Raw genomic sequence first — 144,179 nt, 5'->3', positions numbered from 1 at the left:
ATTCCCCATTTCATACCTACTCCCCAATTCCTCTTCAAGAGGATATTCCTACCCCATCCCCTAAAGCCACACAACCTCTCAACTCCCCGGGGTCTCAAGCCTCTTAAGGGTTAGGTAGATCTTCTCTGGTTGAATATATGTTTGGTGGTCCAATATCAGCTGGTGGATCCTGCCAGGTTGGTGGTGCCATGTCTGAGAGATCTCCAGGGCCAGGTAAATTGAGACTGCTGGTCCTCTTACAGGTTTGCCCTCTTCCTCAGCTTCTTCGAACTTTTCCCCAATTCAACCACAGAGGTTAAGCAGCTTCTGTCCATTGGTCGGGTGTAAATATCTGCATCTGACTCTTTCAGCTGCTGTTGAGTCTTTCAGGGGACAGTCATGATAGGTCCCTTTTTTGTGAGCACACCTTAGCATCAGTAATAGTATCAGGCCTTGAGTTGGATCCCATTTTGGGCCTGTCACTGGACCTCCTTTTCCCCAGACTTCTCTATTTTTGTCTTGCAGTTCTTGCAGACAAAAACAATTCTGGGTCAGAGATTTGACTGTGTGCTGGCAACCCCATTCCTCACTTGACACCCTGTCTTTTCACTGGAGGTGGACTCTCCAAGTTTCCTCTCCCCACTGTAAGGCATTTCATCCAAGGTTTCTCTCTTTGAGTCCTGACAGTCTCCTACCTCCCAAGTCTCTGATCCATTTTGTAGTGTTCTCCAACCTTCTACATCCCAAGGTTGCCTGTTTCTATTCTTTCTGCTGGCCCTCAGGGATTCAGTCCTTCTCCCTCTCCTGATACCTGATCATGTGCCTCTCTTCCTCTCCAGGTTCCTTTCCCACTCAGGTCCCTTCTTCCCTTTTTTGATTGCTTTCTTCTCCATCCCAAGTGAGATTAAGGCATCCCCACTTGGGCCCTTCTGCTTGTTTACCTTTTTAAGTTCTGTGGGTTATATATTAAGTATTCTGTACTTCTTCTCCCTAATATTCATTTATTAGTGAGAACATCCATGCATGTACTTTTGGGCCTGAGTTATCTCATTCAGGATGATATTTTCAAATTCCATCCATTGCCCCAAAACTCAGGATTTTCTTGTTCTTAATAGCTGAGTAGTATTTTATTAGGTAAATGAACCACATTCTGTATCCATTCTTCTGTTGTGGGACATTTGGTATGGTTCCAGCTTCTGGCTATCACAAACAAGGCAGCTATGAACATAATGAAACACATGCCCCTGTGGCATGCTGGGGCCCCATTTGTATATATTTCCAAGAGTGGTTTAGTTGGGGCTTCTGTTAGGTATATTTCTAATTTTCTGAAGAGTCCCAGATTGATTTCCAGAGTGGTTGTATCAGTTTGCAATCCCACCAGCAATGAAGGAGTGTTTCTCTTTCTCCACATCTTCACAAACAGGTGATGTCACCGGAGTTTTTGAACTTAGCCTTTCTCGTTGGTATAAGGTGGAATCTCAGAGCCATTTTGATTTGCATTTCACTGATAACTAAGAACTTTGAACATTTCTTTAGGTGCTTCTCAGCCATTCAAGACTCCTCTGTTGTGTATTCTCTATTTAGTTCTATACCCCATTGCTTGATTGTGTTGTTTGGTTTTTTAGTGGTTAGCTTCTTGAGTTCTTTATGTATTTTGGATGTTAGCCCTCCATCAGATGTGAGGTTAGTGAAATTTTTTCCCAATCTGTAGGTTGCTGATTTGACCTATTGACTGTGTCTTTTGCCTTACAGAAGCTACAGGAAGAGTGAGGTGTTCAGTGATGTTGGTCCAACTAAGTTGGTCCACCTTGGAGGTAACACATAGAACTAAGAAAAGAGGTGCTTTACCAAGGGAAGCTTTAAGACAGCTGTGACTCTAAGCACAGTGGAGGTTGGATTGAAATAAGATACAAAAAGAAGCACACACAGGTGCCCTGAATATATATATATATATATATATATATATATATATATATATATATATATATATATATATATATATATTCATATCTCAGGAAATTAAAGGATACACTTCCATATGAAAAGCTGCCATGCAGTGCGAATTAGTAGAAGCCCTAGTAATTAGGGGAACCTTTATTCTTTCAACCCCCAAGAATGTTTAGTTTCTCAAATACAACTGCTAGAAGTTTGTATGGCTTCCTTTCTCTACAACACCTTACTATGAATATGTGCCTCTTTCACACCATAAGAAACTTTCTTTCCTCATGATACAACAGAAAATTCTACGCTTATTCAGGAGTAATATTTTACATTTAATATTAGATGACCTCACAAAAGAACTCCAGAAAGACACAATCAACTTTGTTACTGCTTGATCAATTTCCTAAGAACATTCCTCACACTATCCTTTGAAGCACCTATGACAGCTTCCTTAGACAGGACTCATGCTCTATTACAGAGAATCAATGATTCAGGCCTACCTTTCAGGTTCTTCTAATCTAACAACTTTAGTAATCTTGTGGTTATTTTAAACTCAATAGAAGACTCAAATGCTTATAATACCATATGTTAGTAACAACTTGACTAGGAGGCTGAACATTTGGCAACTGAGCAGCATAGCAACTGCAAAACCAACATCAAAAATACCAATGTTTCACATATGTCGTTGGAACATTTGGCTGAGCAACAGTGACAGGATGTGACAGTGTATGGGTTGGTAGCGAAAGAAGGTGGCATGAATGAAGAGGAGACAGACCCCTGTCTCTCCTTTTACTCTTTACTCTCTACATTTTAGGGATTGTGATAGTCACTAGATCTATTATCCAACACTTTATTTTTCTGAAATGTTATATAAAAAATCAAGTTTAATTAGAAAACTGAAGAAAAAAACATTTAAAATAGTATTTCCCATACTATTTACTCATAAGCCTAATACATATATAGTAATGATGGGCTGAGGCTATTAATAAATGATTGTTTGCTAAGAGAGAATTCATTTTTGGGTATGGTGTTAATCTAATGAAGGAACAAATAAAATTCTCTAACAAGGTTATGATGTAAATGCTACTTCCTTGAATGGGAGTGGGGGAGAGTAATTCAATTTCTGAATACTTAAATATTTTTTTCCTCAAAGAACCAAAGAGTAATTGTAGATAATAACAAGTATTTGAATTATTTAAAATAATATTTAGTACAGTCTTCAATTCTGAGACAATTGGTCATCTGATTCTTGCCAAGATATTCTTTATAGTTTGAATGTAAACTGCCATCCATAATTTCATGTGCTTGAGCCCAGAGGTTATAAATGTTAAGGATGTTCTAGAACATTAAGTAAGTAGAGCTCTCCTGCTAACTGGGAATGGAATATGAGCTCTAAAACACGGCTCCAGTTCTTGCCTACTCTATGCATTTTCATTTTACATCAAATGTGACTATCCCCCCCTGCCACCATGCCTCTACTATGATTTTACTCTCCCAAACTGTAGGTGAAAATAAACTATGCCTTCCTTAATTTGATTCTTATCAAGATAACCTTATAGTTTTGATAGCATCCTTAATCCCTTAAGCATCACCAAGGCTGTGAACCAAGAATAACTTCAGAAAATTGATCTCACATTTGTCCTCAAGGGACTTGTAAATGAGCAAGGCACCTTTTGGTTTGGGAGAAAGAGCACTTTAAACATTATGGATTGGAAGAAACATATTTTCCCCTACATTTACTTTTCACATGGCTCAGTAACTAAGACAGGACATGGTTGTCATTTTTCAAGACCTTAATTGACTGGAGTTTTCAGTACTCATGAAGAAAAGCTGCATATCTCTAGGATTAACAGTTCTAACCAAACATGAGAAATACCAATTTGAACACACATAGAAACAGAATAACTCACAAAATAACTTCTGAAATGAGGCTTAAGAAGAGTTTATTAAAAGGCTTTTATTTAGTTAAAGGAAATCAGCTGCAAAGGTGGAAAGTAAACAATTTTTTAAAACCTATTTCTACCTCTCTCTGTACTTGTGTTTTAAGCATTACCAAATATTTAAATTGGATGATTACCATTAATTTCATTACAAACATTTATCTGACATATTATAACAAAAATAAAGACAGTACCAAAATAAAAGGAAGATTAGGACATATGGGATAATATACCTCTTTAGGTTATTTCTTTTTGTTTTTTGTTTTAATTTTCCTTTAATCTTTTCTTTTACAGTCCAGTTATTATTCTCATTCTAGCCCACCCTTGAACAGTTCTTCATCCCATTCCTCCTCCTCCATCTCTATGAGGATTTGCCCATGTCCCCGAACCCACCAGACCTCCTCAGTCCCTGGGGCATCAAGTCCCTTGAGGGTTAGGTACATCTTCTCTCAATGAGGCCAGACAAGGCAGTTCTCTGCTGTATATGTGTCAGAGGCCTCATATCTGCTAGTGTATGCTGCCTGGTTGATGGCTCAATGTCTGAGAGATCTCAGGGTCCAGGTTAGTGAGACTGCTGGTATTCCTTTGGGGTACCTATCAGTCTCAGCTTCTTCCAGCTTTCCCCTATTCAGTCCCAGGGGTCTCCAGTTTCTTTCCATTTGTTAGATGTAACTATCCACATATGAATCTTAAGCTGCTTGTTGCGTCTCTCAGAAAGCAGCCATGCTAGACTACTGTCTGTAAGCACACCATAGCATCAGTAATAGTATCAGGCTTTGAAGCCTCTTCTTGACATGGATCCCAATTTGAGCTACTCACTAGATTGTGTTTCCCTCAGTCTCTTCTCTATTTGTGTCCCTGCTATTTTTGTTTTTTAAGATGGGGACAATTATAGGTTAGAGTTTTTAACTGTGGGATGCAATCTAATTCCTCCACTTCATGTCCTGCCTTTCTACAGGAAGTAGACTCTACAAGTTCCCTCTCCCCACTTTTGGTCATTTTATTTAAGGTATCTACCTCCCTCTGAGTCCGGAGAATCTCTCACATCCCAGGTTTCTGGTTCATTCTAGAAAGTCCCCCCCACCTTCTACCTTCCAAGGCTGCCTATTTTGATTATTTGTGTTGGCCCTTAGAATTTCATTCCAGCCCCTTCCCAAAAAACTTACTGGATTATGTTCCCCTTTTCTCCTTCCTGTCCCCTCTTCCACGCATATCACTCCCTCCCTCTGTAATCCTCCCAATTGCTTTATTCTCTCTCCCAAGTGGAATTGAGCCATCCTCACTTTTCAGCTTGTTAGTCTTCTTGAGTTCTGTGGATTGTATCCTGGATATTCTGTACTTTCTGTCTAATATTCACTTATTAGTGAGTACATACCATTCATGTTCTTTTGGGTCTGAGTTACCTCACTCAGAGTAATATTTTCTAGCTCCATCCATTTGCCTGAAAAACTCATAATGTCCTCGTTCTTGATAGCTGAATAGTATGTCATTGTGTAGATAAACCATATTTTTTGTTAGCTATTCTTCCCTTGGAAGACATCTGGGTTGTTTCCTGCTTCCAGCTATCACAAACAAGGCTGATATGAACATAGTGGAACACCTGCCCCTGTGGCATGGTGAGGCATCTTTTGGTTATATTCCTAAAAGTGGTTTAGCTAGGTCTTCAGGTAGATCTATTTTCAGTTTTCTGACTAACCTTCTGATTGATTTTTCAGAGCAGTCATACCAATTTGCAGTCTCACCAATAATGGAGGAAATTGCCTTTTTCTCTACATACTTGTCACCATGTGCTGTCTCTGGAGTTTTTGATCTTAGAAATTCTGATTGGTGTAAGGTAGTACCTCAGGGTAATTTTGATTTTCATTTCCCTCATGACTAAAGACTTCGAAAATTTCTTTAAGTGTTTCTCAGTCATTTGAGACTCCACTGTCGTGAATTCTTTGTTCAGTTCTATACCCCATTTTTTGACTGGGTTCTTTTTTTTTGTTTGTTTGTTTGTTTTTTGTTTTTTAAGGTTAGCTGTTTGAGTTCTTTATGTGTTTTGGATATTAGTCCTCTCTCAGATGTTGGGTTAGTAAAGAATTTTCCCAATCATTAAATTGCCAGTTTCTCCTATTGACTATTTTCTTGGCCTCACAGAAGCTTTTCAGTTTCATGAGGTCCCAATTATTAATTCTTGATCTTATAGCCTGAGACGTTGGAGTTCTGTTTAGGAAATTATCGCCCCCCCACACCTCCCGACACCCTGTGCCCTTGAGTTTGATGCTCTTTCCCATTTTCTCTTCTATCAGATTCGTTGTAACAATAAAAGAACTTCTGGTGGGGGGATCACTATCTCTGACTTCAAGCTATATTACAGAGCAATAGTGATAAAAACTACATGGTATTGGGACTGGTATGGTGCTCAATGGAATAAAACTGAAGACCCAGAAATAAAACCACAAATTTATGGAATCTTGATCTTTAGCAAAGAAGCCAAAAATATACAACAACAACAACAACAAAAGAAAGCATCTTCAATAAATGGTACTGGTCTAACTGGCAGTCGCTATGTAAAAAAATGAAAATAGGACCATATTTTTCACCTTGCACAGAGTTCATTAATACATTTAAAAGTTTTAATGTATAACACTAAAAATGGAATATAGCCAGCATCTCTAGTATTAGGAAAAATGCAGAACCAACAATGCTGTTTTATTGCTCCAAGGTATAAATGAGTACTGTCAAGAAAATATCAAGTCCTATCAAGATTTCAGAGGAAAAAAGACTATTCACAAGATAGATTAGTTAGTTCAGTATGAAAATGACTATGTTGTTTCCTCCTTACAAACAACAATAACAGCAGAACTAATGTAAGATTTGAATGACAACATTTACATTACAAATAGAGAAACTAAAGCACACCCTGCAGATATCTGTATGTCCCTCTTCATTGCACCACAACACATAATATATACATAACCTAATCAGAAAATGCTTATCAATAGATAGATAGATTGAGAAAATATTCCACATGTGTGCACCAGATAATACTCAGTCATAAAGAACAACATCATTTTGTCCTCATGAAAATTGAAACAACCGCATATCATAATGCTTAAAAAATAAGGACATTCTGAATTCAGGGTGAGCATGTTTGTCTTAACTATAAAGTCAGAAAAAATAGCAAAGATATATTAATGTACATGTGTAACTATTACAGTAGAGTAATAGGACAGTTGAGGGAAAAATTTTCCGGTGGAAATATGATCCATGTTATACAAGTATGGTTGAATACCACATTACTTTATTAAGTAAGCATATCTTAAAAGGAGAGATTATAGTCATATATAATAAAATAATGTGTCCTTCAAGCAATTGAACACTAAGTGATCATTATTATGTTCAAAACTTATGTAATTAAAATTATTTTATGATCCAAAAGTCAAGATGCAATTGTTATTGTTTGGCGTATAGATCAAAGGATAAAAATGAAGAAACATAAGCATACTATGAAGTCAATAAAGTGAGGTTTATAAGAAAAGAATACATGTATACCATTAATAAGATGTCCATTATTCAGGAAATAGAACAACAGTAACAATCAGATTTGGAAAACATACTCTAAGGACACTATAAAGACATCTTCTGATCTTTCCCCTGAGCATCTGTGATTAAAAAAACTACTGAAAGAGGACCATTTTCAACAGTCTCTTGATAACAGCATGCAAATAGTCTCAGAGAAATGCCTGTATTTAAAGCCACACATGGTGGTTGAAGGGCAGAGAAGATTCTTTTGTATCCATAACAGGCTTAAATGGATGCAGCCATTTAAGTGATGCAGTCAAGGACCTCTTTATAGAACTTTACAGAGCCGACTGCCTAGTCCATTGGGAGTAATGGTGTTGAATAGTGGGCAGGTTCAAGAATTTCCCAACCAAGTGCAAACCCATGCCTAACTGTCTCATCCAAAAATCTACAAAATTTGAAATATCCTATTTCTGGACATCACTGATTGAGTGCTGTGACTCAGCAGACCACAGCTGGTTTTACAGTTTCAGTAAGATCTGATAGATGCAGATGGTTGGAAGTTTTCTTACTGGTTGTCTAGGTTTTGTTTCTTAATTAAAGACATTTTTTTTCTTTATTTCAAATGGTGTCCTAGTTGATATACTTCAACTCATTGGTATTCCGTGGAACATTGGCCCATTTACATTTCTGCGTTTATATGTATTTCCTATGGACTGAAAAAATACAATCAAAGGTGAACATGGGTGTTATTTCAGCATCATCTTTCACAACCCTGTAACAGAAATAGATCATGTCTCCTGTCTGGATATGATTCTTTTCTATGAACCATAGAAAATAATATGTACTCTTCAGAGGAGAGGCTTATAGAGTTGGGCCTTATCCTTACTCTCTTCAGATATTTAGGACTGCCTTATCAAATGACACACTTGAAGTATATATTTGAACTTATCTCTGAAGACAACAAGAATGTTCCTTATTATGGCAGTACATGAACTAAAATTGCACCTGTCCTAAGCATGTTCTTAGTCATCATGAAGACTTATAGTCACTCACATCTCATTTATGAAAAGAGTGTTGAAATTCCCTGTGGTATACAGTAAACAAAGTTTATCTGAGAACTTCAATAAGATACGGAATACACCCCCCCACACACACACACAGACAGAGACAGAGGGAGTGAGAGAGAGACAGAGAGACAGAGAAGACAAACAAACAGAGAAAGTGTCAGTTTTACATTTTAATCACTGGTGTAGCTACCTATATCACATCCTGAATTTTTAACATTTATTAATAAATTTTGGCTATGGAAAATGAGAGAAGAAATAAAAATTGTATGACTTAATTTTTGGTTGACTTTCTAACACTGTGGGAGGACAAGACTTTGGATACTGTATGTCAGGTACACAGGAGGAGGCTGGCAAGTCTTGGGGCACTGCAGTTCTTGATAAGACATTGTGCTTCAGTCATAGAATGTGAAAGAAAGTATGTGACATTTCCCCAATAAGTGATTTTCACAGAGTAAGAATAAAATATTTATGGACAATCAGAGTAGGTCATTAAATCCAATTTTACCTAAAGAGTTCCTCAGTTTTCCTTATACATCAACATTTTGTTTTATTAATCTAGGAAATAATCCCTTTCCTTCAATGAGAAAATGTCTTTATTTGGATTGACAAAGTTATGGAGCTAGGAGAAAATAACATTCTTAAAACTGGCAGTCTGAAGGTTAAATTTCAAAGTACTCAGAAATCACAGTGATGACAGTCTATACTGCCATTATTATCATTTTGGATTTCTCAGGAAATTAATTAGAGTATAAACCTAAACCTAAAAAAATTCAAAAATCTGAACTCTGCTAATGGGACAACACAAAGGAGTAAAAGATAGATAGATAGAAAGAAAGAAAGAAAGAAAGAAAGAAAGAAAGAAAGAAAGAAAGAAAGAAAGAAAGAGTAGAATAGAATAGAATAGAATAGAATGAAGGAAGGAAGGAAGAAAAAAGGGAGAGAGAGGGAGGGAAGGGAAAAAGAAGAAGAAGAAGAAGAAGAAGAAGAAGAAGAAGAAGAAGAAGAAGAAGAAGAAGAAGAAGAAGAAGAAGAAGAAGAAGAAAAAGAAGAAGAAGAAAAAGAAGAAGAAGAAGAAGAAGAAGAAGAAGAAGAAGAGGAAGAAGAAGAAGAAGAAGAAGAAGAAGAAGAAGAAGAAGAAGAAGAAGAAGAAGAAGAAGAAGAAGAAGAAGAAGAAGAAGAAGAAGAAGAAGAGGAAGAAGAAGAAGAAGAAGAAGAAGAAGAAGAAGAAGAAGAAGAAGAAGAAGAAGAAGAAGAAGAAGAAGAAGAAGAAGAAGAAGAAGAAGAAGAAGAGAGATTGTATTTGATACTGGAAAGTTACTTTATATCTGGAAGAGAAAGAATAGAATGAGAGAGATGACACAAGGCCTTTAACTTCTCCAGCTTTGCTCTGAGAAGCACATGGGCACTGAGTCAACCTCGGTGAAGCATGCCAGCTTCCTATGACTGTAAAAGCTTTCAACAGTAAGAAAGGTCAGCTGAGAATGCTCCTGTCCATGTCCCTAAAGGGAAAGACTCATCACAGTTCAGAACCTGAGGGCAGATGTTAACAAATGCACCAGCAGTAGAATGAATGCTCATAAAGGCTGTACACATACCACGTGTCCAGGTTAGCAGGAGGCACACTACTCTATATTCGCATATAACACATAAAATATAATAGCAGACAAATGTATGGCTTCTGCTGTTATAAATTACAAAATTTTCTACTCAGTTGTGAAGCCAGAATTACACACAGTCAGTTACATCTAAGTTTCTTGTGGATGTAGCCCATTAAAAAGTATATAAAGAGTAAAATGGAAATCATGGGAAATGAAGAATAACATTGTAATTTTTATATGCTTCTATGTCATATTTTAATTCTCTAATCCTTGTTTCTTCACCCTAGCAGTTCCATAGCCTCATGTACTCTCCTTCTAATACTATTTATTTCTAAATCATATATAAATTATTGTTTGTTCTATTCATGCCTTTTATTTGAGTGATCTTTAAGTTTCGATCCTTGATGTCTGCTAGTTCACCCTGACTATCAATACAGAAGTCACTGGAGCAGAGGGTACATGTATCTGCTCATGATCCCAAATTTGAAGCCAAGTCTGGCAATAAATTATTTCTACAGAGGACCATTTAGGCTTTTATGGCCTTTGTGGTTATATTGTCTAAAACCTTTCCCATGCCTCTTAAGGCCTAGCAAAAGGCCTTTTCCTTGTTCTCCACAGCCTCATGACCACCTCCATCCCTCATTCTGAGAACCTCATATGTTTTATTTATTATGGCCTTATTAGCTCTGAAAAATGGGAAAAATGGAAAGAAAAATTAATAGTAAAATAGTAAAGATAGAAGATCAGTTTCAGGAGCAAGAACTGTATCATACCTCCCCTTATGCAACCATGCTGGACTAGGTAGAAAATAAACAAGAAAACTTTTAACAAGGTTGTACTTTATTAAGAAAATGAAACAACAGTAACAACTAACCCGCTCAAGTGACAGAGAGTTAAAAGAAAATTTCCCACTGAACCATGGAGGAAAGACAATTATAAGCAGCCCCTTTACAGCAGCAGTATTATTATCTCAGACAAATGACTTCCCTATAAAGTAATTATCATCATTGGCATGTAGAGGGAGGTACTACGTGGAGCAAACTTTTCTGCATCTGTGACAGATTCTCAAAAGAAAACCTAGGTGTTCCTATGAAGGTAAATGGTATGTATTTTCTTCTCTTCACTTTGTCTTGATGAATCCTGAGGCTGTCACTTGTTCTTGGGTGGGCACTTCTGCTGGCATGGTGGAGGAGGTTGCAGAGGAGGGCATTTCTGCTGATATGAGGGAGGGGGACATGGCTCAAAACATTGTTCAGGGCACTTTGGAGAAGGACAAGGCTCAGGACACTTTGGTGGAGGACATGGCTCTGGACACTTAGGGGGTGGGCACACAGGAGAAGGACAAGGATCAGGGCACTTTGGTGGTGGGCACACAGGAGGAGGCTGGCAGGTCTGCTTGCACTGCTGTTGTTGGCAAGACATTGTGCTGAAATCTCAGGATCTGAAAGACATTATATGAAACTGTTCAGGGGTGATCCCCACAAAGAAGATTAATGGAGACTTGGAACATTGGGTTCATCTCTCTCTCTCTCTCTCTCTCTCTCTCTCTCTCTCTCTCTCTCTCTCTCTCTCTATCTATCTATCTATCTATCTATCTCTCTATCTATCTATCTCTATATCCCCCCACTCAAAATAAAAATAATTCCTCTACTCCTGTTTTAAGAGTTCCTGGATTTTTCTTTCTTGTCAGTAATCTGTTTTATGTATACTTAAAAGATAATTCTCCTTTGAATCATGCCTTTGTTCAGGAGAAAGTATTTTGTATCAATGAAACAAGAAATGCCGTTTACACAAAGAAACACTTTCAAAAGAGACAGTCAATCACTGGTGTCCTGAGAAATTTCAAAATCAGTTCCGGAACAACTCATTATCTATATCATGACCGCAGGTTGTCTGGGTTTGTACAGTAAAGGACAGTTCAGGGAAATCTCAGGTTATAATGCCTACATAAGGTATATGACATTACAAAGAACACCAAAAGATGCATATGAAAGAAAAATGTACTATGTTCAACTACAAGCTACAAATGAAAGGAAAAGCCACTTGTCATAGTGGACTATTATATCCACTGCAAAATTTCTAAATTCTAGGTAAGTACTATCCATTCCATGATCAAAACCATACTCACAATACTTACTTCTTCAAAACTGACTATAGCACATAAGAACAGAAGACAGACCAAATCAAGAAACAACACTAACTGGGTTCTTCAATGTAGTTCAGAACTTGAGTACCAGATGTCTGCACTCAATCAGCCAAGGATCTCTTTATAAGAATTACCATCCATCCCCAATGGAAGGGAAGTTGACTGATAGAAGGCAGGTCCCAGAATTTCCCAACCAAAATGCAAATCAATGCATGACAGGATTGACTGGGACTCTGCAGAATAGAAATATCCTGTTCCTGGACATTTTCCTTGTTAAGTGCTCTGACTCAGTAGGACCTCTTTTCTTCAGATTCAGTGTGATCTCACTGGTTGTCTTAGTTGTCTTTCTTGGTTAAAGGCAATATTATTTTCTTTAACTCGTGTCCTCTCTGCTCTATTTCAACTTATTGGTTTTCTATGGTGCATTGGCTAATTTATATTCCTCTTTTAGGTGTAACTTGCCTATGGGCTAAAAGTTGGGAATTAAAGGAGACCATAGGCATGATTTCAGTCATCTTTGATAACTCTGTTCCCAGAGAAAGGTCATGTATCTTGTCCAGGTTTTATACCTTTCTGTGAATCTTAGAAATAATATATGTCCTTCAGAGATAAGTCTGATAACCTTGGCCCTCTTTAGGACTGCTATATCAAATGACATATTTGAGGTATATGTTTGGACTCACCCCTGAAAATGAACACAAGACTGATTATCATGACAGTGAAGGGAAAAGATGTGCATGTCCTAAGCATGTTTATGCTTAGCATGAAGACTCATAGTCGTTCATAGATCACCTATGTGAGTATTCCTTGTGGTACAGAGAAACTACATTTCATCTGAGAACTTCCTACACACACACACACACACACACACACACACACACATACACACACATATACACATACACATAAACGCAAGCACATACATGTACATGCATACACACATGCCCAGATTCATGTACACTAACAAACACTGACAGAGAGAGAGCAAGAGAGTACCTCAGTCTTACATTTTAATCAGCTATGTACATACATAAATATTACTTCTTAGTTTTATAAGGTTATTATTAAATCATTGTTGCATAAAACTTGACATTATTCAAATTTTTGCTGTGTTTTTAATTCTTGATTGACCTTTAACACTTTAGGGTAGGAGAAGGCACTTGGCACGTAGGGCATGTGAACAAGGCTCCTTGCACTGCTCCTTTTGTTAGGAACTCTCTGGATCTGAGATATATTACTTAGGCTTTCTCCACAAAGATGGAACCTCTAGTGTATGCAATAATAGAACAACTCATCAACTCCAAACTTCCTCAGAACTTCCTGACATTTCCTTTCATGTCAGCATTTTTTAGCCTTTAATTTCGTTCTTTTTCTTTATATTTTCATTAAGAAATGTATTTATTCTAAAGGATAGAGCAATGATAATTGGAGAAAATATCATCTATAAGATGGATACTTTGAAGTATCAATTATAAAACACTGGCAAATCTTAGTGATGACAATAACTACTACCATTGTAATCACTTGGCATGTCTCAGGAATTTTACCAAGGTATAAACCAAAACCCAGAAAATTCAAGGATCGAGAACCTGCTAATTGGGAACACAAAAGTGTTCAGAAAGAAAGAAAGAGATTAAGGGATGAAGGAAGGAAGGAAGGAAGGAAGGAAAGAAGGAAGGAAGAAAGGAAGGAAGGAAGGAAGGAGAGAAGGAAGTGGGGAGAGAGAGAAAAGAGAAATTGTATTTGGTCCTGGAATGTTGCTTTATATTTGGAAGAAAAAATAGAATTAGGCATATGAAAAAAAGCCTTTAACTTCTCCCAGCTTTGCTCTGAGAAGCAGATGGGCACTGAGTCAACTTCAGTGAAGCATGTCAGCTTCCTATGACTGTCAAAGCTTTTGCCAGTAAGGAATGGTTCTACTGAGAATGCCACTGTACGTGTTTCTGAAGGGAAAGAGTCATCCCAGTTCAGAACCTGAGGGCAGATGTTGACAAATGCACCAGCAGTAGAATGAATGCTCATAAAGGCTGTACACATACTGCGTGCCCCGGTTATTAGGTGACTTACTACTCTCCATATTGGCATATATTACAGGAAGGACCGTCCTAGGAAAATGTCTGGTTTTTGCCATGAGAAGTTACACAATTACCTACTGTACCGAGATGCCAGTATACTCATCTTGACTAGTGTTGTGAGTCAGAGTCAGGTATACCCACAGTTCCTTTTCTTAATGTATCTCACTCAGAAGGATTCAAAGGATGAAGGGGTAATAATGAAAAATGAAGAATTACATTGTTGTAGGAGATTCAAGAGCAGAACACTTCAGAGCATGTGCAAAGGGATGATCAACATTAAAGATCTTTTGAAAAAGTGCTGTAGAAAGACTACTACTCTGATAGACTACTAATATGTGTGCTTTATAAAATGTTTTAATATAATTACCTTACAAGTGAAGCAGCGATGGAAGTGTACAAGTACAATAACTAAGACACTATATACTAGGAAATACAAATCTCAGTATTAATTATAACTCTTTTTAGTTAGCCAGAAAGGTCACATAGATGGTCTCACGTATCTTTGAGTCTATTGCCCGTAATCTATAACTGTCTTGACAGTCTTGAGCAAACTTTCAGTGTTGAGTCATAACATCCTGACTCTCTATTTAGGCTGAGGCACTAATATTGAGTTTCTTTTACATAAACCCATAAAGAAATAGCTGGCATTTTAAACAAGGCACACAGAAAACTTTTTCTATGTATGAGCCTTCAAGGATTGAGAAATGGTAAACTTCTCTATGCATACATGAATACACTGACAGGCTCTTTAGGAGCTGTCACCTATTACTGCACTAAACCTTCTAGAAATTTTTGGTAAGACCCTTCTTCTCTAGTTATAACATGTTTTTTTTTTTTTTTTTTAGAAAAAAATCCTTCAAAATATTTTAATTAATTTTAAGGAATCAATAATTATTTGCATATGCATTAAAATGTTTTATTTTTAATGGTTATTTTATTTACTTATTTTTTGTATTTTTTAAATTTTTATTTATATATTTTACAGTAAATTTTTATTACCTTTCTTTTCTACCCTCCTACTGTTTTACATCCCATACATTCTCTCCACCAACATCCCTGTTTCCACAAGGATGTCCCTACCCCACCTATCCCACTGATGCTGCCAGAGTTCTGGGGCCTCTAGTCACTTGAGGCTTAGGTGCATCTTCTCTGATTGAACCCAGACTTGAGAGTCCACTGCTGTATATGGGTTGGGGGCTTCATGTCAACTGCTTTATGCTGCCTGGTTGGTGATCCAGTGTCTCAGAGATCTCAAGGGCCCATGTTAATTGAAACTGTTGATCTACTCTTAAGAGTGAGAACATGGAGAAATCTAGGAAGCCCGCTTCTGGATGTTCATCCCTTCTAGCTAGTCCTTATAAAGGTGCTATGAACACTGCTGAAGAAAAGAAATAATCACCAAGTTTCACAGAGTTCTAGATCCTGAAAGATACAACAATGATTGGTTTGGCAATGTCTGACCACCAGTATGAAAGTAGCACACATGCATAGGAGGAACCACTTACTCTCTCTTTGGATTTAAGATTCTTCTCCATGAAACAAAAGGCATAACTGGTACTGTTAAAGATGAGAGAATATATAGCTACCCTTGGGCCTACTCCAAATGCCATTATTCTCACAATTGACAAATCAACAAAAAAATCCCTAGTGACATTGCTATACTCATATCAATGTGTCTCTTGTTCGTCATAAGAGAAGCTTCTACTACAGAATATTATTAGCAGAGACCCTCAACTGATCGATGATGCAGAGGATAAGAAACTTATATATACTTCACATTACGCTCATGGAAGGGTTGGCAGAACATTTTTAAAAACAAGAGGTAGAAGCTGATTTCTTCACTCAAACAGACCATAAACACTTGAACCCAACCCACCATGTACATAAGTCAAGTGAAAACTCAATCCAGGCAAAAACTCAACATATATGAGAAGGGAAGCATAGAATTTCACCACTACCTGAGGAGCAATTGACAGTTGATATCTTCTGGGAGAAGGAGTATCAATTTTCTTCAATGGTGTGATCTTTGGTAGGTTGCCCACAGGGATGTACAGGCCCTGGTATCTAGAGTATTTGAAAAACACAAACTGATATTTGTGGGAATGTGAAGAAGCAAATAGAAAAGAACACAAATTTGAAATGCAAGAGAAAAAAGTCACAGTGGGCAAATAAGGACAATTGGTTGTAAACACCTTAACAAATACCATAGAGATGCATTGTATGAAATTCCCACAGTATTAATAAAGATAATATTTCAAGAAATGCATCCTGTTAAGGGACATAAGCAAGTCTCTTAAGATTTGTATCATTGTTTTCTCTTGAATATTGAATGCAGTGCATAATGGTTAATGCATTCTCTCTGCATATCTTGAAACATCATAATGAAATACTTCAAGTTTTACAAAGATATATGGTGATATCTTTGATTTAAAATTGAGGCTTCTAATTCTCAAAGCACTGGCACAAGAGTCATAATATCCTGAGTCTCTGTCCACACTGAAGCATCGAAGTTGAATTCCTTCCATATAAACTCAATGAAGAAACAGCTATCACAGATGAACAAGGTCACATAGTACATTTTCTCCAAGTATGAGCCCTCAAGACTTGAGACATGGAACACTTGTGTGCACACCTATGAACATATACACAAATATTTTTAGTACCTGTCATGTATCATTGCCTCAAACATTTGATTATCTTAGTATTACACATTTTTATGTAAAACGGGACTGAATTCAATATGAATATTTTATCCTTATTTCCAAAATATTTTATAAATCAATGATAGGGCTAAACATAAAGTTGTAAGATTATTCTTCATTCAGTTTCATGCTTTACTATGATATGATTTAGGCCATTTAAAAAAGTCCATAAAAATAAAAAAGTATACTAACAGATGAAATAAATAATAACAAGAAATCTGAGGCCTCACTTGACTAAAATGACTTTCTTCCACATCAGTACATTTATATGGATTATTTATGATACTGTTGGTGCTGGTGGGGATGGATATTGATGAGTGCTATTAATAGGAATATGGTGCACTTAGTGGGGTTTTAGTAGTGAAAGTGGCAATGATATTGGAGGTAGGTAGTGGTGCTTGTGACAATGATGGTGGTATTGATAATGGTAATGGTGATGTTGCAAGTTAAACTGTAGATAGAAGTGATAGTAGTGGGAATGGTGTTGACTGTACTTAGAACTAATCAAGTGCCTATAATCAAATGGCAGGCATTAATGCAATTTTTTTGAAAGTCACTCTTTCTTATAGTTAAGTGTTACAAAATCTAAGATTAATTGGAAAACATTCACCATCTCCAGTCATTAGGGAAATTAAAAACAAACTTACACCAGAAGACCATTTTGTCTGTGTAAGACTGACTCCCACCAAAATAATAGCTGAGAGAGGAGTGGAAGAAAAGGAACCCCAGCTTGCTGACTGTGAGAGAGTAGATCAACCCATCAATTACAGAGGTCAATGTGGGGATTCCTCAAAAATTCAACAGTAAAAGCAGAAGCATACATAAATCAATGGCTTCACTTGGGTTCATAGAAACAAAAAGTTAAATAGAGCACACAATGGAGATGCCTACAGATCCACCTGTATTTCAGAACCAGTCACAATATGCAAGTAAGATAATCAGCCTAGCTTCTCCTCGCTAGATTAATGGATTAGGAAAATGTAGCTCTTATATGCAATATAATGTAGAAAAGTGGAGTAATATTCAGGCACAAAAATAATAATATCAGGTTGTGTTCAGGCAAGTGAATACAATTGTATACAATCATGTGGAGATAAACAAGTACATCCTAAAACACAAGGTTCACATGGTTGTTTCAAATATAGAAGCCAGAATAATAGAAAAAGCATAAATTTACAGGAGTATATAACTTCTATGGACAAGAAAGGACAAGTGAGAGCAAACACCATGGAGGTGCAGGTAGAAAACACAATCCAAGTGGTACATGAAAACTTGAATATTCTATACTCTTTTTAAACTAGCATGTGCTGAAGGTGAAATTGTATTTTTGCAGAAATAAATGATGTGCTCCTCCAAGCAATCAAGCACTAAATGTGCTGTCTAGTTTTCTGTCAATTTGACACAAATTAGTCCTGAGAGAGGAGAGAGCCTCTACTGAGAAAATGCCTTCATAAGACTGGGATGTAAGCAAGCATTTGTGAGATTTTCATAGTTGGTGATTAAGGGAGAAGAGCACAATATGCTGTGGATGGGGTATTCCTAGGCTGGCAGTCCTGCATTCTATAAGAAAGCAGGCTGAACAAACCCAATGAGCGGGCCAATAACTAATTATCCCCCTTTCCAAAGCCTCGGCATCAACCCCTGTCTCCAGGTTCTTTCCCTTTTTGAGTTCCTTTCCTGATTTGCTTCACTAATAAATTGTGAATGTTAATATGTAAACCAAATAAACACTTTTTTGCCCACTTTCATTTTGAGTATAGTGTTTCATCATAGCAAATATGACTCTAACCAGATAGCCAATTATTTTTTGAAATGATTCAAAATTCTGTCAAAACCTACTACAGCCAACTAAAGAGTCAAACAGTAGTTGAAAGGAAGAAGCATGAGCACATCATAATTAAAAAAGTGACTTTTAGAAGAAAGAAAACATGGATACCATCAATACGGTATTAATATATTTGAGAAATGAAACAAAGATAACAATCCCACACAAGTGATATGGAGATCTTTTTCTTACAACTTTATTTTAAAAAATGAGGGATAAATATACAGATTTTTAAAGGCATTTTGGCGTAAGATTATATGAATATTTTTGTCAGTACTTAATTCTTTTAGAGGTTTGATAGCATGCATTGAAATCCCACTAGTTACTATAAGCATAAAGTACATGTAGGACAGAACGAAACATGGAAACAGATTTCTTGGTGACGATAGTTTAAGCATAATGATCTGTGAATATTAAAAATTGCCACAAAGCTATTATTTTAGCTCTTGGATTATTAATGATTTAAGGTCCAGGTGTACCACACTCTGAGAGGGTGCTATACATTTATTTATTTTCCTTAAAAGGACTGAGGCTATCATTTTTTGGCCTTTGTTTTTATTGATCTTCATATAGCCTGTGAGTTGTTTCTGGGCTGTTCAGACCTTTCTGGGGTTAGTATCCAATTATCAGTGACTGCATATTAGACTGAATTTTGTGACTGGGTTAACTGCACTCAGGGTGATATTCTCTAGATGCATTCATTTTCTTAGGAATTTCATAAAGTCATTGTTTCTAATAGCTGAGTAGTACTCCATTGTGTAAATATACCACAATTTTTGTTTTCATTCATCTACTGAAGGACATCTTGGTTCTTTCCAGCTTCTGGCTGTTATAAATAGGGCTGCTATGAACACTGCGGTGCATGTGTCTTTATTGTATGTTGAAGCATCTCTGGAGTATATGCCCAGAAGTAGAATAACTGGGTCTTCAGGTAGTACTATGTCTAATTTTCTGAGGAACTGCTAGACTGATTTCCAGAATGATTGTACCAGTTTACAACCCCACCAACAGTGGAGGAGTGTTCCTCTTTCTCCGCATCCTCGCCAGCATCTACTGTCATCTGAGTTTTTGATCTTAGCCATTCTGACTGGTGTGAGGAAATTTTAAAATGTACTATGTGGACACCAAGGAGACATTTTCTGGTCTTCCCTCTGTTGTAGGAGATATTAAGCCACTGAAGAAGGTCCATTGTCAGCAGTCTCCCTGAAAGAAACAGCATTGCAATCTCAGGAAAATTCCTTCTCTATCAGATATCAGGACAGGCATGTAGGGAAGCATGGTAGTGGAGAAATTCTTCCGCATCAATGAGAAGATTTGAAGGGAAGATGGAGGTGTTTTTAGAGAGGTATTTTAGATAGATTCCTTTTTTTTATCTCTTGGTCCTGATGATGACTGGATCTCTCACTTGTTCTTCAGTAGGCACGTCTGTTTCAAAAACAGAAAAGGGCATTTCTGATGGAATGGAGAGGGATGACAAGGGCCAGGACACTTTGGATGAGAACAAGGCTCTGAGCATCTCTGTAGTGGGCAAAAGAGGCAGGCAGATCTGCTTGTACTGATTCTGTTTATATGAGATCATGCCAAAGTCTCAGGATCAAAAAGATGTTGCACAAGAGTGTTCACAGGTTATTAATAAAGCAAAGGTTGATGGAGACTAGGAACATAGGCCCATTTCTCTCTCAGGCCTTTCACATTCTTCCTCACCTCCTGTGTTTGTTTTCCTGGCTTTCCTCTTCCTGACAGGAATTTGTTGCAATAATATTAAAATCCCTTCTTTGTTTTTGCCACTTTTTTTTCAAGAGAAAAATAAAACTATTTACACAAAGAAATACCAGAAGGGAAATATTAAGCTCTGGAAACGTGAGCAATCTCAAAACAAATTAGAGTTTCTGTTGTCATTTGGGCCATTGGAGTAAGTTGTCTGGGTTTGTGCAGCAAAGGATAATTCAAGGTTTAATAAGCACTGCAAGGCCTGTGTCTTTGAAAAACACACCACAAGATGCCTTTGAAAGAGTAATGAACTCTGTCAATCCATTCACCAAATAAAAGGAAAACGCACCAATCACAGAGGAATATTACATCCACTGTTAAATTTCTGGCTGTTAAGTACGTCTCTTCATCTTATGATAGAAAATGGAATCACCACATATAGTCTTTCAAAATTTACTATAGCATATAAGAAGGCCATAAAGCCAGATCAACTCAGAAATGGCACTTACCATGTTTTCCAACATAATCTAGGAGTTGAAAGCTAGAAGTCTGCAGCAGTATAGCCAAGGACCTCTTTATAAGATTGGATGGCCTGCCCGATTCATGTACAACTGCCTGATAATGAGCAGGTCCAATAATTTCTCAAGCAAAATACAAATCTTTTCATCAACAGTATTTATAGGTGTTCTACAAAATAGAAAATATTCTGTTCCAGGACATCATCACAGTTGAGTTATGTGACTCAGAGGGCCCTCATGGCCCTGATCTCAGTTCCAGTAATACCTTACTTGGCTAAGTTCTATTTTTCATTGAAGACATTATTTTGCTTTCTCTGTTACAAACTGGCTTGTGTCCAAATTCATGTTTCCTATTTGTTCTGCCTTAGCTTATTTGTATTTTTTGGATCATTACCCATTTACAGTCCTAATTTATAAGTAAAATTTACCCATTTCCTAAAAAAAACAAAAGCAATGAAAAGACCTTATCTGTAGTTTCAACTTCACCTTGACAATGCTTGACCTAGAGATAAGCTATGTCGACTCTCTGGGTTGGATGATTTTCTATGAACTAGGCAAAAGAGTATGTGTCCTTCATAGGGGAAGCTGATGGCCTTGAGCCTTATCTTTTCCCTTTTCATTATTGCCAAGTCAAATAATATATTTGGGGTGTATATTCAGACTGCTCTCTGAATATGCCCACAAATAGTAGCTTTAGTTAGACATACTATTGATGAAATTAAATACTGTGATCAAAATGCAAGTTAGAGAGGAATGGGTTTATTTGGCCTATAGGTTCACATTGTAATTTATTATTCAAGGAAGCAGAACAGGAACTCAAAACAACAATTTCACTCATTTCAGGTCTAAGAATTTAACCTTACAGAGGCTGATATGATGATACTGGTTTCCATAGAAATAGTGCATGTGTGAGAAGGATCTGTTTCTGAAAGTACCCTAAACTACAATACTTTCAATAATATGTTTTATATTCTAAATGTTCTACATAAAAATTTTTAGTGTTTACACTATAAAGGATACTAAATGTTTTAGGTATGGAATATCCTGACTCTGGTATGAATGTTCAGCTACGTTTGCATGGATCATGGTACTCTATATTATGAACAGTATGATCAAATTGAATTAAGAATGGAAAGGTTAAAAGCTTCAGGTGTCTGTAGTTCCTGTTCTCTTACCTTTTGTGAGAAAAGGAGTAGGGAAGGACTAAATGGTGGGTATCAGGTGTAGAGCAGTTCTAGGAAGAGAACTAAAATCAGTGTAGGGCATCTCTGGAATGGGGAGGCTCTTTGGACTATATGAGGGTGACCCTAGCTGAGACTCCTACTAGTGGGGGATATGGAGCCTGAACTGATTACATTCTGTACCTAGGTGGGATTTCCAATAGGGAGGGAAGGGGACGCTCAGCCCCAAACAAAACCTTCCACCCAAAGTATGTCCTGCCTACAAGATATGCATTGAACAAAGATAGAGCATTGAAGACGGAATGGCCACCAAATGATTGGCCAAAATTGGGATCTATCCCATGGGTAAGAACCAACAGTGCCTGACACTATCAATGATACTCCGTTATACTTGCTGACAGAAACCTAGCATAATTGTCCTCTGAAAGGCTTTACTCAACAACCAATGGAAACAGATGCAGAGATTCACCTAGATGGAGCTAGGTGGGTCTTGTAAAATGGTTGAAAAAACGATTGAAGGACATGAACGGGAAAGAACTCCACAAGAAGACCAACAGTGTTAATTAACCTGGACTTTTGGGGGCTCCCAGACTGATTTATCAACCAAAGAGCAAGTGTGAGATGGATGTAGGCCCTACACACATATGTAGGAGATGTGCAGTTAGGTCTTCATGTGGGTCCCCCAGAAACTGGAACCTGGAACGTCCTTGACTCTGTTATATGGCATTGGACCCTTTTTCCCCTAACTGGACTTCCTTGTCTGGCCTCAGTAGGAAAGGATGCTCCTATTCTTGTAGTGACTTGATGTGCCAGGGAGGTTTGGTAGCCACAGAGGTGGGGGCTCCCTCTCTCTGAGAAGAAAAGGAGGAAGCATGTGGATGAGCTGTGGGATGTTATAGACAAACTTGAAGGAGGAGCTGCACTTAGGATGTAAAGTGAAAAAATTAGTGAAAAATAATTAACTTCTTCACAAAAGGCTCCAGTTGTCTATTTTGATAGGTTTTAAAACTAACACAATGATATCCACAGATAGAAGTCAATGAGAAAAGAGAAATGACACCTCAACAAATGGAATCAGGAGGCATCCTTACATAGGTGACCAATATCTAGAAAAAAACAATGAAGCCACACATAGAGGAGATAAGAGTATCACTGCTTATAAGTAAAGGAAACAATCCATGGAGAAAGTCATAAAATATAAGTAAATTACTGAGTGTTGGTTCAAAATACTTCATTGAATTATCACTGATTCATATGCGAAAAGAGATTAATCAGGTAAAGGAAAAATAAATCTCTTGAATATTTTACTCTCATCCCTAGATAACACAACAAAGACAAAACAACAACAACAAAACGTTCAGAATTAAACACTGTAATATGTCTTAGGTACTTAAAAACAACTGCAGAATATGCAATACAACAACTACAAACCACATATTTTTATCAGGAGCCCACATAGTTTTCATAAGACATGCCATATTTATTATAAATATATCATAATTTAGGATTCAAAGCAAGCATGAAGAAATGTAAAAATTGACACTTTCTTGGGTTTGATAACTCCATAATGTAAAAGGAAATAAACAAAACAAACAAACAAAAAAGGAAGAGTACCACTTCAAAACAAATGGGGACTGAATAACTTTCCTTTCTTCCTTCTTCCTTTCTTTCTTTCATTATTTATTTCGTATTTATTTATTTATTTATCTTTTTTTATTCTAGATCTCTTCAAGTCCACCCTCCAACTGTTTTACATCCCACACCTCCTCCCCTCCAACATTGTCTCCAAGAGGATGTCAGCCCCCCACCCCAGCAGAACTCCCTATACCCTGGGGACGCAAGTCTCTGGAGGGTTAAGTCCAGAATTGCCAGTACTCTGCTGTATATATGTTGGGTACCTCATATCAGCTCAGTGTCTGAAAAATTCTGGGTGTCCATGTTAGTCAAGACTGCTAGCCTTCCTATAGTTTCCTCTAGATTTCCCCTAATTCAGCCACAAAGGACAGCAGCTTCTGTCCATTGGTTGGGTGTGAATATTTGCATTTGACTTTTCCAGCAGCATATTGGGCCATTTAGAGGGGGCAGTCAGTCAGTAAAAGCCTTTTTTTTTTTTTTTTTTTTTTTTTTTTTTTTTTTTTTTTTTTTTTTGCTCACTTTCAAATGATGAAAAAATAAAAGCAAGGGATAAAACTTTAACTTACTAGAAATTAAGCCTACCAGAACATATGAGAAACAACAATGGCAGTTCTAAAATTGTTAAAAGTCCCTACAATATTGAGTGGGGGATTAATACGTAAAACAGAGAGGTAAAAAAAGGTCATGTGAGAAGAGAGTTCAGTAGTTAAGAGTGTTCAACTGCTCATGTAGGGGATCTGATTCATTTCCCAGTATACACTTCTGACACATTTCAACATCCTTGTCTCCATCAAGTGGAATCTGTCACCCTCTTCTGGCTTCTATGGGAAACACAGTCTCATGTCTAAAACCATACAGAGACACATAGAAATCTACATAATTAATGGAATGATAGGGAGGTGCCATCAACTGAGAAAGAGAAATGGAGATTAACATAGAAGGAGAAAAAGAGAATAGGGACCACAAAAGGCAACATTTTTTGATAAGGCCTCAAAGAATCATATTTACTTTTATTGTACACAGTGTGTATATATATGTATGTGTATGTGTGATGCACTAAGAATACAAGACTCTCATGTCTCCAGATGGATCAGACTGCTTTTGTACAGTCTATCTTCCATCGTTACAGGATACAATGGAGAGAAGCAATTAAGAAGTCCCACATAACTGCTCCACCTGGGAATAATCAAATCACCAGCATAGACAGGGATGCATAAAGATACAGTCAGGAATCACTTATTTGGAACACACAAAAACTGCCAAGTTGGATTTAGTTCTTATTTAGCAAGAAGGAATTCATGGCTGATAGTGGAGAACTAGCCAGCTTCCAGGACCACTGAAGTAACTATTAGAAGAGAAACAACCTACCTAAAATAATTTCACCACTAGTAATTTGCTGGACAAGCATAGAGCCTTGCTAAATACTTAATTTCATCCTTAAACCACAGATAAATTTGCTTACTGTTCATTACCAAACAAGCCCCTTTTTACAAAAAAAAAAAAAAAAAAAAAAAAAAAGGAAACCACAGAAAAACCACAATGGGACACAATTCAGAGACCAGCAAGTAGTGGGTAATCCAACACAAATGGAAACTTGTACAAACCTGTATCTATAGTTCTGGGAACATCATTGAAGAGGACTGAAAGATTGTCAACTCCAGAATAAGAGGAAAGTTTCCATAAATCATTCTTTTCTGGAAATGGCTGCAAACGCAAGTCTTAACAATAGAAATACGTCAGGGGAAAGGGGATAACATCTGAAATGTAAATACAGAGAATATCCAATAAAAAACATAAAAATTTAAAAAACAATAAAAGTATCTTTGGAGATATAAAAGAGAAATTGGCAATGTTTTGTGGGAGTCTAACCTAAACAAAGAACTACAGAGAGCTAGTAACTGTTAAGAGAAGGAAAATTAGCCCGCTGCATGGATGAGCACACTAATTCATTGTCTGATGCAGGGTGAGGCTTGAAACCATTTATATGATAATAACAATAATGGATGTACCCATTTATACTTATATTTATGCATGCACAAACACACACACACACACACACACACACACACAAAGGGTAAATAAAAAGAAGTTATTAATTAAAGAGTGGTGCAGACTTGGTAGGTGTACTACGAAGTGCTGTGGAGGATCTTGAGAGTAGTAAGAAATGTAAATTGTAATGGCATTTTGTTACATTTAAAAATATAATAAATATAATTTTAAAGATGTATTTACTTATTATATATAAGTACACTCTTGCTGTCTTCAGACACACCAGAAAAGGGCATCAGATCTCATTATAGATGTATGAGAGCCACCATGTGATTGCTGGGTTTTGAACTCAGAACCTCTGGAAGAGCAGTCAGTGCTCTTAACCACTGAGCCATCTCTCTAGCCCTAAATATAATTTTAAAAGAAAATTAAATTATTATTAATGAAACAAAGCACTTGAATTAAACAAAAGAGTAGTAGTGAGAAGCAAACATTTTTACATGGGTTCGCATCCTTAATCTCACAAGAAATTCAACTTTAAATGACCTGGAGATTCCATCTCACTCTAATAAAATGAATATCAAAAAATTAAAAGCCCACAAAGACTATAGTGAATAGAAATTTAAAAAACAAAAACATTATTTATTTTTGCTACTTGTGCAAATTGATGCAGTCACTATGAAAATCATTGTCACAAGTCCTCAAAAGGCAGTGATTAGAAATAACTTATGACTCAGACTTGCTACTCCTTGATTCTCTCTCACACACACCCACCCACACACCTTTTTACCTGGATACCAAGATACATGTGTTCTGTGCCCTTCACAGGAGTCTTCACTCTAAGTCCCTTGGCCAGTGCAAGACAACTCACCTGTTACTAAAATGATACATTATATACCCACCGACACAACAGGAGCACAAGTGTATGGGAGCAGCCAACCAATTTCTGTTTGGATTTTAGGCTTTGCACAATAAAAGAAATGGATACTTGGCACTGGTAAACAGGTCAAGAAACTGGAGCTAGATAGGTCCTTGGCCTTGTGTCATAATATAGTCAATACTATTATTCTGCTAAATGAGCATATCAATAAAACAATTTCTAATGACTTTTTGGTATACACACCAATACACCAGTCATTCCTTATTAAAAAAAAAAAAAGAAAAAGTGCTTGTAGTAGATTAGGACGACAGGGACCCTCAACTCATTCGTGATAGAGGGTAAGAGACTTGTGTGTACTTAGCATTACCTCATGGAAGATGTAGCAGAAGGCTTGTAAGAGAATAGTAGAAAATGATATTTTTTTTTCAAATAACTTGTCAGTTATACACTGAACTCACTATTGAGACAGTGTGCACATGTTTTGTGAAAGCTCAAACCAGAGAAAAACTTGTGATGGGAAAGAAGGGAGGTATGAAATCCATCAGTAGTAAAGGAACACTTGACAGTGTCTAGCTTCTGAGAGGAGCATCACTTGTCAACGATGTAACCATTACTATGTTGACTGGACTGCAAAGTGGACCTCTCACTTGAGACTAATTGAACAATACATATTGAACTTTCTAGGGAAAAAAGAACAAAGGAATAAAAAGCTTTAAAGTTGGTTGGGATGAAAAGAAGGCACAGTAAGTGTATATACAGAGGTATTGATGGACAGTGAAGTAAATAGCATTGAAATGCATAGTATGAAATTCTCAAAGAATTAATAAAGATTTCAATTGAGTAACCTCAAAATAATAACAAGTATTCACAAAGGTTTGTGGGAATAAAAACCACAAAATCTCAGAGTTTAAGAGAGTAGATTAATCTATTCATTATAGAAATCAGTGTGAAGTTTCCTCCAAAGAAAGAACACAAGAGCAGGACTAGCATGTGATTGAATCACATCAATTTGTACATTAAAAAATAAAAAAGATCATACAATAAAGTGCCTACATATACATTTATGTTTCAGCACTACTCATACTATGTAAGTAAAATACCAGCCTACCATGGACTAAGAAAATAGAATAAATGTATGTATTTTATATATATATATATATATATATATATATATATATCATGGAGTAAAAATCTGTAAATCTGTAATAAAGAATGGCATCATGTTGTTTCCAGGCAAATGAATTAAACTTCATATTATTGTGTGTAGAAAAATAATAACAATTTAAAGACAAGTTTGTTTGATACTTTATTTTTCAATGGTGGAAGCAGAAAGAAACAACAAGAATAGATTTATATGGGTGTGCAATTGGTAGGGCAGAGGAAGGAGACAAATGAGAATCAAGCTCATAAAGTTTAGAAAGAAAATAAGACCCAGGTGGCAGGTGTGTGTGTGAATATCACATAGCCTTATTGAATTACTGGGGACTAAATAAGAGATATATGTATGCAGAATGAAATAAGGTGTTCTCAAGTAACCAAACACTTAGAAATAAAGGAACATGGGCAAATCATAGTGGGAATAAATGGAGTTTTAAAAGAAAGTACACAGATATACATTTTTGTACTTTTTATTTAGGATATAAACAACAATGACAACTACCATGGCATAATGTCAGACTGATTTGGAAAATGTTCTCTTTGGGAACAGGTAGACTGCTGCAAATCTTCCTTCTGAGCATCTGAAACACTGAAGCACTGTCAACATCCTGAAAGCAGGAGGAGGGAAAAGGCCTTCTCTCTCAGAAGTCATCACAGTAAAATGGAGGTGGAAGGGCAAAGTAATTTTTTTTTGCATCCATGACAAGATTTGGAGGGAAGATGGAGATGTTGCTATGGACATACGTGAGTACATGAGATAGATTCCCTTCTCTTCCCCTTTCCCTGATGACTGCTGAAGACCTCACTTGCTCTTGGGTGGTCACTTCTGCTGGCAGTGTGGAGAACATTGCACAGGAGGACATTTCTGCTGACATGGGGGAGAAGGGCACAACTCTGGACACTTTGTGGGAGGACAAGTCTCTGGGCACTTTGGGGGAGGACAAGGCTCTGGGCACTTTGGGGGAGGACAAGGCTCTGGGCACTTTGGAGGAGGACAAGGCTCTGGGCACTTTGGGGGTGGGCAAACAGGAGGAGGCTGGCAGGGCTGCTTGCACTGCTGCTGTTGGTAAGACATAGTGCTGGAGTCTCCGGTTCTGGAAGAGATTACATGACAGTTTTCTCTCATAAGACGTGATTCTCATAGAGAATACTCAAGTTTATAGAATACTGGATAGTAATTATCTCATATATATGCATTAATCTGCTAATGCTTCCTCTATTAGGACTTATTGTATATTCTTTTCAATTTAATGTTTTGTTTTGCTTAACTTTGAAAATTATTCTTTGGTTACATACTCTACACATTGAAATATCTTTGTTTCAAAGAACAAAATAGCATTGCTAACACTAAATAACACATTAAATGTCAGAACCACTTTCTGAAACCATTAGTAATTTCAAAACTAACCATTATTACTATTAACACCTGTTAGTCAAGAGAATGGGGTTTACATTAGAGCATACCTAGGCAAATTAAAAGTCTAATGTTTGCTTAGATATAAGCCTTTCTAAAGAGCAACAAAATGTAAGAATACAAAAATTACTCTTCTGCCCTCTTTTTCAAATCAACCCTTCTGATTGTAATAATTTTTCATATAGCATAAACCACCTACAGACACAAGGAAAACAAAACTAAAATTGTGTATAAATTTATTACATAGCTTAATTTCAGCCTGTTAGCTAACATTTTTTTCTTGTGATCTGTTTTTGTTATTTTATGTATATGAGTGTTCTAGTGTTCTATCTGTTTAAATGCCTGCATATCAAAAGAGGGAATCAAATATCAAAAATAGTGGTTGTGAGCCACCATATGATGGCTAGAAATTTAACTCAGAACCTCTGCAAGTGCACAGTGCCCTAATCACTCAACCATAACTTTAGCTCAATACTTAACATTTAACACTCGCTCAAAATTTGAAACCACCATGCTCTCTCCAAATGAAACTACATGAGAAGGCATAAACACAAATCAGTATGGAAGTCAGACTCACCAGGTTCTCCTTAGTCCAGAGCTTGAATACCAAGTGTCCTGTAGTTATTCATTCAAGCACGTTTATATAAGACTAGCTGCCTCTCCCTGCAGGATGTAAAACTAAATCATTGTAGCATCATCCTACAATTTCCTAACCAATATGCAAATCCATGCATAACTGGCCTAACCAGGACTCTCAAAAATAGGAAATATCCTGTTCCTGGACATAGTCACTGGGTGAAATGCAGTGACTCAGAGACCATTTCTTCTTTCTCAGTTTCAGTATTTTGTTGTAGCTGTAAAAGCTGGTGGGGGTATAGGGTGGTATGATTGGTTGTCAAAAATTCTCTGCTTCTGAAAAGAACACAGGCACTGAATCTACTTCAGTAAATCATGTCAAGTTTCTATGGCTGTAAGTGCTTCTGAAAGTAAGGAAGGGTTCAGTCAATATTGCCATTGTCCATGTCCCTTCAGGAAAAAGTGTCTATAGTTCAGTCCCTGATGCTAGGGGAACCCAATGATGCATAGTTCACACAGGGTAGTGTACATATCACAGGGAAAAGGCAAAACCATTCATGAAAAGGCAGGAAGATATTTATTGCTCTCCATATTCCCAATTACATCTAAAGCTTCATGTGAAGGAACTGCCTGGTTTCTTATATCTGAAATCAGCAAATTATCTGGACAGCTTGAATTATCGTGTCAAGTAACAGCATTTTAGTTACTTTTGAGACTCTTGTTATAAATGCCTCAAAATAGAGGGAACAGTGTTTAAAGGAGAATGGTGAAATATGAAGGGTTAAGTTGGATTAAGAAGGCAGTGCACATAAGTAAATATGGAGAGGGATAAATAACACTAAAGTCAACTTGTTAAATTCATTTGGATGCTTACTGTTTTAGAAGCTTCTCAAAATTTAAACATACACTTTATAAAAGGGGTTTCATAGTTATCTGACAATGTGGGAATAATACTGTAACTCATCCCCTTATGCTGGCAAATAAAAATTTCAATACACTAAGAGAATTCTCTTTTGAATTGTCAGTTAATGGGATCCCATAGACCACCAAACTGTGTAAGCTTGTGGTTACCCTCCAGTACTTCATTGTTTGATGCTCTGCCTCTCAATGAAGATACCTTATACTTGAGTCACAGAATAAAAATAAATTAAGCAGATGCACATGTGGAAACCTCCATACTAACTAGCTATCATGACTTTGGAATTTTGTATGTGTGCTTTCAGAAGTTAAAAAAAAAATCTGTCTCGTTCATCTGTGGAACCTACAATGTACACTGACTAGCCTAATAAGGCACGCACACTGGTGTAATAGTGGCATGACTCTTGGGAGAGTAACCAAGTACTTTCTGATTATATCTAAAGATCTGCTCAATGAGACAGAACCCATATCTACTATATGCACTGTTAATGAAGCGAAGAACCTGAGGCTAGATAGGTCATAGGCCCTAGGGGGAACTGCAATATTATTGTTGTTTTAAATATACGCAGCACTAAATAACTCTCTATGCACAAGAATTTCCAAGATTGATTTTTCTCTATGCATTGACCAATGGAGAACTCTGTATTAATTACCATATTATTTGAGGAAACTTCTCTGATGATGAATAATTGATGCACTGATCCAGGGGTGTAGCTGTTTGCATTTGATAGCTACTGGTAGAAAGAGAGTCAGTTTTCTTTAATGAGGGGACCCTGGCAGGTTGACCACACTCTTGGGTAGATCATACTCCCAAGACACCTTGAAAATTACAACCTTGACTTATAGACACCTGGAAGGAACTTCAAGTTGAGTTAGCAGTGAGTGTTTGACAGTGAAGAGGGTCAAGAGAGGAGTTGGTGGATGAGGGGCTTAATATGAAAATACAGTGTGATGTAATAAAAATATTAATAGATATTATTTTATATTTTTATTCACTTTACAACACAAATTAGTCCTTCCTCTCCTCCACATAACCCCTCACACGAGTTCTTCCCCATTCCACATACCCCTTCTCTCTTAAGAAATGGAAACCCTCCAATAACCACAACACACACACACACACACACACACACACACACACACACACACACACATCCTCCACCCTGCTCATCAGTTGCTTTGGTAGTAAGTGCATCCTCTCCCACTGAGGCCAGACAAGGTGGTACATTTAGGTTACAGGGGCCACAAGCAGGTAGGCAACAAGCTCAGGGAGAGCCCCCACTCCAGATGTCAAGGACCATCATAAAGACAAAGCTGTTCATCTATTACATATTTTCTGGGGCTTAGGTCCAGCCCATGCTTGCTTTTAGGTTGAAGATTCAGACTCTAGGAGCCCAAGGGTCTAGGCTAGTTAACTCTGACAGTCTTCCCATGAAGTCCCTGTCCTCTTCAGATACTCAATCCTTCTCACAACTCTTCCTAAGACTTTCTGAGCTTTATCTAATATTTGGATGTGAATCTTTGCATCTCTTTCCTTTGGATATAAATTGTTGCATTGAAGACTAGGTGGAGCCTCTCAGAGAATAGTTAATCTTAGGTTCCTACCTGCAAGTATCATTAATAGTGTCAGGAATTATTTCTTGCCCATGAAATGAGTCTCAATTTGGAGCAGTCATTGATTGGCCATTCCCTTGGACTCTGCTCTATTTTTGTCCTTAAACCTTTAAGGAGGACATATTTTTGGTAGAAGACTTTGTAGATAGGCTATTGTCCTTATTTCTTCAATTGGAGTCTTGTCTGACTACAAGAAGTGGGAGAGGATGCTCCTAATGCTATAGAGACTTGATGACCCATGGATGGAGGATATCAGAGGATCACGCTCTCAGAGGTGAAAGGGTGGTATGCTAGAGGGAAGAACTCTTCGAGGGGCAACCAGGAGAAAAGGCAAAGCTTGGGATGTAAACAAATAAAATGATTAATTGATAATAAAAATAAAAGCCATATAGAAATCCATTAGTATAAAAGTAACATCTATAAACCCCACTTCTAAAATATAAAAGATATAAATGGAATTTAAATAATGATATTATATAATAGGGAGAAAATGTCCCAACTATACCGCTTATGCTACCAATGAAAACCTCTGGTGCCCAAGATAAATTACATCTTTTTAATTTTTTGACCAAAGTATGTCATACCCTAATCTGAAACATTTACTGAAAATAAGAACCTGAGACTTAGATAGTTCATGGGTTCCAAGAAAAATGTTACTGCAATTATTTTGCTAAATGATCATGACAATAAAATGACCCCTAATAACATTGCTATACCAATAGATAAGTTTATCACTGAATTCTTGTCAGGGAAACTCCTAACAACAGATGAATAAACACTGAAACCTACATTGTATATCATGTAGAGATTCATGGACTTTAGAACATTTAATCTTAATGAGATATCTTTATCAAACAGATTTCTTCAAGGTTAAGAAATAGGTGAAAAGATTGTACTAACCAGAAGTGCGGGATGACTTCAAAGAAAGAGCTTCTTGCACTTGTAGACAAAACAAGGCTGATACACATAAAAATTTAGAAACTATGATATGATGAAGACATACATGTGTTAAAACCAGACAAAACCCTATCACCTAGAATGGTAGGTGGTCATCAAATTCCATGCTTAAGAGATTATTTGATATGTATAGCCCATTGAAGCACCCATGTTACATCTTGTTTTCCTGGATTCTCATATCAGGATTGACTCAGAAAATCACTATGAGTGTTGTTTGACATTGGTATCAAAATAGTGTTCACAGTGTAAAATTAATTGTAAAGCACGGACATCTGTTGTCTACAGGATACAATATAGGACTTAAATTATTTCATTCTTGAACTGCTCATTCAATTCTTCACCAAAATATTTGGTGTCTGAGCAGGTGGAAGAATACCAGGTTCTCCACACTTGTTTGTTTTCAATAGAAGAGTAGGTGTGACTGTAAAGAGTAACTGGGAAGAGTAGAAGACCACATCCTTTTTTCTGTGATGTTCAATAGAGTAAGACAATTGCTGACTGTAAAATTTCCATCTTGCTAAAATGTTCATTTGTCTCATGACAAGATAAGAAAACATTATGTTTAGATCTGGGAGATATGTATCTATTGATATTAATGTTCTTAGTTTCTTTATTTTGGACATCCATAATAAAAATGAAACCTAGAAACATAGTATGTTTCTCTGAAGTTGTTATAGAGAATGCACAAAGCCCAGGATTCATCCCTAGCACTACATAAAGAATCCAGAGTGGAATAAGCCTGCAATTTCACACTTAAGATGTGAAGTCAAGAAGAAAAGAAATTACATGAGATCTTATTTCAAAATAAAACATGCAGTCTACACTATGTCATTCTTCCAATATCATATTCCTAACCTGGACCTTTTTTTAAAACTGGGTCATAATTTTAACATTTTTAATATATATAAACTCTTGTTTGATGTGGTACTTAATGGTATTAATAAGAAACAGCTTCTTCTCTATCTTCCAAGAAGCAGAAACTTCTCAGTAATCCATTGTATCAAAGGAACAAGAAACTACTATGGCATTACAGGTTGTCAAATATTTACAAATTCTGCATTTCATAGCCTATCCCAAGTGAAACTTCCTTCCAGCACAAGTGTAATTCCAGTAATGATGTCACTGAGTAGGGTGGTGACACAATCATATTGCCTTGGATTTAATCATATGCCAGCCATTATGTTGACACATTATATATTTAGGATAACTCTTGTTATATTCACCATAGGAAGAAAATTAAGTTGAAATATAGGAGGTAACGGGTTTTTTTTGTTATTTATTTATTTATTTATTTATTTATTTATTTATTTAATTTATTTTTAAATACATTTTTAAGGTTGTAATTAAGTATTTGTGGGTACACACACACACACATATATGCATATATGTATGTATATATATATATGATATGTATGTATATATATATATATATATAAAACAATAATATAGAAAAAGAGGCTATTAATGTGAGGGGATAGGAGAGAGACTAGGAGGGGCTGTAGGGAGGAAAGGAAGATGTGATACAATTCTATTTTAATTAAAATATATCCTTTTTTATTGAAATTCACAGTCTGTGAGTTGTTACATGGGTGTTCAGAGCTTTCTGGGGTTAGTATCCCATTATCAGTGACTGCTCATTATGTCTGTGCATTTGTGACTGGGATATCTCACTCAGAATGATATTCCCTAGATGCATCCATTTTCTTAAGAATTTCATTAAGTCATTGTTTCTGATAGCTGAGTAATACTCCATTGTGTAAATATACCACAATTTTTGTATCCATTCATCTACTGAAGGACATCTGGGTTCTTTCCAGCTCCTGGCTATTATAAATAGAGCTGCAATGAACATTGTGGTGCATGTGTCTTTGTTGTATGTTGGAGCATCTCTGGGGTAAATGCCTAGAAGTGGAATAACTGGGTCTTCAGGTAGTACTATGTGCATTTTTCTGAGAAACAGCCAGACTAATTTCCAGAGTGGTTGTATCAGTTTACAACCTCACCACATCCTCGCCAGCATCTATTGTCACCTGAGTTTTGGATCTTGGCCAATCTGACTGGTGTGAGGTGGAATCTCAGGGTTGTTTTGAGTTGCATTTCCCTGATGGCTAAGGATGTTGAGCACTTCCTTAGATTTTTTCTCAGCTATTCAATATTCCTTGATTGAGAACTTTTTTTAAGTCCGTACCCCATTTTTTAATAGGGTTAATTCTCTGGTGTCCAGCTTTTTGAGTTCTTTGTATACCTTGGATATTAGCCCTCTAAGTGATGAGGGGTTGCTAAAGATCTTTTCCCACTCTGTTGGCTACAGTTTTGTTTTCTTGACAGTGTCTTTAGCCTTACAGAAACTTTGCAATCTCATTAAGTCCCACTTGTCAATCTTTGACCTTAGAGGTCGAGCCATTGGTGCTCTGTGCAGGAAATTTTCTCCTGTGCATATGAGTTCTAAAGTTTTCCCTACTTTCTCATCTAATACTTTCAGTGTACCTGGTTTAATGTGAAGATCTTTGATCAACTTACACTTGAGCTTTGTACAAGGAGATAAGAGAGAGTCTATTTTCATTCTTCTGCATGCTGAGTGCCAGTTGGACCAACACCATTTGTTGAATAGGCTGTCCTTTTTCCATTGAAAGTTTACAGCTCCTTTGTCAAAAATCAGGAAACCATATATGTGAGGGTTCATTTCTGGATCTTTCATTCTATTCCATTGACCCACATGCCTATTTCTACACCAGTACCATGCAGTTTTTAGCACAATTGCCTTGTAATATAGCTTGAGGTCATGGATACTGATTCCCGCAGATGTTTTCTTGTTGTTGAGGATAAATTTTGCTATTCTAGGTCTTTTGTTATTCCTGATGAAATTGCACATTGCTCTTTTCAACTCAATGAAGAACTGGGTTGGAATTTTGATGGGAGTTGCCTTGACTCTGTAGATTTCTTTTGTTAAGATGGCCATTTTTTAAATGTTGATCCTTCCAATCCATGAGCACGGGAGATCTTTCCTTTTCTGAGATCTTCCTAGATTTCCTTCTTTAGATGTTTGAAGTGCTTGTCATACAGGTCCTTCAATTGCTTAATTAGAGTCACACTAAGGTATTTTATAGTTTTTCTGAATATTGTCAAGGGTATCTTTTCCCTACTTTCTTTCTTCACATTTTTCCTTTGAATATAGGAAGGCTACTGATTTGTTTGAGTTAATTTTATATCCAGATACATTGCTGAACTTGTTTACCAGCTGTAGGAGTTGTCTGGTGGAAGTTGTGGGGTTGCTTAAGTACACTATCATGTCATCTGCAAATAGTGATGTTTTTACTTCTTCCTTTCCAATTAGTATCCTTTTGATTTCCTTTTTCTGTGTAATTGCTTGGGCCAGGACTTCCAGTACTATATTGAATAGGTAGGGGAAGAGTGGGCAGCCTTGTTGCATCCCTGATTTTAGTGGAATTGCTTCAAGTTTCCCACCATTAAGTTTGATGTTGGCTATTGGTTTGCTATATATTGCTTTTATTCTGTTTAGGTATGGGCCTTGGATTCCTGTTCTATCCAAGACTTTTAACATGAAGTGGTGTTGGATTTTTTAAAATGCTTTCTCAGCATCTAGATTTGTTTCTTTGAGTTTGTTTATATGGTGGATTACATTGATGGATTTCCTTATATTTAATCATCCCTGCATCCCAGGGATGAAGCCTACTTGATCATGGTGAATGATCATTTTGATGTGTTCTTTGATTCAGTTTGCAAGTATTTTGTTTAGTATTTTTGCATCAATGTTCATAAGTGAGATTGGTCTGAAGTTCTCTATCCTATTGGGTCTTTTTGTGGTTTAGGAACAAGAGTTATTGTAGCCTCAAAAATGAGTTAGGTAGTGTTCCATCTAATTCGATTTTGTGGAATAATTTGGAGAGTATCGTTATTATGTATTCAATAAATGTCTGATAAAATTATGCCCTCAACCCATCTGGACCTGGGCTTTTTTGGTTGGGAGGCTTTTGATGACTGATTTTATTTCTTTAGGTGTTATGTAATTATTTATATGGTCTACCTGGTCAGGTAGTCATTTGACAGTTGAAAGCCAGATAAGAGTTTGAACCAATATAGTCTTTGTTTTAGTGATCTAGAATTTAGAGACAAACTACTTGAGAGAGCAATTAATCATTAAACATGATTATTATTTAGAACAGGGTCCACCAAGAAACATGAGCTTAATCTATGGAAGAAGAGTAATATAATTTGGTCTAGCTCTGAAATTAGTTCTCTAAGTACAAATAACTAATGATACACCAATGGTACTCCCTTAGAAATTTTGGCTTTAAAGTCACATATATCTCCAGAAGTTATGTTCTTATTTCCTTGTCCTGAAACACTGGAACCTTTGCTCATTTACAAGAAAAAAAAATGAAGGTTTCAGTCCAATTAGCCCAGATGAGTATACTACACTGTAGTTGTGGCCTTTGGAGCTTAAGAAGGCATATTCCATTGAGGAAAGCTTCCAAGACATACATGAGTTTAAACAATTTGGTTGAAAGTTGGAAACAAGACACTAGAGTGAATGTGCATGTGTACCTGGAATGGCTGCTTCTACTGCTGCTGACACTGAGGAGGAACCCATATTATGACTCAGGGTAGTGAGCAAAAGCTTCCATGCAGAACATTCACAGAAGAAGAACCTTCACATTGTGTAAATTAAATTTTTCCTAAGGGATATGTATGCATTTCTTACATTCTATCAAACAAACAAATAAACAACAACAACAACAAAATCTTTCCTTTTAAATCTCAACCATGGTCTGTCAGACACTGGATAGATTCTCCTCCTGTCTTTATCATGAATGAATTTCCATTTTCCATATTGGAAACACTTTACTTTGTGATATATTCCACATAAAATGACATTTCTTTCCACAAGGGGTATATTGGAGAATTTTAAAAGATGTATTGTAAATGTGTAGTTAACTTTATAAATCTGGTAAATTACTTAAGAGACATTTGTCCAATATTAACTACTTTGTAGATCCACCAAGGACATGTCTCAACTTCAGGATAAATAACCAAGAAAACTCCAGAAATCATAGAGCCTCATATCTGCTTCAGCGGACTTACAATTGAACAGAGTACCTTGGTGACTTAGAGATTCAAACTCCAGCAATTAGAGGAATACATCTCTTCATTCCACAAATGTGATACTTAGGTTGTGAAAGATACCCTGGTTTTCAGTTGAGACAAGAATGCCCCAGGAAGCTTCCTAGTGTCTGGAAAATTAGGACTCTTCATGTAGGCAAAAGTACCACACTGTCCTTTGGGGTATCAGCCACACCACAAATTTCTCCTCTGCAGGTAGATGTGACTTCAGGTCACTTAAGCTTCAGACAGAAGCAGATCCACATTCAAATATGTAGACAAGGTCTTCCCAAGTCCTCAGGCCAAGCCAATAGGAAGTACTGGTTGTCAGACTTTAAACCATTTCAAAATCTTATGTAGGTGTGTGTGTGTGTGTGTGTGTGTGTGTGTGTGTGTGTGTGTGTGTGTATGTGTGTGTGTGTGTGTGTGTGTTTGTGTATGTTTATGTGCATATGTATATAAACATGCATATATATTTATGGGGCAGCTTGCTCAAGAAAAAATGAGTGTAAGAATCATCCCGCTGCCTGAGAACTCTTGTTCTACGAGCTGTTAACACTGCCATTTTGGAAGAGAATTTCTCTCCTGAAGCTTCTTGCACCCTGTGCCAGAGCCTCTTGCTGGCTTGGTTCAGCTCAGCCCTCTGAAAGACAGAACAAACAACTGAAAGTGTCATATGCAGATATTTACACCTAATCAGAAGCTACTTACCCCTGTGATTTAATTAGGGAAAAGCTGGAAGAAGCTGAGGAGGAGGGCAACCCTGTAGGAGGACCAGCAGTCTCAATTAACCTGGCCTGAAAGATCTCTCAGACACTGGACCACCAACAAGGCAGCATATACCAGCTGATATGAGGCCCCCAACTTATATAGAGCAGAGATCTGGGTTCAGTCGGAGAAGATGCACCTAACCCTTAAGAGACTAGAGGTCCCAGGGAGTTTAGAGGTCTGGTGGGATGGGTGGGGTGAGGATATATGTTTGGAGACAGGGGTGGAGATGGGGAAAAGGAATGGAATGTTGAACAGCCACAGTGTGGATCAGGAGGGGAATAAAATCTGAAATGTAAATATAAATAAATAAATAAATAAATAAATAAATAAATGTTATAGGCAGTTAAGGAAGGCCAGTGGCATTCTGGAAAGGAGTCAAATTTTGTTTTAAATATGATGATCCTCTAATTTTTTCCTTTATGATGCATATTACATAAAACATAGACAATATAAAAACAAAGTAGGAATAGAATATAAGCAATAATATCTTTTAAAATTATATTTCCTGTCCAAGTTGGTTTTGTCTAAGCCACTATACTCTTTGGTACTATAATTGTGGTGGTTATGGTTCTAATGCTGTTATCGGTGGTGGTAGTAATGATAACCTTGTAGTTACTGTGGTGGAGATGGTGAACATGGTTATGGTAGTGTAAGTGGAGTTTAGGGTCACGGTATAGACAACACAGGTGATAAGTGGTTATAGATGTGCTACTTGTGGTGTTGATGGTCAGGATAGTTAAGGAGGTAAAACTGAAGATGATCAGCAACTACTCGGCCCTGACACATATCTAATTCCAAATGGTCAGCGGTTGTAGCAAAAGCCAGCTCACATTTATTCTAGTCTGGAAAAGACAAGCTATTGATCTATTTCAGTATTTCAATGACTAAAAGTAAAAAGAAAAAAGCCTGGATTCTGACACTTCAGAAAAAATGCAAATAAGTAGTTGAATTCCATTGCTCCAAGGTACCAATAAGAACTCTCAAAATAATAAGTCCTATTCAAAATATTGGTAAAGAGAACTCAAACGCATCAAACAGACAGGAGATAAAAATCGTTTTGTAGTTTCCTCCAAACAACAGGAAAATCAGTACTAACATCTGACTGATAGGCAATACTTAGTATTCATATAAAGGGGTCAAATAGAGAATAGTCAAGAGATATTTATATGACTACCTTTATTATATCACAGCTCACAATATGCAAAGTAAAGAATCAGGATTAATGTCCATCAGTGGATGATTTTCTTAAGAAAGTATGACATAGATATGTAGCAGAGTAATAGTCAAAAAGAACAGTGACATCATATTGTGTTCATGCTAACTGACATAACTAAATATCACCTTGTGAAGAATAAGCACATTCTCTGAGGAAAAAGGAAGGAGGTTATATGATGGAGGGAGTAGGGAGAAGACTACAATCTGTGTGAAAAGGGAATGAATAAGTAACAAGTAAGAACAAAGACACTATAAAAGACATGGTGAACATGTTTATTTTTTATATAAAACACAATAAATTAACATGGATATGCTAATCTACATGTGTAATATTAGGGCACAAGTGAGAGCAAAATATGTGAGGTGTATGTGCAAATATGATCCAAGTCATACATACATGACTGAAAATTACATCTTCTTAAGATAGCGTATCTTAAAAAGAGAGATTATAGTTTTGTGAAGTGAATTATTGTGTCCGTAGAGCAATCAAACACTAAGTAATCTTTACCATGACTCAAAACGCAGTCATAATGGAAATACTACAGATTGACATGTGGACCAAAGGTTAAAACCTAAAAATAATGAGAATATCACAAGGATTGGAAAGCGAGTTTTAAAAGAAAGAACACATGAATAGCATCAAAAGATTATACTTTATTCAGCAAATGGAACAACAGTGATACACACATTTGGAAACTATACTGTGAAGGTACTAAGGGGACATGTATGAATATTTTCTCTGAGCATCTGAGATAACATGCTATTGAAGGAGAACCATTCCCAGTATCCAGTTAAAAAGAAGCAGGATTAGAGTCTCAGGAAAATGTCTTCCTTATTATGAGACATAACAAGAACATGGAGGGTGAAAGGTAGAGAAGATTCTTTTGCATCCAAGATGTACTTTGAATGGAAGATGTAGTATTGCTATGAAAAGGCAATAGGTGGATTCTTTTCTCGTCCCCAAGTCCTGAAGACTGTTGTTGTGGTCACATGTTTTTGGGTGGGCACTTTTGCTGGCATGGTGGAAGAGGTTGCACAGGAGAACATTTCTGCTGGCGTGGAGAAGGAAGGCATGTCTCAGGACAAGGTCCAGGACACTTTGTAGGAAGACAAGTCTTAGGGCACTTTGGTGGAGGACAAGGCTCAGGGCACTTTGGTGGAGGACATGGCTCTGGGCACTTTGATGGAGGACATGGCTCTGGGCACTTTGGGGGTGGGCACACTGGAGGAGGCTGGCAGGGTTGCTTGCACTGCTGTTCTTGGTAAGACATAGTGCTGGAGTCTCGGGATCTGAAAGACATTATATGATAGTGCTCAGGGATGATCCAGAACAGAGAGGATAGAATATTAGATCCATTTCTACTTCCAGGGCTGAACATTATTCCCCGACTCCTATTTTAGAACTTCTTGGGTTTTCCCTTCTCTGTCAGCACTCTGTTGCACAAACCTTGGAATATCCTCCCTGGTTAAATGCTCTTTTCCCTGAGAAAATGTTTTGTTTATATAAAAAGAATAAGGCTATTTCACATAGCAACACTTTTAAGAATAGCAATCTCGTCTGACTTCCTGTGAAGTCTCAAATGAATCCCTGTACCCATCATTACCTGTATCATCCCAACAAGCTATCTGGGGTTGGACAGTAAAAAACAATCTCAGGTTATCATACCCAAAAAGGTACATGGTCTTTCAAAGAACACCAATTTATGCACACCAAAGAGCAATATTTTCTATTCAAGTACCTACCAATTTAAAAGGGAAGTTACTTGTCACAGTGGTCTGTGGTATTCATTGATAAGTTTGTGGCTGCTAGGTAGGTACCATTTCTGCCATGATTTAAAATGAACTCACTACACTTATTTTCTCAAAATTGACTGGAGCACATATGAAGACCAGAGAGACAGAAAATTAAAAAAAAAAAAAAAAAAAAAAAAAGACACTCACCAGTTTCTCCAAAGTAGTGTAGGACTTGAGTACCAGGTGTCTGAAGTCAATCAGCCAAGAATCTCTTTATAGGACTGGCTTCTCAGCCCAGTGAATGTAGAACTAACTGAGAGTGGGCAAGCCCAAGAATTTCTCAACCAAAATGCAAATTCATGTATGACTGGCTTGACCAGGACTCTGCAACATAAGACATGTCCTGTTCCTTGACATCATCACTAGTTCTGTGTTGTGACTCAGAGGGCTCTCTTGATTTTTCAGTTTCAGTAAGGTTTGATAGATGCAGAAATTGAGGAGTTTTTTGCGCAGGTTGTCTAAATTTTATTTACTGATTTAGGACAATTTTTTCTCTGTTACAACTATCCTGTTTCTTTTACTTCAGCTCATTGGTATTATGTGGTACACAAACCCATTTATATTTCTGTTTTTTAGACTAAATTTTTCTAAATTCTGAAAGGGGAAAATTAAAGAGATTTTACATATAATTTCTACATCATTTTTGATAACTCTGTTCTCAAAGACAGTTCATGTCTCCTGTCTAAGCTATATGCTTTTCTGTGAACAATAGAAAGAGTATATGCCCTTCAGAGTAAAAAAGAGGCTGATGATCTTGGGCATTACTGTGACCATTTACAGGACTGCCATGTCAAATGATATGTTCTGAGTATATATATACATATACATATATATGCATATACATATATGGTTAACCTATAAATATGTCTGCAAGACTGCTTATTATGACAGGACAGGAAAGAAATTAAAATCCCACCTGTCCTAAGTATGTTATGCTAAGTTGTCTAGCATAGAGATGCACAATTCCTCACAACTCACTTATGTGAAGTATTGTTGACACCAAATATAGGACATAGTCACTAAAGTTTCTCTGAGAACTTCCGAAGAAAACAGTACACTGAACTCTAAATACAACACACACACACACACACACACACACACACACACACACACACACGCACGCACGCACGCACACACACACGCACGCACACATGCACACACACACACGAGAGAGAGAGAGAGAGAGAGAGAGAGAGAGAGAGAGAGAGTATTACATTTTAATCTGCCATGTAGCTACATATAGCACTTCCTGATTTTCTAAGGTTTATTAATAAATCATGGCTTCAAAAAAACTGACAAAATGAATTTAAAATGTGGAGTTTTTACAATTCCTGACTGTTTTAAGCACTTTTGAAGAAGGCTGGGCTTTGAGCACTTTAAGAGTGACATATAAGAGAAGACTGTCAGGGCTGCTTGCATTGGTGCTGTTGATGATGGCATTATGCTGAAGTCGCAGGTTCAGAGAGAAATTATGTGATAGTTCTCCTTCAAGTAATCCCTACAGAGAAGAGATCTCATGCTTATGGGGTGCCAGAACTCATCATCATCACAATTCTTCCTCAGGACTTCCTGACTTTGCTCTCATTCTCACTGTTTTCAATCATTAACCTAGGATATCTTCCTTCTTCTTTTCAATAAGAAATGACTTTATTCAAAAGGAGAGTGTAATGGTGCTGGGAGAAAATAACATCTTTAGAATTGTCCTTCTGGCATTTAAATTCCAAAAAAATCAAGCTATTTATTAAATACAAAAAAAAGTAACTACTACCATTATTACTACTTGTAATGCACCAGAAAGTTAACTAGGTATTAAACAAAATATAAGAAATTCAGGGCATAGAACTTTCTGTTGGGAAAACAAAAGAGTTTTGAAAAAAAAAAAAAATGGTCTATTTTGTCCTAGAAAATTACCTTATATTTGGAGGAGAACAAATGGAATGAGGAAGGTGAAACAAGCTTTTATTTACTTAGAATTTGCTCTTAGAAATACATGAACACTGAATCACCATCAGTGAATCATTGTCAACTTCCTATGACTGTCAATGCTTTTGACAGTATGGAAGCATTCATCTGAGAATGCCACTGTTCATTCCCCTAAGGGGAAAGAGTCATCACATCCGCATCAACACTGGAGAGAAGATAATAACAAATGTATTACCAGTAGATGGTCTAGAAAAGCCAGTACAGATGCTGCATGTTCAGATAAACAAATTTAGAACTCTCCATGATTGCATAAACACACAAAGTATAGTCATATGCAAATGTTTGCCAGGACACATTACAAATTTAGCTACTGACTTTCAGTGCCAGTGTAAGGCAAAATCAGTTACACTTGAGGTTCTTCTTATTCTTATTAATATAGCCTATTCAAAGGAGTATAAAGGATTAAAGAGAAATAATAGAAAAATTACATTGTGGTAGATGAGAAAGCAGTAAACACCAGGGCATATGGAGAAGAATTATTAACTTTAAAGTTTTTCAAACCATGTGGAAATCTACTACTCTAAATGTATATGAAAATATATACATTTATAAAACTGTTTAAATAAAACTACCTTACAACTGGAGTGGTGGTTAGGGTGCATACTACCACAAGTGGAAGCTACATACAAGGAAATGGAAACCTCAGTAATAATTATAGCTTACCAGCATTTAGTCAGTGGGCTACCATAGATTGATTCTAATATCTTTCAGACTAATAGTTTTAATCTTGTCTACCTTCTAGAAATTCATGGTAAGACCATTTTGCTTTAGAAATCACATGCTTAAGTTAAAGAATATGATGAGATCTAGGGGATGCTCATCTTGACATTCATCCCTTCTGGCTTGCATGCATGATACTAGAAGGTACTATGTACACAGCTGAAAGAAAGTCTCACCCAGATCTGAATACTAAGGGTACAACAATAACTAGCATGACAAGTTGTGCCCACTGGTATTAATGTAGCACAAGTACCTGGGAGGAACCACTGACTTTTTGTTTGCAATTAAAGTTATTCCTCATGAATCAAAGTGCGTATCTGACACTGGTCAAGGAGAATCTGAGGCCTTTGGGAGTAATAAAACCAATGCCATTTTTCTCATAATGGACAAATCAACACAAAAATCCCTAGTGATACTGCTAAATTCATATCAATACATCTCTTTTTCCTCATGAAAGAAGCTATTACTTGCAGTAGAGTGTTGGTACAGAGGCCCTTAAGTGATTCATGGTACCAAGGATAAAAGACATATGTGTGCTAAGTATTATCTTCATAGAACACTTGGCAGAAACATTTTATGATCCAGAGGTAGAAACTGTTTTCTTCATTCAACCAGAACACTAAAGAGTTGAAATCACAGCTATTGAGATAGTGTATATAAGTAACATATAAGATCGAGTTAGACAAAAACTCAGCATGTAAGAGAAAAGACGTATGAAATCAGCTGAGGAGTTATTAACAGTTGATAGCTTCAGGGATAAAATGTGTTAGTTTTCTTCAATGATGTGATAGTTATGTTTAAAACACACCTGTGTAGGCTGCACTGTCTAGATTATTTGTACTACATAAACTGAAATTTATAGGGCCATGAAGATGCAAGTATAAAACAACCCAAATTTGGCTGGGGAGAAAGAAAAATACACTGTGGATAAACAAGGACATAATTTGGTAAGTACTTGAGTGGACACTATCAAATTATGTTGGATAAAATGTAGCTACCTAATAAATAGAGTCCAAAGGTGGACACTTTAAGCTCATAAATTAGATATTGGGGTTGGATAGCGGAAGGGTATAGGGTGTCAGAGAGTTTAGAATGAGAATATAATGAATGGGAAGAGGGCAAAGGAAGAGAGAAATGTGAGAAATTAAATCAGAGATGAGGCAGGTATCTTTGAGAATGCCTAGAAATCTAAGAAAAGAGAAACTCCCAAAAATATCTGAGGGTGAGCCTACCTAAGACCCTTAGCAACAGGAGATATGCAATATGAGAGAACCATTCCCTGTAACCTACCTCGAGTCTAATGTAGGAATGTGGACACCAAAGCACTCACAATACCTTTGAGCCAAAAGTTATCTTGTAAATGCACAGGAGTAGAACTGCAGCAGATATGGAGGGAATGTCTAACCAATGACTGACTCATTTTAAGACACATCCCATGGGAGAGAGAGCCTAAATTTGACATTAATAATGATATTCTGCTATACTTGCTGACAGGGGCTAGCATAACTGTCTTCTGAAAGCTTCACCAGCAGTTGATAGATAAAAAAGATGTAGAGACCCACAGACAAATGCTAGGCAATATTTAAGGAATCTTGTGGAAGAGAGAAAAGAATGAGCCAGAAAGTTTAAAGACACCATAAGAAAACCTAAAGAATCAACTAGCATGGACCCATAGGGGCTCACATAGACTGAACCATAAACCAAATAGTCTGTATGGGATACACCTAAGTATCCTACACATAGGTAAGAAATGTATAGCTTAGTCTTCATGTGGGACCTATAACAAATAGATCTGAGAGTCTGTTCCCTGACTGAATTATTTTCCCTTACTTGGTTGCCTTTTCTTGCCTCAGTAGGAGAAGATCAACCTAGTCCTACTTTAACTTGATATGTTAAGCTGAATTTATAACCATGGGAGTTCTGCCCTTCTCTGGGGAGAATCAAGGTGGAAGATGGGTGGGAGGTGGAAGTAAAGATTGTAGTACTGAAAGGACTGGAGTGAGGGAATATAAAGTAAGTAAGTTAATAAAAATTCTCAAAAAATTAATAAAGATGTTATTGTAAAGAAGGCATCATGTTAAATGCATAAGCAAATCTCCAATATGTTTCATTTCTTTGATTTTGCATTTTGAATTCAATAGATGAGGGTAAATACTCTCTAAATATACATATATTAAACTGCATGTTTCATAATGAACACTTCAGTTTTTACAATAATATATGATGATAACATTTCTTTTCTAAAGTAGAAGCTACCGATTTTCATAGCACTGGCAGCATGTCATAGAAACCTGGATATCTATACCTTTTCAACCTGAGACCCTAAAGTTGAGTTACTTCTACATCATGAAGAGCTCCGACAAATGAATAATGATATGCAATACACTTTGTACAAGTATGAACATTCAATATCTGAGACATTGAATGTATTTGCACACAGACATGAATACACATACAGAGGTTTTTCTAATTGTTACCTATAATTGTGTTAAACAGTTCTTTTAGTTTCATAATCTCGTAAGTCAAATGGTTCAACCAGAATTTTATTTATCTTTTCCAATGATTACATGAACCAAATGACAGGCATGAATATAAAGTTTTAATATTTTTTCATTTATTCATCTAATTTCATATTTTATTATCATATAATGTATGCCAACTAAGAAAATGTTCCTGAAAAATAGTCAAACCTCTATACTAACCTATACAAGGAATAACAAAAACAACAGAAGGTCTATATATGGTTCACATTACTTGGCTGGAATCACTTTCACCTACATCAATATATTAATTTGGGCTTATGAAGATTTTGTTGGTGTTAATGGTGCTGCACTGGGTACTGTTGTACATGAATATGACGTTCTTACTGGGGTAAAAGTAGTGAGGGTAGCATTGATATTGGAAGTAGGCAGGGGTGGACAGTGTGATAACATGCAGTGTTTGTGATAATGATAGCTAATGTTGCTAATGGAAAGGGGGTGGCAGTAAATGTAGTGCAATCTGTAGAACAGCTGATTCTAAAACTATCATGTACTTAGTACTAATCAAGTGCCTAAAATTATGTAAATCAAATGGCATATATTAATTCATTAAGACAAGCTTTCAGCATAATTTCACAACATCAAGAAAACGTTGCATATCTTTAGCAGTTTGGGAAATGAAAATGAAACCTACAACAGAAGACCATTATACTCATGAAAGAATTAGTACCATCAATTATCAGAAAAATTAGTTCTAGCAGAGGAGTGAATAAAAAAAGAATTCCAAGGCTGCCCACTCTCCCCCTATCTATTCGACATAGTACTGGAAGCCCTGGCTGGAGCAATTAGACAGCAAAAGGAGATCAAGGGGATAGAAATCGGAAAGGAAGAGATAAAAACATCAATCTTTGCCGATGACATGATAGTGTACTTGAGTGACCCCAAAAATTCCACCAGAGAACTCCTACAGCTGATAAACAAGTTCAGCAAAGTGGCCGGATACAAAATTAACTCAAACAAATCAGTAGCCTTCCTATACTCAAAGGACAAACATGTGGAGAAAGAAATTAGGGAAAAGGTACCCTTCACAATCATTACAAAAACTATGAAATACCTTGGTGTGACTCTAACTAAGCAAGTGAAGGACCTGTAAGACAAGAACTTCAAACCTCTAAAGAAAGAAATTGAGGAGGATCTCAGAAAATGGAAAGATCTCCCATGCTCATGGATTGGAAAGATCAACATCTTAAAAATGGCCATCCTACCAAAAGCAATCTACAGATTCAATGCAATCCCCATCAAAATTCCGACCCAGTTCTTCATGGAATTGGAAAGATTAATGTGCAATTTCATATGGAATAACAAAAGACCTAGAATAGCGAAATCCATCCTCAACAACAAAAAAACATCTGCGGGAATCATTATCCCTGACCTCAAGCTATATTACAAGGCAATTGTGCTGAAAACTGCATGGTACTGGTACAGAAATAGGCAGGTGGATGAATGGAATAGAATAGAAGATCCAGAAATGAGCCCTCATGTATATGGTCACCTGATTTTTGACAAAGGAGCAGTAAACATTCAATGGAAAAAGGACAGCCTATTCAACAAATGGTGCTGGTCCAACTGGCACTCAACATGCAAAAGAATGAAAATAGACCCGTTCTTATCTCCTTGTACAAAGCTCAAGTGTAAGTGGATTAAAGATCTTCACATTAAACCAGATACACTGAAACTATTAGATGAGAAAGTAGGGAAAACCTTAGAACACATAGGCACAGGAGAAAATTTCCTGAACAAAACACCAATGGCTCAAGCTCTAAGGTCAGAGATTAACAAATGGGACTTAATGAGATTGCAAAGTTTCTGTAAGGCTAAGGACATCATCAAGAAAACAAAACGGCAACCAACAGAATGGGAAAAGATCTTTACCAACACCACATCAGATAGAGGCCTGATATCCAAGGTGTACAAGGAACTCAAAAAGCTAGACACCAGAGAATCAAATAACCCTATTAAAAAATGGGGTACAGAGCTAAACAAATCATTTTCAGTTGAGGAACAAACACCGAATGGCCGAGAAACATCTGAGGAAGTGCTCGACATCCTTAGCCATCAGGGAAATGCAAATCAAAACAACCCTAAGATTCCACCTCACACCAGTCAGATTGGCCAAGATCCAAAACTCAGATGACAGCAGATGCTGGCGAGGCTGTGGAGAAAGAGGAACACTTCTCCACTGTTGGTGGGGTTGCAAGCTAATACAACCACTCTGGAAATCTGTCTGGCGATACCTCAGAAAATTGGATATAGTACTACCTGAAGACCCAGCTATTCCACTTCTGGGCATATACCCCAGAGACACTTTAATACACAACAAAGATATATGCACCACAATGTTCATAGCGGCTCTATTTATAATAGCTAGAAGCTGGAAGGATCCCAGATGTCCTTCAGAAGACGAATGGATACAAAAATTGTGGTACATATACACAATGGAATACTACTCAGCCACCAGAAACAATGACTTAACCAAATTCTTAAGAAAATGGCTGCATCTAGAGAATATCATCCTGAGTGAGATAACCCAGTCACAAAAGAACAGACATAATATGCAGTCACTGATAGTGGGATGCTAACCCCAGAAGCTTGCACTCCCCCAGAAACAACTCACAGACTGTATGAAGTCCAAGAAATAAAGAAAACAAAAAATATACATATATTCACAAAACAATAAGACTTTGACTATTTCCATGTTGCATTTTGTTTTACATGTACTTTACGCTTATTGTAACTAGTAGGTTTTCAATGCATATTGTCAAGCCCTTGAAAAAAATCAAGTACTGACTAAAAAATATATTCACATGGTTTTATGTAAAATTTATTTTAATGTCTGAGAAAACAGTACTGACAAAAATGTATAATTTTAAGCAAAAAATGTTTAAAATCTGTACATTTATCTTTGTTTTGCAAAATAAAGTCGTTAAAAAAAAAGAAAAAGAAAAAAAAAAGAAAAAAAAAAGAATTCCACATCACTGATTGTGAGAAAGTAGACTAACCCACCAATTATACATGTCACTGTGTGTTTCTTCCAAAAATTGACACGAAAAGCCAAACTGTGTATGATTCAGCAGCCTTACTTTGGTTTATATAAAAAGAAGTCAAATAGAATATAAAAAAATGCTATATATCCATCTGCATTTCTGATCAATGACTAATATGCAGGTTAAACAATCAGCCTATCTGTTTACCATTTGATTAATCGAATAAGGAAGTGTGGCTCTTACCATTACTGGGGGAACCAAAAAAGAACCTTCTGAAAAACAAGTTAGGCATGAATATCCCAACTATAGAAGCAGATGAATATAGCAAAGATAGATTAATATAGATGAGCAACTACTTGGGAAAAACAAAAAGCAAGTAAAATAGAACTAGATGGAGGTGTGGGTAGAAAATGTGCACCTAGTGGCACATGAATACCTGAATATCATATACAATCCTTAAACTAGTATGTACTGAAGGAAAGATTGTAGTTCTGTAGAATGAAATTATGTGTTACTACAGCAATAGAACTCATAGGGTGCTGGATAGTTTCATGTCAACTTGACAAATATGAGGTCATGAGAGAGGACAGAGCCTCCACTGAGAAAATGCCTCCATATGACTGGGCTACAGACAAACCTTGAGAAGATGTTCTTAAATAGTAATTGAGCAAGAAGAGCACTTTCTACAGTGGGTGCCAATGATGGGTAAGTTTGTGGACCTGAGTTTTATAAGAAAGCAGACTGAGCAAGCTAAGTACAGCAAAGTAGTAATCATAGCAGTAATAAAATGACTTTTGAAGAAATGAAACAAGAATACCATCAAAACATATAAAAAATGACAATTAGCATTCTGAAGCAACAGAGAGGTGTGGAAAACATCATACTATACAACTGAAGAACCATTATCCAGACCCCCTTTAGAGCAGCCGAATTATAGTCTCAAGAAAATTTGTTCCTTATAAGAGATCATCATTGGCATACTGAGGTAGGTGAAGGGTAGAGAAAATTCTTCTGCATCCATATCAGACTTTGGAGGAAAGATAAGGCATTACTATGAAAACACATAAAATAATTTCCCTCCTCTTTCTGCTGTCCTGAAGACTGCTAAACTCCTCACTTGCTCTTGCTTGACACTTCTGCTGGCAGGGTGGTGAAGGTTACACAGGAGGGCATTTTTGTTGACATGAGGGAGGGGGACCTGGCTTATGACAAGGCTTCCGACACGTTGGAGGAGGACAAGGCTTGAGGCATTTATGGGGAGGACAAGGTTCAGGGCACTTGGGTGGTGGGCACTCAGGAGGAGGCTGGCAGGACTGCTTGCCCTACTGCTATTGATAAGACATAGTGCTGGAGTCTCAGGATCTGAAAGACATTACCCGAGAGTTTACAAAGTTGATACATTCAGAAAAGATTGATGGAGATCTGGATCATCAGGCTCATTTTTCTTCCTGGCATTAACATTACTTGCCAACTCCTGTTTTAGTGCTTCCTGGTTTTTTCCTATACTGTCAGTAATCTTGGGAAATCCTCCTTTCATTCACAGACTTTTTTTTTTTTTTTTTGAAGAGAAACTATTTTCTTCCAGTTAGACAAGTAATGCTGTTTACACAAGTAAATAAATACAAGACAGGCAGTCTCAGGCTTTGGTGCCCTGAGAAATAACAACACAAATTCCTGTCCCCTCATTACCTATATCATCCAAAAATGTCCTCTGGGGATGTACAATAAAGGACATTTCAGGAAAATCATGGGTTTTCATACCTGGTAAGGTTTATGACCTTTCAAAGAACACCAAAAGATACATATAAAAGAGGAATATCCTCTGTTCTGCAACTTACCAAATAAAAGTTAAAGTCACTCATCACAAATTACTATTATCTTCATTACTAATTTTCTGCATGCTAGGTAGGTACCACTTATACCATGATCAATACTGAACTCAGGACATTTACTCCCTCAAAACTGACTGCAGCACATAGGAAGACCATAAAGACAGACCAATTCAAGAAATGACATTTTCCAGGTTCTCCAAAATACTCTCGTATTTCAGTACCAGAAGTCTGCACTCAGTAAGCCAAGAATCTATTTATACAATTGGCTGTCAAACCAAATGGAAACAGAACTGACTGACAGTGGGCAGGTCCTAGAATTTTCCAACCAGAATGCAAATCCATGCATACTGGCCTGACTGGACCACCACAAAATTAAAGAAATCCTGTTCCTGGATATTATCATTGTTGAGTGCTTTGACTCAGTGTGCCCTATTGTTTTCAATTTCAGTAAGTTCTCATTAGTTGTCTAAGATCTTTCTTTCTTAAGACAATAATTTTATCAATTATAATTTGTGTCCTCTGTACTATTTCAAATCGTTGCTATTTTGTGGTACATTAGCCCATTTACATTCCTGGTTTTTAGATATAATATGCCTATCAAGACCAGAAGAATTGGACCAGCCGAGGTTTCCTCGCACGAAGCCCGCCTCATTATGGCTCACGTTTGCTCTTGCAAGCGCTCCAGTAGTCGCAGTCGGTCCCATGGTCGTCGAGGGTCGGAAAAGCGAAGTAAGAAGAGTAGCAGTAAGGACTTCTCGAGGAACTGTTCAACCTCTAAATCCCAAGGTCACAAGGCCAGCAGCACCTCCGGTGTCGAGGAAAGAAACAAGCACAAAGCTCAGAGGACATGGAGATCCAGCTCTTCCTTCTCCTCCTCTTCCAGTTCTTCTATCTCCACCTCATCCTCATCCTCCCGTGATGGCCGGAAGAAGCGAGCGAAGCACAAGGAGAAGAAGATGAGGAAGAAGAAGAAACAGAAGAAGAAGCTGAAGAGGAGAGGCAAGGAGAAGGCAGCGGTGGTGCCCCAGCCTGAGGCTCTGCCCGGCCCCTCACTGGATCAGTGGCACAGATCAGCTGGGGAGGACAATGATGGCCCAGTCCTGACAGAGGAGCAGAAGTCTCATATCCAGGCCATGAAGCCCATGACCAAGGAGGGGTGGGACGCTTGACAGAGCATCATTCGAAAAGTGGTAGACCCAGAGACAGGGCACAAAAGGCTCATCAAGGGAGATGGTGAAGTTTTAGAGGAAATTGTAACTAAAGAACGGCACAGAGAGATCAACAAGCAAGCCACCTGATGGCCTGGCCTTTCAGATGCGAGCCTGCTTCCCTGAGGGTCCCGACACCCCAGGTTTGTGAATTGCTGTTGGTGGCTTGGAGACTGAGGGGTCCAGGTGCCTTTCCTACAGCCCAGCATCCTCTTGGGTGCAGTGGGTGGCCTAAGCATCGTACGGACGGCAGAGTGTCACTATTAAATGATCTTGCTCAAAGGAAAAAAAAAAATAATTTGCCTATCAGGAGAAAGAAAGAAATTAATGGGGACCATAGTTGTGATTTCAGCATTATTTTTGATAACTCTTTTCCCAGAGACAGTTCATGTATCCTGCCTGGGTTTAATTCATTTCTGTGAAGCACAGAAAATATTATACACTCTTCTGAGAGGAGGATAGTGGCCTGGGGTCTTATTTTAACTCTCCTTTGGACCTGCTCTGAGCATGTTCTTGTGTTCTTGTGAGCATGATCTTAAGATTTCCAGTGGCACAAAGCAGAGTGGAACAATTAAAGTTTATCTGGTAACTTATGTAAGATAGTAGTACACAGAATTTTTTAAATAGAGTAGTTAACTATGTGTGTGCACGCACACACATACACACACATGCTTGCATGCATAGGCACACATATTCACATTGAGAGAGAAAAAAGAATCAGTCTTACATTTTTATCTACCATGTATCTACATGTATCACTTCTGATTTCAAAGGTTTATTAATGAAACATTGCTGTATAAAATTGACATAATGAATTAAAATTGGTGGTTTTGTAATTCTTGATTGACTTATTAACACTTTTGTGAAAGACAAAGTTCTGGGCACTTAGGGCATATACATGCAGGAGTGTGCCATGGCTGCTTGCACTGCTCCTCTTGGAAGAACATTATGATAAACTCTCAGAATCTTAAACACATATGTGAAATTTCTCCCACAAATTGTCCTAATATAGAATAAACATCTAGTTTATGGAATACCAGAAGTCCTCATCAACCCCTCTCTTCCTCAGAACATCCTGATTTTCTCTTCCATATTATCATCTTGTTTCTTTAAACTTAGTAATCTTTCTTTTTCTTTACACTTTCAGTGGAAAAATGTTTTGTTCTAAAAGACAGACTAATGGCACTTAGAGAAAATGGTGCCTATTACGTCTATAGGACAGACAGTGTGAAGTTTAGGTTCTAAAACACTGAGGAATCTCAGTGATGACATCCCATTTGGGAGGTAACAGGAAGTTTACTATGATATAATACAAAGGACAGAAAAATTCAAGGATATAGAACAAGCTAAGAGGTACAACAAAGATATTGATAAAAGGAAAAAATATGCTATTTGGTCCTTGAGAGTTGCTTTATATCTGGAAGAGAAAGAATTAATGAGGAAGATGACACAAAGCCTTTAACTTCTCCCAGCTTTGGTCTGAGAAGCAGATGGGCACTGAGTCTACTTCAGTGAAGCATGTCAGCTTCCTATGACTGGAAAAGCTTTTGACAATAAGGAAGGGTTGTTCTCGAATGCCACTGTCCAAGTCCCTACGGGGAAAGAGTCATCAAAGTTCAGAACCCAAGGGCAGATTTTGAAAAATGTACTAGCAATAATAGTCACTAGTAGGTGACTCAAAGGCTGTATACATACCACCAGGCCAGGTTGGTAGGAGACTTACTACTCTCTGTATTTGCATATAACACATCAAGGATAATCCTGGAAAAATGTCTAGCTTCTGCTATTACAAATTGCAAAGATACCTAGTAAGTTGTGATGCAATAAAACACAGAATCTGTTACACCAAAGGTTCTTAGTGTGAATATAGTCCAATTGGAAGAGTATAAAGTGTTAAAGGAAAACAATGACAAAGGAAAATTTATATTTTGTTAATAAATGTTAGAGCTGGGTACATCAGGGCATATGGAGAGGAATGATTAACATCAATGGGTCATTTTCCAGGCCATATAAATATCTATGACTCAAACTGCTTACAAAAATATATACATATACAAAATGTTTTAATGAAGAAATCTTACAACTTGAGAGGATGACAAGAAACACGTTACCACAAATTTCCAAATACCAGCTTTGACACAAAACAGTAAATGGAGGCAAGCCGCTGATGGTTAAGAGTCAGTATTGAGAGCCTCTGACAAGAACTTTTGCCTAGGGCACTCAGCAGTTAGAGAAGAGAATGGGGGGAAACCTTACATATACACACATTCAAATACACACACACACACACACCGAGAGAGAGAGAGAGAGAGAGAGAGAGAGAGAGAGAGAGAGAGAGAGAGAGAGAGAGAGAATTTTCTTTTTATACCCTTTAAGACATTTTTTTAAATTAGGAAGAAACATATCATAGACTCATGTTGCATATTTTGCAGTTACCACAAAAGCATATTTTTCAGAAACAAATTAAAATCATTACACAAAAGAAAATTAGAACAGAATATTGATTATTTATTTCTTATACAAAACTTATATCTACCTAAACAATTTTCATCTTTCTTTCAAAAAGCATGTATTGACCTCAAAGCATTAATTTTTGAGTCATTAATTAACAAAGTTTAAGCAGACCAATTCTATAGCAATAGGTTTCTCCCTGTGCTTGTTTGAAAATAATATGCTCCTTACTAAGAAACAAATGATCGTCTATCTTACATCCTATATTTGAAGTTCTGATTGGCTAGTTTGTCTAATCATTTGTTTTCTGTTCTTATACTCAGAATTGTTTGTCATTTATTAAAATTATTTCCTGGTGCACATGGAAAACCTGCTATTTTATCCCTAGATCCCAAGACCAAGAAAGTCAGGCTCAACCTAAAGTATATGCTTTCTTTGATCATTAATTTGTCCCAAATCTATTAATTTTTCCTCTACAATTATATGTTACTAATGCATGAATGCTCATTGTATTCCTTTCTTTAATGCAAGCAGATTTGGGCATTATGTCAGGAATGGGAACAATTTATTCTTGATCCTAACTTAAAACTTTATATCAACTGTCCTGATTTCACAGTTTTTATTTTCTATCAACTATCCTAATTTTCCAAAATTATTTAAACTAATCTACCGTCCTAAACTACTTAAGTCAAGTCAGAAATTCTATAAAACCATTATTTCAACTAGACTTAATTAACTCAAAACCTTTTATCTTAATACTGATTTGCAGGAAACTTTCCCAACATAGTTGTCTATTACACAAGAAGTAATCACACCAAGTTACAGGAAGGAAGGGTCCCCTATTGTCCACTCACATCATCCAAATAAATTAGAAGTTTGGCAATTGCAGCCATGAGAAAAATACATTTGTAGCAAGAAGTAATCCTACCCAATAAATTTCTTGCAATTGAATCCAAAATCACATCAAAACAATGATCTACCATGATCAAGTAGGTTTTATCCCAGGAATGCAGAGATGGTGCAATATACAGATGTCTGTCAACATAATCCACCTTATAAGCAAACACAAAGAAATAAACCATATGATCATCTCACTAAATGCTAAGAAAGCATTTGACAAAATTCAACACAACTTTATGATAAAAGTCTTGGAAAGATTAAGAATCCAAGGCCTGTACTTAAACATAATAAAAGCAATATACAGCGAACTGGTAGCCAACTTCAAACTAAATGAAGAGAAACTTGAAGCGATTCCATTAAAATAGGGACTGGACAAGGCTGCCCACTCTTCCCCTACATATTAAATATAGTACTGTAAATCCTGGTCCAAGCATTTAGACAACAAAAAGAAGTCAAAGGGATACATATTGGAAAAAAAGAAGTCAAAATATCACAATTTTTAGATGATATGATAGTATACTTAAGTGACCACAAAAATTTAGAGAATTTTTACAGCTGATAAACAAATTCAACAACGTGGCTGTATATAAAATAAAGTCAACAAATTAACCCCCTTTTTCTCCTCAAAGGATAAGTGAGCTGAGAAAGAAATGAGATAATCAACACTTTTCACAATAGTCAGAGAAAATACCTTGGTGTGACCCTAGCTAAGCAATTGAAGGACATGTGTAACAAGAACTTCAAATCTCTGAAGAAGGAAATTGAAGAAGATCTCAGAAGATGGAAAGGTCTCCCATGCTCATGGATTGGAAGGACCAACATTGTAATAATAGTCATCTTGCCAAATCAATCTACAGATTCAATGCAATCCCTACTAAAATTCCAACTTAATTCTTCATAGAGTTGGAAAAAGCAATTTGCAAATTCATCTGGAATAACAAAAAACTTAGAGTAACAAAATATATTCTCAACAATAAAAAAAAAACTACCAAGGGAATCACCATCCCTGATCTCAAGATATATTACAAGTCAATTGTAAAAAAAATTGCATGGTATTTTTACAGAGGTAGTCAGGTAGATCAAAGGAAAGGAATTAAAGACAGAGAAATGAACCCACAAACCTATGGTCACTTGATATTTGGCAAGGGGGCTAAAAACATTCAATGGAAAAAGGACATTCTCTTCAACAAAAGGTGTTGTTTCAACAAGCAGTCAGCATGGAGAAGAATGCAAATCAATCCTTTCTTATCTCCTTTCAAAAAGCTCAAGGTCAAGTGAATCAAAGACCTTCACAGAAAACCTAGTACACTGAAACTATTAGAAAAGAAAGTGTAAAGAGCTAAAACCAGATAGGCACAGAGGAAAATTTCCTTAACAAAAAACCAATGGCTTATGCTCTAAGATCAAGATTCATTAAATGGGACCTCATGAAACTGCAAAGCTTTTGTGAGGCTAAGGACACTGACAAGAAGACAGAATAGCAACCACCAGATCAGGAAAGAATCTTTACCAATCCTTTACCTGATAGAGGACTAGTATCCAAAATATACAAATAACTCAAGAAATTAAAGAATAAAATATTCCTATTAAAAATAATGTACAGAGCCAAAGAATTCTCAACTGAGGAAGATATAATGGGTGAGAAACTCCTAAAGAAGTGCTCAACATCCCTAGTCATCAAGGAAATGCATATCAAAACAACCCTGAGATTCCACCTCACACCAGTCAGATTGGCCAAGATCCAAAACTCAGATGACAGCAGATGCTGGTGAGGCTGCGGAGAAAGAGGAACACTTCTCCACTGTTGATGGGGTTGCAAACTAATACAACCACTCTGGAAATCAGTCTGGCGATACCTCAGAAAATTGGATATAGTACTACCTGAAGACCCAGCTATTCCACTTCTGGGCATATACCCCAGAGACACTTTAATACACAACAAAGATATATGCACCACAATGTTCATAGCGGCTCTATTTATAATAGCTAGAAGCTGGAAGGATCCAAGATGTCCTTCAGAAGATGAATGGATACAAAAATTGTGGTACATTTACACAATGGAATACTACTCGGCCACCAGAAACAATGACTTAACCAAATTCTTAAGAAAATGGCTGCATCTAGAGAACATCATCCTGAGTGAGATAACTCAGTCACAAAAGAACAGACATAATATGCAGTCACTGATAGTGGTATGCTAACCCCAGAGGCTTGCACTCCCCCAGAAACAACTCACAGACTGTATGAAGTCCAAGAAATAAAAAAAAAAACAAAAAAACATATTTACACAACAAGAAAACTTTGACTATTTCCATGTTACATTTTGTTTTGCATGTACTTTACGCTCATTGAAACTATTAAGTTTTCAATGCATACTATCAAACCTTTAAAAAAATCAAGTACTGACTAAAAAATATATTCATATAGTTTTATGTAAACATTATTTTAAAATCTGAAAAAAAGTACTGACAAAAATGTATAATTTTAAGCAAATAATTTTTAAAATCTGTACATTTATCTTTGTTTTGTAAAATAAACTTGTTTAAAAAAAGAAAACAAACAAACAAACAAAAAACTCAGGTGACAGCAGATGCTAGCAAGGATGCAGAGAAAGAGGAACACTCCTCCACTGTTGGTGGGATTGTAAGCTGGTATAACCATTCTGGAAATCAGTCTGGCTCTTCCTCAGAAAATTAAACATAGTACTACCGGAAATCCCAGCTATTCCACTTCTGAGCATACACCCCAAAGTTACTTCTTAATATACCATGGACACAGGCTCCATTATGTTTATAGCAGCCTTATTTATAATAGCCAGAACCTGGAAAGAACCCAGATGTCCTTCAGCAGAGGAATGGTTACAGAAAGTGTGGTATCTTTATTCATTGGAGTACTAAACAGCTATTAGAAATGATGACTTCATGAAATTCGTTGGCAAATGAATGGAACTAGAGACTATCATTCTGAGTGAGATAACCCAGTCACAAAACAACACACATAGTATGCACTCACTAAGTGAATACTAGCCCCCATAAGCTCTCAATACCCAAGAAACAATTCACGGACATTATGAAGCTCATAAAGAAGAAAGGCCAATATGGGGATGCTTCAGTCCTTTTTATAAAGGAGAACAAAACACTCAAGGAAAGAAATGCAATGTCAAATAGAGAAACAGGGATAAAAGAAAAGATTATTTAGAAGCTGCATCACCCGTGGATGATATATATATATATATATATATATATATATATATATATATATATATATATATATATATATATATATATATATATATACATACGTACACATATAGCCACAAAATTCAAGCACTACAGCTCATGCCAAGAAGTACTTACTGGCAGAAACCAGATAGAGAAGCCTCCTCAAGGACTATGTCAGTGTCATATAGATACAGCTGAGCATGCCTGAACCTAAGCATTGCACTGAACACAGGGACCCCAATGGATGTGCTAAGGAAAGAACTAAAGGAGCTGAAGGAGTTTGCAAAGTCATGGGAAGAACAACAACATTATCAATGAAGCAAACCATCTGAAACCCCCATGGACTAAAACACCAACCTTTGTGCACACATTGAGAGAGCTATTGATTCATTAGCACATGTAGCTAAAGATACAAGTTTCTAGCATCAATATGAGAAGAAGCTTTTGGTCCAGCGAGGGCATGTTTTTTCAATGTAGGGGAATGCCAAGGCAACGGGGTGGAGAGGGTGATTAGGCAGAAGTGCACTTTAATGACTGTAAATGGAGGGGAAGGAGGGATGGGAGCAGAGCAGGGGAAAGGAATAACATCTCAGATGTAAATACAGAGTAACTTATAAAAATAAGGAAAAAAAATAAAACAGAAACATTCTATTCAATCACTAACCAAATTAAAGGGAATGCTAGCAATCACTTTAGACTACTTGAACTGTTAATTATGGCTGTTGCAGGGAAAATGTGTTTTAATTTTTATTTATTACAAAATAACAACATCCTTTTGTTCTTTATACATTCTCATTTCAGTCTATAACAAGGATGCCCTTGTAATTTGCCATAACAATAACTGACCAGTGTCTTTGTAATTGGCTAATCTCAGTTACAGGGAAATAACAAATGTGTCTGCATGTTCAATTAGATTAGCTCATAAAGTAACTACAGAAGTGAGACATGAAGAGAGGAGGCTTCTTAAATTTTATAGACTGTGAGAAGATGTTTATATCAGAGATGGAAAAGAGACAGACAATTTTAGACACATTTGTGATTTTCTATATCATTTGTGTTTTAAGTAGGGTCAAAATTTACATATAATCCCAGGATTTATCTGCAAAATTAAGTATAAAATATACATATGAAAATAAAGGAAGTTTGAAATTTAACAGGATTGTGACCCTGATTTCTTCTGCTGTATATGCAAGACACTTCCTTAATGGATCAAATATAGCATAGTCACTATTCTAATGATGGTGGTAGGACAAGTGATGTAGTTAGGCCAACAGACAAGTAGCACATAACTGGTTATGGACATGGTGCTCTTACTGAGAGTAACAGTCGTGAGGATCACAACAACAGTGAAGGTAGGCAGTAGTGGATAAAGTGATATCTTTTACTGTTTCTGATAGTGATGGTGGGATTGATATATTGATATTGGGAGCAGGGATTGAAGAAAAGTTCTATAGAGACTGCCTCACCTGGACAACCATGGCATATGTAGCGGCCAAACCCAAGCACTATTGCTGATGCCAAGAAGTGTTTAATGGCAGGAAGCAGATATGGATGTCTCCTCAGAGGCTCTGCCAGAGTCACACAGATGCAGATGAAGATGCTTGCAGCTAAATTTCAGACTGAACATGGGGACTCCAATAAAAGAGCTAGAGAAAGAACTGAAATAGCTGAAAGATTTGTAACCTCATGGGAAGAACAATATCATCATCAGTCACAGCACTGAGGTGGAGAGGGTGATTGAGAGAGGGATTGCCTTCATGGAAACAAGTTAAAGAAAAAAAGGGAGGGAAGTGGGAAGAGAGGGTATAACATTTGAAATGTAAATACAGAGAATATCCAGCAAAATTATATATATATATATATATATATATATATCAAGTTTAAAAAGATAATATTGATAGTGATTTTGCAGATGGAAATGGGGTGGTAGTGAGGGTAGTGTAAGCAGGCAATTGAAACCAGCAGCTTCTAAAAAATCACTAACATAGTATTAATTAGGTGCCAAAGGTCATGCCAATAAAATTGCATGAATTAGTTCAATTAATATTGAGGACAAGATTTTGCCAAAATTAGGAGTTTTCTGCTCAAAATTTCCATTCTTTTAAGAAATAAAATATAAAAATGCACTAGAAGGCCATTACACTCATGTAAGAAAGAGAACCATCAACATAGTAACAAGACTTGACAGAAGAGTACAGAAAAGGAAGAAAAATTTGTGAAAGAGCAGATTAACCCATAAAATATGAATATCAATATGGAGTATTCTCAAGAAATAACACTACAGAAAAACTATCATATGAATGACCAGTATCAGTTGGGTTCATATATTATAAAAATATATGTAGCATATACAATAGAGATTCATGCATAGTGTGACTCCTTCTGCTCAAAATAATCAACCTAGCTGTTTATAAATAAATCAATGGATGAAGAAAATATGGCAAGTATATTTATTGGAATAATAATGAGTAAAAAAACAAAATGTCATCAATGTTTTAGAAAAATGAATGAAACTGTATATCATGTTAAGAAAAATACAGATATGCTAAAATAAAAGATTTGTATAATGATTTCAATTATAGAAGTAGAAAAATAATTTATACATGTGTAATCATTAGAACAGAGGATAAAAGGGAAGGTAAAACACATGTGGAAAATAGGAGAATCTAAGAAGAGTAGTTCCCAAGTGTCACATGCATATCTGAATATCAGATACTCTTTCTTAGTCATCAGGTGCTAAAAGAAATGTTGTACTTAGGGAGAATGATACAATGTATCTATGAAGCACATTAGCATAAAGTCATCCTTTTTGTGACCCAAAATAGAGTAAAAATCTGATTTCAGCAAAATGCACTGAGGATCAATGAGTAAAAATAAAGAAACATAAGCATATCAGAAGAGTAACCATATACGTTCCAAAAACATGAACATAAGAATATCATTAAGCAGATTGTGCTTTATTCAGAAAAAGAAACCATAGTGATAAAACAAAAACTAAGGTAACTGACAGGTTTTTCTATTCTTTTTTTTAATCTTCTGATTACACAGGATAGGCAGCAGCTGCTATTCTCTTGGAGCGTTTGGGACACTGAACCACTGAGTACAGATCATTCTCAGCAGCACATTTCACAGCAAAAGCAGGAAAGACTCGGGGAAATGCCTTTCCTATGAGAGGGCATTACAGGGACATGAAGGGTAAACCAAAACATGTGAAAGATTCCTTTTCATCCATAATAGGCTTTAGAGGCAAGAAGGAGGTGTTTCTTTGGAAGTACATGGGATAAGTTCTCTTCTCTTTCCCTTGCCCTGATGACTGCTGAAGGCCTCACTTGCTCTTGGGTGGGCACTTCTGCTGGCATGGTGGAGGAGGTTGCACAGGAGGACATTTCTGCTGGTATGAGGGAGGGAGACATGGCTCAGGACAAGGCTCTGGGCACTTTGGAGGAGGACAAGGCTCTGGGCACTTTGGAGGAGGACAAGGCTCAGGGCACTTTGGAGGAGGACAAGGCTCAGGGCACTTTGGGGGAGGACAAGGCTCTGGGCACTTTGGAGAAGGACAAGGTTCTGGGCACTTGGGTGGTGGGCACACAGGAGGAGGCTGGCAGGGCTGCTTGCACTGTTGCTGCTGATAAGACATAGTGCTGGAGTCTCAGGATCTGAAAGAGAAGACATGACTGTGTTCAGAAGTGATCAAGTCAGAGATGATATATTTCTCTCTCTGAAAATCAACATTATTTCCCAACTCCTATTTTAGGGTTTGCTGGCTTTTCTCTTTTCTTTTAGCATGCAGTGGCAGCAGCTCTGGGAAATGTTCCTCTGTTCCAGGCATTTTCTCAAGAGAAAATATTTGGTTCCAATGAAATAAATAGCGTTGTTTACACAAGAAAACACCATCTAAACAGGCAGTATTGAATACTGGTGCCCTAAGAAATAACAACAGTTCTTGTCTTCTTTATTACCTGCATCATCCCTGCAGGATATCTGGGATTAGCAGTAAATGATAACTTAGCTATATATACCTATTTAGGTATATAGCCTTTCAAAGAACATCAGGAGATGCACAGGAAAGAGAAATATCCTGTGTTTGATAGGTTATTATGCGTAAATAAATGTCATTTATCACTCTTGACTATTATATCCACTGTTAATTTTATGACTGCTAGGTAGATACCATTCATTCCATGGTCAAAATGGAACTCATGACACTTACATTCTAAAAATTTACTACAGCACAAAGCAAGGACAAAAATAGAGACCAACACAAGAAAAGACACTCACCAGATTCTCCAAAGTAGTCTAGGATGTGATTATCAGGGATCTGAAGTCATACAGTCAAGGTCAAATTTATAGGACCAGCTGGCCCAGCCCAGTGTGAGCAGAGATGACTGATACTGGGCAGGTCCAAAATTCCCCAACCAAAATGAAAATCCATGGATGACTGGCTTGAATGGAACTCTACAAATGGGAAATATCCTGTTCCTGGACAGCATCATTGTTGAGAGCTGTGACTCAGTGGGGACTTCCTTGCTTTAAGTTTCAGTAAGATCTCACTGGTTGCCTATGTTCACTTTTGTAATGGTCGCCAATGTTTTACTTTTTAACAACTTTATTATTGTTAAATTGTGTATTTCATTTGATTTTTTAAACCTACTTAATAATCAGTTTTGTCTTGGCCAATTTTTATTCCAGGTTTCTAGGTTGCCTATGGGCTAAAAGAAAAATTATTAATGATTTTAGCTGTGGTTTCAGCTTATTATTTGACAACTCTGTACGCAGAGTGAGATTATACGTCCTTCTTAACAACATTGATTTTTGTGACTATTGGAAATAGAATATGTACTTCATTGAGGAAGCTGGTAGCCTTAGGTCTTATCCTGACATTCTTCAAGCCTACATAAGGCTTTCCTTTAATATGGTTATGTCAAAACTGACAAGATGAGTTAAAACTTTATTGTTTCAATTTTTATTAATTTATTAAATATTATATGAAAAGGCCATTTTGATTATACAAAGTTTTGAATCAACATCAGATAAATATATATGTTTTCAAAGACATTGTTGAAAATGTATAAATCTTTATGCAATACCATTAAAATTTTAAACTGTAATTAGATATATTTTAGCATGATGAATATTTTATTTTCTACTATATAGCTAAAAGAATAGAAAATATGAGCAACAATTATTTTTCTCTTATAACTTTATTTTAAAAAAGAGGGATACATGTAACTTCTAAAAGTTTCTTCTAGCTTCTAATTTCTGTCTTAAATAAAATCCATATCCAAGTGTTTCTACATATGACCTAGGTAAAAACAATAATATTTAAATCCACAACACATACTACTGTATAAGGATATAAAAGAAAGAGTCTAATATATAATAATTATGCACCAAGCAATGGTATTAAATCATTCTGGAAGAGGAAAACAAATATTGTGTGATTTCTTTCATATCCCAGCTCTAAGGCATTGATCTCACAGAGGTTTATAGGAGGATGATGGTTTCCAAGAGAACAGTGTGAGTGAGAGAAGAATGTGGAAAGGGATCTGAAAGGGAGCTAAGCTATAATCACTGCAAACATAAATTTAATGAAGTGCTTTGTATTATCAAATCTCTATAAGACAGAACTGTGTTACATAATTGATGGTAAACACTGTAAGTGTGAAATGTACTGACCTTGGTTTTAACTGTCTGCAATGTTTGCATGAATCAGTACATGCACTGTGATGAAATTACATTAAGAATTAAAAGCAAATGTCAAATTATAAGTCTTCCATTGATTATTTTGAAATTTTTAAAAGACAATTAACACAGTGATGTACACAAATAAAGGTAAACACATGAAAATATTAATACTAATCAAAAATAGAATCATTATGTTTCCTTGAACTGGAAAGCAACATCTGCTATAGAAACTTTGAAGCCAATGGAGACACTCTTGGCCCCAGATGCATATGCAACAGAGGACAACATTTTCTGGAATCAATGGGAGGAGAGGCCTTTGATCCAGTGAAGGCTACTTTTCCCAGTGTAGGGGAATGCCAAGGAATTGAGGTGGATGCAGGTAGTTGGGAGAGGGAGAGCCTTCATAGAGGCAATGGGAGGGGGAGGGGGGACATATTGAGGGAAGGGCATAACATCTGAAATGTAAATACAGAGAATATTCAATAAAAAATAAAGGCACTGAAAAGTACTACTACATGTAAAAAAGAAAACAATCCACTGAGATGGCACAGATTTAGGTATATGTACCAAGTATTTGTTCACAAAATAATATTAAGTAATCACTGATAGACATGAAGACAGATATTCATCAGGGAAAATAAGAATAAGTATCTTGTATATCCCATTGTCATCCATATATAATCTTCTAGAACAACACACAAAAAGATACAACAGATAAAATCCTTCAGATTCAAAATGTGAAATCAATTATTTCGTTATTTATCTAAAAAGAAATCTTATAAAAAATCTTCAAGAGAGTCTCAAATATAAACATTTATGTAAATCTTCAGAGAGCACACCAACTCACAAATTATTCATTAAATCATATTAGAACGCTGAGGGAAAAAATGGGTACAAGAATTCATGCTTCACTTTGATAACCAGCCTAGCCTTAGCAAAAAGGCACATCAACTAGATGTTGTTGGGCTGCCATTGTTCTTGCTCCATGACTTGCAAAACTCGCTTCTTCAAGTGTCAAGAGTATGCCTTTTTGAAATTTAAATGGTTCTCTAAGACTTTCTACAACAAAATCCCTAAGAAAAAAATAACTTAAAATAATTTTATTAACAATGTACATCTCAAAATTATTTCTAAGGGTGGTGGTTATATCATAAATCTCATCCAGCAACAATACTTAAAAAATATCTATCACAGTGTCAGTCATACTGCCCATTGAGGGGATAGAAACCTCCTTAAGTTTTCATACAACTCAGGTTAGAGGGTGAGGATGGCCTTGAGAGCAATAAACAGATGAAAACTCTATAACAGCATGATGTCCTTAGTACAGTTAGCCCTCAGGTCTAGGTCTCTCCTAGACATGCCCATTGTAAATGTGCTAATTATTGGGCAGTGGTCCATGAGTTCTAAATCTGTTCTGGTATTTGTTATGTATGTCCCCAAACAAGTACCTTATAAAATACACGGATAACTCAAGCAAAGAAAGCAAAGGGGAACTTTGAAGAAATAAAGCTTTTAAAAATTCAAAAGACAGACAGATGGACAGAAGGACAGTAAAAAGGAAGGGCCAAAAATAAAAGAAAGGAAGAAAGAAAGCAAGGAAAAAAGAAGGAAGGAAAGAAGGAATAAATGAAAGGAAAAGAAAGGATGGAAAGAATGAAAGAAAAAAGAAGAGAGAGAGGGAGGGAGGGAGGGAGGGAGGGAGGGAAGGAGAGAGAAAGGGAGGGAGATAGGGAGGGAGGGAGGGAGAGAGAGAGAGAGAGAGAAGCAAGAGAAATGTTTCAATCTTAAGAGTATTTAACTTCGCTCAAGGGACCTAAGTTTCCTGCCAATGTGCACATACAACAGATCACAATCTCTGTATTTCCACCCACACAGAACCTGGCATTCTCTTATGGCATAATAAGCACTGTACTTACGTTAACTAAACCTATGCACAGACAGACTCAGATACAAATAATTAAGGGAATAAAGAGGAGGTGACTGTGGGAAAATAATAGAAGGGATAATACAAAAACAGTGGGAAAACGAGGTACAAATAGCATTAAAATTAATTGCTGAGGCACAAGAAATCATATTATACTTATATAAAATTTACTAAATTTACTTTATTATACACTAAGAAAACCAGAACTTATATAATTCCAGATGGATTGGCACTATTTCTCTGCAGTCTCCCTTTTATGCTTTCAGAAAATACTGTATATCCTGTCAGGTGTGAAAAAATTTCAACATTCCCACACACATGAGCAACCTAGGAACCAAAAATAGGAAGTATGACAATATATGCATAAAGATGTCATAAAGGGCATTCACATGTTGGGGATAATCCAAAACTATCAAACAATCATCACTGTACCACTGAGAATACTGCTGTGCCTGAGTGACTCTGCTCTCAGCCTGGCTTTCTGTATTTTTGGTGTCACAGATCAAAACATCAAGAACTGATGAAATCTAGAGACCACCTCCAATGCTTACAGAGGTCCTCCAGTGGAGGGTTGGTGATTTTAATCCATGTTCAAATGTTTTGACCCCAGGTATCTGTATCTGGAAGAGGTAAAGAGACAAGGATGGAGCAGAACCTAAATAAATGGCTGAACAATGACCTGGACAACTTCTCATCTATTCCATGGGCAGGCACCAAACCCTGACACTATTACTGATGCTATGTTGTGCTTGCAGATGGAAGCAAATTTTTACAGTCCTCAGAGAGGTTCTACCAGCAGCTCACTTAAACAGATGCAGATGCTCACAGCTGAACACTGGACCCAAGTTTGGGGCCCCTATGGATGTGTTGAAGACAGGATTGAAGGAATTAAAGGGGATGGTAATTACATTGGAGTACCAAAATTGCCAACTGGTCTGGAATCCAAGGTGCTCCCAAAGACTAGGCCACCAGCCAAAAAAGCAAGCATGGACTGGGCAGAGGTCTCAGGAACATATGTACTAGACTACTTATTTTTCTGGGCTGATTGGGGGGTATAATGCCTATAGTCTTGTAGAGACTTGATGCCACAAAGAGATGGAATGCCAGTGAGAGAAACATGTTCAGAAGCTCAAAGAAAGTGGCAATGCAGAGGGAAAGGGATGCTGCTGTGTTCACCTGGGAAGTGGCAGCATTGGGGATATAAGTCAATAAAATAATGAATAATAATTTTTAAAGAAAAGTAAGCAAGAAGAAAAAGAAAAAATGCTATAATGTAACAGACATAGAATAACAATAGACTTTGATATATAGAATAAAATATAGCAATTATATCCTGATGTTTGATTATATATTAACAATATTTCTTTGTGGATGAAGAGGTATCCTTTAATAAATTTTAGAAATAGCTAATGACAACATCAAGAATATTTACATTACATCTACACTAAAGAAAAGTAGACTGCAAGAAATAATAAAACTCAGAGCAGAATTTGACCAAATAAAAACTAAAAGAACCATTCAAAGAATAAACAAAACCAAGAGCTGATTCTTTGAGAAAATTAAGAAGATTGATAACCCCTTAGCCAGAATAACTAAAGGACAAAAAGAAAGTATCCAAATTAAGAAAATTAGAAAGGAAAGTAGAGACATAACAACTGAATCTGAGGAAAATCAATAAATCATCAGATCCTACTAAAAAACCTATACTCAACAAAACTGGAAAATCTGGAGGAAATTAATGAATTCCTAGACAGATACCAGATACTAAAATTAAACCAAAAGCAGTTGAAACATCTAAATAATCCCATAACAACTAAAGAAATAGAAGCAGTCATCAATAGCTTTTAAACCAAAAAAAAAAAAAAAAAAAAAAAAAAGAGCCTAGGTCCAGATGGGTTCAGTGCAGAATTCTATCAGATATTTATTGATGACCTAATACGAATACTCTCCAAATTTATTGATGACCTAATACCAATACTTTCCAAATTATTATTCCACAAAATAGAGTTAGATGAAACACTACCTATCTCACTTTTTGTGGACACAATGACCCTCTTTCCTAAACCACACAAAGACCCTATAAGGAAAGAGAACTTCAGACCAATTTCCCTTATGAACATTGATGCAAAAATACTCAACACAATTCTTGCAAACCAAATTCAAGAACCCATTAAAATGATCATTCACCATGATCAAGTAGGCTTCATTCCTGGGGTGCAGGGATGTTTTAAGATATGGAAATCCATCAACATAATCCACCATATAAACAAACTAAAAGAAAAAACCACAGGGGCATCTCACTATATGCTAAGAAACATTTGACAAAATTCAACACCCTTTCAAGTTAAAATTCTTGGAAAGAACAGGAATCTAAGGCCCATACCTAAACATAATAAAAGCAATACACAGCAAACCAAAAGCGGACATCAAACTTAAAGGTGAGAAACATGAGGCAATCCCACTAAAATCAGGAAATAGACAAGACTGCCCACTCTCCCCCTAGCAATTATGTGGTCAATTTTCTAGAGGGTGCCGTGAGGTGCTGAGAAGGTGTATTCTTTTTTTTAGGATGATATGTTCCATAGATATCTCTTAATTCCAGTTGGTTCATAACCTCCGCTAGTTTTACTGTGTCCTTGTTCAGTTTCTGTTTCTATTATCAGTCCATTGATTAGAGTAGGGTGTTGAGGTCTCCCACTATTATAGTGTTGGGTACAATGTATATTTTTCCTATTTACTTATTTTTTGAACAACTTTATTTTAAAAAAGAAAGATAAATGAACACAAAGCATTTTGCATAAAAGTATGTGAATACATTTTTGTCAGTGCAATGTATTTTTTAAGCTTTAGTGGGGTTTCTTTTATGAATATGGGAGCTCTTGTATTTGGAGCGTATATGTTAAGGATTGAGAGTCCCCCCTGACAAATTTTTCTCTGTAATGAGTATAAAGTGTCCTTCGTTATCTTTTTTGAGAACTTTTGGTTAAAAATCTACTTAATTCGATGTTAGAATGGCCACTCCAGCTTGCTTTCTTGGGGCCATTTGCTTGGAAGGTTTTTTTCCCCAACCTTTTACTCTGAGATAGTGTCTGTCTTTGTCTCTGAGATGAGTTTCCTGTATGCAGAAAAATGCTGGATTCTGTTTATGTATCCAGTCTGATAGCCTATATTTTTATATTGGTTAATTGAGTCCATTTATGTTAACATATATTAAGGAATAGTGGTGGCTGTTTCCTGTTATTTTTGCTTTTAGAGGTAGAATTGTGTCTGTGTGTTTTTCTTCATTTGGTTTTCTTGCTTAGGTATTTTCTTGTTTTTACTAGGATGTAGTTTCCCTCCTTGTATTGGGTTTTCTACCTATTATTCATTGTAGTGCTGGGTTTGTGGTCAGATATTGTGTAAATTTAGTTTTGTCCGGGAATATCTTGGTCTCTCCATGTATGGTGATTGAGTTTTGCTGGGTATAGAAGCTTGGGCTGATACTTGTGTTCTCTTAGGGTTTGCATGATGTCTGTCCAGGATCTTCTAGCTTTCACAGTCTCTGTTGAGAAATCGGGTATGTTTGTGATTGGTCTGCTTTTATATGTTACATGATCTTTTTTCCTTACAGCTTTTAGTATTCTTTCTTTGCTTTGGGCACTTGGTGTTTTGACTATTATGTGTCGGGAGGAATTTCTTTTCTGATCCACTCTATTTGGAGTTCTGTAGGCTTCTTTTATGCTCATGGTCATCTCATTCTTAAGGGTAGGGAAGTTTTCTACAATTTTGTTGAAGATATTTACTGTGCCTAGTAGTTGGTTGCCCTCTTCCATTCCTATTACCCTTAGATTTGGTCTTCTAATTGTTTCCTGGATCTTCTGGACATTTTGGGTTAGATGCTTTTTGACTTTTGCATCTTCTCTGACTGTTTTGTCTATGTTTTCAATGTTGTCTTCTGCCCCTGAAATTCTCTCTTCCATCTCTTTTAGTCTGTTGGAAATCTTTGACTCCTGATTCCTTTTTTAGCTTTTTTACCTCCAGGGTTGTCTCTTTTAGTATTTTCTTTATTGTTTCCATTTCCATTTTCAATTCCTTCTTCAATTACTTCATCTCTTTGGTTCTGCTTTCCTCTAGTTCTTTGATTTCTTTGAGTGTTTTTCTTGTTTCCTCTTTAATAGCTTCTATTTCTTTATCCTTTTCTTCCTGTCCTTTAAGGATCTCTATCATCAACTTGCGGTATGATTTCAGGTCTGAGTCTTCTTTTTCTGGAGTGTTTGGCATTCCTTTGTTTGTTGTGATGGGAGAGATGGGTTCTGGTGTTTCCAGGTTGTCTTGTTTTCCCTAGGGGAAGTTCTTTTGCTTTCTTCTTGCCATCTTGTTGTCTGTGATTATATGTGGTCTTCTTGTCAGTGAATGATTCCTGTCTCTCCCGTGTACCCTGCTTGTGTCCCTGGATCTCCGCTGTTCCCAGTGGTTAATGGCCTGAATACCTGTTTGTCTTGCATGGGCCCACCAGGTGGAAACCAAGATCCTAAGGCAGAGTTCCTGCTCCACTTAACCAATGGAGGGGAAGGCTTTCTGTGTGCTCAGCCCAGACCTCTCTGTGCCCTGGCTACTCGCAGCACAGTCTCATCAGGCCTGAGTCCCTGGATCTCAGCTCTTCCTGGTGGCAGACAGCCTGAGCACCTCTCCATTATGCTTAATCTTTATACACCAGGAAAACTTTGACTATTTACAGGTTACATCTTGTTTTACATGTACTTTATGTTCATTGTAACTAGTATGATTTTAAAGCATTCTATCAGACTTTAAAAACAATCAAGTAATGACAAAAATGTATTCATATACTTTTATGCAAAAATGCTTAAAATCTGTACATTTATCTTTGTTTTTTAAAATAAAGTTGTTCAATTAAAAAGAAAAAAGAAAATATGATTGTAAATTTACGGAGCTTAATAACAAATAAAAAGGAGAACATAGTATTATGTCTCAAGTAGCATATGCATGTATGAATATCAGTTAGTCCTCCTGAGTTAGCATATACTAAATCAGACATTTTAGTTTTTCAGAGTGTAAGAATGTGTCCCTTCGGCATACAAACACAAAATAATCTTTGCTACGATAAAAAATTCAGCTAAAATTTGATTGGAGTCAAATGACATGGAGGTCGATGAATAAAATTCCAGGACTACAGGACATTGGAAGCACAAAAAGACCAACTTAAGAAAAAAACACCAGAATTGCCAAATTAGTCCAGAACTTGAGTACCAAAATCTTCAATCATGATTTCAAGTACAAATTTATAAGACTAGCTAGCCAGCCCAGTAGAAGCAGAGCTGACTGAAAGTGACCAAGTCCAAAATTTTAAAACCAAAATGCAAATCCATGCATAAGTTGTAATAGGGTATATTTTAGACTAAAGGAACACATGAATACCATTCAGCAGATTGTGCTTTATTCAAGAAATATATCCACAGTGGCAGCACTAAAATTAAGGTGACTGACAGATTATGAAAGCCCTGAGAAAAATTAATCAGGTTCTCATTGAGTATCTAGGACAATGAATCACTGAGGATAGATCATACTCAGCAGCACCTTGAAACCAAAGACAGAAAAACATGGAGATGTCTTCTCAGTAAGGGGTCTTCACAAGCACATGGAGGGTGGAAGGTGGAGAAATTCTTCTGCATCAATGACAGGATTTGGAAGATAGAAGCAGCTATTCATCTGAGAAGTTCCTGAGGTAGACTCTCTTCTCTTTCCCTTGCCCTGATGACTGCTGAAGGCCTCACTTGCTCTTGGGTGGGCACTTCTGTTGGCATGGTGGAGGAGGTTGTACAGGAGGACATTTCTGCTGATATGAGGGAGGGAGACATGGCTCAGGACAAGTCTCTGAGCACTTTGGAGGAGGACAAGGCTCAGGGCACTTTGGGGGAGGACAAGGCTCTGGGCACTTTGGAGAAGGACAAGGTTCGTGGCACTTGGGTGGTGGGCACACAGGAGGAGGCTGGCAGGGCTGCTTATACTGATGCTGTTGGTAAGACATAGTGCTGAAGTCTCAGGATCTGAAAGAAATTACATGAGAGTGATAAGGAGTGATCAATTCAGAGAAGATAGATGGATTTGTGGAGTATCAAGTCAATTTTTCTCTCTGAACATCAATATTGTTTCTCAACTCCTATTTTAGAGCTAGCTATAAATTTCCTTTCCTGTCAGCACTCTGTTTGTTGCAGCAGCCTTAGGGAATGATTCTGTGTTACTGGACCTTTCTCAAGAGAAATTATTTTGTTCCATAAAAACAAGTAATTCTACTTTTACATAAGGAAGCACCTTCAAGACAGGCAGTCTCAAGTACTGGTGACCTGAAAAATAGCAACACCAGTTCCTGTCCTTTTCATTACCTGCATCATTCCAGCAAGTTGTCTTGGGTTTTACAGTAAAGGACAGCTCAGGAAAGACTCAGGTTCTAATATCTACTTAGGTATATAGTCTTTCAAAGGACACCAAAAATGCACATGGAAGAGAAATATTCTGTGTTCTACAGGTTATTACACATAAAGAAACTCATTATTGCATTCACTGCTAATTTTCTGTATGCTGAGTAGTCGCTATTCATCCCATAGTCAAAAGTGAACTCAAGACACTTACTCCCTCAAAACTGTTAAAGCACATGGGAAGAACAACAATACAGATAAATTCAGAAAATCCACTCACCAGCTTTTCCAAAGTTATCTGGAAATCAGTATTAGGAATTTGCAGTCAAGGACCAATTTATAGGACTGGCTGTCCCAGCCCAGTAGGAACAAAGCTGACTGATTGTGGGCAGGTCCCATAATTTCCAAACCAAAATGCAAATCCATGCATGACTGGGACTCTACAAAGATGGACATATCCTGTTCCTGAACATCATCCTTGTTGAGAGCTGTGACTTATAGATACTTCCCTGTCTTTAGTTTCAGTAAGATCTCACTGGTTGCCTAAGTTCTCTTTTGTGATTTTTGCCAATGTTTGTTCCTCTGTTACAACTCTCTTATGTCCTAAATATGTATTTTGTTTATTCTATTTCACCTTAATAATAGTCTCTATTGCACTGGCTTATTTATAGCCCTGTTTTCTAAGTATAATTTGCCTATAGACCGAAAGAAATAAAGAAAGTATTAAATATTATTTTAACAGTTTTTTAACTTTATAAATGACAATCCTTTGTCTGGAGTCAATTCATGTTTCCTTCTGACAATGTTCATTTTTCTAAATATTGAATAATGTTGTATGCATTTTATAATGGATACTGGTCTTTGGTATTATCACAACATCATTCAGGACGGCATGTCAAATGACAGATTTGAGGTATATATTTGAACTTACTTTTGAAGATGACCACAAGACTGCTTATCATGACAATAACAGAACTAAAATTATACCTTCCCTGAACATGTTATTTCTTATGTTGTCAACACACACAAACACACACATAAACACACACACACACACACACACACACACACACACACACACACACACACACAGATTATAGGCAGGTTCTGAAGCAGAAAAAGAGAAACAGAAACATATACATACAAGACTATCAGTCTTACAGTCTAACCTCCCTCCCATACAGCTACACATGTATTACTCTGTGAATTTTCTAAGGCTTTACTTAAATTATTTTAAAGTTAATACTGACAAAATAAAATAAAACATTACTGTTTTATGACTTTTTAATTCAATTATAGATAGTATTAGAAGAGATAATTTTTGATTATACAAGATATAAACCAATATCTAATGGTTTTAAAAACATTGCTAAAAATGTCTAAATTTTTGTATAATATCATCAAAAATTTCAAATTTTAATTAAATATATTCCAACCTGATAAATATTCTATTTTCTAGTATATTGCTAAAAGAGTAGGAAATATACATAACAATTTTCTGAAAGTTCCCTTTGGCTTCTACTTTCGGTCCTGAATATAATCTATTTCCAAGTGTTTCTACAGATTATAAAGGTAAAGAATCTTATTCAAATGCCCAACAGAGAATAATGTATGAAGATGTAAAAGGAGAGTCTAAGCTGTAGTAACTGTGGACAAAACTACAGGTGTTAACTGAAGTTACTCAGAAAGATGAAAATAAATAATTTGTGATTTCACTCATATCCCAGCTCTAAGACATTGATCTCACAGCAGTTTTTAGGATGGAGCTGGATTCCATGAGAACAGGGTGGGTGAAAGAAGGATGTGGAAAGTTTCTGATAGGAATCTAAGCTACAATCACTGCAAACATAAGTTCAATGAAGTTTTTCATATTGTCAAATCTCTACACATCAGTATTCTGCTTTTACCATAAATGATCGTATAACAAGAAGTTCAAGACTCTCCAGAAAATAGTCTAAGAAGACCTTAGAAAGTAGGGAGATCTCCTATGCTCATGTCCTATTAGGATTAACATAGTAAAAATGGGAATCCTACAAAAAGCAATCTATAGATTCAACGAAATCCCCATCAAAATTCCAACACAATTCTTCAAAGACAAGGAAAAGGCAATTCTCATTTCATATGGAAAAACAAAACACCAAGTATAGTGTAAACAATTCTTAATAAAAGAATTTCTGGGGGAATCACTATCCCTGATCACAAGCTCTACTCCCAAGCAATCATAATTTAAAAGATGGCATGGTATTGGTACAGGGACAGATGGATTGATCAATTTAATAGAATTGAAGATACAAAATTAAAATAACATACCTATAGACACTTGATCTTGGACAAAGAGCCAAAAATATACAATGGATAGAGGAAATCATGTTCAATAAATGGTGCTGATCTACCTGGCTGATGGTATGTAGAAAATTAAAAAAGGACCATATTTTTCACCTTGCACAAAGCTCAACTCCAAGTGGATCTAGGACCACAACATAAAATTAGAAACACTGGATCTAACAAAAAAGAAAGAGTGAAAAAGCCTCAAAATCATGGGCACATGAACAAGGGGATGGGTTTTCTAAACATAACTATAATAGCTCAAAATCTAAGACCAAGAATTGATAAATAGGACCTCATGAAACTAAACAGCTTCTGTATGGCAAAGAAAATAATCAATAGGACAAATTTTCAACCTGCAGATTGGGAAAAAATTCACTATTTCCACATCTGATAGAGGGCTAATATATATATATATATATATATATATATATATATATATATATATATATATATATATATATATATATGACACGAGGAGATAAATCAGGGAATAGATGTAGAAAATTTACAACAGAGTTCAAACTCCTTAGTCATCAGGAAAATTCAAATCATAATTATCTTGAAATATCACTTTATACCAATCAGAATGACTAAAGTCAAAAACTCAGGTGACAGTTCATGTTGGAAAGAATTTGAAGAAAGAGGAACATTCCTATATTCCAAACTGGCCCAACCACTCTTGAAACCAATCTGGAGATTCCTCAAAAACTGAAAAAAACTTATAGCTGAAAACTCAGCTATATCACTTCTGCGCATATACCCAACAGTTGCCATTTTATGCCACAAGGGCACATTCTTAATTTTTTCATGGTGGCCTTATTTTTTATAGCAGGAGGTAGCAGATGTTCCACAGCAGAAAATGGATACAGAAAAGTTGGTTTATTTACACAGTGGAATACTATTCAACAATGAAGAAGGAGATTATGAATTTTGCAGTCAAATCTATGAGGCTATAAAATATCATCATGAGTGCGGTATCTAAGACCCAAAAGAAAATGCATGGTATAAGTGCATATAATCAAAAAGAAGAAGTAAAAGAAAAAGGAGGAGGAGGAGGAGGAGGAGGGGGAGGAGGAAGAGGAGACGGAAGAGAAAAAGAAGAAGAAGACGAAGAAGAACAAGAGAAGAAGAAGAAGAAGAAGAAGAAGAAGAAGAAGAAGAAGAAGAAGAAGAAGAAGAAGAAGAAGAAGAAGAAGAAGAAGAAGAAGAAGAAGAAGAAGAAGAAGAAGAAGAAGAAGAAGAAGAAGAAAAGCAGCATAGGATACAATCCACAGAACTCAAAAATTTAACAAGCTATAAGTACCAAGTGAGTATTCTTCCATCCCACTAGGGAAAGAGAAGAAAGAAGATGGCAGACAGAGGGAAGGAACTGGGTGGAAGAGTAGAGGTGGAGGAAGAGGGCAAGGGGCAAACATGATCAGGTGTTGGGGAAGAGGTACCAGGAATGAAGCCCCAAGTGCCAAGAGAATGAATGGAAATATAATGCCATTCAAAGTGGAACGTGGGGGAACCTCCAGAATTTACCAGAGACCTGGGAGTTAAGAGAAAGTTAAGATGTAGAGGGAGGGACTTGAAATGAAATGTCCAACAGTGGGGAGAGAGAACTTGTAGAAATTATCTCCAGTGGAAAGACAGAACATCACTTGCAGGAATGGGATTGCAATACCACAGTCAAAAACTGTGCTTCAGAATTGCTCCTGTGTCAAATAACTTCAGGGACTTAAATGAAGACACTGGAAAGGAAGTTCAGTGAGTGGCCAAAAGTGGGACCCATCACAAGGGGAGGGTTACTATTACTGAAACTATGATATACTCATAGTCAGCATGACTGCCCTATGAGAGGCCTAACAAGCAGCTGACTGAGACAGAAGCAGACACAACCAATAGTCAAAAACCAGACACACATGTGGTTAAAGTTGGGAAAAACTGAAAGACGCTGAGGAAGTCCAGAAGTCTCAACCATCCTAGACTCCTGAGATCTCTTGAACACTGAACTATCAACCAGGTAGCATAAACTAGCTGATACAAGGTCCCCAACATATACACAAAGGAGGACTGACTTTTCCAGACTCAGTGAGAGAAGATGCACCTAACCCTTGAGAGATTTGAGGCCCCAGGGAATGGGAGACCTGGCAGCTCTGTGTGCATAGCGGGGACATTCCTCTTGGAAATGGGGGAGGAGGAATGCCTTGTAGGATAGAACAGAAGAGGGAAAACTAGATTGTAAAAGAGTATTTGAAGTTAAAAAAAGATGTTTGAGGTGTTTGCTTTGATTTTTTAAAATACCTGTAACACAATGTACACAGATAGGAGTGAACTGAGAAAAAATTGACACTCCAAACAAATGAAGTCATAAGGCTTTTGTGCATTGGTGACCAAATTTGGAATAGAAACTTTAAAGCCAAGCATAGAGGAACTAAGGAGTCCCACTACATGTAAAATAGGAAACAATTCACTGAAAAAGTATACCTTTAAATGTATATACCAAGTGTTGGCTCACAAAACTTTATTACACAAACACTCATCAATCAGAAAACACAGATTCATGAGGGATATAAGAATATGTTCCAGCACAATACACAATAGCAGCAATAACAAAAATCCATCAGATATAAATTGTGAAATATACTTTCTTTACCTAATAAAAGTCTACAAGATAAAATATGAAGCCAGTGTAAAATTCCTGGTCTAATCAGAAGCCTATATACTATCCCTTAGGTATATCAGAGTTTAGGGCACAATGTAAATCTAACCAAAAATAAAAGTTGATACTTTCTTAGGTTAAAATAAAGGATACTTTAAAATTGTAAAAATCCATGGGAATTGAACCATTTTCTTTTAAATGATTAGAAAAATCAAAGAAATGTATAAAATATTACGTTCCTAGAATCGAACCTCTCAGAATACGAGACATTTAGCAAACACAGTTATAACAAGATTTTAAGTTTAATTGCCTGAGGAAGCCAGTTTTGAGAAGTCAGGTAAACTGAAGATGGGCATGTAGTCAGCAATCTACTCCTAAAGGAGCAAGTTTTAATTCTCTGTGGCCAGTAAAAACTCTCTGGGACTGGTAAAAGGAGTCAGAGAACACACACACACACACACACACACACACACACACACACACACACACACACACACACAAACACTGGATAAAACAAAGTTCTAATACACTCCAACAATTTTATTTCCTCTTCTATATTTGTATGTCTCAGAAAGACCTCTCCGGTAATATAAAAATGAAAATGTAGTTTTATACTATTTTTCTTTGAGTGAATAACTACCAAGACAACAAAAACAACAAAAATAAACAAAAAGAGATACCACCATTTTCCTAATACCATTACATGATTAAACATGTTCTGTAATATTGAAGAAAAACAACTTACTCCCAAAAGCTCATATAAAATCATATCTAAGCAACTTGTTATAAATTAGCATGGTGTAAGTAAAGAAGACATTTTTTCTTCAGATAGTTTTTATTATACACAGACAGCATTTTATGTTGCAAAGAAGGAACTGATTGTTTTTATTATTTATCTTAATCAGTAATCTTATAAAAAGTCTTAAGAAAATACAAAATCTAAATTTTTATATGTCAGTCTTTTCTGTTTTCTACTTTCTTTTTTAAGAATTTATTGTATGTATATGAGTACTTGGTTGTTGACTTCAGATACACTCGAAAAGGGCATTGGATCCCATTACAAATGGTTGTAAGCCACCATGTGGTTGCTGGGAATTGAACTCTGGACCTCTGGAATAACAGGAATAATAAGAGTGTTCTTAACCACTGAGCTCTCTCTAGCAACTTTTCTATTTTCAATCCTCAGAGTGCACACAAATTCACCAACATATTTACTTATTAAATTTTATTAGGATGTAGAGGGCAATAATGGGTACAAAAAACTTAAACATCACCTTCATCACCAGGCCAGACTTAGAAAGAAAGGCACACCATCTAGTACTAGTTGGGATCTCATTATTCTTGATCCAAATCTTGAAAATTCCCTTGCTCAATTATCAAGAGTGTCTTTCTAAACTTTAAATTGTTCACCAAGATTTTTTATATCAAAGCCACTAACAAAAACATTTTAAATTTACTAGTAATATACATCTTTTATTCCTTTATAAGGATGGTGATTGAATCATCATTCTGCTCCAGCCGCAATGATTAAATAATCAAACAAAAATAATACTTAATACTGTAAGTGCCAGTGACAATCCTCAATAATGTGTTGAAGCCTCTCTTAGAGTAGTAATGCAACGGATAGATTAGGAGGGACATGATCTCAAGGGAAATAAGCAAAGAAAAACTCTGTAACAGTTTGAGTTCTCAGCACACTTAGTTTCTACTGTGCTACCTTTCTGAGGCACACCCATCATGACTGTACTAAACAGTGTTCCATATTACATGAGCTCTATAACTGTTTAATTGTTCCCCTTGCATGGACCCCAACATTCCATGAGAGATTAATATATAAAATACACTGATATTCAACAAAGGGAAAAAGACAGAAGGAGATGGAGGTGGGGAATGATGGAAGAAGAGAGAAAAAGAGAGAGGGGGCCTTGGGGAAGAGGTAGAGATAGAGGAAGGATGTAAGGGCAATAGGAAAGTAACCAGAGAGATGATTAAGAGCATTTAATGTTTCCTAAGGGATGCAGGTTCACTGACCAACCTGCACATGTACCAGGCCACAACCACCTATACACAGAATCTGACACACTCTTCTGGAATACCAAGAACTTCACTCACATTTTTTTATTCAATAAGCCATCTTTTTATCATTTTATTGAATATTCTATGTATTTGCATTTCATATGTTTTCCCCTTTCTTCCACTCTCTCTTTCCCCTGCACCCCCTCCCCTTGCTTCAATGAAGATGCTTCCAGCCACCCACTCCCACCTCATCACCTTGTCATTCCTCTACACTGGGGCATCACATCTTCACAGGACCAAAGGCTTCTCTTCCCATTGATGCCAGACAATGCCATCCTCTACTTCATATACAAATGGAGCCATGGGTGTCTCATTGTGGACTTCTTAGTTGCTGTTTAGTCCCTGGGATCTCTGGCCTATTTGGTTGGTTTATATTGTTGTTCTTCCCATGGTGTTGCAAGACCTTTCTGCTCCTTCAGTCCTTTCTTTAGCTCCTCCATTCGGGTTCCTGTGCTCAGTCCAATGGTAAACTGCAAGCATCCTCATCTGTAACAGTATGGCTCTGGCAGAGCTTCTGAAAAGACATTCATATCAGGCTCCTGTCAGTAAGCACTTTTTGGCATCACAATATTGACTGGGTTTTACTAACATTTCTAAACCCCATACATAGACACATACCGGTACACATACTTAATGAAATAAAGAGGAGGTGACTTTCATGAGAGAAATGGTAAGAAGGTCAATAGAGAAACAGAAAAGACAATGTCAAATGACATTAAGGTGGTTTGATAAATCTCAAGGAAACATATTAACTTACATATGTGTTTATACATATAAATATACAAATTCACTAAATTTAATTTTTCATACACTAAAGACACAAGACACACGATTTCAGCTGGATTTTTTTCGGTAGGCTTTTCAATGTTCAAAAAACATATAATTTGCCAAGGGAGGGGAGAAATACAACAGTTCCACACACCTGCACCATGTAGGAAGCACAATGATCTCAAACGTGGCTATATGTGCATAAAGATTCTGTAAGTAGCATTTATATGGTGGGAGATAATATGCAATGGTATAATTGGACATAGTTCTCACTCACCAGAAAGGAATACATAGCTGATGCTAAAACCCTAGCCAGATCCTGCGACTCATGGGGTAGTTTTCTAAGTAAACAGATTATGGGGACTCCAGTCTTAATTGAAATACACACATCCCAACCCCTACATCTATAACTCAAAAAAATCTCAGCTCGAAATGGCTGGAAAACCAAGTCCAAAACAACAGCAATATTAAAGACATATTGCAGAAGTAATTTAGAAAATCCCATAGGGTACCAGCCTTAGACAAGGAAGTATGAATGTATAATGATTGCTGGCAAAATGAAAATTGGCCTGTCAGATATATAGATAGGTTATTTTACTGTTTTCTCAGTGTAGTCAGCCTTAGAATCATACATACAGATGCCAACAAAAAATCGATTCAGAAATATATATATATATATATATATATATATATATATATATATATATATATATGTATATTTGTGCATACACACAAATTTTTTGTGATGATTCCTCAAAAAGGTAGAAATAGAATTATTCTGACTCATCTATTTCTTTCCAGGGCACATATCAAAAACATTTATGGTCCACTAGTAAGATATTTGCTACCTCTACTTCCAATTTATTTACTATAGAATCAGCCTGTTTTTCCAACATCTGATTAATTTCACAATAGAATTTTACTGATCTATAAGCCAAAGTATAACTATAAAATTAGTAGGTAAATAGGTGAAACTAGAAAAAAATGTAGTGAGGAAATCTAGACATGGAGAAGCAAGTGCCCCCATGTTTCTCTTATACATGTGGCTTTGTCTCCAATCTCTAATTATATGCATTTAGCTCAGAATTGTGAAGGGGTCATCTTAGGAGGATCTGTAAATAGTGGAATATGAAAAATATGAAAGTAGACATGAGGGCAACCAGAGATGAAATATTTGAAGACACATTGCATATCGGTTGCTTAATATAAGAAATCTGGATAGAGATGTATTAGAAGCTGCCCACTGTTAACAAGCTTTCACAGTGCTAGAAGATGCTATGTAGGATGAATGAGAAAAGTCATCAATGATCTTACCTAACTGTGTACCCCAGAAACTTTAGTATCACCTTACCAATCAAGATATACACATTTGATATATCATGACTGTTATATACTAATCCAATCTCTTTATTATTAGACTGAAATTTAAACATATACACAACACATATATATATAGATATAGATATAGATATAGATAGATAGATAGATAGATAGATAGAGATAGAGATAGAGATAGAGATAGAGATAGAGAAAGAGATAGATATATGGCATACTTGCTACTATAAACACACTCAAAGCCACGGTGGGAGAAAACATAAGACTGAGGTGTTTTAAGTTCTTGATTCTACTGTCAGGTGAATTAATACAATATGAAGATAACTTTTGAATGTACATTCTATTAGTTGTTATTCTGATTTCATGATAAACTAAGCAACTTTGAGGAGTATACGACCATTTTATTTCTTTCATTTCTGAAAGGGATGTGCTTCAGCCTGGTAGAGAAGACATGGCAGAAGGTGAGTAGACTAACAACCAGGAGGTCAAGAAATCATATTTCATCAACACAGAAGGACAAAAAGTAGGGGCAGGCTAAAATCTTAACCTTCATGTATGAATACTTTATATGTTTTAATAAAATGCAGTCATTGACAAGAAAGGATTTAGGTAGAATATGTCATTCCTGGGTTTCTTTTTTTTTTCTCTTACAAATTTATTTTGTAATAAGAGGGGTACATATACAGATTTTAAGCACATTTTGCCATAACACTATGTGAATATTTTTGTCAGTACTTAATTCTTTAAGAGGTTTAATAGCATGCATTGAAATCCCAATAGTTATCATAAGCATAAAGTACATGTAGGACAGAAAGTAACATGGAGACAGATTTTCTGCTGACTATAGATTAAGCCTAACTATCTCTGAATATCAAAAATTGCCACAGGACTGTTTCTTAGCTCTTGGATTATTAATGATATAAGATCCAGTTTTACCACACTGTGAGAGGGTGCTATACATTTATTTTTTCCTAAGAAGGAAGGAAGCTTTCATTTTTTGGCCTTTGTTTTTCTTGGGCATAAATTTCGTTCTCCGGAGATTTGAAGTTCTTTTAATACAGGTCCTTCACTTGCTTAGTTAGAGTCACACCAAGGAATTTCATATTGTTTTTCACTATGGTGGAGGGTATTTTTCCCGAATTTCGTTCTCCATATGTTTGTCCTTTGAGTAGAGGAAGCCTACAGAATTGTTTGAGTTAATTTTATATCCAGCCACTTTTCTGAAGTTGTTCATCAGCTGTACAAGTTCTCTGGTGGAATTTTTGGGGTCACTTAAATATACTATGATGTCATCTGCAGATAGTGATATTTTTACTACTTCCTTTCTGATATGTATCCATTCGATTTTCTTTTGCTGTGTAATTGATCCAGCCAGGACTTCCAGTACTACGTTGAATAGGTAGGGGGAGAGTGGGCAGCCATGTCTACTCCATGATTTGAGTGGGATTGCTTCATATTTCTCACCATTAAGTTTGATGTTGGCTAAAGGTTTGTTGTATATTGCTTTTATTATGTTTAGCTATGGGCCTTGAATTCCTGTTTTTTCCAAGACTTTTAACATAAAGGGGTGTTGAATTTTGTCAAATACCTTCTCAGCATCTATTAAGATAACAATGTGTTTTTTTCTTTGCGTATGTTTATATGGTGGATTACTTTGATGGACTTCGGTATATTAAACCAACCCTATATCCCAGGGATGAAATCTACTTGATAATGGTTAATGGTCATCTTAATGTGTTTTTGGATTCGGTTTGCAAGGATTTTGTTGAGTATTTTTGCATCAATATTAATGAGGGAGATTGGTTTGAAGTTCTTTTTCCTTGTAGTGTCTTTGTGTGGTTTAGGAATGTGGGTTATTGTGGCCTCACAAAATGAATTAGGTAGTGTTCCATCTGACTCTATTTTGTAGAATAGTTTGGAGTGTATTGGTATTAGGTTGTCCATAAATGTCTGATGGAATTCTGCACTGAACCCATCTGGTCCTGGGCTTTTTTTTGGGGGGGGGGGGGAGGCTTTTGATGACTGCTTCTATTTCTTTAGGTGTTATGGGATTATTTAGATGGTTTACCTAGTCCTGGTTTAACTTTAGCATCTGGTATCTGTCAAGAAATTCATCCACTTCCTCCAGATTTTTTAGCTTTGTTGAGTATAGGCTTTTGTAGTAGGATCTGATAATTTCTTAAATTTCCTCAGTTTCAGTTGTTATGTCTCCACTTTCATTTCTGATTTTGTTAATTTGGATATTCTTTCTTTGTCCTCTAGTTAGTCTGGCTAAGGGTTTATCAATCTTGTTAATTTTGTCAAAGAACCAGCTCTTGGTTTTGTTGATTCTTTGAATGGTTCTTTTTGTTTCTATTTGGTCAATTTCTGCTCTGAGTTGATTATTTCTTGCCATCTATTCCTCTTGGGTGTATCTCCTTCCTTTTGTTCTAGAGATTTCAACTGTGCTGTCAAGTTTCTTGTGTATTCTCTCTCCATTTTTTTTTTTTTTTGGAAGTACTCAGAGCTATGAGTTTTCCTGTTAGTACTGTTTTAATTGCATCCTGTAGGTTTGGGTATGTTGTGTTTTCATTTTCATTAAATTGTAGAATATCCTAATTTCTCTCCTTATTTCTTTTTTTAACCATGCTATCATTTAGTAGACCATTGTTCAGCTTCCACATGTATGTGGGCTTTTTGTTTTCTTTGTTGTCATTAAAGACCAGCCTTCATTCATGGTGATCTGATAGGATGCATGGGAGCATTCAATATCGTTATATCTATTGAGGCTGGTTTTGTGACTGACTATATGGTCAATTTTTTGAATGCATATTATATTGGTATTTGCAATATAAACCCATTATTTATTCCTTTCCCTTCTTCTGTCCAATTCCTCCTATCTATCCCTTTTTGTTCCTTTTCAAATTCATGGCCTATTTTTCATTAATCCTTGTTACACAAATATGTATGTATTTATATGCATTTATCCTATATGTGCTTATACTCCTAAATATAACCTATTCAGTTTGTATAATGTAAATTTTATGTATGTTTTCAGAAATGACCATTTAGTATTAAAGAGCCAATTGCTGTGCTCTTCCCCTGGTAAGAGTATTTCTATCACTCTCACTGTTCTTTTGTTCCTTGTAGTTCTCTGTTGAGAGTGGAAGCCTCATTGCCTTTCTACCATTCACTGTACTATGTTTATTGATGTTGAAGAGGCTATGCAAGCTTCAAAGAAAGAAAACAACCAACAGTCCTAACTCTATAAGGAACGAGATAAACAAACAGTATGGTCAATAAACCCAATGCTGCAGTAGTGACAAGCATACATTTACAAGAACCAGCAAGTCTTTATTGAACTGAATATAAGATCCTCTCAACAAGAGAAAAAAATGCCTTGTACTAGAAACCTAGCAAAAGCACCCAAAAAGGTGAAATTATGAACATTGAAGAAGAACCTACAAGACACTTTACTCTCTAACTATATTTTAAATATTAGTCCTTATATCCACAGGTAATTAGAGCACTTGTTCTCCATGAAGGAAGATACCCTTTCTAACAGAAAGACCGTCATAGAAAACCAAATTCAATAGAACTGCAAATTTTTTATTATCATCCCAATGAATGCATCTACAAAATATCTCCCTCTTTTATGGCTAACAGAAATTACAGGAAAAAGAAAAAAGAAAATGGCTTGTCAAAGTCAGAGAATCATGTACTTTGCTCTGAAACTGTTTCTCCTAGAATTTTCAGACACTACATGAATAAAGTTTCACCAACATGAGGACATAAACATGAACTGAGCAAAGACAAATTCAGACTCATGAGTTTTCAGAATTAGTTTTACATCTGAGATGAAGGTTTGTTGCATTTATGTATACAAGGACCTCCTTATAAGACTGACTTGTATGAGAAGATCCTAAACAAAATGCCTAATTTCTTAAACAAAATTCCAGCTGTACATAAATGTCTAAGCTAGTACTCACTCTACAAAGAAGGGACATTCCCACTGTTCTTGGTCATATTCACTGCTAAAGGGTTCTGAGTCAGAGACCCTTACTTTTCACACATTATTAGTAACTATTTTCAAGATGTGGAAATTGAGGCATCTTCAGGAGAATTTTTATAAAATTTCCACTTTCACTATCATATTATTTTCTCTTCTTTGTTTTTACTTAATATAAAACTATCTACTTTAGGTTTTGGTCACTTTGGAGCACAGTGATATATTTACATACATTGTTGCATTCCTTAAACAATTTCTCAGTATGAAACAAGAAGGAAAAAAATTAGAAATAAACACTATTTGTGATTCTATTCCACATCTGGCAATCTTCAGCCATTTTGTAAAAATGTTTAAATATTTTTCTAGAACAAAATTAATAAGAAAAAATTTAATAATATCATCTCGCCTTCCATAACAGGTAAGGTTGAATTAAGAGATCTGCTTAACTAGTTTGAGCCTGACATTTTCTGCAATCCTTTCATTCATGTACAGAATCACAGACTCTACCTGTCTGCTCTGAACTAAAGGTATTGACATCTTACCAGTGTTGCCAATCCTATGTGAAGCTTTGCTTTCAGAGTGGCTCCCAGGCCCTTCAGCAAGTATTCTTACATGCCTCAGGAAAGTCCCTTGCATTGTGTTGCTGCTAGTGCTTCCTTGTCATGGTAAAGAAATTATGAAAGCTCTTTGGAACATTACTTTATAATTGGAGAAGAAATATTAAAATGAGCAACATTAAACAAAGCCTTCAGTTAGTCCCACCTCTGTTCTGAGAAGCACACAGACGTTGAATCAGGTTCATTGGAGCATGTGATGTCCCTAAGTTTGTCAATGCTTCTGACAGTAAGGAAGAATTTAGCAGGGAATGCCATTGTCCTTGTCCCTAAAGGGAAAGAGTCATATGTTCTACACCAGCGTCCAGGTTCTGACTAATTTATGACCATAAGATTGCTCAAAATAGTTAGTGCACATACCACAGAGCCAGTTCAGTAGGAAGCCTAATACTCTCTATATTTGCATATTACACCTATGTGTTATTAATCTCTCTCCATATCAACACACATCTAAGGATCTTCCTTAGACAAATATCTAGTACCTGTTATTCCAAGTTATAAAATTACCAACTATACTGTGATTGTGGTGCCATGTAAGACAATGTTAGTTACATATGAAGTTCTATTAAGTAGAGCCCACTTGGAAAGTTTTCAAGGTTATTTTGTTTCCCCTTCTAAGTAGGACTGAAGCACCCACTCTTTGGTTTTCTATCCTCTTGTTCAATGCTAGGATGCTGAGGCAGATGTGGGGGGAGCACCCTCATAGAATCAGGATAAGAGGAGTTGGAATTACAGAGGGGAAACAGGGAAAGGAGATAAGATTTGAGATGTAAATAAACAAAATAACCATTTTATATAAAAATGAAAGGTTTGTATTAATAAAGAACAGTATCAGAAAAGTAAAAATTACATTGGGATGAGATATGTGAGGGGAATGTAAATCAGGGAATATGGAGAGAGATTACTAAAACTGAATATCTTTTTTAAAAGGTACATTGATCCCCTCTTCCAATTTTGGAACAGCACAATGCTCTATACCCCAAAGATTCACCTTCCTCCCAGAAATTTTGCTCAAATTAAGAACATTCAAATGAGAAACCCATTCTTTAATGTCCCCATATGCTGTAGCTCCCAAAAGCCCAGAATCAGTGAGCTCTGTTCTACCCTGTTGGAGCTCCATCTTCCCTCTGGTTCACACCTCCTGCTGCAATAGAAAATCTGTACCTAACACCCCATCTCACAGGTCTGCTTGCATTTGAGAGGCCTGGATCTATCTTGGACAACCTTTCTCAGTGGGTTACTACCTTCACAGACTACTTGGCCAGCCAACACCAGAGACAACTAGACAAAGAAAGGCAAGTACAGAAACATAATCAACAACTGCCAATGCAAAGTGGCACAAACAGAACCCAGCTCTCCTACAACAGCAGGCCTTGGATACACTAACACACCTGAAGAGTAAGACTATGCCTGTAGACTTTATCTTACAAAGATGATAGAGGACTTTAAAGAAGATATAAATACATCACTTAAAGTTATATAGGGGGAAAAACAATAAAACAGGTAGACATTATTAAGGAGGAATCAAATAAATCCCTTAAAGAAATACAGTAAAAAAACAACAAAATGGATAAAGAACATAAATAAACTGGCCCAAGACCTAAAAATGGAAATAGAAGCAATAAGGAATATACAAATAGATGTAAGCCTAGAGGTAGAAAACCCAAGAAAATTATTCTAGAATCGCCAACAGAATACTAGAAGAGAAAGAAGGAATATAAGGCTTAAAAAATACCATAACAGAAATTAATAAATTAGTCAAAAATTACAAATGTAAGATGTTTCTAACTAAAACATCAAAATTTGGGACCCTAGGAAAATACCAAATCTAAGAATAATAGTAATAGAAGAGAATGCAGATTCACAGTTCGAAAGGCCAGAAAGTAGCTCAGACAAAATCATAGAAGAAAACCTTCCTAACCTAAAGAAAGAGAAGGCTATAAACATACAATAAGCTTGAAGAAATCCCAGTAGGTATGGATAAGAAATGATAATCTTCTTGCCATATAATAATCAAAACACTAAAAATACAGAAAAATAAGGACAAAACAAATATTAACAGTTGCCATGGGAAAAGGCCAAGTAACATATGAAGGCATTAGTTTCAAAATTATACCTAATTTCTCAACAGAGGCTCTAAAAAATAGAAGGTCCTGAACTGATAGCTTGTAGAACCTAAGAGACCACAGTTGCTCAGACTACTATATCCAGAAACACCTAAATCACCAAAAACAAAAAAATCAAGATATTTCATGACAAAACCAAATTTAAACATTGTCTTTCTACTAATGTATATGTGGAGAAGGAAAACTCTAACATCATGAGAGTAACTACACCAAGAAAACACCAAAAATTAACCTTATCACAGAAAAACATAGTACTACTAGCAAAATAAAAACAACAGTAAAAACAATCATTTGTCATTAATATGTGTCAAAATCAGTGGACTCAATTCACAATTACAGAGGTATTCACTAACAGACTGGATATGGAAACAAGACCCCTCATTCTGTTGCATACAAGAAACACACCTCAGTTACAAAGATAAATACTACCACAGAGTAAAGGGCTGGGAAAAAAGTTTCTTCAAGTAAACAGACCCAAGAAACAAGTTTGGCTAACTATCCTAATGTGCAATAAAATATACTTTCAATTAAAAATAACCAAAAGAAGTGGGGAAATAATCTTCATACTGATCAAAGGAAAATTCACCAAGATGACATCTCAATTCTGAACTTGTAGTCTCCAAATGCAAAGGCATTCATAATTGTAAAAGATACTTTACAAAATCTCAAATTATATATTGAACCACATACAGTAGTGGAAAAACTCAACACCCCAATAGCAGGTATTGGCAAGTCATTAAAACAAAAACTAAACAGAGAAACAATGAAACTAACTTGTTATGAAACAAATGAATTTAGCAGTTTTCTCCATACCCTTTCACCCAAAACTAAAAGAATATACATTCTTCTCAACACCTCAGAGAACTTTTTCTAAAACTGACCAAACAATCCAGCACATAGCAAGCTTCAGTAAATACGAGAAGATTGATAAATCACCTTACAAGGTATCAAATGCATTAAAAATGGACTTTGATAACAACAGAAACAACCAAAGGCCCACATACTCATGGAAACTGAACATACTTATGGAACTGTGTACACTGTGGTCACTTGGTCAAGAAAGAAATAAAAAAAGAATTTCTGGAATTTAATGAAAATGAGGTCACAAAATACCCAAATTTTGGAACATAATGAAAGCAATGCTAAGTGGAAAATCAATAACACTCAGTGCCTTCATAAAGAAGCTGGAGAGATCTTAAACTAGTGATATAACCAGACATCTAAAAGCTCTAGAACAAAAGGAAGCAAACATACCCAAGAGGAATAGACAACAGGAAAAAGTCAAACACAGGGCTGAACTTACTCAGTTATAAACAAGCAAATAAATGAACAAAAACTGTATAAATAATCAACAAAACCAAGAGCCGATAGTTTGAGAAAACCAACAATAACTTTCACAATAGCCAAAAATAATATAAAGTATCTTGGTACAACTCTAACCAAGCAAGTAAAAGATCTCTATGATAAGAACTTCAAGTCTCTGAAGATAGAAATAGAAGAAGATATCAGAAGATGGAAAGTCTTATGTTCACAGATCAGTAGAATAAGCATAATGAAAATGGTCATCTTACCAAAAATTATCTACAGATTGAATGTAAATCCCATAAAAATTCTAACAAAATTATTATAGATTTTGAAACTGCAATTCTCTATTTCATATGGGAAAAAAAAAGCAAAAAACACCCAGGATAGCTAAAACAATTCTGAACAATGAAAGAGCTACTGGAAGAATCACCAACTCTTATCTCACACTTTACTACAATATTGATTAAAACTACACAGTACTGATATAGAAACATACAGGTACATCAGTGGAATTTATTCAAAGTCCCTGAACTATACTCACACACCTATGGGCACTTGGTAGTTTCTATGCAATATATTCTGATTATGGTTCTGGCTCTTCAACTCATCCAATATCTTCTCTACCCTTCTAACACTAAAACCACATATTTTATGATGAATGAAGCTACTCCTGCTGCAGATTATTAACAAAGAGACCCTCAACTTATAATGGTGTGGAGAACATAGAAAGAAAGGCACACTGAGTGTGTAAGGAGAAGTGTTGGGGGACATCTCCAGGAATATCTTTGAAATACATTGTATGCAATTCTAATTAATGCATTTAATAAATTCATTTAATATAAAACAAAAACAATACAATTAATAAAGATGCTATTTTAAAGAAGCCAACATGTTTAAAAACATAAGCAAATTTTCAAAGACAAGCATGTGTTTGTTCTTTGTTCTTCTATGATGAATAAAATGAATGAGAATGAATACACTCATCATACATATATTGAAATATCATGATAAAACTCTTTACTTTTTACAATAAAATGTACTACCAGTGTTTTTTTAAAGTAGCGCTTACTAATTCTGATACCAGTCGCACAAGTTTCATAGAAGCTGAGTCTCTTTTGAAGCAAAGGTACTGAAATTGAGTTCCTTCCACATAAGGTTTAAAAGAACAACCACATATAAACAAGGACACACAACATGTTTATCCAATACAAACTGTCAAGACTTAAGACATGAAACACATGTGTGTGCATTCTTGAATACACATACACTGGTCCTTTAAGCTATAATTTATCATTGAATCAAATATTTACTTTTAATATTTTTCACTATAGGTTGGATAGCCATGAGTTCAACCTTTTCTTTATTAAATTTTATTTTTTATTTACTCACTTTACATCTTACTCAGTGTCTCCCTTCCAGTCATCTCCTCCCACAATCCTTCTCCAATTCCCTGCCTCCTTCTCTGAGCAAGTAAGGGCCCCAATGAGTAACTCACCACCCAGGCACTTCAAAACTCTGTAAGGCTAGGCCTATCCTCTCCCACTAAGGCCAAAGAAGACAGGCCAGCTAGAAGAAAATACCCTACATGCAAGCAACTGCTTTGGCATAGAATTTATTCTAATTGTCCGGGACTCACATGAAGACCATGTGATAGATATGTGTGGAAAAACAAGTTTAGTTCACATATGTTCTTTGACTTGTAGTTTAGACTCAGAGCCCCGAGGGTCCAGGATAGTTGACTGTTGGTCTTCTTTCCTATACCTTTCAGGCCTGCAATTGTTCCTCATTTTATTTCATAAGAGTCCCCAGGCTTCAACCACTGTTTGCCTATAAGAGTCTGCATTTTCTGAATCTGCTTCTGGGTGGAGCTTCCCAGCAGACAGCCATACTAGACTGTACCTGCAAATGTAACACAGTATTAATAGTGTCAGAAATTGGTGTTTGTCCACAGAATAGATCTCAAGTTAACCCAACTATTGGATGGCTTCTCACTCAGCTTCTACTTCATCCTTTGTGCTTGCTTTTTGTAGACAGAATAAATTTTGGATTAAAGATTAAGTTTCTGGGTGTATATTTCTACTCTCATAACTGGGACCCCATTAGACCCAAATCTGTTCACATCTTGTGAATACTCACAGAGTCTTTGCAAGGTCATATATTTACCAGTTCTGTTATACTTAGAAGGGTAATGACTTCAAAATGCACATGAATCTAAATGCTGTGATAGTGGAGTGGATGCAAAACAGCAAATAAAAATACAGTACAGTAAACCAATCCTGGAAACCTAGAGGTAAACTTGTACTGTTACCTAAAGCTATGACTGACAGCCCATGCCTTGGGAAAGTGCAGAGAGGTTTTTCTGCATTTTGTGTAAGTTTATACCTTGAAAAAGAAGTGGACATGTAAAAAAAAGTAGTGAAAAGTGGACATGCATTTTTTCAGTTCAATTAAATATTTTTTGTCTCAATCAGGAACATAAGATAATGGATGGCTTCTTCTCATTTTAATGCAATAATTTTTTTATGTTGCCAAGACTTCTGACATTCACCACATGTTATTTCAGAAACACATACTGGAATGTCAATAAAGGATTATGGGACAAACAAACAGAACTTCATGGCTTTTGTCATTCCCATGAAAACCTTCACTCAATATTACCTTTTAGATATCCCCTCAAAGAGTCTGACTCTGCTTTAAGGGCATGAAGCAACAAAGACTACTAAATATCATGGAGACTCATACCTGTCCTCAAGACATTTTGGTTAAGCAGATAATCCTGGTTGTTGCAGGAAAAATGTGGTTTAAAATTTATTTACTACAAGATAACAGCCATTAGTTCCACTTATGTTTTCATTTCAGTCTATAAACAGACTTAGTTGTCACTTCACATAACCTTAACTGACCTGTGTTACATAAATGTAAATGTTGCATAGCTTCAGTATTGACAATTCTAAATTAACGTGAGAACCACTAATTTATTTGTCTGTGCTTAAAGATAAACTCTTAAGTACCTGCATAGTGAGGCATGATGAGAAGCAAAAATGGTACCAGAATCATTATACCTGTGTAAGAAGAATGAGTACTATACAAATAATAGCAGGACCTGACAGAAAAGTGGACAAAAAGGAACACAAATGCTCAGATTATAAGAAAGTAGGTTAACCCAACTAATATGAATATCAGCGTGGAGTCTTCCAAAGAAATAACACTAAAACAAAACTACCATATAATCACATTATATAAACCGCACCACCACTTAGGTTCATATTTAAATAGTCCAATAAAGCATACAACAGACATGTTTGCATACCCATCTATATATTAGTACTACTCCAAATATTCAAGATACATAATCAACCTAGCTGTTTACAAGTGAATGAATGGTTTAAGAAACTGTTGCATGTATATATACTAGAATAATAGTTAGTTATAAAGAACAATGATGTGTAACTTTTAGAAAGGTGAATGAAGTGCATTTTGTCATGTTAATGATTAAAAGAATATTCTAAAATACAAAGTGTGTAGAGTTGTTTCAATTTCAGAAGCAGAAAAACATAACTGTGATAATTAATGTAGATGTGTAACAATTAAGTCAGAGGAAGGAGTCAATATCGATCAAAATACAAGGGGAAACTGGGAGAATCTAGAAGTATATCCCATGTGACAAATGCATTTTTGAATATCATATACCCTTTAAGTTAGCATGTGCTAAAGGAGAGAAATTTAGTTGTGCAGAATGAAAAAATGTGTCCCTCAAGAAAACCAACACTATTTATTATTTGATATGATCCAATATCAGTCAAAACTTGAATACAGCAGAGTGACCTTGGGATAAATGAATACAAATAAAAGACCATAAGCATATCAAGAAGGTAATAGAGTGTTTTAGAAAAAGACACATGAATATCATTATTCAGATTGTGTTTTATTCAGGAAATGAAACCATAGAGACTACACAAAACTAAGGTGACTGGCAGTTTTGAAAAGCAGAGTACACTGAATAGACAGCTGCTGTTCCAACATCTGAGCATTTGGGACACTTAAAACACTGAGGACAGAACATCCTCAGCAGCCCCGTGACAGCAAAAGCAGAACAACTTCAGGGAAGTCTTTCCTGTAATGGGTCATCACAGGCACATGGAAAGTATAACCTGGAGAAGATTCCTGTGTATCCATGAGAGGATTTGAAGGGAAGATGGAGGTGTTGCTATAGAAGCACTTGAGACAGATTCGCTTCTCTACTCTTCATCATGAATTCTTCTGAAGACTCACTTGCTCTTGGGTGGGCACTTCTGTTCGCATGACTGAGGAGGTTGCACAGGAGGACATTTATGCTGGCATGAGGGAGGGGGACATGGCTCAGGGCACTTTGGAGGAGGACAAGGTTCAGGGCACTTTGGAGGAGGATGAGGCTCAGGGCACTTTGGAGGAGGACAAGGCTCTGGACACTTTGGAAGTGGACACATAGGTGGAGGTTGGCAGGGCTGCTTGCATTGCTGGTCTTGGTAAGACATAGTGGTGATGTCTCAGGATCTGAAAACAGTTTTGTGACAGTGTTAGGGTCTGATCAATACAGACAAGATTGATAGAAACTTGGAACATCTGGTCTCTCCATCTCTTGGCATGAACATTATTCTATAACTCTTGTTTTAGGACTTCCTGACTTTTACATTTCCTGTCAACAATCTCCTGGAATAGCCTTGGTAAATGCTCTTTTGCTTCATGCAGTTTTTTTAAGAATTATTTTGTTTCGATGATGAAACAAGTAGTACTGAATTCCTGAAGAATCACCTTCAAGCCATACAGCCACAGTATTGGTCCCTAGAGAAATCACAAAACCTGTTTTTGTTCCACTTATTACCTGTATCATCCCAACAGGTTGTCTGGGGTCAGACAGTAAATGAGAGCACAAAATAAATCTCAGCCTCTAATACCTGGTAAGGTGCATGACTTTCAAACAACATCGAAATATGTATATAAAATATAAATATACTATGTTCAATCATCAATCAAATAAAAAAGCTACTTATCACAGTGGTCTATTGTATCCGTTGCTAAATTTCTGAGTATGTATCTTTTATCCCATGATCAAAACTGAAATCATGATACTTCCTCCCCAAGACTCACTAGAGCACTAGGAATAAACATAAAGACAGAACAAATCAAGAAATGGCACTCACCAGGTTCAGCAAACTAGACCAGGACTTCAGTACCAGGACTCTGCCGTCATACAGCCAAGGATCCCTTTATAGGACTGACAGGCCAGCTCAGTAGGAGCAGAACTGACTGATGATAGGCAGGTCCAAGAATTTCCCGACAAAAATGCAAATCAATGCATGACTAACTGGACTGGGACCCTACAAATGAGAATTATCCTCTTCCTCGATTCATCATGACTGTGTGATGTGACTCAGTGGGTGTTCCCCAATTTGAGTTTCAGTAAGATCTCACTGGTTTACTACATTATTTTTTGTTTTTTTATTTAAGTCAATGTTTCTTTGCTTTCTTATAATTTTATTGTTTCCTAATTTATAAATTATATTTGTTCTGCTTCAGGTTATTTATATTTATTGATGTGTTGGTCCCCTTATATTCCTGTTTTGTACGTATAATTTGTCTGTTGGATGAAAGAAAGAAAGTATTAAAGGGACTTGATCTGTGGTTCCAACTTCTTTAACAACCATATGGGAACATCAGGACACTGCTCCTGCTAATGTACAATGCTTTTTGTGCATCATGGGAGATAGTGCATACCCTTCATAGAGGAGGCTAATGGCCTAGGGTGTTATCTTGACCCTTTTCATTACTGCACCTCAAATGACATATTTAGAGTATATGTTCAGACTCACCTTTGAAGATTACCACAAGATGCTTATTATGACAATAAAGGAACTAATATTGCACCTGGCCTACCCATAATCTTCCTTAAGTGCTTAGTGTGAGGACACATGTCCTCACAGTTTACTTCTGTGAAGAGCTGTTCAGATCACCTGTGTAACACAATAGCACAAATCTTTTCTTGTTTGAACTTCTGAAAGATCCAGTACACTGAATCCCTCACATGTAGGCATACACACACACACACACACACACACACACACACATGCACAAACACAGACACCCACTATTACTCTTTGGGAGACATTTTGTCTCCCAGATAACTGCATATTTCATTTCTGAATTACTAAGACTTTACTAAAAATCATTATCATTTTAAAACTAGTAGTTTTAATTAAAACCTTGTAGGTTTTGTAATTTTTGATTGGTGTATTCTATACTATTTAAAAAAGGCCATTTTAGGTGATAAATTTTTTTAATTAATATCAGAAAACTATATAGTTTTAAAGACATTGTTGAAAATATCTAAATTTTTATTCAATACTATCAAAATATCCAAATAGTGATTAAATATATTTCAACATTGCAACAATTTTATTTTCTAGTGTATTTTTAAGTGGATAGAAATTTTACACAACAATTTTCTAAAAGTTGCTTCTGTTTTTAGTTTCCTTCCTAAATACTCTCCTTATCAAAGTCCCTCAACCACTGACCTTGTTAAAAACGTGTTATATATACTTACATCTCTTAAAACTGTATGCCCATGTTAAAGAAACTAATCAGTAATAACTGTAAACAAAAAATGGCATATTATTGAATTTAGTTAGGTAGAGAAAATCAAATACTATTTGATTTTTAATCATATTTCATCTACAGTAAGTTGATCTCACAGAGGTTTATAGAATGATGCTCTTTTCCATGATAATGCTGTGGGTGAGAGAAGGATGTAAAAAGTTTTTTGTATTAAGCTAAAATCAATTTAAGCATGAGTTCAATGAAGTACTTCATATTGTAAAATATCTACCTAAAATAATTATGTTTTCACCATAAAAGATATGATAAATGTTCTTCTAGGTATGAAATATATTGACCTTGGTTTGAAATTTCAGCAATGTTCATATGAATCTTTGTATATACTATGATGAAATACATTAAAACATGAAAAATATCTTCAATTAAGTTTAATTTGATACTATAAAAGACCCTTAACACAATGATAATCCTAGATAGAAGTTGTAAATATGCATTGGTATTAAGTGATTTTCTTTTAAATACTTATGAAATCAAACAATGTATAAAACAGAAGTTTGTAGAATTGAACCTATCAGAACACAGGATTTAAAGCAAAGGCAGTTATTATAAATTTATAGATATGAATGCCTACAACCAATGTGTGATTAATATCAAAAATAACCAAGAACCCCAGAGAAAGTCAGACAGAAACACACACACACACACACACACACATGAACACAAACATAAACACTCACTCTCTCTCTCTCTCACACACACACGCACACACACACACACACACAGAGAGAGAGAGAGAGAGAGAGAGAGAGAGAGAGAGAGAGAAAGTGAGAAAGACAGACAGAGAAACAGACAGACAGAGACAAAGAGACAGAGTGAGAGAGGGGGGAAATTGTGACAATGGTTAAGAACATTTAACATCTCATAAAGGAGTACCCAACATGCACATCTACCAGATCACAACTGTATATACCTCCACACAGAGCATCTGACACTCTTTTCTGGGACCTCAAGCATTGCCTAAACCTACAAACAGACACATATAAATTCATCAGACACATGAGTTTATCAGTACCTTGATCAGCAGCCCAGACTTATAAAGCAAGGCACACTATCTAGTACTATATGGGATGCTTATTGGAACAGAACCTACCAACTACTTTACTAAACACGCAAACCATTGGGTGCTGATGGCACCTACTATTTGCCTTTGTTGGTATCATCAGGCCAGAGCTAATGGCTCCTGGCATAACCTCAGTATTGATGGTAACCAATTTCAGCCTTTGCTGATGGCAGGAGGCAATGTTAACTTCCATTTCTCACACTCTGTAACCATGCACTCCCTGGACAAGGGTTTTGCCAGACCCATTTGAAAACCTGTTGAGAGTCCTATTTGTGTAGACTTACCTTCTTCAAATTACCTGTTTCAAGGCACCAGTTTATACGCTGAGAGCCTCTTGGCCTGGAGCAGATTGAAATGAGACACAGAATAGGACTCTGGTGTGGCTTAAAGATAGAGGGTTTCTGTAAGTTCTAGTTCTATAACAATACTGAATACTGATGATAACTTCTAAAAAGTCCTAAAAACTTTCCTGCTCATTCTGAGGGTTAAAAGCTGCTGGCTTGGGTGATTAATACCTGTAGCCTAGCAACAGAGGATTAAGTAAAGGTTTATTGATACAGCCTTTTTCCTTTAGTCCAGATGCCTCTCCCTTGTCAGGCTAGGGGGAAGTCTCAGGCAATAAACTTCTACTGAACCAGGAAAATAGAAACAGCCTAAGAGAATATTCATAAACTCAGATAAATTCACACATTCAGACTAATGCATGCATGTTTTTATTCATAACCATTTGGGCTAAGCTTACATATGTTCTCATAATTACACACACACACACACACACACACACACACACACACACACACACACACACAAACAGACAAATCCATCCTTGCATATGCATTTGGAACAAAAAACCAGGCCTCAGTACAGAAAGAACTCACTTATTCTTGATGAAAAATGAGCTCTAATCTTTTTTGTATGGAGCAAGAAAGTGTTTCTCCCCTTTTATTGTTAAATGAATAACATAACTCTGTTAGAAGAAAGCTTTGGTCTCATGAGTAAGACTAAGCCTGCCTTGCTATTAGGAAAAGACCTGTTTTGTCCCATAATAAGGAAAACCCTGCCCACTCCTTCCGCTGCACTCATCTGAGTTTGCTATCTCCTCCTGCTCTGATGTCACAATAATGTCCTTACTCTCAATGCCTTTTCTCCCAGTGCTGTGAGAGAGAATACTGTGTCTTTACTTCTAAGTTCTTCTTGAGTTCAGCTCTATCTAAAAAGTTCTCCTCAGCTCAATTCTGTCTCTTTTCCTTGTCCTCAGCATTTATACTTCTTTCAGAATACATGATCACATGGTAAAGGTTTCATCACCAGTTTACACATGAATTCAAGTCATAAATCGAATAAGAAGTTTACAACAGTGATGTTAATATGCATCTCCATTAGCAGTAATTATCTGACAAAATAATCTTCTGTCAGAGCTCTACAGGTTCATGGAGAGTTAAAAATATAACTAAGTTATCAGAGAAGTTTTATATGAATAAACCCAATCAATATTTTAACTTCTGGCACCAATAATAAGTCATTAGTTCCCTTTATATGACCTTTGGTTAATGGTTTTACAACCTCTTGGGATCTGAGTAGTACAATATCTGCTTAATATCTAAGAGTCAATTACCTGGTTACACATGGGAAATTGGCTGAGTTCTCATTGCACTTTTTACTATCACAAAGGACCTAGTAGCAGTCCCACTATAAAGGGGCTTAATAAATACTGATATAATCTTAGGAGTTCTTCTAAGATCATCATTAAGAATTGAGAAGACATATTTTTGGTTGTGAGCAAAACCTTTACTTACTGAGCCATCTCTCCAGCCCAAGGAATTCTTTTTTTTTTTTTTTTGAAGAACTTTATTTTAACAAAACAAAAATAAATGTACAAATTTTAAACATTTTTGCATAAAAGTATATGAATACATTTTTGTCATTGCTTGGCATTTTTTAAAATATGGTTTGATACTGTGCATTAAGATCTTACTAGCTACAATGAGCATAAAGTACATGTAAAACAGGATGTAACCTGGAATTATTCAAAGTTTTCTTGGTGTGTAAGAAGTGAACATAATGGTTTTTTCTTTTTTTTTCCTTGAACTTCACACAGTTTGTGAGTTGCTTCTGGGGTGTTCAGAGTTTTCTGGGGTTAGTATCCAATTATCAGTGACTGCATATTATATCTGTTCTTTTGTGTCTGGGTTATCTCACTCAGGATGATATTCTCTAGATGCATCCATTTTCTTAAGAATTTCATAAGGTCATTTTTGTCTGATAGCTGACTAGTACTCCATTTTGTAAATGTACCTCAATTTTTGTATCCATTCATCTACTGAAGGACATCTGGGTTCTTTTCAGCTTCTGGCTATCATAAATAGAGCTGCTATGAACATTGTGGTACATGTGTCTTTGTTCTATGTTGGAGTGTCGCTGGGGTAAATTCCCAGAAATGGAATAACTGGGTCTTCAGATAGTACTATGTCCAATTTTCTGAGGAATTGCCAGACTGATTTTCAGAGTGGTTGTACCCGTTTACAACCCCACCAACAGTGGAGAAGTGTTCCTCTTTCTCTACAGCATCTTCTTATAGGGTCATCATTAAGCATTGAGAAGTATATAAAGAATTGAAAAATCCCCCATATGCAGCCACCAAGCCCAAGTATTATTGCTGATGCCAGGAAGTGTTTTGGGCAGGAACAAGATATGGATGTCTCCTCAGAGGCTCTCCCAGAGTCATAGAGATACAAATGAAGATGTTTGCAGCGAAACATCAGACTGAGCATGATGACCCTAAATTAAGAGCTAGAAAAAGGAGTGAAATAGCTGAAAGGTTTGCAACCTCATGGGAGAACAACATCCTCAACAAGCCAAGGCTCTGAGGTGGAGAGGGTGATTGGAATAGAGAGCGCCTTCATGGAAGCAAGTTGAAGGGGAAAAGTGCGGGGAGTTTGTGGGAAAGGGTGTAACATTTGAAATGTAAATACAGAGAATTTCCAATAAAAATATAAAAAAAGAATTGAGAAGTCATCAACTTGTCTGAATATCATCACTACAAGACAGTGCATATTCTCAGACATGTAGGCTAATACCTACTGGTTGTCATATATGTTTAATAATTACAGGAAATGCATATTCATAGCAGAAATTTTTTCTAAAATGCATTTTTCCTGGGCACTGCCTCTAGAGTTCCATCATGTATTTTAATCTAAGGTGAAATCATATCAAGAAGATCACCTGCTAGTTATTATCTTGTCCTATGTTGGCTCCTGACACACAACCTTGTTCACAGTAGAGTTAAAAACAAAACAAAACAAAAAACGCAGGACAAACTAGCTAGTCATCCATCTAAATACATGAATTAAATAACTTAAAGCCAAGAATATTATAACAGTAAATAAAAATGGATATGAAGTAGAACATGGGGAAAAAAGCCTCTCGTACTCAAGGACTGACAGAAATAGTACTAAGTGGCTCTCTTAACAAAAGTGACAAAATCAGTGCCATCTATCAATATGTAAAAACTCTGAGAACAGTCTTCTCCTGCATTGATAAAAGAAAAATGTCCAATGAAAGATTTCAAATAGCTAAATATTTCTCAAGAAATGGAACATTGCTAAGAGTGCACGATAGCTGATTCCAAGTGACAGCACACAGTAAAAGTATCAGAAGCAGCATGGCACTGAAGACAATAGCCAATACAGAGAAGCAGCCTGGGTGCACATCAAAAGACAGATAAAGTCACCAAGACATGTGCACAGAAAGGATATAATTCATAATGAATTATGAAGAATTAAACTTCAAGTCTCTGAAGAAGGAAATTGAAGAAGATTTCAGAAAATGGAAATATCTCCCATGCTCATGGGTTGGAAGAAGCAATATTGTAAAAATGTTCATCTTGCCTAAGGCAATCTACAAATTCAATGCAGTCACTATCAAAATTCCAACTCAATTGTTCATAGAGTTAGAAAGAGCAATTTTCAAATAATTTAAAATAAAAAAAAACCCAGGATAGCAATAAGTATTCTCAACAATAAAAAAATTTCTCAGGGAATCACCATATCTGACTTTAAGCTGTATTATAGATCAGTTGTGATGAAAAATAAAAGCAAAAACAAAAACAAAAAACTAAAACCACTGCCTGGTATTGATATAGAGACAGGCAGGTAGATCAATGGAATAAAACCAAAGACCAGAGAAATGTACCCACACACCTATGGTCACTTGATCTTTAACAAAGGAGCTAAAAACATTCAATGGTAAAAGAAGAGCCTCTTCAATAAATGGTACTGGTTCAACTGGCAGCCAGTTTGCAGAAGAATGCAAATCTTCTTATCACCTTGTTCAGAGCTCAAGTTCAAGTGGATCAAAGACCTCCATATAAAACCAGGTACACTGAAACTAATAGAACAGGAAGTGGGAGAAAGTTTAGAACACATAAGCACAGGGGAATATTTCTTGAACAGAACACCTATGGCTTATTCTCTAAGATCAAGAATCAACAAATAGGACCTCATGAAACTGCAAAGCTTCTGTGAGGTCAAGGACACTGTCAAAAGGACAAAATGGCAACCAACAGAAAGAGAAAAGATCATTACCAATCCTACATCTGATATAGGGATAGTATCCAATATATACAAGGAACTCAAGAGGCTATACCCTAGAGAAGCAAAGGATCCTATAAAAAATGGGGTACAAAACTACACAGAAACTTCTCAAAGGAGGAATATCGAATTGCCAACAAGCACCTAAAGAAAGGCTCAATAGCCCTAGTCATCAGAAAAATTCAAATCAAAGCAACCCTGAAATTTCATGTCTCACATGTCAAAATGGCTAAGATAAAAACTCAGGTGACAGCAGATGCTAGCTAGGATGTGGAGAAAGAGGAAGACTCCTCCACTGTTGGTGAGATTGTAAACTGGTGCAACTACTCTGGAAATTGGACAATTCCTCAGAAAATTGGACATAGTGCTACCTGAGGATCAAGCTGTACCACTCCTGGGCATATACCCCAAAGTAGCTCCAATATCTAATAAGTACACAAGCTCAACAATGTTTATAGCAGCTTTATTTATAGTAGCCAGAAGCTGGAAATAACTCAGATGTCCCTCAACAGAGGAATAGATTCAGAAATTGTAGTACATATACATAATGGAGTACTACTTAGCTATTAAAAACAATGAGTTCATAAAATTTCTAGGCAAATGGATGGAACTCGAAGCTATGATCCTAAGTGAGGTAACCCAGTCACAAAAGAAAACTCATGTTATGTAATCACTTATAAGCAGATACTAGACCCCCCCAACTACCCACCTAAAAAAATAAAAGAGCTCAAAATGCCCAAAATACTATCCACAGAAATTATGAAGCTCAAAAGAAGTATGACCAGAATATGGATGCCTCAGTCCTTAGAAGGTAGAACCAAACAGGGAAGCAAAGACAAGGTCAAATAGAGGAGCAGAGATTGAAGAAATTATCTACAGAGACTGCCTCACATGAAGAACTACCACATATGCAGCCACCAAACCCAAGCATTATTGCTGTTGCCAAGAAGTGTTTACTGGCAGGAACCAGATATGGATGTCTTCTCAGAGGCTGTCCCAGAGTCATACAGAAACAGATGAGAAACTTGCAGCAAAATATCAGAATAAGCAGGGGGACCCCAATGAAAGAGCTAGAGAAAGGACTGAAAGATTTGCAATCTCATTGGAAAAAAACATTAGTAGCCAAGTCCCTGAAGTGGAAAGGGTAATTGGGAGAGGGAGCACCTTCATGGAATCAAGTTGAGGAAGAGGAGGGAGGGGAGTAGGGGAAAGGGGAAAGGGTATAAGATTTAAAATGTAAATACAAAGAATATTCAATAACTTTTAAAAAAAGGATCAAATTAAAAAAATATAGTGTTGTTGTTTGAATAAAAATCAATGGAACTATAGGCCATCATGCTAAGCAGAAATAAAAATAAAATAAAATAAAACTGACTCGGCTTGATTATTTTTGGCAATTCAGGCAACCACAGAAGCATGAGATGCATAATTAAAAGAAGTGTCAGGTATAGAGATGGATAAGGAAGAGGAAAAGGAAGGATCTGAGGTAGCAATTGAAATACTCATACGATCAAAGTCCTTTATGTGGTTTATGAAATATCAAAATAGAAAACATTTCTTAGTATAATTAATGTATACTAATTATGTTTTAGAATAATAAATTTGTGTACCAATGCTCATAATATAAACAAATTTTCCTTTAAAAGGATAAATAATCATATTTTATAGCTAATTTTCTCATAGCTTAAAATTTTGTTTATTATTAATTTTGTTCAGCTGCAAACTGTAGGAAAACAGGATCAGTTTCATTCCACACAGGTGTCTTGCACATCTCTACTTTAAATAGAAGTGGTTGTCAACAAGAAAATTTTCAGAACAAAGAAAAACTTCCTCAAATTATTTTTGGTATTCAGTTGATGATATGCAGTAACTCCATAGAAGTGGCTCATCTACTTGCCTATTCACAGATCTAATATAATGACATGTGCAAGTTACATCCCCAAGTAAGGATGCTTCAATCCCACTAAGAAAGGAAAACAAATAATCAAGAAAAGCAGAGAAAGGGAAGCAGGGGTGGGGGAGAGTGAAGCAGGGTCAGGTATGGAGGAAGTTAGGAGAGAAGCCCAAAGATTCAGGAGAATGAATGGAAATATTCAGCTACAGGGGTGGGGAGCCAGGGGAACTTATAGAAAAATCAAAGACCTGGGCTGTAAAAGGCTGCAAGGACTTAGTGAGGAGGATCTTAGCCTAAATGTCCACCAATTGGGAGATGGAAACTAAGGAGACCACATTTACTAGATAGACAGGGCCCCCAGAGGTAAGATGGACATGGCCCATCCTCAAAATTTTTGACTGAGAATTATTCTTGTCTAAGGAAAATGCAGGGACAGAAATGGAGCATAGACCGAAGGAAAGACTGTCCAGTGACTGGCACAACTTGGGATCAGCCCATGTACAGGCACCAAATCCTAACACTATTAATGATGACGTCATGTGCTTGCAGACAGGAGCCAGGCAAGGCTGTCCTCTGAAAGGTTCTACCAGCAACTGATTGATACAGATACTTACAGGCAGCCATTGTTGACTGAGGTCGAGGACCCATAGGGAAGAGTTAGGGGAAGGACTGAAGGAACTGAAGTGGATTGCAACTCCCTAAGAAGATAAACAGTATCAACTAAACCAGACCCCTCATAGCTCCCAGAAATGAAGCCAAAAATCAGAGAGCATATGTTGGCTAGTATGTGGTTCTTGGCACATATCTGGTAGAGGATGTCCTCGTGGAGAGAGGGTACAACTTGATGCCCCAAAGAAGGGGGGTACTGTGTATGGGTGAGATAGTAGTAGGTGGGTGTTGGAGGGGGTGTATGGGTGGGTGAGTGGAACAGCATCCTCTTAGAGGCAAAGTGGAAGGAAGGGGTGAAGACGTCTGGGAGGGGAGTCCGGTAAATGGACAACATTAGAAATGTAGATAAGTACAATAATTTAATAAAAATATAAAACAGAATTCTAGATATTTTCTGAGGAAAATATGGACATCATGACGGAAATTGAATCTGCAATAACTGAATATTTCAAGGCCATATTACATTTCTCTTTTTACACTGTTTTCTTGTTAGACTGATCTTAGTCATTAGAAAGTTTTCATTATGCATTAGATAACAGTGTTTTAGATGAAAAAAAATACCAATTTAAAGGTAACAGAAAATAAACAATCCTTCAAATCTCAAGTCAAAAACATAAAAGCTGAAAAAAGCAACCAACTCAGGGATGGGTTCTAAGAGACCTGTGTTTTGTGACCTGCAAAGAAATCTGTCTGAATCCCTCAAAAACACCATCTTACCAGAGCAGGACACAGTGTCTGCCCAGAAGCCCGTTGTTGCTTTCTCTGAGCTTGCTGTTCCTCCCAGCCTATCTGAAGCATCACTTGAAAAAGACCCTGTCAACTTTTGTGCTGTGGAACAGATAGAGATGAAGACTTGAGTGAAGACATTTCAGATCCCTTTCCAGGTTGTGCTCTTTATAGGGCTCTGTTGAATTTATTAGCATGTGCTCAAGAAAGATGCTCTGTATATAGACCAGCTCAAAGGGCCAGATTTTATTTCTCATGTGAAAAGTATATAGCGTGACCCATGACGGCCATTTTTAATTTTCTCTCTCTTCAGTGTTTCAGGTCTCTCTGTGACTTATCCTTTTCAGAAGGACACCAGTTCAAGTTTTGTTTGTTTGTTTGTTTGTTTGTTTGTTTGTTTAGATGAGGTTTCTGCCTAAAACACTGCCTGGCACAAGTCAGTGCCTGAAGTTCAGTGGGAGATTTTTTTGTAATGTAACATCAGTTAAGATTGACTTCAGAACTTTGATCAAGGTGTTTCTATGGGCATCCACAGTAACTTCTTAATTCTGCTATGTCTTTAGCTGCCTTTAAACATTCTACTCTGTAAAGCCTTGTTTGAGAAGACAAGAATGAGGAAAGTTGTAATGTACAGAATTTTCTGAGATGTCAGAGTAGCAAGAAAACACGAGGAAGAGGCAACATGACCTCTCAAAAAACCTTTTCTTGACATTTTTTTTTTTTTTTTTTTGCAGAAAACCTATTTTTAAGGATTTGTATCACCTTAAGGGATTACACAAGTTCCATAAAGCCCTTTTTCCTTAGGATCACATAGAAAAAAGGAGTAAATTAATAAAAAGGAGGACAATTTCAAGGAATAATAGTATAGTTTTCCAATAACATTTGCTGAGTAGCTATGAGAAAGCCACATAGTCGTATTGCTGCTAATGATGGTGAGTTGCTTCTGCTAGTACATGAGCAATCACTGAAATCTATAGAGTGCATGGGGTCTGACACTGACTATTCCATAGTTGACAGTGTAAATGTCTACTAAAAATGGTGAAAGTGGGTAATTGATTGTAGATGAGTATGTGGCTGACAGATGATGCTATTATACCTTGAATTTAAAGAGATAATATTTTTAAAAGTTAATTAATTTGGTCTTCAAAACAATTAAATTTTAATATGGTCAAAACCATAACTTTGACATAAAATTAAACTGGGGAGACGAGAAGTGGTAGGATAGGAAGATTGTGGAGGGGAAACTGGGAATGGGGATAACATTTGAAATGTAAATAAATAAAATAACCAGTAAAAAAGAAATATAAAACCTCTCTGGAAATCAGTCTGGTGGTTCCTCAGAAAAATGGACATAGTACTATCTGAAGAGCCAGTTATTCCACTTTTAGGCATTTACTTCATAGATGCTCCAACATACAACAAAGATACATGCACCACAATGTTCACTGAAGCTCTATTTATAATAGTCAGAAGCTGGAAAGAACCCAGATGTCCTTCAGTAGATGAATGGATACATAAATTGTGGTACATTTACACAATGGAGTACTACTCAGCTATCAGAAACAATGGCCTAACGAAATTCTCAAGAAAATGGATGCATCTAGAGAATATCATCCTGAATGAGATAACACAGTCATAAAAGAACAAACATAATATGCAGTCACTGATAATTGGATACTAACCCCAGAAAGCTCTGAACACCCCAGAAACAACCCACATACTGTGTGAAGATCAAGAAAAAAAGAAAAAATGAATATATTTTAATTAAAATAGAACTGTATCACATCCCCCTTTCCTTCCTATAGCCCCTCCCAGTTTCTCTCCTATCTCCTCAAATTAATAAGCTCTTTTCCTATATTATTGTTACTTATATACATATGTGTATGTATATGTACCCACAAATACTTAATTACAACCTTATAAAAATGTATTTGTATACTTTTATGCAAAAATTCCTAATATTCTGTACATTTATCTTTGTTTTTTAAAATGAAGTTAAAATAAAATAAAATAAAATCATCAGTAAATTAAAAAAAAAGAAATAAGATAGAATTTGTCTTTTATGTGATTCCATTTAGAAAACCTTGAATTAAATTTTAAATTTTCTCTGCCAAAGGATAGAAATAAGACAAAATATTAATACAATATTAAGCAGTTTTGCAAAAGAAAAAGTGTTTATTACACCATCACCAAAAGGGTCACATTTTTCAGGAAGGCAAACAGCAGTGACAGTTTCACTGCGCAGGTAAGAGGCAGGCAGAGAAGGCCTTTCAGACAGCACACAGTAGATACCTGTTGTGCTTTCTTCTGAGCCTGTGGTGCACTAAAGCTATGAGGAAGCTTTATCAACAGTCCCAGGAAAGTAACCGAAGAATAGCTTCAAAGAAATGCCTTCTCTGTGAGGGGCCATCATCATAACCACTTGGAAGATGAAAGATGGAGAAGATTCTTCTGCATTCAGGACAGGCTTTCAAATGAGGATGGAAGTTTTGCTATGGAAGTAGGTGAGATAGATTCCCTTAACTTCCTCTGGTCCTGATGACTGCAAGGCCCTCACTTGTTCCTGGGTGGATACTTCTGCTGGCAAGGTGGGCATTGCACAGGAGGGCAGTTTGGCTGCCATGGCTGAGGGGGACATGGCTCATGGCACACTGGAGGGGGGCAAGGCTGAGGGCACACTGGAGGAGGACAAGGCTCAGGGCACTTTGGAGGAGGACAAGGCTCAGGGAACTTGAGTGGTGGGCACACAGGAGGAGGCTGGCAGGGCTGCTTGCACTGCTGCTGTTGGTAAGACATTGTAGTGGAGTCTCAGAATCTGAAAAACATTACATGACAGTTATCAGAAGTGATCCACACAGAGAATATAGGCTTCTGGGACTATAGTATCTTTGCTTCTCTTCCTATGTACCTGAGTGTTTATGCAAATCACCCATACTCATTTTAGGAGATGCTAAATTGCCTCTTCTATTTACACAATTTTTTTCATCAGCATTATCAGCCATGCCATTTTTTTTAAATCTCGTCTCAATTTTTCTAAGAATCTATTTGTTTCACACCACTGGGAAATACTAGTTATATAAATATAATTTCCTCATAACATTGACATTGTTGTAAACATTATCCATCTGCTGCTAGGCTATTCCAGGCTGAATGACTGGACAACACAAACAGCTGTTGAAGGAATATGTGGATTTATCACCAGCTTGTGACATAAGCAATCAAAAGAGATTATCCATATCCTTCAAAATATCATAAAATAAAAAGCATATATGCTTTGTTTTCAAATCAAATCATAACTTACTCAATTATTTTGCTTTTCCTTGGATATCAAATTATAGCTCAAACAAAAGCAAAAGCAGGTTTGCACAGCACATGACAACCCTCCTTTCTAAAGCAGCATCTTCTAAGTCACATTCATCCCTTGATCAGTTTGGACCCAACAAAATTACTGTGTTCATCAGAATACAAAGAAGGCAGATCATCTCTAGTACTCAAGAAATCAGACTCACCAGGTTCTTCAGAGTGGACTAGTTCTTGAGTGGCAGGAATACTGCAGTCACACACAGCCTCTTTTTATAGGATTGCTGCCTCACCCACTGGGAAGTGGATCTCCATGTAATGGGCAGTCCAAGAATTTCCTAACATAAATGCAAATTCATCCATAACTTCCTGAACAGGGACTCTGAAAAGTAGGAAATATCCCACCCTTGGCTATTATCACTGGGCTGAATTCTGTGACTCAGAGTCCTTTTTTTCCTCTTGGTTCCAGTAATTGTGACACTTGGAGATGTTGAGAGATTCTCCAACTGATTGATAAAACTCTTTCTTGATTGAGGACCTTAGGCCTTTCTTCTCGACAGCCTCCCTTTGTCTTAAATTCAAGGTTTTGAATTATTTGTCCTTCTTCAGTTCATCTTTAGTTCATTGCTAGTGTATAAACATTTCTGGGGGTTTTTTTGGGGGGGGGATAGAGGGGTCATTTCCTCAAAAATTTACAAGTTGGTTAGAAAAAGAAAAGAACAAGAAATCAAATTGTGGTTCAAGTCTCTGCCCTTTAGTAAGGTATGTTATCAGGGTCTTCTATTTACTGTAGATTTAAATTTTTCCATAAACATGGAGAAATAATGCTTCTATGTTAACAGCATTAGGCATTTGTGACCCTGCTCAGCTTAAATTTTCCCCATTCACCTTTTTTTCTCGGGTAATCTCAAATTTGACCTATATTCTTTGCTTTTTCAAAGTGATTATCTTCCCTCTGAGAATGGTGCTAATTTTCCTGGACAGATTCTGGTAGCACCCTGGCATCCAGTCTCCTCATTGCCTTTTTTCTTTGCTTCCCTTCAGTTACCATAGGAAGGAAATGGGGGAAAGTAAACAAAAATCCCAAAAGTTTATTAGAAATTTATTTAGCAGATTTCACTTGTGTGGTCCCCAATGGTGCTCCCTGGGGTGCAGAACAAAAAATTACATATAAATAAAAGAGATTACGTAAAAGATTTGTTCAGATCATTAAATGAATAAAATCTCAGCCAGGAAGATATAAAGTTAGGTGAGACTCATACATTTGATTTTATTTATTAGCTTTCTAAATAGATAACTTTGATAAACATTATTTCAAAATTCATTCTGTACACATGTCGGTTCTGTCTTTTCTACGAGTTCTTCACCAGCTCCATCCTCTACCTTCTTCTCCTACATGGATCAGATTTCCAAGGGAAGATGGCAGCACTGTTCCCTCTTAAGAAAATACTAGCATTTATTGGTCACAGAAAATCCTGTAGATTTACAGATTGTTCCCATCCCTGTGTCATCACCATTCCATATATTCAGTATGGTGACTGTGATTTCAACTTTTAAAGTATCATTGTTGGCAATTAAAAACTTCAAAATGATTAGGTGATTAGAAATTTCAAAAAGTAGTGTGTGTGTGTGTGTGTGTGTGTGTGTGTGTGTGTGTGTGTGTGTGTGTGTGTGTGTTTGCATGTGTGGGGATAAGGAGAAAAAAAACAATGGCAAACAAAATGTAAGATTTAAACTTTCTAAAGCAGTCACCAGCTGTTCTTCATGAATACAGGAACACTGAGTCAACCTCAGCTAACACCTCAGCTTGTCAGAACTGTTAAGGCTGCTGACAATAAGGAAGAGGTTAGTCAAAAATGCCACTGTCCCAATAAGTTGCTACATAGAAAGAGCCATTATTTCTGCACCTAAGGCCAAGAGCTGACAAATGGCATTAGGAATAGTTCTCATTAACTACTACACACACTATAGGGCTAGATCAAAGACCTTTGCTCAGTAGGTCACTTATGACTCTGTATTCTCACATCACATCTAAAGCAACATTCTACATGGGTGTCTGGTACATCTACACAATGGAGTACTACTCAGCTATCAGAAACAATGACTTAACCAAATTCTTAAGAAAATGGATGCATCTAGAGAATATCATCCTGAGTGAGATAACCCAGTCACAGAAGAACAGACATAATATGCAGTCACTAATAATGGGATACTAACCCCAGAAAGCTCTGAACACCCCAGAAACAACTCACAGACTGTGTTAAGTTCAACAAAAAAAGAATATATTTTAATTAAGATAGAAGTGTATCACATCACCCCTTGCTCCCTACAGCCCCTCCTAGTTTCTCTACTATCCCCTCAAATTAATAGCCTCTTTTCCTATATTATTGTTACATATATACATATGTGTATGTATATGTACCCACAAATACTTAATTACAACTTTAAAAAATGTAGTTTAATACAGTTATGTAAAAAGGCTGAAAATTTGTATATTTATCTTTGTTTTTTAAAATAAAAAAAAGGTGAGAAAATGAGCTGGCCAGCTAAAAGTATAGTTTCCCATAAAACTTTTGTTACACCATGGGTCCTTTACCAAATATAGTACACATTACAAAAATTCAGCCTGTCTCATAAAAACAATATATATTTTCCCCCAGAGTTAGAATCTAGCATGTGAGAAGAGCCTGAAAATCAAAGGGTCTGATAGCTGTGAAAAAAGAAAGGGTCTAAGTGGCGAATATGATCAAATAGAATGTGTATGAAGCTAAGTCATAAAAAATTCTCACTGGGTGAAATTAATCCTCAGTGATAAACTTTATTGAAAGGTTACTAAGTGTAGGCAACAGAGTTAGAGCACCTGTCATTATTTTTCAGCCTGGGATGTTCATATTGAATTAGTTTCCCAGAGATTAACTATAACAGTGATTTCTAACCTGGGGGACATAAACTCTTTGAGGGTCAAAGAACCCCTTTACTGCATATTATAAATTTATATTATGATTCATACAAATAGCAAAATTACAGTTATGAGGTAGCAACAAAATTATTTTATGGTTGAGAGTCACCAGGCAGCATGAGGAAGGTTGAAGACACTGACCTCTAGGATGAGCTGTTCCAGATTAAAAGTGAATCTCCACAAACTTTTAGAGATTTGAATCTCCAAAGTCTGAGGCATAAACACAGCAACTTCACACATACACATAGACACACACTCACCACAGCAGTCTCACATCTTTCTACCATCATTGACAACCTGTCTAATGAAAAAAAGTTTCACTACTGTAAAAAAGTCAAATAGCCCTTCTCAATCCCAGCACTTCTGCTTCCTTGTTGCTGAAGGGATTTTATGAATCTCTGCTGTATGTGAAATAGTGAGGAAGGACAAGATGTTGTTTGTTTTTGTAATTCTTGAGTGTTTACACAAACTTTACTAATATATATCATGTACTCTTATACAAGATGCTTCCTGTGATTCAAGATTATATAATCAACTATGAAAAAAGTAGTTAAAATGGAAACTATAGCAAAATATTTCTGACATCTCCAGGAAAATAATAACTGTAGCCAACATTGGATTTCTGCCTTTTGCTCATTCTCCATCATCTTTTCATAATCTTACTAAGTCATATAAGTTTTATGAAATATATTGTATAATTGTTTTATATTTACTATTTTTATTTGTATCGCATCTATAGAGTTAGTTTGTGGGGAGAAGCACATGCCAAGGTGCGGTTATTTGCTTTACCATGTGGGTCTCAGCTATCAAATCCAAGTTGTTGGGCTTGGAGACAAGTACCTTTATTGGTAGAACATTGCTGTTGATGATGTAGGTCGAACCACTCTCCCTGAGAAACTGTAGCAGTACAGAACCTTTTACAAGAGCATGCAATTCCAGCCATAGGGAACCACTTGGTGTGAGTCATCATTACAAATTCTACATAATCAGATTTTTAAAATATTCACTTTAAATGCTCACACTCTAAATCAAATGAGAAAAAAGAAAAGCAAACTACCACCACACACACACACACACACACACACACACACACACACACACTATTGCCATATGCCCAAAAATGGAGATTCACTATTGATCTGGAACAGTTCATCCTAGAGTTTAGTGTCTTCAACCTTCCTGATGCTGCCCGGTGACTCTCAACCATAAAATAATTTTGTTGCTACCTCATACCTGTACAGTGCTAAAAGCAGAAAAAGCAGGGTTTGTTTCGCTTTGGGTTTGGCTTGGTTTTAGTAAAAGAATAAAGAGAAACTGAATTTCTATCCATTCATGACACATGTCTTTATTCCTGATACTAAGAGGAAATTAACTGCCAGGTAATAGAATATCTGTCTGAATCATAGAAGTTATGAATAAGGATCCTCCACCTGATGCCTTAAGAAGCATGGGCTTGAAGGTATCCTTTTTTGCAGGAGAGCAATTTAAACACTCCTTTTTTGAGTCTTTGGCTTAATTAGAAACATTTGAGACGTTATTCCTGCCCTGCCCTGCTCCCATCCATTCTACCCTCCATTTGCCATTAATAAGGAACTGCTGCTTCATTGACTTCAGGCAGAGCAGTATTGAAGTATACAAATGACACAATGGGAGGGGAGGCTGTGGTTAGGGCATATTATATGAAAAAAGAATTAATAAAATAACATGTAGTGATTCAGAACCCAATACCCTGGAAAAACAATTGCTCTTATTTCACGGTTCTGAATGTTAATAGAACAACCTATTTTCTTAAGAGAACTTTGTTTCTAGCCATTTTAGGCAATGGGAGCTTTGGCTAGCAGTACAGATGTAGATGCCAAATAGTTGGCATTTGGAGGATAATATGGTTCAGAATATATAGGTGGCAATACAGGAGGTAGTTTATAGAATTACAGAGTATTAGGGAAAGTATGAAATCTACAGTTATAAGGTATAAAATATCTAAGCAGGTTCAGGAAAGAATCAAAGAGTTGATATATACAACTAATTAAATAAGCTTAAGTGTCTCCATTTATTGGATGTGCCTCTGCAGACATTTTCTTGTTCAAGAATGTTGCTTCTCCTGCAGTTGATGCAATCACTTATTAAGATTTTCCATCCAAATGGCTGGACCTAGAAAAAAACACCTGAGTGAAGTAACCCAAAACCATAATGAGGTAACTTGGATCCTGAAAGACAAGTTTATAGCTGTAAAGTAAAGGATAACTAAACTAAAGTCAACTCAAAGAAGCTAAGTAATAAAGAGGGCTCAATGGGAAATGGAATAGATATTGTTGGGGTTAGGCATTATAAAGGGTCAAATTGTGGGGAGGATAGAGAGATGGAGTACTGAGAGAAATATCTGTAATGGGGGGCACAACCAAGGGAGTAGCTAGAAACACAATGCAATGAAAATTCTCAATAATCTATGACAGTGAGACTAGCTAAGACTCCTAGCAATGGGAGAGGGTGTGTAGCACCTAAACCTGGCAATCTCCTAAGACTAGGCAACATTTTTAGTAGAGGAATTGGGATACCAGCTGAGCAACAAAACCTTTGTCCTACAATGTGTCCTGACTACAAGATGTGCTAGGTAAAATCATTACAATACATAGAAGCCAGGAATGAGTTTAGTAGAAAATTTGAAGGAGGTTATGGTAATGCAAAATTCAGGTATTGGCATTAGTTATCATTGATTATGGAATATCAGTCATGAAAACTAAGCTATTCTTAGTAGTTATTGTGGCTTCTGACACCATTCTAGTGGTTGTATTCCTCAAAGAGACTTAATATCACAAGTTTCTTGATCTAGTTCATGAACTCTGGCAGTGCAAATGACCAGATAACAGATCTGCCCTAAAATCACACTGAGCCTTCCCTCCACACTATTCAAACTTTCCATGCCTCCTGGGTAATTAATTGTGAATATTTTTCAACAGCATCAGTAATATATTTCACACATTCTTTTCAATAAGCCATTTCCAAACTCTCTTCCCTTCCCCAACCCTGGTTCCTTACTGTTTCATTTATACTTTCCTCTTGATTAATTGAAGCTTTCCATATTTAGTAATTTATAACTTCAAAGTTTGTTCCTGTTTAAAGAACACTTTACTTGTATTAATGGAAGCAAGTGTGGGATTATGTGCATTTGTAAAAAGCATAATCTGTCTTTCAGTGCCCGCAGGATAGTAGCAGAAAGAAGGCAACAACATGAGTTACTAGGCACAATGCTTTAGAGTTCTTAAGATATTGTAGCTAGACATCTACACACCTGCTCCTCTTCCACTGACTGCCATAGCTACTGACCACATGTCAGATCTCCCAGCAGAGCTCAGTCATAAGACGTAATCAGAGAGGAGCTATGAGGAGCAGTCCATTTGTCCTCAAGTACAGACTTGAAATCAGCATTCCCCTACTGCCTTCACCCATTTCTATTACACACCAAATGGACAGCTTTAGAAATCACATAAAGAATATAGGTAACATGTGGATGCTCTTGTGTCGGCAGTTTTCAATAACTGAAGTCACTCTCCAATATTGTAATAGAGTTGCTCATTGCAAACAGCCCTATATGGCAAAGCAAACTTTTAAGCTTTATCTATAATAACCTGCATTATAATTTCAAAATTGTTACATAACTTATACTGACAACTAGAACGTAAGACAATTTCAGAACTATTGTTTTGAAAGAAATTGTAATGAAAACTAGTAATAATGTTGTAAGTCTGTAATACAGTTGCCAAAATGCACATATTTATGTAGTGTCAATGAAAGTACTGGGGACTGAGGTACACCTCTAATATATCTCAAGTGCTTCTGGCAGTAACTTGCCTAACATGAAAAACCCTTATCCTGCCACACTTTCCCTAGGATTCTGTTCCTCTAGACTCTGAGACAGTTCCCCTTTCATAGGCACTAGAGTGTAGAAGTATATAAAAATTGATTTATAAAAGAACTACTTGACCTACTGACTCTCAGTCATTTTCTAAGGTATGGCCTATGTACCCTAAACTCCAAGAATAAATACAAGATTAAGCATGTACAAAACCTGAAGAAATTGAACCTTCAATTTTAAGACTTTACCTCTGTTTTCAAGAAAGTATGAGTATAAAAAAATTCACAGTCTTACTTGAAGCAAGAGTAATTTGATTCCACTATCACTCCTTAACTCTAATTCCTCAAGGCAATGTGTTTCATTTTTGCCTGTTGTTTAATGAGTCTTCTCCCCTTAGCTCCTTATTGGCTATGAAAACAGACAAAGATGTGCCACTCACCACCAAATGTAAACTCCAAAAACAGACCTTTCCTTACATCAATCCATCTGTAAGTTACCAGTGGAGTCTGGAAAATAGTTGACATACAAGAAAGCTTTATGTGATTGGCTCATGAATTATACAACTTATTTTCTTTTTCTCAAACACACTATATTTCATTGCATCTGAACTTAATTCATTTGATATGATCATCAAAACTTGTTTTAGAATATACACATCCAAAAAGAAAAGCAATATAAATGAGTGAGACAAAGCCCACACCCATAGCTTTCACCCTTCAGTTGAGCTCTAAGAAAGCTGGAAACATTGACACCTGATACCATCCCTTGTTAAGAGTCAGGGAGTTACAGATGAGATCAGCATTATTCACAGTGTCTTATTAACAATGGCCTATAAACCATGCCATTACCATTAAGTCTACAACTGAAACCTAGCCTGTTGGACACGCCAAGGGACTTCCCCTAGGAGAAAGAAACTCCTTCCTCCTGTACTCCTGAAAGAAACACTTGACTTCCTCAATCAAATATTAAAATTTGTAGTTATTTACCTATATCTGGAACACATGCACTGGAACCTCAGTTTTCTGAACACATATTTCCATGTGTCTGTTGTCAGGGACAACAAAATTCTGATATTTTTTCAGTTATAATAAGTATATGGACTTCTCAAAGGAAGAGGTGTATTACAGGCTGGATCTTTATGAACAAACTTCTCTTCAGGCATAAAGCCCATCCAGGGGCAACTGACATTAAGTGAAAAGCTTACTGCAGATCACCAGTCAGTGTTTTGAAGTCCTTTAAATAAATGTTTCATGTAAACTTAACAGATGTTCATTTGAATTTAACTGACCTCCACCTAAAATGCTTTGACTCTGTAAAACATCCTCAGTCCTCCAAGCATCACAGCATGCTGCTTATCTCTTTAACATAGTCTTTGTTTGTACCCTACATTTAGACATTTCTAAGGCACATGAATTTGATTCTATTTTACATGTAGTGAATGTTTTCTCTGCATCTCTGCAAGTGCACTGTATGTGCAGTGCCTGGGAAGGCTACTAGAGGATGTCAACCCTTTAGAACCGAAATGATAGGTAGTTAACTGTTAGCTCCCTGACATACTTAACTATGTCTGACCCTGGTGCTCTCAAAGAGCAGCAAGTGCTTTTAATCTCAGAGCCATGCCTATTTCCCCAAAACAAACTAACAATACAGTCTCAAAAATCCAAATAAGAGTTGGTTTTATTCAGTTGTATAGTTTATTGCATATTCTGGTTTGTGTTATATTTATTGAATAGGAGTAAAGGGTGAGGTCTCAAATAAACTAGAAGCAGGTTGATTTCATATGGAATTCTAAACTTGTGTTGGTCCCACACCTCTGGTTGTGTGGACAATTTCCCTCTTGGATGTAAATTGCAACCTCCACCTACCAAACACTTCATATCAAGCTCAACCAGAAGTTTTTGAGTCTTTTATTTTCAATAATAAATAAACTAAAGTCCTGGTAAAGTAAACTTCTATTTAATGGTTAAAAATAAAAATGGAGTCAAGCCCATTTCCTTTTCAATGCATTTTTTACTGCTGGAGTGACACTTTGTTGCCCAACTTTTCTCAGTAGAAGTGTTTGGCTTCGGTTGCATATGTATCAGAGGATAGCATTGACTGGCATCAATAAGAAAAGAGGCCTTTGTTCCAGTGAAGGCACATTTTCTCAGTGTAGGTGAATGCCAAGGCACTAAGGTGGAGAGGGTGACTGGGAAAGGGTGAACCTTTATGGAAACAAGTGGAGGGGAAGGGGGATGGAAGTGGGGAAGGTGAGAGAAAAGGATAACATTTAATGTAAATGAAAAAGTATCTAATAAAATAATTAAAATAATAAATGTTTGCTTATTGTACTGATAGCTAACAGTGGTTTTGTTTATATAGTTTTAGAGATAGTGTGTCACTATGAAATCTTGGTTGGTCTGAAATTTATTGGGTAGACAGTGATGGCCTCAAAATCACAGAGATCCACATATCTATACCTCTGATATAAAAGGAATGCATGTTGTTCCTGACTAACAATTGTTAGGACATGACTGTTCTGAATAAGATAGAATTCTTTCTAATTTCCTCTTACATATAATGTCTTAGATCACAGAAGACATATCTTAGACACTTTCTCCATAAAGAACAACTTTAGAGTGAAAAGAAAATATAGGAGGCAGAGGAGCATCACAGATACAGTAGAAGACACATTCCATATGCAACAATCATCATCTCAGGATCCTCTGTAGGAATATTCAAAGGAAGTTTGTTCTCCAAAGAAGAGTATGTGCAACCCAACATGATCAGGCCAATCTAGCTATTGTTTATGACTTCCCAAAACAGTCCATTTGTAGGGAGTGGAGGAAGCCCTAAACAAGTGATCTTCTTAGTAATTGTGTATTATTCATTAGAAACAACTTAATTAAGAATTACAAGGTCTCAGAAGTGTGTGAACCATGCTGAAGAAGTGTCAAGCTCTCCTCAAGAATTCACACATGAGTATTTATGAATATTTGACCATTTTGTGCAAGCTCTAGCCAGTGCAGCTTGCTCCTTTTAAATGTTTCTATGCTGAGACTATTCACCTACAGGGAGACCTCCTACCAAGACTAATAGCCATATAGCTAAAAGCCAATCCTGACGTTCCCTGACATACACACACTATGTTCTTTCTAATTAACAAGCTGAGGTTCTGGACTGTGGTTTTAGTGACAGAAGATACCACTTAACATTATTGTTCATGTGTCTGTATATCTGATCTCATTTCTTCCCATGGCTGTTCCTACTCAGAAATCCAGAAACCCAGACACATGTGGTGTACCATACTTACTTTATTTTTTACTCTGAATGAAAAAATCCTTGCACATTTTCTTTTAACAAGCTCGGGCTCTCATGAAAACAACAACATCAACAGTGAAAGGAAAAGTTAAAGACTGTAATATTTAATCTGTACATGACTATCAGATACTAAAGCCCGTGCTTAACAACATAACTCTTATTATTTTCCAGGGACCAAACTTTGTCAGCTGTAAGCATTTATATTCAGTGTGAAATTCCCTGCCTATCTTAAGAATAAATGTATCATACAAATAAAAACGCTGGAGGAAACATCACATCTTAAACAAATGGCTCTTGAAAAACTGGATGTGTCCACTTGTACGAATGAAACTGCATGCATGTCTATCGCCTTGCAAAAACTCTAACTCCAAATTGGCCAGACATAAATACTAAAAGCAGAAACTGTGTAACTGCTGGAAGATTATATAAGAATGGGACCTATAAGATCCAAGTGTAAGAAAGATCTTTGTGAACAAGCATTCACTTCACCCAAAATTAAAGTCAACAACTAATAAGCATCTGCTTAGACTTCATAAAACTAACAAGCTGCTGCACAGCTAAAGAAACAATTAACTGGGTGAGGAGGAAGCCCACAGGTGTGGAAAGAATACTTCCTTGCCAGCTATATACATCTGACAGAGGATTACTATCCAGAGTATATAAAGAACTCAAAAACACGAGTACAAAAAACAAAGGCTGTGTGATCTGAACCTTGAATTCTCAAAGGAAGAAGAAAAATAGCCACAAAATATTGCAAACAAACAAAACAGAACAGTTCATTGCCCCTGGCAATGAAGGAAATGCAACTCAAAACAAACTTTGGATTTTATCTTACTCTGGTAAGAATTACAAAAAAATAAAAAATAAAAATAAAAGGAAGAAGAAGAAAAGAAAAAAAAACAAACATACAAATAAAATAAATGCTCTTGGAAATAAAAAAAAAAAAACAAAAAATATTTACAAAACAAGAAAACTTTAACTATTTCCATGTTACATTTTGTTTTACATGTACTTTAGCTCATTGTAACTATTAAGTTTTCAAGGCATACAATCAAACCTTGAAAAAAATCAAGTACTGACTAAAAATATATTCATATAGTTTTATGTAAAAATTATGTTAAAATCTGAAAAAAGTACTGACAAAAATGTATAATTTTAAGCAAAAAATGTTTAAAATCTGTACATTTATCTTTGTTTTGTAAAATAAAGTTGTTTTATAAAATAAAAAAAAAATAAATAAAAAAAAAGAAAAAGATGTCAATCATACTCTCATTCCTTCAACCTAGGGAAGGCAGAGCAGCTGGCCCTGGGATTCTGAAAGCAGGAAAGCTGGTCCTGCACCCTTACCTGCTGCAGGACTTGAGAGAGCGGTCCTTTCACCTCACCTGAGCAGCCGTGCTGGCCCTGGTTGCAGGAGTTGATAGTGAGCTGACCTGAGGGTGCAAGAGTGTTTGAGCTGGGGGAACAGCTAGTTCAGACACCTCTCAAACCCACATTTGGGACTTTAAGTGGGCCCACCCCAACATGTACTCCACTGACTACTGGAGTGGCGAAGGGGCTGGTCCGAAAGATCCAAAACTACAGTATCTTCATGACACAAAGCAACAACAGGATATCTGAGAATCTTCTCAGCATGGTTCTAGTTTTGATAGTGTAGGAAAAGTCAGAGGCTATCAGACCAGTGTGTGATTGCAATGAATATTTTCAAGCAAAGAAATGTGGACAGAAAGCTGTGCTGTGGAACACACTGTGACACGCTACAGCTTCCACTGTGAGATTTTCTTTTTCTGCTTTGGGGGGGGTTACAAAGATAGAGGACAGGTACGACGAGAGGGGAAGATGAGTAGAATTGGGTGAATGATGTGAAATTCACAAAGAACTAATAAAAAGGTTTTAAAAAGAAAAAAAAAACAAAAACAAAAAAAAAAAAAAGTAAATCTACCACATGACACAGCTTTACGACTCCTCACCATATGTCTAAAGAACTAGCCATCTCCTGCCACAGATAGATGGAACTAGAAATGATCATGTTAAGTGAGGTAACCCAGATCTATAAAAGCAAACATCTCATGTTGTCTCTTACCAGAGTCACCTAGCTACAAATATTCAAATAGCCTGGAATAACTGCTAAAACAAACCATGGAAGCAAAATAGGGTCATTTGAGCAGAGGGAGAAGAGCAATGAAGAGAGTAAAAGCCAGGTACAAGTGGTTCAAAGAGAAGCAACTTAAAAATAAGACAAATGATTTAAGAAATGAAGGCTGAAGATAAATACAGAATAGGGAAGATAAAATTGTGTCAAGGATTTTTTTAAAAAGTCATAAGGAATCATACTATTGATCATATTTCTAAAAATATTGTGACAGTTTGCATATACTTGGCCCAGGGAGTGGCGCGATTAGAAGGAGTGGCCTTGTTAGAGAAAATGTGTCACTTTGGGGGTGGGTTTGACCACTATCTTCCTAGCTGCCTGAAGATTCTCAGTCTGTTCCTGGTTTCTTTTGCATAAAGATGTACAATTCTCAGCACTTCATGTGTTATGCCTGCCTGGACACTGCCATGCTCTCACCTTGGACTGAACCCCTTAACCTGTAAACCAGCCCCAATGTTGTCCTTATAAGACTTGCCTTGCTCATCGTGTCTGTACCCAACAATACAATCCTAACTAAGACAAATACCTATGCTACATATAATGCTGCAAATAGAGATGGAGATGGAGATATTATATGTTAAGTAAAATTTTCATGCCTGGACTGATCATAGCCTAATATAAAACTCTAGTACCAGACATTAAAAACAAATTCTTTTTTTGACTTGATATTTAGGGTTTACCAAGAGACTCGCAAAGCATGATAAGCTGTTGCTCTTGCCTTTGTTGCCCCCAAGAGGTGGAAGGGAAATCCCAACTGCTGAAGACAACATGTACTTCAGACACCTGTCCCAAAGGACATGAGCTGGATCTAACATGAAGAACAGCTTTCATCTTGCCAAATGCTACCATGCAAATTTCCAAAAATACTGAAGCAACCAGTAGTCCTACTTAGCTAAGACAAGCAATAAAAATCTGTATTTAAAATGCTTTACTCCTTAATTGTTCTTCAGAACATGATATCACTTTTAGGCTCTTTTGTTAATAGTCTTTTTTCTGTCATAGAGCCAAGGGGCAGGCCTAACCCAGGACATGGGCTTTAAAGGAAACATTGAGACAGCAGGCTTGGGTATATAATGGGCCAGAAAAATTCCAGCTCCAAAGTCAGATTTACACTGATATAAAATAGTACATGGCTTGCATTTTTTTTCAGTATCTGTTCCACTCTTTGACCCTGAATTTCCTCCCATGAGCATTTTACTCCCCCTCTGAGAAGGACTGAAGCATCTACATGTTGGTCTTCCTTCATTTTCAACTTCATATGCTCTATAAATTATATCATGGGTATTCCGAGCTTTGGGGTTAATATCCACTTAACAGTGAGTGCATACCATGTGTATTAATTTGTGTCTGGGTTACCTCATTCAAATAATATTTTCTAGTTCAATTCATTTGCCTATAAATTTCAAGAAGTCATTGTTTTTAATAGCTGGGTAGTTCCTTACTGTGTAAATGTACCACATTTTCTGTATCTCTTACTTGTTACATGTGGGAATATATTTTGGGTGTATTCCCCAAAGAAATGTAGCTATGTTCTCAGGTAGCACTATGTTCAATTTTCTGAGGAACCACAAGTCTGATTTTCAGAGTGGTTGTAAGAGTTTGCAATCCCATCAACAATGGAGGAGTGTTCCTCTCCAGAGACTGCCCCAACAATCAAAATGGCTAAGATCAAAAACTCAGGTGACAGCACATGTTAGCAAGCATTTGAAAAAAAGTAACACTCCTTTATTGCAAACTTTTACAAACATTCTTGAAACCAATCTGGAGATTCCTCTAAAGTTAGGAAACACATATGCCTGAAGACACAGCTATGCCACTCCTGGGCATATACCAAAAGTTACCCCTCTATACCACAAGGGCACATGCTTCACTATTTTCATAGTTGCCATATTTGTTATAGCCATAAGCTGCAAACAACCCAGATGTTCTAAAAAGAAAAATGGATACAGATAATGTGGTCCATTGATGCAATAAAATACTAGTCAACATGTAAGAATGAGGACATCATGAGTTTTGCAGTAAAATTAATGGGGCTACAAAATGTCATTGTGAGTGAGGTATCTAAGACCCAAAAGAACATATATGGTATATACTCACTAATAAGTGGATATCATCAAAGAAGAAAGAGAAGAAGAAGAAGAAGAAGAAGAAGAAGAAGAAGAAGAAGGAGGAGGAGGAGGAGGAGGAGGAGGAGGAGGAGGAGGAGGAGGAGGAGGAGGAGGAGGAGGAGGAGGAGGAGGAGGAGGAGGAGGAGGAGGAGGAGGAGGAGAAGAAGAAGAAGAAGAAGAAGAAGAAGAAGAAGAAGAAGAAGAAGAAGAAGAAGAAGAAGAAGAAGAAGAAGAAGAAGAAGAAGAAGAAGAAGAAGAAGGAAAAGAAGAAGCAGCACAGCATACAATCCACAGAACTCAAAAGCTTAACAAGCTGTAGGGACCAAGTGAGTATTCTTACATCCCACTAGGGAGAGAGAAGAAAGAAGGAGGTAGAGGGAGGGAAAGAACTGGGTGGAAGAGGGAAGGTGAAGGGACAGTGAGATGAGGGAATATGATTAGGTATTGGAGGAGAAGTACCAGGAATGAAGTCCTGAAGGCCAGCAGAATGAATAGAAATACAATGCCTCGGAAAGTTGGAGGTTTTGGACTCTCTAGAATTTACCAGAGACCTGGGAATTGGGAGAAAGTTAAGATTTAAAAGGAGGGATCTTAGATAAAATGTGCAACAGTGGGAAGAGTGAACTTGTAGAATTCAACTCTCAGGAGTGTTGAAAGACAGGACATGAAGTGGAGGTATGGGATTGCCATACCACACTCAAAAACTGTGAATGGAATTGTCCCTATGTAAAAGAACTGCAGCAACAAAAATGAAGAAGAGACTGGAAAGGTAGTCCAGTGACGGGCCCAAATTGAAACCCACCACAAGGGGAGGCTCACTACTACTGATGCTTTGATGTACTTAACACGACTACCCTCTGAGATGCCTAACAAGCAGCTGACTGAGACAGAAGCAGATACACCTAATCAATGTTCCAAAGCCAGAGACCCCTGTCGTTGAAGTCAGGAAAAGCTGAAAGTAGCTAAGGAAGAGGACAATACCATATAAAGTCCAGATCTCAACCATCCTGAACTCCTGAGATCTCTCAAACACTGAACCATCAACCAGGTAGCATACACTAGCTGATCAAAGAGCCCCAATATATACACAGCAGAGGACTGACTGTTCCAGACTCAATGAGTGAAGATGCACCTAAGCCTTGAGAGATGTGAGGCAACAGGGAATTTGGAGATATGGCAGCTGTGTGTGTGGGGGGGGGCATCCTCTTAGAGACGGGAGAGGAGGAATGCATTGGATGGTAGAATAGAAGAGGGACAACAACTGGATTGTAAAAAGTATTTGAGGTTAAAAAAGGAGGTTTTATATACTTGCTTTAATGTTTTTAAAATACCTGTAACATGATGTACACAGATAAAAGTGAACTGTGAAAAAAATTGACTCTCCAAACAAATGGAATCATAAGGCTTCTGTGCATTGGTGACCAACATCTGGAATAGAAACTTTAAAGTCAAGCATAGAGGAATTAAGAAGTGCCACTACATGTTAAAAAGGAAACAAAGGTATACTGAAAAAGTATACCTTTAGTTGTGTGTGTGTATATATATATATATATATATATATATATATATATATATATATATATATATATATATATATATATGTGTGTGTGTGTGTGTGTGTGTGTGTGTAGGTATGTATATATGTGTATGTGTACGTATATGTGTATATGTATGTGTATGTGTATATACCAAGTTTTGGCTACAAAACTTTATTAAATAAACACTCATAGATAAGAAAACAAAGATTCATGAGGGATACAAAAATATGTTTCAGAACAATACACAGTAGGAACAATAACAAAAATTCTTCAGATATAAATTATGAAATATACTTCTTTACCTAATAAAAATCTACAAGATAAGCTCTAAAGCCGGTGTAAAATTTCTGGTCTTATCAGGAGCTTATATAATATTTCTAAGATATACCAGAGTGTAGGACAAGGTGTAAATCTTATAAAAATAAAAATTGATAATTTCCTAGGTTAACAGAATACTTTAAAATTATACAAATCCATGGAAATTGAAACATTTTCTTTTAAATTATTTAAAAAACCAAAGAAATGCATAAAATCTTATGTTCCTAGAATTGAACATCTCTGAATTCAAGACATACAGCAAAGACAGTTATATATTTTTAAATTTACTTGCCCATGGAAGCAAGGTTTGAGAAGTCAGGTAAACTGAAGAAGAGCATGTAGTCAGCAAACGTTTCCCTAAGGGAGTAAGTTTTAATTCTCTGTGGGCATTGAAAAATTCTCTGGGACTGGTAAAAAGGGTAAGGAAACACACATACACACTTACACACACACACACACACACACACACACACACACACACACACACAGTATATAACAAAGCTCTAATACAGTCCAATAATTTTATTTCTTTTTCCACAGCTTGTATGTCCCAGCAAAATCTTTCCCACAATATAAAAATTAAAATGTAGTTCTGTTCTATTTTTCTTTGAGGGAATAATTACCAAGACAAGCAAAACAACAACAACAAAATAACCCCAAATTCCCACTACTTTCCCTAATACCATTACATGATTTAACATATTGTGTAATATAAACAATGAACAATTTATTACCAAGAGCCTATACAAAATGATATCTAAGCAACTTGTTATAAATTAGCAAGGTGTAAGCAAACAAGATGTTTTTTCTTCAGATAGTTTTTATTATACACAGACAGCATTTTATGTTACAAAGAAGGGACCAATCATTTTTATTATTTATTTTTAAAAGTAATCTTATAAAAAGTTTACGAAAACACAAAATCTAAATTCGTATATCTCAGTCTTCCTATTTTCTATTTTTTAAAGATTTATTTTATGTATATGAGTATATGATTGTTTTCTTCAGACACACCAGAAGAGGGCATTGGACCCATTACAGATGGTTGTGAGCTTCCATGTGGTTGCTGGAAATTGAACTCAGGACCTCTGAAAAACAGTCAGTGCTCTTAACTACTGAGCACTCACTCTAGAACCTTTTATATTTTCAATCCTTGGAGTGCACTCAAACTCACCAACAATTTCATTTATTAAATTATATCAGAAAGTGGAGGGCAAGAATGGGTACAAAAAATTTATCATCACCTTGATCACCAGGCCAGACATAGAAAGAAAGACACATTATTTATTGGGATGTCATTATTCTTGAAAACTTTCTTGCTTAATTACCAAGTGTGCTTTTCTGAGCTTTAAATTGTTCACCAAGGTTTTTTTATATCAAAGCTATTAATAAAAACATATTAACTTTAATAGTAATCTATACCTCTAAATCCTTTCTAAAGGTGGTGGTTGAATCATCAATCTGTTACAGCAGCAATAATTAAAAAAATCAATCACTAATATTGTAAGTGCCAGTGACACTCCTCAGTGATGTATTAGAACCTGCCTTAGACTATTAAGACAACTGATAGATTAGGAGGTACATGATCTCAAGGGAAATAAGAAGAACAAAACTCCTTAACAGTTTGAAATTCTGAGAACACTTACTTCTCAGAGTCCCACCTTTCTGAGGCACACCCATCATGATTGTGATAATCTGTGTGTGATATTCCATAAGCTCTGTAGCTACTGTGCTGTTACCCTTGCATGGACCCCACCAAACGCCTACAACATCCAATGAAAGAATAATGTGTAAAATACACAGAGAACTCAAAATAAAGTAAGGAGATGGAGGGAGGTAAAAGACAGAGTAGAAAAGGAAGAGGGGGGTCTGGGGGAAGAGGGAAAAATTGAGGAAGGGTGGAAGGGCAAAAGAAAAGTAATTAGAGAGATGATTAAGAACATTTAATGTCTCTTAAGGGATCCAGGTTCACTTACAAGCCTGCGCATGTACCAGATCACGACCACCTATACACAGAGAATCTGACACACTCTACTGGAAAACCAAGAATTGTACTCACATCTTTTTCCAGTAGGCCATCTTTTTTCATCATTTTATTGGATATTCTGTATATTTACATTTCATATGTTGTCCCCTTTCTGCCACTCTCCCATTCCCTTTTGCCCTCCCCTTGCTTCAATAAAGATGTTCCCAGCCACCCACTCCCATCACATTGCCTTGGCATTCCGCTACACAGGCATGACTTCACAAGACCAAAGGCTTCTTCTCCCTTTGGTGCCAGAAAATCTCATCTTCCACTACATATCCAACTGGAGCCATGGGTTTTTCATTGTGTACTCAGTGATTGGTGTTTAGTCCCTGGGAGTTCTGGGAATTTGGTTGGTTTATACTATTGTTCTTCCCATGGGGCTGCAAAACCCTTTCTGCTCCTACAGTATTTTTTCCTAGCTCATCATTGAAATCCCTATACTCAGTTCAATGGTTAGCTGCAAGCATCCTCATCTGTATCAGCACTGCTTTGGCAGAGCCTCTGAAGAGACAGAGACCTTTATATCAAGCTCCTGTCAGTATGTACTTCTTGGAATCAGTAATTGTGACTGGGTTATATTCACATTTCTAAACCCCATACATAGACACATACAGGTACACATATTGAATGAAATAATGAGTAGATGACTTCCATGGGAGAAATGGTTAGAAGGTCAATACAGAAACAGGAGAGGCAAGGACAAAGGACATTACAGTGGTTTGATAAATACCAAAGAATCATACTAACTTGTACATATGTGTTTATACATATAAATGTAAAAATTCACTAAATTTAATTTGTCATACACTACAGGCAAAAGACTCATGTTTTCAGTAGGATTTGTAGTAAACACCTATTTTTTTCAGTGTGCCTTTCAAAGTTCAAAAAATATTATATAATTTGCAAAGGGGGAGAAGAGAAATACAATATTTCCACACACCTAGTCCATGTAGAAACCACAAGGTCACAAGTATGTCTAACTGTGCATAAAGATTCCATAAGGAGCAGTTATATGATGGGGAATAATATACAATGGTATAATTGGACATAGTTCCCACTCACCAGAAAGGAATATGTAGCTGACGGTAAAACCCTAGCAGGCTCCTGATACTCATGGGGTAGTTTGTCTAAATAAATATAGGAACCCTAGCCTTAATGGAAATATACTCACTGCCACTCCTATATCTATAACTCAGGAAACATCTGACCTGGAAATGGCTGCATAAACAAGTCCAAAGCAACAGCAGTATTAAAGACGTATTAAAGAAGTAAGTTAGAAAATCCCATAGGGTACCAGTCTTAGACAAGGAAGTATGAATGTATAATGATTGCTAGAAAAATGGTAATTTGCCTGTCATATGTATAAGCTGGCAATTTTACTGTTTTCTTGGTGTAGTCAGCCATAAAATCACATAGACACCAACAACAAAAGATGAATTCAGGAAGTTGTATGTATATATATTTATGCACAGGTATATTTTTTGCCCAATTTTAGAGATGTATTGATCCAGTTGTATATGGAGCTGAATATAGCAGTGTCTGGCATCAATGTGACTAGAGACTTTTGGGCCACGCAGGGCATGTTTTCACAATGTAGGGCAGTGCCAAGGCAATAGAGTGGAGAGGGTGATTGGGAGAGAGTGCACCTTTGTGAAGGCAAATGAAGGGGAAGACAGGATGGGAGCTGGGAAGGGTAAATAGATAACATCTCAAATATACTGAGTATATTAAAATAATTAAAATACTAGAATCAATAAAAACAAATTGCTAAAGAAGAAGAAGAAGAAGAAGAAAAGGAGGAAACGGAAGAAGAAGAAAATTGGATATAGTACTACCTGAAGACCCAGCTATTCCACTTCTGGGCATATACCCCAGAGACACTTTAATACACAACAAAGATACATGCACCACAATGTTCATAGCAGCTCTATTTATAATAGCCAGAAGCTGGAAAGAACCCAGATGTCCTTCAGTAGATGAATGGATACAAAAATTGTGGTACCTTTACACAATGGAATACTACTCAGCCACCAGAAACAATGACTTAACCAAATTCTTAAGAAAATGGCTGCATCTAGAGAATATCATTCTGAGTGAGATAACCCAGTAACAAAAGAACAGACATAATATGCAGTCACTGATAGTGGGATGCTAACCCTAGAGGCTCGCACTGCCCCAAAAACAACTCACAGACTGTGTGAAGTCCAAGAAAAAAACAAAACAAAACAAAACAAAAAAAGTCATGCTCAATCCTTACCCACCAAGAACACATTGACAAATTCCGGGTTACACCCTGTATTACATGTACTGTTTGCTCATTGTAAAAAAAAAAAAAAAAAAAAATCTTTACACACCAAGAAAACTTTGACTATTTCCAGGTTGCATCTTGTTTTACATGTACTTTATGCTCATTGTAACTAGTAAGATCGTAATCACACTATCAAACCTTTAAAAAAAAAAACAAGTACTGAAAAAAATGTATTGTATACTTTTATGCAAAAATGTATTGTATACTTTTATGCAAAAATGCTTAAAATCTGTACATTTATCTTTGTTTTTTAAAATAAAGTTAAAAAAAGAAATAAAGAAATAAATAAAATAAATAAAAAAAACAAAAAAACAAATTTCTAATGAAGAAGAAGAAGAAATGGAGGAAAAGGAAGAAGAAGAAGAAGGCATTTGTCTCCTTAGTAAAACTAAGCCTGCCTTATTATTAAGAAAAGACCTGTTCTGTCCCATAATAAAGAAAAGCCTGCCTGCTCCTTCTGTTGCATTCTCCTTCTAATCTTGCTCTCTTCTTCTGCTCTGATGTCACAATAATGCCCTTACTCTCAATGCCTTTTCTCCCAATGTTGTGCCTTTACTTCTAAGTTCTTCTTGAATTCAGTAATGTCTAAAGAGTTCTCCTGAAGCTGGAGAGATGGCTCAGTGGTTAAGAGCACTGACTGCTCTTCCATATGTCCTAAGTTCAATTCCCAGCAACCACATGGTGGCTCACAACCATCTGTAAAGTGATCTGATGTCCTCTTCTGGTGTTTCAGAAAAAAGCTACAGTGTATTCATATAAAGTAAAATAAATAATTATTAAAAATAAAAGAGGTCTCCTCAGCTCAGTTCTGTCTCTTTTCTTTGTCCTCAGAACTTATACATCTTTCAGAAAACATGATCACATGGTAAAATTTTCATCACCAGTTGTCGCATGAATTCAAGTCATAAATCGAATAAGATGTTTACAACAGTGAATGTTAATATGAATTTTTATTAGGAGTAATTATCTGGCAAAATTATCTTCTGTCACAGCACTACAGGTTCATAGAAAGTCAAAAAACATAACTAAGTTATTAACGAAGTTTTATTTAAGCCAAATCAGTATTTTATCTTCTAGCACCTATAATCAATCATTAGTTCCTTTTATATGACCTTTGGTTAATGGTTTTACAATCTCTTGGTATCTGAGTAGTAGAATGTCTGCTTAATATCTAAGAGTCAATTAACTGGTTACACATGGGAAATTGGATGAGTTTTCATTGCAGTTTTTACTATCAGAAAGGAACTAATAGTGGTCCCACTACAAAGGAGCTTAATAAATACTAGTATAATCCTAGGAATTATCATAGTATCATCATTAATAATTGAGAAGTCATCTACTTGTCTGTATATCATCACTATAGGACAGTACATCTTCTCAGAAGTGTAGGTTAATACCTAGTGATTGTCATATATGTCAGTTAATAACAGGAAAAGCAGATTCATAGCAGGAATCTTTCCTAAAATGATTTATTTCCTCGGCATTAGCTCCAGGGTTTCATAATAGATTTTAATCAAAGGTGAAGTCATGTCAAGAAGATCACCTGCTAGTTATTAGGTTGTTCTAACATGGCTCCTGACTTACAACCTTGTTTACAGTAGAATAAAAACCAAAAACAGGAAGAGCTAGTTAGACATAAATCTAAATACATGAATTAAGTAACTTTCTGCAATGAAATTTTATAACAGTAAATAAAAAATTGGAAATGAATTAGAACATGGAAAAAGAAGCCTCTCATACTCAAGGGCTGACAGAAATAGTACTAAGTGACCCTGATAACAAGCATGAAAAACTCAGTGCCATCTATAAAAATGTAAAAACTCTGAGATCAGTCTTCTCACACATTGAAAGAAGAAAAATGTTCAACCAAAGATTCCAAATAGTCAAATATTTCTCAACAAAAAGAACATTGCTAAGAGCGTCTGATAGCTGATTCCAAGTGACAGCACAGAGTAAAAGTATCAGAAGCAGCATGGCACTGAAGACAATAGCCAAGACAGAGAAGCAGCTTGGGTGCACATCAAAAGACAGATAAAGTAACCATGATATGTGAACACAAAGGATTAAATTCAGAATGATTAATGAAGAATTAAATTAAATTAGAATAAAATGATGTTGTTTGAGTAAAAATAAATGGAACTAAATACTGTCATGTTAAGCAGAAAAAAAAAAAAACTCTAACTGAATGTTGATTATTTTCTGGCATTTCAGACAACCACAGAAAAATGAGACACAGAATTAAAAGAAGTGTTTGGTTATAGAAATGGATAAGGAAAAGGAGAAAGGATGGATCTGAGGAAGTAATTGAAATACTTATATGGTCAAAGTCCTTTATGCGGATTATAAACATCACAATAAAAAGTATAGTTAATGTATGCTAATTATGTTTTAGAAAAACAAATATGTACACCTGTGCTCATAATATCATTTTCATTAAAAATGATGAATAATCACATTTTATTGCAAATTTTCTCATACCTTAGTAAGTTTTTTCTAATATTTATTTTATTCAGCTGCAAACTGTAGAAAAACATGATCAGTTTCATTACACAGACAGGTATTTTCCACAACTCTAATTTAAATACAAGTGGTCTTCAGCAAGAAAATTTTCAGAGCAAAGAAAAACTTCCAAACTGCCCAACCACCTTCTAGAAGAGATTCATCAATTTATTTTTGTTCATTCAGTTGATGCTATGTGGAAACTCCTTAGAAGTGGCTCATCTATTTGCCTACTCACATAATTTTTACATAATGATATGTGCAAATTACAACCCTAAGTAAAGATGCTTCAGTCCCACTTAGAAAGGAAAAAAAAAAATCAGGCATTGGAGGTGGGGGGGTGAAGAGGAGCAAGATCAGTTATCAAGGAAGATAGTAGACTAGCCCAGAGAGTCAGGAGAATAGATATAAATGTGGAGCTACAGGGGTGGAGAGCAAGGGGAACCTCTAGAAAAATCAAAGACCCATGATATAGAAGGCTTCCAGGACTCAGTGAGGATGACCTTAGCCTAAATGCCCAACAGTAGGGAGATAGAACCTGAAGAGACCCAATGTCATCCTATGAGCATGGTGGTGCTTTCCCTGAGCTTCCTGTTCCTCACAGCCTAACTAAAGCATCAATGGGAAGAATCCTTTCAACTTTCATGCTGTGGGGAAGATAGAGATAAAGATTTGAGTGAATGCATTTCAGATCCCTTTCCAGAAAGTGCTTGATTATAGGCCTCTGCTGAATTTATTAGCATGCACTCCAGGAAGATGCTCTGTAGACCAACCAGCTCAGAGAGCCAGATTTTGTTTTTTATGTGAGAACAGGCTGAAGACCTATTCTTGTATAGTATGACCCAAGATGGCCAACTTTCCTTTATCTCTCCCTTCTGTTTTTCAGGTCTCTCTGTGTCTTATACTTATCTGGAGGACACCAGGTCAAGTTTTGTTTGTTTGTTTGTTTGTTTGCTTGCTTGCTTGTTTAAATAAGGCTTTTGCTTAAAGCTCTGCCTGGCACAAGTCAGTGCCTGAAGTTCAGTTAGATATTCCTTGTAACATCAGTCATTGATTGACTTCAGAACTTTGATGAAGGTGTTTCTTTGGGCACGGACAGTAACTTCTTATTTCTGCTATGTCTTTAGCTGTCTTTAAACATTCAACTTTGTAAAGCCTGGCTGCAGAAGATAAGGACAAGGAAGGTTGTAATGTACAGAATTTTGTGAGATGTCATTGAAGCAAGAAAACATGAGGAGGAGGCAACATTTTCTTGCCATTTCTTCTATCAACCTATTTATAAGGATTGGTATCACCATATAGAAGGGAAAACAAAAGTTCTACAAAACACTTTTTTCTTTAGAATCACATAGGAAAAGGAGTAAATTAATAAAAAAGGAGGGTAATGGGAAAGAATACTATAGTTTTCAAATAACATTTGCTGAGTAGTTATGAAAAAGCCACACAATTGTGTTGCTGCTAATAATGGTGAGCTGCTTCAGCTAGTTCATTAGAAATCACTGAAATCTATAGAGTGCATGGGATCTGACATTGACTATTCCATAGGTGACAGTTTAAATGTCTACTAAAAATGATGAAAGAGAGTAATTGATTGTAGATAAATAGGTGACTGACAGATGATAAAGTTTCTTACGTTGTATTTTTGAAAAATAATATTTTTAAAAGTTAATTAATTTGGTCTTCAAAACAATTATATCTTAATATGGTCAAAACCATAACTTTGAAATAAGATTGAATTGGGAGGGTGGTGATAGGATAGGAGGTTTTTGGAGGGGAGACTGGGAAGGGGATAACATTTGAAATGTAAATAAATAAAATAACCAATAAAAATGAAATAAGAATTAGTCTTTCATGTGACTCCATTTAGAAATCATTAATTACATTTTAAAATTTCTCTGACAAAGGAATATAGAAATATGATAGAATAGTAATAAAACACTAAGCAGTTTTTCAAGAGAAAAGGTATTTATTAGACCATCACCAAAAGGGTCTCTTTTTTTTTTTTTAGGAAGTGAATCAGCAGTGACTAATGCACTGACCAGTTTAGAGGCAGGCAGAGAAGTCCCCTCTGACAGCACAGAGTAGATACCTGTTGTGCTTTCTTCTGTGCCTGTGGTATCCTAAAACAATAAGAAAGGAGCATTATCAACATCCCCAGACAAGCAGCAGGAGAACAGCCTCATCTTCTCTATGAGTAGTCATCATCATAAGCACATGGAGAACGAAAAGTGGTGAAGATTCTTCTGCATTCAGGACAGGCTTTCAAAGGAGGATGGAGGTGTTTCTGTGGACATAAGTGAGGCAGATTCTCTTCACTTCTCTGGTCCTGATGACTGCAAGGCCCTCACTTGTAATTGGGTGGTTACTTCTGATAGCATGTTGGCCCTTGCACTGAAGTGCAGTATGGCTGCCAGGAATGAGGGGGGCATGGCACAATGCACACTGCAGGAGGACAAGGGTTAGGACACATTGGAGGAGGACAAGGGTTAGGACACATTGGAGGAGGATAAGTGATAGGGCACATTGGAGGAGGACAAGGGTTAGGGCACATTGGAGGAGGACAAGGGTTAGGGCACATTGGAGGAGGACAAGGCACAGGGCACTTCATGACTTGGGGAGGAGCCTGGGTGGACTGGTTGCACTCTTGCTTCTGGGAAGACATCTTCCTGGAGTCTCAGAATCTAAAAGACATTACATGACAGTTATCAGAAGAAGTGATCCCCAAGGAGAATCTAGGCTTATGAGACTGTAGTTCCTTTGCTTCTCTTCCTATGTACCTGCGTGTTTATGCAAATCATTTTAGGAGATCCTGAATTGCCTCTTCTATTTACACATTTTTATTTATCAGCTTTAGCAGCCATGCCTTCCCTTTCTTTAATCTCATGTTATTTTCCCTAAGAATATACTTCTGTTTCACACCACTGGGAAGTATTATTTATGTGACCGTAATATCCTCATAACATTAACATTCTAATGAACATTATCAATCTAATGCTAGGATATTCCAGGCAGAACCACTGAACCATCTAAACAGCTGTTGATAGAATAGTGGATTTCTTGTCAGCTTGTGACATAAGCCTTCAAAACAGATTATCCATATCCATCAAGATATTATAAAAGAAAAGGCATATTTTGCTTAGCTTTTATCTTAAAGCACAAGTTTCTCAATTATTTTGCTATTCCTTGGATATCAAATTATGGCTCAAACAAAAGGAAAAACATGTTTTCACAGCACATAACCCTCCATTCCTAAAGCTGCATCTTCTAAGTCACATTCATCCCTTCATCAGTTTGGAAACAACAAAATTATTCTGTTCATGAGAATACAGAGAAGGCAGACACTCTCTAGTACACAAAGAATCAGACTCACCAGGTTCTCCAGAGTAAACCAGTTCTTGAATGGCAGTAATACTGCAGTCAAGGGCAAACTCTTTTTATAGTATCGCTGCCCCACCTAGTGGGAAATAGATATCAATGTAATGGGTAGGTCCAAGAATATCCTAACATAAGTGCAAATTCATCATAAATTCCTGGACAAAGTCTCTGCAAAAAGAAAATATCCCACCATTTTTTTCAGAGAAAAGGCTATCAGCACTGAGTTGAGTCCTGTGACTTAGAGTCCTTTTCTTTCCTCTTGGTTCCAGTAATTGTGGCATTTGGAGGAATTGAGAGATTTTTCCAACTGATTAATAAAGTTATTTCTTGACTGGAGACCATAGGCCTTTGTTCTTAACAGCCTCCTTTTGTCTTAAATTCAAGGTTTTGAATTATTTCTTTCTCTTGAGTTCATCCTTGGTTCATTGCTAGTGTATAAACCCATTTAGCATTTTGTTTTTAGGGATAGAAGGGTACTTTACTCAGGCATTTACAATTTAGGTAGAAGAAGAGAAGAAAAAGAAACCTCATTCTGGTTCAAGTCTCTCCTCTTTTTTAAGCCATGTGATCAGGGTCTTCTATTGATTATAAATTTAATTTTTTCTATAAACATGGAGAAATAATGCCCCAATGCTAACAACATTGGGCTATTTGTGACACCGTTCAGCTTAGTTTCCCTCTTTACCTTTATTTCTCAGATAATCTCAATTTTGACCTACATTCTTTCCCTTTCAAAGTGATAAACTTCTCTCTGAGAATGGTGCTACATTCTCTGGACAGAATCTGGTAGCACAGTGGAATCCAATCTCTTCAGTGCCTTATTTCTTTGCTTGCCTCCAATTACCATAGAAAGAAAATGTGTAAATGTAAGCAAAAATCACAGGAATTAATTGGAAAATTGTTTACCTTATCTCACTTGTGTGCTCCCCAGTGGTACTCCCTAGGGTGCAGAACCAAGAAAAAAGTATCAAAACCATCATAGATAAATAAAAGGAAGTAAAGTAAAAGGGTTTATCATTTCATTAAAACTAAGAAATCTTGGGCAGAAAGACATAAAGTTATGCCAGACTCACACATTGAATTTTATTTATTAGCTTTCTAAATACATAACTTTGATAGACAGTATTACAAAAATTAACCTGTACACAGGTTTTTTTTCTATCTTTTCTACAAGTGTTCCACCAAATCCATCCCTCTACCATCTTCTTCTACGTATATCAAATTTCCAAGAGAGGATGGCAGCACTGTTTCCTCTTAAGAAAGTACTAGCCTTTATTGGACACAAAAAAACACTGTCAATTTATTTACAATCTCTGCACATACCTTTCCTATCACCATTTCATACAGTCAGTAGAGCTGACTTTGTATTCAACTTTTAAAGTGTCATTGTTGGCAAATATAAACTTCTAAATTATTAGTAGATTAAAAATTTCTAAAGGGAACATATATATGTTGTGTCTGTGTGTACATGTGTGTGTGTATCTGTGTGGGTGTGTCTATGTATGTGTGTTCATGTCTGTTAATAAGGAGAAAAAAAAAGAATGGAAAAGAAAGTGAACAATTTAACATTTCTAAAGAGGCCAACACCTGTTCTGCAAAAATAAAGGAACGCCGAGTCAACCATAGCAAAAGAGGAAAGGTCCTTAGAACTATTAATGCTAATGACAATAAAAAAGAGGTTAGTAAAAAAATGCCATTTTCCCAACTAACTCTCTACATGGAAAGACCCATTATTTCTGTACCTGAGGCCAAGAGCTAACAAATGACACTACAAATAGTCCCCACTAACCACTACATATACTAGACCTTTGCTCTGTAGATCACTTATCTAAAGCAGCATTTTCCAGGGGTGTCTCCTCTAGCTTGTATCATTCAAAGTGAGAAAATGAGCCGGCCAGATGACAGTATAGTTTCACATAAAACTATTTACACCCTGGGTATTTTTTCAAAAACAGAATGCATTAAAAAAAAAAAAAAAACTCAGCTGGTCCCACAAAGACAATATGATATATTTTCTCCCAGAGTTAGACTCTGGCATATGAGGAGAACATGAAAATCAGAGGTTTTAATAACTGTGAATAAAGAAGGGGTCCACATGTGATGAATATGATCAAATAGAATATGTATGAATGACTAAGTCATAAAAAAATCTTCACTGTGTGAAATTAAACCTCACTGTGTGAAATCACTCCTAACTTTATTGAAAGGTTAATAATTATAATCGTTTAGGCAATGGAGTTAGAGCAGCTATCATTAATTTTTAACCTGGAATGGTTATATTGAATTAGTTTGCTGAAGATTAACTATAGCAGTGATTTTCACCTGTGTTAGTCGTAATTTTATTGAGTTCAAAGTTCCCCTTTACTGCAGTTGCCTAAAGCCATCTACATGTCACAAATTTTTATTATGATTGATAACAGTAGAAAAATTACAGTTATGAGGTAGCAATATAATTATTTTATGGTAGAGAGTCACAATGTAGCGTGAGGAAGGCTGAAGAACACTGACCACTAGGATGAGCTGCCCCATATGAAAAGTGAAACATCACACTTTTGGAGATTTGAATCACCAAGTTTGAGGCATAAAACACAGCAACTTCACACATACACATAGACACACACTCACCACAGCAGTCTCACACACCTTTCTAGCATCATTGACAACATGTCTAATGAACAAAGTTTAACTACTGTGAAAAGTCAAAAGTCCTTCTCAATCCCAGCACTTCTGCTTCCTTATTGCTGAAGAGATTTTATGATTCTTTGCTATATTAGAAATAGCGAAGAAGAAAAAAATTATATTTTTTTAATTCTTGAGAGTTTACCCAAAATTTACTAATATATATATATATGTACCTTTTTACAAGATGAATCCTGTGATTCAAGATTATATAATCAATTATGAAAAAATGTATTTAAAATGGGAACTGTAGCAAAATATTCCTGTCATCCCCAGGAACATAGTAACTGTAGCCACCGTTGGATTTCTGCCTTCTGCTCATTCTTCATCATCTTCACATAAGCTTGCTACCTCATATGAGTTGTATGAGATGTATTGTAGAATTGTTTTTTAATTCATTATTTTTATTTGTATTGCATCTGTATAGATTGTTTGGTGGGGAGAAGCACATGCCAAGCTGTGGGTGTGGAAGTAAGTCAGATGTGGGAATCAGTTGTTTGCTCCTCCTATGTGGGTCCCAGCAATCAAGTTCAAGTGGTTGGGCTTGGACACAAGTACCTTTATTGGTAGAACCCTGTTGCAGATGGTGTACATCAAATACTCACCCTGAAAAACTATAGCAGTACACACCCTTTAACAAGAGTATGGGATTCCAGCCATAGGGAACCATCTTGTGGTGAGTCATCATTACATATTTTACATAATCAGAATTTTTAAATATTCACTTTAAAAGCTCACACTCTAAATCAAATGAGAGAAAATAACAACAGCCAAAAAACCTACAAACACACACACACACACACACACACACACACACAAACACACACACACCTCACATACACAATTACTACTGCCATTTGCCAAACATTCATCAGGTACTTTAATAGAAGCAGGATTTGTTTGGTTTTAGTTTTGGTCTTAGTAAAAGAATAAAGTAAAACTGAATTTCTACCCACCCATGACATGTGATCTTTATTTCTGATACTAAAAAGATATTCACTGCCAATAATGAAATATCTGTCTGAATCATAGAAGTCACTGTTCCTGGTATGAGTAAGGATCCTTTACCTGATGATGCCTTAAAAAGCATAGAGTTGAAGGTTGTCCTTGTTTGCAGAAGAGCAGTATAACCACTTTTAAAAGAACTGCTGCTGCATTGACTTCAGGCAGAGCAGTAATGAAGTATAGAAAGGATAGAATTGGAGGGGAGGCTGATGTTAGGGCATATTATATGAGAAAAGAATAATTAAAAAAAAAGAAAAGATAGAGATTCAGATCCCATGACCATAGAAAAGCAATTGCTCTTATTTCATGGTTCTGAATGAAGCTAACTAACAAAGACTCAAGAGGATATAGAATAGACACTGTTGGGGGTAGGGATCAAAAGGGTCTAATTGTGGGGAGGATAGAGGAATGGATTACTGTGTGAAACATATGTAACAAGGAGGGAACATTTCAGGGATGAGCTAGAAATACAATGCAATGAAAGTTCCTAGGGATCTATGAGAGTGAGCCTAACTAAGACTCCTAGCAATGGGTGGGATAAAGAATATGGCACCCGAACCTGGGATCTCCTATAACTAGGCATCAATTTCATTAAAGGAATTGTAATATCAACTGAGCCACAAAAACTGTCTTAAAATGTGTCCTGACAACAAGATGTGCTGTGTAAAAGTGGCTCAAAAATTGTAGGAGTGGTCAACCAGCAACTGATTCAGCTTAATTCCAATGCCAAAAGAAGCCCACGCATAACATGTAGATAAGGAGAAAGAAGAGAATGGAAAGGAAATGAAAGATTTAAAGTTTTACAGCATCAGTCATCAGTTCTGCAAAAATACGGGAGCACTGAGTCAACCTCACCTAATCATCTGAATTCCTCAGAACTGTCAATGCTCCTCACAATAAGAAAAAGGTTACTCAAAGGTGCCATTGTCTCAACTAAGTCTCTACAAGGAAAGAGCCATTATTGTTGCACCTGAGGCCAAGAGTTGACAAGTGACATTAAGAATAGTTTCCTTTAACTACTACACATACTACAGGGATAGATCAAAAGCCGTTGCTCAGTAGGTCACTTATGACTCTGTATTCACAGATCACATCTAAAGCAACATTCTCCAGGGGTGTCTCCTCTGGCTTCTATCATTCAAAGTGAGAAAACAAGCCGGCCAGATGACAGTATAGTTTCACATAAAACTATTTACATCCTGGGTATTTTTTCAAAAACAGAATGCATTTAAAAAAAAACTCAGCTGGTCCCACAAAGACAATATCATATATTTTCTCCCAGAGTTAGAATCTGGCATGTGAAGAGAACATGAAAATCAGAGGTTCTAATAACTGTGAATAAAGAAGGGGTCCACGTGTGGCGAATATGATCAAATAGAATATGTATGAATGACTAAGTCATAAAAAAATCTTCACTGTGTGAAATTAATCCTCACTGATAAACTTTATTGAAAGGTTAATAATTATAATCGTTTAGGCAATGGAGTTAGAGCAGCTATCATTAATTTCTAACCTGGGATGGTTATATTGAATTAGTTTGCTGAAGATTAACTATAGCAGTGATTTTCACCTGTGTTGGTCATAATTTTATTGAGGTCAAAGTTCCCCTTTACTGCAGTTGCCTAAAGCCATCTACATGTCACAAATTTTTATTATGATTGATAACAGTAGAAAAATTACAGTTATGAGGTAGCAATATAATTATTTTATGGTAGAGAGTCACAATGTAGCGTGAGGAAGGCTGAAGAACACTGACCCCTAGGATGAGCTGCCCCAGATGAAAAGTGAAACATCACACTTTTGGAGATTTGAATCACCAAGTTTGAGGCATAAACACAGCAACTTCACACATACACATAGACACACACTCACCACAGCAGTCTCACACACCTTTCTAGCATCATTGACAACATATCTAATGAACAAAGTTTAACTACTGTGAAAAGTCAAAAGTCCTTTTCAATCCCAGCACTTCTGCTTCCTTATTGCTGAAGAGATTTTATGATTCTTTGCTATATTAGAAATAGCGAAGAAGAAAAAAATTGTATTTTTTTAATTCTTGAGAGTTTACCCAAAATTTACTAATATATATATATATATATATTATGTACCTTTTTACAAGATGAATCCTGTGATTCAAGATTATATAATCGATTATGAAAAAATGTATTTAAAATGGGAACTGTAGCAAAATATTCCGGTCATCCCCAGGAACATAGTAACTGTAGCCACCGTTGGATTTCTGCCTTCTGCTCATTCTTCATCATCTTCACATAAGCCTGCTACCTCATATGAGTTGTATGAGATGTATTGTAGAATTGTTTTTTAATTCATTATTTTTATTTGTATTGCATCTGTATAGATTGTTTGGTGGGGAGAAGCACATGCCAAGCTGTGGGTGTGGATGTAAGACATATGTGGGAATCAGTTGTTTGCTTCTCCTATTTAGTTCCCAATAATCATTTTCAAGTGATTGTGTTGGGAGCCATGCCCAACTCCATCTGCTATGGATTAGCTGAACTAGCTTCTTGTGTGCCTTGACATTGGGAGTACAAAAAGCCCTCCATTCAAGTTTAGATGGGCCCAGTAACAAGCTGGTCCATACCAGTGCTCCTATTTTTTATTTAAACTGCAGCAGGTTATAGACTCACCACAGGGGTGTTGATTCCACAAGCAGCTAGGGAGCTTGAATACTGCCTTTGTAGCTGTATATCTTAAGGGCTGGATTTTAGACAATCAGAATAAAGCAGTATTTCTGCTAACAATATTAATCTAGTCATGTCTTTCACCTAAATCCTCAGGCCTTCGTCAGATTCTGAAGAGCTGTTGCAGTGCAGGCACTGCATAGGGAGTCCACACCATGATATACAAGTGGATCACATGTTTCTTCTCTTGAATTTCCCTCTCCTGCATCACAGACTATTGGATTACATGCTGTATTTACTGTTTTTAAATGTTAAAAATTAGTTAAAATTTTAATTTATTTACTGGTAGCCAATATATAGTTTATGGTTTGCAATTGCTTAAATCTTTTTATTTAGATACTGCTAAGTCTTGAGTTTTACTACTGCTTATTCAAATACAACTTAATCTGAGATAACATACTTTCCCTTATTTTATAGAAATTTTAAGAGATACTAGGTTGCCAGTATACATTAGTAAAGGCAATGGCACAGCAGATTTATATACCAGGCAAAATATAATCTTATTCTTTACCATCAAATATTAATGGCCCTGAGACAACAATTTGAAATATCTAGAGAATGTGTATGTCAAATTGTAAAGATTTATTCTGTATGTCCTCAGTTTCTTCCTATACCACACAATGGTGTTCACACTCAAGAATTTACAGCTAACCAATTATGGCAAATGGATATTACTCAATTCTGATTATATAAAATTAAAATATTTAATTGAATATTAACAACTTTTCAGGCATTTAGTTCCAACAGCTTTAACTATAGAAGCAAATTTTGCCACCTTTAGAAACTCCCGTTTAAATGACTTAACCAAATTCTTAAGAAAATGGTTGCATCTAGAGAATATTATCCTAAGTGAGATAACCCAGTCACAAAAGAACAGACATAATATGCAGTCACTGATATTGGGATGCTAACCCCGGAGGCTCGGACTGCCCAGAAACAACTCACAGACTGTGTGAAGTTCAAGAAAAAAGAAAACAAAACAAACAAAAAAACAAAACAAACAAAAAAAAACATCATGCTCAATCCTTACACACCAAGAAAACGTTGGCTAATTCCAGGTTACATTCTGTTTTACATATACTTTTTGCTCATTGTAACTAGTAAGACCTTAATGCAGAGTATCAAACCTTAAAAAAAAGAAAAAAATGTTTAAATTTTTTTCTTTTATCTTTGTTTTTTAAAA

The 144,179-nt window shown here is 36.4% G+C and overlaps 6 protein-coding genes and 1 pseudogene across 8 annotated transcripts; 1 reads left to right on the top strand and 6 right to left on the bottom strand.

Annotated features, from left to right (window-relative positions):
- Positions 1 to 11,184: 11,184 nt before the first annotated feature.
- On the bottom strand, positions 11,185 to 11,457 carry LOC308419779 (uncharacterized protein; the record flags this gene model as incomplete). Its single annotated transcript, XM_080915580.1, has 1 exon — positions 11,185 to 11,457. The coding sequence occupies one exon, from the start codon at positions 11,455 to 11,457 to the stop codon at positions 11,185 to 11,187; it is 273 nt and encodes a 90-aa protein (XP_080771706.1).
- Positions 11,458 to 28,674: 17,217 nt separating this feature from the next.
- LOC308419780 (uncharacterized protein) lies at positions 28,675 to 28,929 on the bottom strand (the record flags this gene model as incomplete). Its single annotated transcript, XM_080915581.1, has 1 exon — positions 28,675 to 28,929. One exon carries the CDS (start codon positions 28,927 to 28,929, stop codon positions 28,675 to 28,677), a length of 255 nt encoding a protein of 84 aa, XP_080771707.1.
- Positions 28,930 to 41,426: 12,497 nt separating this feature from the next.
- LOC308419994 (uncharacterized protein) lies at positions 41,427 to 41,711 on the bottom strand (the record flags this gene model as incomplete). Its single annotated transcript, XM_080915965.1, has 1 exon — positions 41,427 to 41,711. One exon carries the CDS (start codon positions 41,709 to 41,711, stop codon positions 41,427 to 41,429), a length of 285 nt encoding a protein of 94 aa, XP_080772091.1.
- An 11,235-nt stretch (positions 41,712 to 52,946) lies between these two features.
- LOC308420244 (ADP-ribosylation factor-like protein 6-interacting protein 4) lies at positions 52,947 to 53,591 on the top strand (annotated as a pseudogene). Its single transcript has one exon. The product of its transcript is annotated as an ADP-ribosylation factor-like protein 6-interacting protein 4 (transcript).
- Positions 53,592 to 63,398: 9,807 nt separating this feature from the next.
- On the bottom strand, positions 63,399 to 63,710 carry LOC308419744 (uncharacterized protein; the record flags this gene model as incomplete). The annotated part of the gene is made up of 1 exon (XM_080915532.1): positions 63,399 to 63,710. One exon carries the CDS (start codon positions 63,708 to 63,710, stop codon positions 63,399 to 63,401), a length of 312 nt encoding a protein of 103 aa, XP_080771658.1.
- A 9,739-nt stretch (positions 63,711 to 73,449) lies between these two features.
- Positions 73,450 to 73,707, bottom strand: LOC308420193 (uncharacterized protein; the record flags this gene model as incomplete). Its single annotated transcript, XM_080916099.1, has 1 exon — positions 73,450 to 73,707. The coding sequence occupies one exon, from the start codon at positions 73,705 to 73,707 to the stop codon at positions 73,450 to 73,452; it is 258 nt and encodes an 85-aa protein (XP_080772225.1).
- Positions 73,708 to 95,547: 21,840 nt separating this feature from the next.
- Positions 95,548 to 109,664, bottom strand: LOC308419640 (uncharacterized protein; the record flags this gene model as incomplete). Of its 2 annotated transcripts, none has more annotated exons than XM_080915371.1 (2): positions 95,548 to 95,646; positions 109,521 to 109,664. In XM_080915371.1, 2 exons carry the CDS (start codon positions 109,662 to 109,664, stop codon positions 95,548 to 95,550), a joined length of 243 nt encoding a protein of 80 aa, XP_080771497.1. The 2 variants fall into 2 exon arrangements, with proteins under 2 accessions (XP_080771497.1, XP_080771496.1); XM_080915370.1 differs by having other exon boundaries at positions 95,548 to 95,730; positions 109,548 to 109,664.
- Positions 109,665 to 144,179: the final 34,515 nt, after the last annotated feature.

This window comes from Micromys minutus (genome assembly GCF_963924665.1).
Source record: "Micromys minutus genome assembly, chromosome: 4".
NCBI classification, from domain to species: domain Eukaryota; kingdom Metazoa; phylum Chordata; class Mammalia; order Rodentia; family Muridae; genus Micromys; species Micromys minutus.
Note: the sequence above shows the minus strand (reverse complement) of the source record. Positions and strands in the feature narration are given on the sequence as shown.